Source organism: Sinohyriopsis cumingii, chromosome 5 (genome assembly GCF_028554795.1).
Source record: "Sinohyriopsis cumingii isolate HCF-2022 chromosome 5, ASM2855479v2, whole genome shotgun sequence".
NCBI lineage: Eukaryota > Metazoa > Mollusca > Bivalvia > Unionida > Unionidae > Sinohyriopsis > Sinohyriopsis cumingii.
In genome coordinates, this window is record NC_142965.1 from 22,750,482 (window position 1) to 22,894,660 (window position 144,179).

At 36.6% G+C, this 144,179-nt stretch overlaps 2 protein-coding genes across 2 annotated transcripts; one reads left to right on the plus strand and one right to left on the minus strand.

Moving 5' to 3' along the window:
* Window positions 1-6,361: 6,361 nt before the first annotated feature.
* On the minus strand, window positions 6,362-79,863 carry LOC149798775 (UV radiation resistance-associated protein-like). Its single transcript, XM_089957647.1, has 16 exons — window positions 79,525-79,863; window positions 74,473-74,593; window positions 73,432-73,466; window positions 47,390-47,453; window positions 47,113-47,210; window positions 45,838-45,915; window positions 43,347-43,432; window positions 37,672-37,777; window positions 35,531-35,657; window positions 32,705-32,789; window positions 25,351-25,441; window positions 24,978-25,038; window positions 22,515-22,680; window positions 13,115-13,193; window positions 10,675-10,766; window positions 6,362-9,426 (listed from the first exon to the last, which is right to left on the minus strand). The coding sequence occupies exons 1-16, from the start codon at window positions 79,579-79,581 to the stop codon at window positions 8,721-8,723; spliced, it is 2,052 nt and encodes a 683-aa protein (XP_089813773.1). The 5' UTR covers window positions 79,582-79,863; the 3' UTR covers window positions 6,362-8,720.
* Window positions 79,864-79,936: 73 nt separating this feature from the next.
* LOC149798776 (ragulator complex protein LAMTOR4 homolog) lies at window positions 79,937-105,899 on the plus strand. The gene is made up of 4 exons (XM_089957648.1): window positions 79,937-79,998; window positions 87,974-88,075; window positions 90,336-90,453; window positions 99,036-105,899. The coding sequence occupies exons 2-4, from the start codon at window positions 87,995-87,997 to the stop codon at window positions 99,131-99,133; spliced, it is 297 nt and encodes a 98-aa protein (XP_089813774.1). The 5' UTR covers window positions 79,937-79,998; window positions 87,974-87,994; the 3' UTR covers window positions 99,134-105,899.
* Window positions 105,900-144,179: the final 38,280 nt, after the last annotated feature.

Below are 144,179 nucleotides of genomic sequence, written 5' to 3' on the forward strand. Positions count from 1 at the left end.
TGAGCAGCAACCATTAGCAGCATTTGAACCTGTCTGTACGTACAATCCTGATGAAGAGTGCACCAAAGACATGTGAACTTGATCCAATTCCAACATCACTGCTGCTTGAGTGCTTAGATCCAGTATTTCCTTCACTAACTGATGTTATCAATACCTCTCTCGCATCAGGGGAATTCTCATCATTTTTCAAAACTGCCATTGTAAATCCTCTGCTGCAGAAACCAACACTAGACCATAACGATTTAAAGAACTACCGCCCAGTTTCTAATCTCCCATTCATATAAAAAAATCTTAGAAAAGGTTTTTCTATCCCAGCTTGTATCTCATCTGAATTCAAACAGTCTTTATAGCAATGTACAATCTGCATATCGCCCTTGCCACAGTACTGAAATTACTCTTCTAAAATTAATGACATTCTCTCTGCTTTGGATAGCGGAACGATAACAGTCCTCAGCCTCCTTGATTTGTCTGCAGCATTTGACACAATAGACCATGATATATTACTTAGCCGTCTCCAGCATGTATTTGGCATTCATGATACAGCCTTACTGTGGTTCAAGTCCTACTTGGTCAACAGGACACAAATTGTGTCTGCAAATGGAATACACTCCAGCCCAGTTAATCTATGTTGTGGTGGTCCGTTTTTGGACCCGTTCTTTTCATTCTGTACACTCAGCCGCTCTCAAGTGTCATAGATCATCACCCTGTGTCTCACCAATTGTACGCTGACAACATCCAAATATACAAATCTGGCCACCCAACTGAAGTTGATGCTACCATACAAGGCATAGAGAGGTGCATTTCTGATGTGAAATCATGGATGACATGTAACAAGCTGCAGATGAATGAGGATAAAACTGAGGCCATTCTGATCACAACACAAAGACTTTCTCATTCACATCCTTTACCTCAAACAATAAATACACTGGTCAACAGTGAAATCATTACTGACTTGAAAAGGCCCTAATCTGTAGTATTTTGGTGTGCCGAACACGAATATAACCGTGAAAAATTTGTATTGGCTCTCGTTTTGAAGATATTCATATACCTCATTTTCTATGTTTCACTGTGTAAATTTCTCCAGTAGGACTGCAGCAACATCCGGAATAATGATGTAACATTGCATAATACCATCATGCTCACATCATCCACAGTTGATTGCATCATTTTCTGATGCAATGCAATACTAATGCCATGCGGCTGCTGAAGTAAGTTGACGTCAGCAGTGTACTATACATGTGTAGGCCTATTATACTAATGCCAGGCGGCTGCTGAAGCTGACGTAAGCAGTGTACTATATAAAGCCCAATCAGATAGGTTCAGCATTTAAAATATTTTAGACGTTGTGCGAGACAGTTCAAGCTACTGTTACATAAAACTTATTATTTTATCCATTTACGTACAATAAAGAACAGTAATGCCTCGAAAGTGTGTTAATACCGTGGACAATTTTTGCTATATTTGTGGGGAAGTGACATTTGCCAACCAGAAGAAAAGTATCAATTCTCAAGTGAAGAAGGCATATCATCTTTACTTCGGATGCAAGGTTGGTGACCAAGACAAGCCTTGGGCTCCGCATATATGCTGTGCTACATGTACAACACAGCTTTCACAGTGGTTGAATTGCAAAAGGTCATCAATGCCGTTTGCAGTCCCAATGGTGTGGAGAGAGCCAAGCAACCACCTAAATGACTGTTACTTCTGCTTGGTTCCTCCTCTTTCCGGCGGAATAACGAAGCGAAAGAAGTCGAGAATAGTCTACCCAAACATTCCGTCTGCATTGAGACCAGTTCCACATGGTGAGGGACTTCCTATTCCAGAACCTCCAGCAGAATATTCTCTTGATTCATCTGACGAAGACAAAGGTGAGTCGACCTGTTCTTCTCCTGGTCCATCAGCATGCAGTGATCCAGATTTTCACTGTGGTGCATCATCAACCCCACACAGAATAACACAGGAAGAACTAAATGACCTGATTCGTGATTTGGACTTATCAAAGAACAAGGCAGAATTGCTAGGATCAAGACTCCAACAATGGAATCTTCTAGAAGAAGATGTCACAATTACTGCATATCGAAAGCGCCACCAGCAATTGGAGCCTTTCTTCAGAAAGGAAAGTAATCTGATATTCTGTTCCGATATTGAGGGCCTCATGAATGCTTTAAAAATCACTCATGACCCACAAGAATGGAGACTATTTGTGGACTCTTCGAAACTGAGTCTCAAGGCTGTGCTTTTGCACAATGGAAACATTCTTCCATCTATTCCAGTAGCGTATGCTGTCCACATGAAAGAGACATACGATAACTTAAGGCAGCTACTGAATTCCATTGAGTATAACAAGTACAGCTGGCACCTCTGTGGTGATTTGAAGGTAGTTGCCCTTTTAATGGGACTGCAGCAAGGATATACAACATACATGTGTTTCTTATGCGAGTGGGATAGCCGAGCAAGGGAAAAGCACTACATGAGGAAGGAATGGACTCACAGGCAGAATGTAGCCATTGGAGAGAAGAATATCCAACACCCAGCTCTGGTTGAGGCTCAGAAAATCTTGCTACCACCCCTTCACATCAAACTAGGTTTGATGAAGAACTTCGTGAAAGCCATTGACCGGACTTTGCCAGCATTCCGATACCTGCATGAAAAATTCCCTCGACTCAGCGAAGCAAAGATTAAAAAGGGAGTTTTTGTGGGTCCTCAGATTCGAGAGCTTTTCAAAGATGACCGGTTCAACAACTTGCTGGAAGGTGACGCGAAACAAGCATGGAATGCTTTTCGCCTAGTTTCTACAAACTTCCTCGGAAATGTTAGGGCAGAAAACTATAAGGAACTAGTAGAAGACATGTTGATGAAGTATAAGAAACTTGGCTGCAATATGTCTCTAAAGATTCACTTCCTTCATTCCCATTTGGATTTCTTTCCTAGCAACTGTGGTATTGTTAGTGATGAACACAGCGAACGTTTTCATCAAGATATCGCAACAATGGAACAAAGATACCAGGGAAAATGGTCCACTACAATGCTGGCTGACTACTGCTGGACACTCCTCAGAGATGCTCCCGAACAGCTGTACAAGAGACAGGCGAAGAAATCTAAGATGTAGTCAATGACTTGATTTTTTATAGGTAGGCTATTACAGTTGACCTTTTACTATTGGAATGCATTTCGTTATGTAAACATTAATTTCTTGCAGATTACAAAAAAACTAGAGCCAATTTTGCAATTTGACTGTCATATTCGTGTTCAGCACATAAAAATTGATAAGAATTGACTAATTTTATTTCAGTAACATGACTTTTGTAAAAATTTGTTGTCCAGTGATATCAGCAATGCCAACATTAAATTCACACAATCAGTATGAAACCTAGGTGTTACTCAAGACAGTACTCTCACTTTGCACCAACATGTCATGAACATATGCAAGGCTGCATATCTTGAGCTGAGACGCATCAGCTCCATTCGCAAATATCTTTCAGTTGATGCAACTAAAACACTTATGTGTTCATTAGTACTTTCAAGACTGGACTATTGTAACTCAATTCTGTCTGGTTCATCTCAATATCTACTCCAGAAACTTCAAAACACAGCTGCTCAGATCATACTTAGATTACCACGATCAGAGCACACCTCCCCGCTGTTCTGTATCCTACACTGGCTATCCATTCAATCCAGGATCAAACACAAAATTTGTTCTGTGTTATGTTTCACTGACGGACTCTAGTCCAACATAGCTATCCAACCTCACCCATGTGTATACACCAGCAAGATATGCTCCTCTTCTGACAATCGTATACTCATTATTCCCACTATGAAAACAAAGTCATATGGACAGCGTTCTTTTGCATACCTGGGCCCAGCAATGTGGAATGAATTGCCCACTGAACTTAGTCATAAAGACACAGTGATCCCATTCAAGAGCGCTCTCAAAACTCACTTATTTCGACTGCAAGAACAAACTTAAAGACCTAATAATGTTTCCTACCTTAAATATCTCAGCATGTTTTTATGGTTTCTAATTTCATGGTGTTTGTTTTTGTAATATTATATGTTTTTTAATCTTATAGGTGTTGTCTAATGTTGTAAAGCACTTAGAGCTTCTAAAGATTAGGCGCTATACAAAGTCCTCATTATTATATATACATCTGCTGTGTATGTACCAGTAGGTTATGGTCATGTATTACATGGTGTATACATCTTCTGTGTAGAAACCAGTAAAGTATGGGTATACATTACATGGTCTATACATCAACTGTATAGGTACCAGTAGGATAAGGCTGTACATTATATAATTAAACATCTGGTTAGTAGATACCAGTAGACTATGGTTGTACATTACATGGTTTATACATCTTCTGTGTAGATGCCAGTAGAGTATGGTTGCACATTACATGCTTTATACATCTTCTGTGTAGATACCAGTAAGTTAAGGCTGTACAGTACATGTTGGTACCAGTAGGATAAGTTTGTACATTTCATGGTGTATACATCTTCTGTGTAGGTACCAGTAGGGTAAGGTTGTACATTACATTGTTTATACATCCTCTGTGTAGGTACCAGTAGGGTAGGTTTCTACATTACATGTAGGTACCAGAAGGGTAAGGTTGCCCAATGAGAATACTGACTAATGGATCTCAGTTATCGTGAACTTCAAGGTATGCTGTCTTATACTAAACCAATATGCACAAATCATCATTTCTTATTTGACTTTCAAAGACCAGGAGTTCTGACTTCTAGACCACATTATCTCTAGGCTAGGGTCTTCATTGCAAGCAATCGAAAACATATTCTGTAAAATGCCCTTTTTCTTTGAGCTACAATGACCCAGGCAATTGAAATTCTGACCCCAAAATCAATAGGTCTTGTCCATACCTTAAGTGCAAGCATTCCAAAGATTTGTTGGTGAATCTATGAGGTCCAGAACTACGGTTATAATGTACCCCCCAATTTTTTGTTGATGCCACAGTGAGCTACACCATTAACCTTTTGACAAAAATAAAAATTCTTCATTTTACCTTTGTTGAAGCTACAACAGAAATTTTCATGCGGAAGCCATTTTCTTCTTTCAGTTACAGCAACCATGACTCTTGACCTTTTGACCATAAATAAATAAGCTTTCTCATTACCACAGTGTGAACCATGCATATACTTTGGTCCAGGTGTGATGAAGAACTAATGTTATCATGTGGAAACAATTTTTCTTCTTCCTGTGACCTTGAACATTTCTGTTTTTTAAAAATAAAACTGAAATTTTGATAGTTTTTTTTTCCTGACCCCCAAGTGCAAGACATCAATAAAATTTGGCAACTGTAGATGGCTGAGAACTCTAGTTATTGTGTTGACACCATTTTTGTTCTTTCACTCAGGTCCTTCTATAGCCCAAGTGCAAACCATCTACTCAGTTTTATAAATGTAGCTGGTGGACAACTTTATTATCATTCATACATTAAATTTACAGCAGATGGATGGATGGACAGATAACAACATAACATATCTTACCTTATTATCTTACCTTATTATGGCATATCAAAAAATGTGTCAAAACTTGGAAAACGGATGCAAGTGTCTGAAGATCTAATCAGGTCCTCTTCAAAACAATACAAATATGTCTAACAAATTTTCATGTGGGTTTTTTAAATTGTGCTAACAATGTTACTAAAACAGAAAAGTGATTAAAAATGCTTAAAAACATTTTAAAATTATTATAGGACTTGAAGTCTAATCTAAATAGGAATAAATACAAATATAAAATTTCTTTTGTCATAGAGTTAAGGCAGTCTTGCTAACAAGGGTCTCAGCATGGATGGAGGTAATGAAGGATCAGATCCCCACAACAATAAAATGTCTGGGTCCTGATTCACACTATTGGAAATTTTTATTGTGAAATGAATATCTTTGTGAATTTGGAACATGTACACTATCCCTCATCACTCTCTAATTTTTCTTGCAATTTATTTTCAGGTGTCCCTACAATGGAGATGAAAAAAATTAATATAATTATGATAAGAGTTTATGTACAGAGTAAACCAAATTAAAGTTACACAATTTTGATCCAGTTTTGCAAAAAACTTGCTTTTTTAAATATCAGGGTTAAAGCTGTTGTGGTCCTGGCATGAAAAAACTGACAGCTTTTTAAGTAAAGCTCTTAATCACAAGGCAATATATGTAAGTTTATTCATCGAACAAAATATATGTTTAAGCTGCATTATAATGATTTTGTTTGTTACTTACAGGTGTTACTGGATTAAAGGTACCCTATGATTATATTACACCATTGGTTTTGTATTAAAGTTTTGTTTTGAATTCAAGGAAAGGGATCTTTGCAGCATATTTACCAAACAGACACTAGTCAACGAACTAGAATATTGCACACTATTTATTCCCTTTAAAAAAGCATGAAATTGAATATCACAAAAAACATGATTTGGTTCTTTAAAAGCAGTCACAAAAAGTCATTTACCATTTCAAGCTAAACCATGGGACTCAAAACATACTTTGGCAGATGACTCTAATGGATATATTTTGAATTTAATCAACTGAAAGTATAACATGTGTGTATTGATCATTACCAATGTGTAGTCCTCTATGCAAAACAGCTAGCTAGTCAAAATATTTTCTAATTAGGGAATACATACATATATGTTGCTATGAAAATGAAGGAGCTGCTCAATGTTGCAGAATCTGGATACAAACAAGGTCCATGCTGATGGGGGGGGGGGGGGGTAATTTGGGTAAAATAATTGCCATTTCACATAAACAGGCCCCAAAAGTTAAGTTCACTTTGCCTTACATTCCTTTCAGGTCATTACCCTACCTCACTTCATTTCAATACAGTACTTTACTAATCAAAGTAAAATGAAGACTTATATCAATTTTTCCATCAAAAGGGAAGATAGAAATGTGGAAAAAGAATTTTTTTTAGGTATGAAATTAATTCTAGTGCTAATCTGATAATCATAAATTCCATAATTTCTCACTGAAGAAAACATATAAGATCCTTGAAAACAAGTGATGAACTGAATTTGTGTAGCCCAATCACATATCAAGCTCCACTACAAACAACATTAATAATTTAATCTAATAGTTCATCATACATTCATTTAGAAAGAGTCCTTCTGGTATGGAAATTGTAATATATTTTTGAGGCTGCCATTTTATGTCATACACCAAAAGTACTGTGGTACTATTTTTTATAAATGTTTAATTGTATTTCATGTTGTAATCATCTGATATAAAATTATTAAAAATGACAATTTTTAACTTGTACAACTACTTCTCCCTACTTTTGACCTATTCTGGCTGGAGAGGTAATTTCATAGATATCAATGCAATTAGGGACAAGTTATGGCAAGCAAGATTTACAAACATTTTAAAATCAAAATCCTGGGGCTGCAGCAAAACTCAAGCTACCAGGTGGCCTTAACATAGCAGAATCATCCATGCTATGTATTTAATTTGAAAAAAAATTAAAGTTGCCAGATTCAAGAATTTAGAACAAGATTTCCAAATGTGTCTGAAACAATGGTGGGGATAAGAACTTCAAAAAATAATGAAGTGTAAAAAAAACCAAGAAATATAATCAAAGTAACCTGATTTGGTTGGCATGGAACAATGAGTCGCAACAAGTCAAAAAAATTCTGCCTGTGGCAGAAAATGTGACAGAAATCATTGTATGAACTTGTACCAAAATACCTACCACAGTTTCATGCCCAATATATGCACATATACTCATTTTTATGCCCAATATATGTACATGTACTAACATGTATGCAAACTATTGTCCAAACTGATGGGGGGGGGGGGAACAAAAGTGAAGTGATAAAATGACCTGTTTAATTATTTATTTTTCAGACTTGGTTGAGCAATGACTAGCTTAGGCTGTTTTGGTGGACTGTATTAAATTATTTCAGAAAATTCAAATAAATAAACACAATGTATTTATAAATAAGTAACAGACTTGCATGAAAAACAAGAAATACAAATGTGAAAATGGTTCAAGCAATGATTTATATTCAATAGCTTTGTACCAAAAAGCAGAGATATATCTGAAACAAAGCTCCATTGTATCTGAAGCAACAGGCCTGCCTGCATTAAATACAAAATTTGAAAATGAATCAAGCAGTGATTTATGGTCAGTTGCCTTGTCCCAAAAAAAGAAATTCAAGTATCTGAAACAACAGGCCTGCCTGCAATACATACCAAGAAAGAAAGAGCCTAGGAGAACAATATCATAAGTGGCTAATTGTAGGAGTTTTTAAATCTCATGTCTTATTATAATGGCATATATGCATGTTATAAATATATTTTGAAAAGCTGACTTCATTAGTTTAAGACTGATAGATAACTTCTGGTCATCAGTTTAAGACTGACAGATAACTTCATCAGTTTAAGACTGACAGGTGACTTCATCAGTTTAAGACTGACAGATAACTTCATCAGTTTAAGACTGACAGGTGACTTCATCAGTTTAAGACTGACAGCTGACTTCATCAGTTTAAGACTGACAGGTGACTGACAGGTGACTCATCAGTTTAAGACTGACAGCTGACTTCATCAGTTTAAGACTGACAGCTAACTTCATCAGCTTAAGGATAGACGATTTCAGCAGTTTTGAGACTGATAATGTACCAAAGCTAATGAAATACATCATAAGAATTTCTCCCTAGGAGGTTTTGATTCAAAACAGACATGGACATTTACTACAATAAATATATTGATCACTACGACCCATTTTCTTCTGATACATTGGTATGTTTTTTTTCTTGAGTTTGAACTTGTTCACTGAGTCCAGTAACAGCACAAGACATGCTGGCATTGTCACTTTTGGAATGGATTTCAACTACATCAGTAAATTTAACTTCCTTTTTCCTAGTATCACAGTCTGATGGGGACCCTGATTGTGTCCCCTGAGAGATGAGGTCTTCATCCAAAATATCACATACAAGATTTGAGCTAGAATTGCTTGCATTATCATCGTGGTTCATATACACTGAATTATTATCTTGGAACAAAACGCTGATCTTCGCTGGGTAGGCTGAGTTTATTTCCCTGTCATACTCTTTCTTGGAAGTATCATCAGCAATGTGTTCTTTGGAGTTTATGTCTTTCTTAATAGGATTGACCACTTGAAAGAAATGATCATCTGTTCCTTTAAACAGATCCTCCTTTTCATCATCATGTATACATGTCCTATTATGGATGGTCTGTGATAATATAGCACCATCTACTTGATCCTTCAGGGAAGGTAAACCATTTGTATTTGCACGTAACATCTTTTCCAGTGCCTCTTCTGCTGGATCATGGGCACTATATTTACCTCCAGAAGCTAATGAGCTTACAGTTTCTGCCCTTTCAAGGTCATTTGAAGGACTGCTAACTACTTCCTTTTTGTCTCCCATCCATCCTAGCGATAAATTCTGCTTATCACTGAAAAAAGCAAATATATATATATATATTAAAAGGATATCTAAAAGTTGCTGATGATATTTATTTGTGAACAGTCTCATTTAAAATGCAGTCTTAATGTCGATATACAAACTTTCCTGAAAGATTCATCAAGTCAGTGGTATATTTTGAGCTAAACAAGAAAGGAATCTAGTGATGAAATTGCTACTTCAAAAGAATAAGTTCTGAGATGATAACATTTGTACCTGGTTTATGTTGACAGGAATCAATATAAGGCACATCAATTGTGTGCGTTTCTGGTTTATGCTGACAGGAATCGATATAAGGCACATCAATTGTGTGTGTTTCTGGCTTATGCTGACAGGAATCGATATAAGGCACATCAATTGTGTGTGTTTCTGGTTTATGTTGACAGGAATCGATATAAGGCATATCAACTGTGTGTGTTTCTGGTTTATGCTGACAGGAATCGATATAAGGCACATCAGTTGTGTGTGTTTCTGGTTTATGCTGACAGGAATCGATATAAGGCATATCAATTGTGTGTGTTTCTGGTTTATGTTGACAGGAATCGATATAAGGCATATCAATTGTGTGTGTTTCTGGTTTATGCTGACAGGAATCGATATAAGGCATGTCAACTGTGTGTGTGTTTCTGGTTTATGCTGACAGGAATCGATATAAGGCATATCAATTGTGTGTGTTTCTGGTTTATGCTGACAGGAATCGATATAAGGCACATCAATTGTGTGTGTTTCTGGTTTATGCTGACAGGAATCGATATAAGGCATATCAACTGTGTGTGCTTCTGGTTTATGCTGACAGGAATCGATATAAGGCACATCAACTGTGTGTGTTTCTGGTTTATGCTGACAGGAATCGATATAAGGCACATCAACTGTGTGTGTTTCTGGTTTATGCTGACAGGAATCGATATAAGGCATATCAACTGTGTGTGTTTCTGGTTTATGCTGACAGGAATTGATATAAGGCACATCAATTGTGTGTGCTTTTTAAGGATTTTAATGTAGCTTTAATAACTTGTTTCCTGTTACTAGGATTTATGCAGTGTGACAGTTCACAGTGATGTCTAGCACTGGGACATTATGCTGCAGACATGCAGCATCATGTCCCACCCAGTTACATTATCCTGACACCAGGCCGACCAATACTAAACACAAACCTCTTAATGCTGAGAGCCAAGCGAGGCAGGTGCTATTTATCAATTATAACTGTGCTCAATACATTATTTAAAATAATGTAACTTACAATTTGACCCCAAGTCGAAGCTCCAGCATAGACTTTATATTTGGCAATGTCTGTCGGAGATCTTGAGTTCCCAAGCCACAATAGAACCTCAACTATCAACAAAAAAAGGAAAAAATAAAACTTTGAAATAGTAGATTCAAGACCACTTAAGGAAATAATTAATTAATCCTTTCAGAAAAGAATTCAGACTACATTTAAAATTTAGGCTATATTTTAATTTGCATTTCTCCTTCATCATCATAAAAGAACTTTAAAATAATGGCTAACTTTACCAAATCTGCAACTTTTCTTCACCTGCATTATAATGAATTCCAACTTCTTTCATTTCCATTGTACTTGCATTTCAGCTATTATCTGATTACTTTTTGTTTAGTCTCAGAAAATGCATTCTGATTTTGCATCTATTATTTCATCATTTTGTTTTCATTCATTTTGGAATAAAAGAAAAAAGATTATTCATTTACCACAGCCAGTAGATCCATTTTCAAAACTGATGGTTTTATATTTGTGTCTTACCAAAAGTGTGCTTTATTAAAACAGCAAATAAAAGATGACAGTAAATTTATGACAAATAAGAATAGTACTGCAACTGCAACAAATGTGAAAATATAGTTGTGGAGTATTTGTCTGCAAATATTTTTCCTATTTTGCTTTGTTCAAATTGTACAGATATACCCACTGGTAATGTTATTACATCAACTTAAGTCGGTCTCAATAAAAACAGCCTGTAAGGAGTGAAAAACCTGGTGTTAATAATCCCATCCCAGATTATTATTTGTGAGAACTTTCCACCATGGAAATTTAATGGCAGCCTGAAAAAAATAATCAATTTTTAGATCAGCTCATGCTGGCATTTTAATCCATATTTGTTTACCATTCTTCATTCTGCATTTTGCATTTGCATTCTCCATTTTCTTCAAATGAATTCATCATTTTGTTTGTCTTCATTCTGCATTCCAGTTTAGTTTAATCAGTAAAGTATCTGTTATTGAGACTGTACTATGCATTTCAAATGCTATTACTTTTTTTGATGTTGTTGTTGTTGTTTTGGGGCTTAACGCCATTTTTCAGCACATGATAGGCTATACATGGCGGCCAGTATTAATGGTGGAGGAAGAACCCGGGAAAATCCCGGAAAGAACCACCGACCCACGAGAAGCTACTGGCAAGCTTTCTCACATACCCACATTGGCTGAATCCTAGACTCGAACCGCCGCAGACAGAGGTGAGATGGCAGTGATCCGTAACGGAGAGCGCTTTAGACCACTCGGCCACTCGGGGCCCCGCTTTTTTTGAAATAGTTCTTAAATAAATCAAGCACATTTGAACAAAGAAAGGTATATTCCAAAACTACTGATGACAATAAATGTACATACTTTTATGCTATACAAGAACAACACTTATTAGACACATTGAAAGAAAAGAAATACATACAGGAACTCATACGGTAATTTTGTAATACTAAATGAACAAGAAATATTCCATAGAACATGCATCCATCTCTCAGTCTTGACCATTAAAACTAAAACATTAAATAGGCATGAGTATTGAAAGCCACAGTGACCTATACGGAAGAGTACTGAAAGCCATATTTTAAGTGCAGCCAGTAACCCTGACCTTTGATTTCAAAATCAAAAGGAATCTTCCTTACATAAGACAGTCTACACATAGCAGCCAATATATTTGGTGGATGAAGAACCTGGAAAACTCCCAGGAAGAACCACTGACCCACAGGACATTACTGGCACATTTTCTCGTATACTCACATGGGCCAAACTCAAGACTTGAACCTGCACAGAATAGGTTAGATGTCAGTGACCTATAAAGGTGAGTGCCTTAGACAACATGGCCAGATGGGTCCCCTTTAGAAAAGGTACATTGTTGATAACTGAAACCTTTCAGTTGCAGTGACCATGACTTGAAGTGACCCCTGACTTTAAACCTTCTGAACCCAAACTGATAGGTTTCTTCATTATCCCAAGTGTAAGCCATAAACAAAGCCTAGTCCAGGCTCATGATTTAGAACTCGTGTTATTGTGTGGAAACCATTTCTTTTCAATCACAATTACCATGACATTTGACCATAATATTAATAGGATTCCTACTTAACTCAAGTGAATGCCATCCATAAAATTTAATTACTGCAAGTGGTGGAGAACTCAAGTTATTGTGCAGTAACTATTTTGCTTTTGTGTCACAGTAACCTTAATCTATGAGTCTAAAATTTATAAGGGTCTTCCGTATCTCAAGTGTAAGTCATTCACAAAGCTTCATAACTGTATTTCGTGAACAACTCAAGTTATTGTGAGAAATGAAATTGCTAACAAAAGATGGAAAGGCAGAAAGACAAAGGATGGAAAGGCAGAAAGACAAATGAACAACATAATATGCTCCCCATACTGCAGGCACATCAAAATCCAGGTAACTAAAAGACACTCACCTGGCTTGTATTTTTGTTTAGCAGGAAGACTCCATAGTTAAACTGGAATTTTTCTCTGCCTTTACTATACAATGGAAAACTGGAAGAAAAAGAAGACAATTCAGCATATTCAAGTTTTAAAGCAAATAAATAAACAGTTACAGTTACAGCATATATTCATACAGTTGTGTGCACAGGATTAGATTTCATACATAAAACTATTGAATCATACATTTTCAGACGTACTGCATCAAGATGAAACAAAATACTTGAACTCCTTTTTACATCAAACAGGATCCTATTTTAATTTTAAACTAGAAATGTGTTCATGATGCAAGAATGTCCTTTTCCTGTGCAGTGCATTCATTTCCTGATCAAAATGAACAAACAACTCTAATCATGGTGTGATGAATACATGGAAGGAAAGATGGACACATGACATTATAAGCTCATTAATATTTTCCGTGAGTCCACTCTGGTGGCCTGGTGGTTTGAGCATCTGCCTTGGATGCAGGAGGTTGCAGGTTCAAACCCTGGCCGAGTCATACCAAAGACTTGTACAAATGGTACAAACAGCTGCCTTGCTAGGCACTCAGCATTAAGAAATTAGTGTTAGGACTGGTCAGCCCCAGTGCCACATGGCAGACATCATAGCAACATGACTGAAAAACTGTTAAAGTGATGTCCAAAATCCAAATCACACACACATCTTTTTGTGGTAGGGCACTGAAGTGGTTCAAGCAGGCATGATGCTGAACATCTGGCTTACATAACAGTTTACCAAACATACAGTACACATGGCTTTCATAAAAGCTGACCATACACCAGTCTTATGCTAAATTATAAGAACACAACCTATGCAAAATATCTCATAAACTTCATATCATGTTGATTTTATATTTTACTATAGTCTGATAGAATTTATTTACAAAGATAACAGCATAATCATCACGCCCATAGTTCAAGATATCAAAGATCTTGAAAGATTAAGTTTACCGACAAAGTTCTAATTTGTAACCTATAGAATCAAATGTCTTTCACGTGAATTCTGGATATTGTTTATTGCAAACAGTTGAAATAAAAAGCATAAATTCCAAATACATTCTAGTTAATGGCATTTAACATGTTATATATCATTAAAAAATGCAAAATACAAGTGAACATATAAAACAACAAATGTTTCAGGCACTTCAACATAGCAATACTAGCAAATGTCAAGCTCCACTTCACCCGACGTATCAAACTTGCTTCCAAATATTCAAGAATTTCAAATATGGCACAATGTCTAGAAATAAGTCTCTGAATTCGATCATGGTTTTTACAATATGTTCATTATTGGAGCAAAATCAATATTATAAATAAAAACTGCAATAAAATATCCAAAATCAGGTGAAGAAATTCTAATCCTAAGTTACAACACTGCACAAAGTTTAAGATGCCTTCAACTGAACATTTACTCCAGCAATATTTCTTTTTCGTACTTTTTCTTGAGCTATAAATGACAAATTATTAATTTTAACCCATAAGGGAGCTAACTCTGATACTTATTTTTATTATTTTGCTATGGGGGCGCTCACCAGTTATGTACTTTTGAGAGAGTGATGTATGTAAGGTGAAGTTGTTTGCATTTAAAACATGCACAGTGGAGAGAATGGTGGCATACCTCTATGCTACATTAATGTAATGTGGATGATATTTCTTTGGATATTGTACTTTTGGAAATTGTACATGATTTAAACTCACTGCTAACTAAAATGAATGCTCCCTTGTGCTAAAAAATCAGCCTGAATTAGTCTAAAGTATACTATCCACAGCAGCTATTAAAACAGGGAAAATGAATTTTGCCAGACTAGACAATACCAGCTTCTGAAAGTGCAATGAATGAATTACCAAATACATAAAATGTAAAAAACGTTATCGGCTCTTTTTTATACAATTTACCTCTGAAGTTCAGGAAGTGAAAATGACCAAGTGGAGCAATCACTTTTTTGAAAGGTGCACACTGGAGTAAGGCCAAGCTGTATACTCTATAACCCATATTTTACACCCATCAATCATATACCAAAATAAAGGGAATTAAAGGTTCTTTGAATTATACCTAAGATATACAAGGTCTTTTTTAAACAGCCAGTATAACCAGTGAGGAAAGCTGGGGAAATTCGTTTTCTTTAAAATCCTAACCCTATGCAAAATAAGAAACTGTAGAGTGCCACCTAATTATTACATATGGTTCTATTAACATTTATGCATCTTATATTCTAAGGTTTTTTTAATTATGATTTTCAAAATGTCTGCAAGAGGAAGAACTATGTAATCCCAAAACCGGTTATTCTAAATTGTCAGTGAGAAAAACAATTCTTTTAAAAGAAATAAAATTTATTTAAATTGCATACAATCTGAGAAATATTTCTCGCTGTGCTGAATTTCTTTAATATGCACAGATACTAACCATTACAAAACTCACTGAACATCATGATGTTTTAGGTATATTTACCAAGTGATAAATCAATTTTGGACCCCAAAAAGTGTTTTTGCATTGTTAACAATCAGCCAATAAGATATATGATTACATTACTATGTGCAAAGGCGGCTCATTAATGAACTTGTTTGAGATCTCGATCATACAAATAAATTTTCCAAGTTTGATAAAAATTGGATCTGGAATAAAGATTTGTGTGATATCAAACATAGCATAATGACCTCACTAAAATGACTAATTGCTAATTATCAAACTCATTAAAATGACTAATTGCTAATTATCAAACTCATTAAAATGACTAATTGCTAATTATCAAACTCATTGTAGATCTTGATGATGTAAGTATGCAGGTCAAGTTTAATCAAAATCAGATCAGAAATATGATCAAAAGAGTGGTAATCAGATGCAAGATCACCTCATTAATACTCACCAATCTTGCTCATATTGAATTAGTCCATTCTTGATAAATTGTTGATATAATGAACAAACAAAGCCTGTAAAAGAAACTTTGACTATCCAACCTTGTTTAACTGGAACCTGTCAAAGAGACTTTAACTGAATCCACTATTACCTGATCACTCCCATATAGGTTCTCGGGGCAGAGGCAAGGCCAAAGGCCCAAACTTGAAATACCTCCTAACCAAGACAAAACCAGAGGTATTTCCTGTGGGGGTTGGAAGATGGGTATGTGAATATATGCATCCTGAAGATCTAAGGAGATTGCCCAGTTGTTGAGCCAATTGGCATTCCTAACCAAGGCATGAGTCTCCATTTCAAAATTATTTCCTGAAAAATTTGTTTAAGGTGTAAAATCAATTACCTAATTATGAGAAAACCTTCCACCTTTTCTAACATCAAAATGATCTCAAAATAGAAACCTGGACATTGGTCATTTTTCACCCTCTCTACTGCACCCTGCTACAGAAGGATGTACACCTTTACTAAGGGATGAACCATTCTGGACTAGTGAAATAAATGTGGGAAGAAGGTTCCTGGAAATGAAGTCACTAGCCTTCCTTTATAGTGATGATGCCCAACCAAGCTCTGAAACAGGGGCAAGTCAGGCACTGAGAAGACATCACACAAGTGGGTACAATTCTCAGAGCATCTCTACATCAAACAGTACAGCCCTCAACAGGTTTTTGCTGAGATCCAGCAAAATCCAGAAAGAGTCCAAAGCAGTATCTCTGTGGAGGTGAAAACCTCGCAGAGAGTACTATGGACAATGAAAGCCTTGATGTTTTAGTCACAGAATCCAACAAGCACTGTAAAGCTGCTGGAGACAACAATTCCTCCTTCATAAAGCTGACAGAGGCAACAGAAAAGTTAACAGCAAGTGAGGCTTGTAATGAGGGTCCTAGCCATATGCTTCCTAAGTCTTTAATGATCAAACAAGATCCCAGCTGATATTTTTACCTGGAAAGCACCTAAATCCAGGTAGGGGGATGCTTAACAAAAGATGGAATGTAAACCAGCAGCTGAAGAAAAGAAGAGGGGAAGGACCACCCCTTCTAATGTCTGGCAGACTCTTGGATTAAAAAAAGTCTAAGTAAGCTCTTGCTGAGAACAGAAGGAAGGAACAGAAGGTCCAAATGACCTAGAAAATCTCTCCAAACTTGAAAGAATATTAGACACTGGACACAGCCCTAGGAGACGGAGGTGGTAAACCTTATTTAAAAAGTCTGATCTTCTTATTCCTTATTCAATATATACCCTGAGAGATGAGATTAAATGGGGACCCTAATGGAAAATAAGGTCCTACAACAACCAGTTCTTCTGGAAACTCATTCAAATCAACCAGAATAAAAAGAATATTGTCATCCTGGTCTCACTCTTGAGCTGAGACATAACTACTTTTACTGGCATCCATCTCTGGAGAAGCAAACTATAAAATGGGGTTTTCATCATTCCTCAATTTCTCATGGAAGGGCAAAGGGATGAACACTTCAATCTACCCTCCTAGGCAAATGGAATCAATGATTCCTCCTTAACAATCTAGGAGACAGGCAACCAGCCACCTTTCTGTTGGACAGACCAGACAAGACGGAGAAGGTCAATAGCCTATTTTTAAAAAGGCGTATCTATTGTACTTTTTGGGCAAAAGCACTTTCTCTTCCTTGGAAGGAACCAAAGATCTCTCCCTAAGTGGAGCTGACAGCAATGGTTGGAATGTCAGAGATCTGAAGTCTTTAGCTGATTTGTAAACCACAGAAAGTGTTCGTTATCCCTCTCTCAGGAATTGGACAATGATGTGTGAATGGTGGGGGTCTTCCTGTGATTATGCCCCTTATCCCTTTCCAAATGATCATCTCTCCTTTGAGGCTAAGACGAATTCAGCCTGAACACCCATGTAAGTGGCAAGGCAAGTTGAAAAGAGTTTTCCTGTGCTGCTTGCTTCCGTATCTTCTCCAGTCCAATACCAAACAGTAATGGCGATATGAAAGGTGTTGCATGGAAAGACAATGAATGATGTGGTGTAGAACTGTTGATGAAGGCAGTCTTGGCCTCTTCTTCCAAGTCTACTGAAGCCTTCACTTTACTTCACCCACAGTTGTTGTTGGTGGTTAACACATTATATATTCCTCCCTCCCAGTTGCTTTAAAGCTGAATTCAGTGCATTCTATTGCAGGATATGAGCACCCTACGTCGTAGTGGTCATACCCGCACTGATTGTGGGATTTGTCCTCATCTGACACAACCTCCATGTCTGTGTACAAATTCCTAGAGGCATGGACTAGGTAGGCAATGTCCCTAAGTATGTCACCATATCTCTCCAACAAGTGATACGCCAGTTTAATCAATGACCAGGCAAGAGCCATGGCCTGTCATACTCGTATAGATGACTAAAGAAGGTGATGAATGGACTGCTGGCTCAGTTGGTGACTGGATGGATGGTCACTTAAAGCAGAAAGTGTGGCAAAAATCAATGGATCATCAAAACTCTGTCCAAGACTACACATCTGTCATGGTGCTTTTCTGCAACACAGATGCCTTCCGACAATAACGTATAAACACTGAAGGATGATGAATATTTCATACAAGCAAATCACAATATAAATGTGTCTTCATTAGCTTATTGCATTCTGTCACTACTGTTTATCTGAAATGACAAAAATGAATAAAATTCAGAGGTGTTGGAGAAGTATATTCATTTAGCCATTCCTATCAACAGAAAGAGCATAGGTTATTCAGGCCTTTTGTGTCCAAGACTTTTGCCCATTCCAATCAATAGAAAGAGCATCAATTATTCTGGCCTTCTGTGTCCAAGACTGGCTAGACAAAGGCTGAGTTTCTGGCCTTCCACCTTGTCACCCATAAGTCCATCAAAGTTGATACCAGAAAGTGTCTACTGAGTGAATAACAAGGGATAAAGAGACCATTCCATTTGTATTATTTCCTTCTTGCAGAAACATTGAGTCAGCCAGCTAGTAAACACATACTTAAACATGAGTATGCCCATATGTCAGCCAGCTAGTAAATACATACTTAAACATGAGTATGCCCATATATCAGCCAGCTAGTAAATACATACTTAAACATGAGTATGCCCATATATCAGCCAGCTAGTAAATACATACTTAAACATGAGTATGCCCATATATCAGCCAGCTAGTAAATATATACTTAAACATGAGTCTGCCCATATATCAGCCAGCTAGTAAATATATACTTAAACATGAGTCTGCCCATATATCAGCCAGCTAGTAAATACATACTTAAACATGAGTATGCCCATATATCAGCCAGCTAGTAAATATATACTTAAACATGAGTATGCCCATATATCAGCCAGCTAGTAAATACATACTTAAACATGAGTCTGCCCATATATCAGCCAGCTAGTAAATACATACTTAAACATGAGTCTGCCCATATATCAGCCAGCTAGTAAATACATACTTAAACATGAGTCTGCCCATATATCAGCCAGCTAGTAAATACATACTTAAACATGAGTATGCCCATATATCAGCCAGCTAGTAAATATATACTTAAACATGAGTATGCCCATATATCAGCCAGCTAGTAAATACATACTTAAACATGAGTCTGCCCATATATCAGCCAGCTAGTAAATACATACTTAAACATGAGTCTGCCCATATATCAGCCAGCTATTAAATACATACTTGAACATGAATTGTCAATGAGGACACCACTTCAGAAAATCCCCCCCAAAATACAAATGTCTGAGTACTTGTTCCACTTTTCCGTTTGAGACAAGTCACCAAGGTGAAGTTATTGGGCAGAAAGTAAACTCCATTCCTGCATAGGTTCTCCAGCCACCAAGGAAAACAGTTTCCACCTCAATGATGTTCATATGTAAATAATGACCTTGAAGGGGGTCACCCCCCACGGTACTTGCACCCACAGCCCTCTGTGTTCACATCTGTAGCGATCATGTTTGCCAGAGGTTGTGCGTGCAGAGGTATCACTGATACAAGTCCCAAAAGGTTTCCCTGCCTTCAGGATAGAACCTCATTCATACTGTTGCAGATTGTGAAAGTTGCCCCAATGGTCACAGCTTTGGTCTCCTCTTGAACCAAAAGATCATTATTATGCGAGTCCAATAAAGCCACCAAGGACTAAGACTTCCTCTACCACACTGAGCAAAACTTGGCTGGCGAAAGAATTCTCTGGCAGATGGATTGCTCCAAACAGACATGGAACCTGCCATTGTGTGAATTATATTCTCATTCTTGGGGAACACATTCATTATACTTTAACACAGATTCCAGACCAAGTCAACCAAATCATTAATATGCTTTTGTATTGTCTTTTACCTTATGTTGCATTGTCTTTTAAATCGGCTGTAACAGTTAGCACTCTAATGTCTGCATGTATACTGTTACACTGAAAATATGTACTATCTGTGCACCAGTGTTGAAATAAATGTTACTGTTATGTCAGTAAAATACCTTGTACAGAGCCATTGTTTTATTTTACTCGGATAGCCAACATTAAATAAAATTTCTTGTATCTTGTCTTGTATCTTGGCTGCCATAGCAGCCATATTGTCAGATTGGCACATTTTTATTATATATATTATATTGACTTTCAGGTTGAATGGATTGAAATCAAGAAGCAAATAGACTACTACAATGTATTATATTGACTTTCTGGTTGAATGGATTGAAATCAAGAAGCAAATAGACTACACCAACATATTATATTGACTTTCTGGTTGAATGGATTGAAATCAAGAAGCAATAGACCACTACACTGTATTATATTGACTTTCTGGTTGAATGGATTGAAATCAAGAAACAGAGTGACTTGTACAATGTATTATATCAACTTTCTAGATGGATGGGTTGAAATCATGAAGCAAATTGACTTCCTTTATGTATATGGTATAAAAACAGAGAAGACAGAATTTTTCATCTTTCCAGGAGGGTTATATCTAACAGACAGAAAAGATTTTGTATCCTATAGTCAATGTGATCAGGTAATGCATTCAAAGGAGAAATTACATTCCTATACTATACAAAAGGAGATTGTTGGTATAACCCAATACTTAACATGAAATTCTGGTGCTCCAGTACAGCTAATAATTACAATAGCACACAAATATCAGATCAGATGAAAATATTATGATCAGTAAGAATTCATAATACAAAATCTGACACAAATACCAAGACCTGGGTTAAAAAGATACTTCAGACACATAGGTTGAAAAAGTGATATATGTAGGCGCATTGGTTTGGGTTGGCATCACAGGTAGGTTATTGACAGCAGAGGCAACTGGAGTGAAGCACCTTATCCAAGGACACACCACTGTAGCTAAACTAGGCTGATCCGGTGGTAGGATTTGAACCTCCACTCTTTTAACTGCTAGCCTGGAAGGCAAACCAGTGAGTGACTGCAGCTCTGTATTTAGACAGATAGCTGGTTAAGATCTCTACATTTGTACTCAAGTTTCAGACCTGCCAACCCTGATGAGTCTGTCTCAGTAAGGCAGCTGATTTGTTTTTTGTAAGACTGACCAGTTTTCGGTAAGGTGTAACAAAATATCAATAACTGCTATTGTAAAGCTGGAAAATGTATTTAAAAGTTTGATGCAGTGACAATAAACATTATGTTCAACTGAAAAGTTTGTAAAGTATGCATAGACATTATTTACCACTAGTACAGTTGCACAAACTTTAGTTCCAAACCCTATGCAACTCAATGGCTTGTTGCTATCTCTCAACTTGACGTAATTCTTTGAAATTCTTTTTCCATTTCACATGATGACAGCAATCATATCTCCAGCCACAAGAATACTCAAATTGGCACGCGAGGTTCATTAAACGTAATTGTGTCCTGTCCAGCTTTTATTTCCAAGAATCTGAATATTCCTTTTTATTCTTCTGTGTTGATTATTAAATTCTTCTGTGTTGATTATTAACACCTTTCTAGCAGCTCATTTTACCTTTTGTACTAAATGTGCATCGCTTTCTGGACACCATTTTAAAAAACTTCTAGAATCAACAGTTTGATCATGCAGACTGTTTGCATGAACAATTAGGTGCAGTTTAAAGCATCTGGGGTGCTGCTGTAAAGTTAGTCTGGTTCCCTGACTAATTTCACTAATTCTAATATGAAACCCGGATCCAAATCAAGCATGGATGAACCAATTATCCAGATTTTTCAGCATGGATAATTTTTTCCATAGTTTTTGTTTGTATGCCATAAGTCCGTATTTTAAGGGTAATATTCATAAGACTTACAGAAAAATCATATGGGTTGGCAGGTCTGTAGTTGACACATAACTTGAACCAATATGGTAACTCATGTCTTACCCATTTTAAGCAGAACTTGAACAATAAAGGTAACTCTTGTTTGATCCATTGTAAGCAGAATTTGTACTATATAGGTAACTCTTGTCTGCCCATTTAAAGTTGAACTTGTACAATATAGGTTACACAACATGTATATAATGAATTTAACATCACTAACTTTCTATCTTTATCTGTAAGTTTGGGATGTATATGGTCCTGAATCATGGACCTGGACCCTTGAAAGTCTATCGGGTATCTGAGTGGAAAGTCCAGAAACTGGGACATCATCAGGATGAGATGGCCAGTATATCCAAGGGCCACAGCTACCATGGTTTCATCCTGACCTACAATGGACAATAACAGACATCATCCACAGAGAATGTAAACAGCAGTAAGGTTTTAATGAGGAATCACACTTTTTGCATGTATTTGCATTACTGGTTACACAAGCCAATCAATACATGTGTATCGTATATTTATAACACTATTTCATGAGCTGGGAATTAAACTACACATATAATGTACTTTTCAGATAATAAGACAAGATACCAGTCAAGATCCCATCTTGTTCATATATACCGAAAGTGTGCTGAATTACTATTTTTCTAAGAATAAAATGTTTATGTTTGTAAAAATATAAATTTTTCTCAGATTCCTTAAAAGTGGTAAATACCAACAAACTGTTAAATGTTTTAGTACTAAAAGTTAACTGTCTCAATATCAAAGTCCGTTTTTTTCATGCAAATGTAGTCTCATACAATTGTTGACTTTGATTAGCAACTGACATCATCATCACAGCACCGGAAGAAGAGTCGGCTTATCTCTCTGATGGATTCAGGTGAAACAAAGTAACTGAATGTATGCCGTATTCCAAACTAAATACACAAGTGCAGATTAATCATGACACAACAACAACATTATTAATGTGCACTTAACTTGGCTCAGATAAATTTGAACTTAGTCGCGTGCTAGACATACCTTTAGAAAGAAAATGGCATTTTGGTCTACTTAAAATTGAAATTTGGAGTCATATTGTGAATGAACGTGCATTTCAACAACTTTTCCATTTGATCTGGAATGAATAGAATTGGTTATTTGTATCATTTCTACGAAATTTCTTGGTTCTGGACTGGATTTATGTGCAAGTTCTACAGGAAGTACACTGGATTTCAGCGGCGATGGAGCAGTGTGTTGACATTTGCAAGTGTGTTTCTTTTCTGCCATTCAATGTTTGAAATCATAATGTGGGAAAAATATGAAGTCATTCAATTTCAATTATCAAAAAGATGCTATGGAATATGTTTATTTCATTTTTAGTGCAGTAAGGAGGATGTAATTGCACCAGGAATATAGTCAAAATTACAGCACAATTTCGAAATGTGTAATCAAGCTTGAGAACCCATGACATGGCTCATGTAATTCTGATTTGCAGAACTAAGAAAGTACATTTTGAGGAAATTCAGGATGTAAAACTAAGTATATCTTTTGCCATTCTTATTACCAGCTAAAGGAGACAGTTTATGCCTTGTAACTTGCATGTTATTTGTAGGTACCCAGCAATTTTATGAAATCTGACGTCTATCGCCAAAATCCAAAACACTGTTATCAAAAAAGGTAATGTGGAATGTAGCAAAGCAGATGGTATGTGGCAGTCCATGAAACATGTTTTAGTTCATTCAGAAACAAATTTAATCAACCAAAAACATAAAGCATCTGCTACACGAGTGTACATGATTTGCTTACAAAGTAGTTCCTAATACACTAATGGGAACGTGTCCTGCACGAGTGCAATATGAAGGTGTGCAATATCATAAAATATTGCACGATTCTGACAATGTTACGGTAATGGAGAAACAAATGAGCATATAATAATTGGAGTGATTATTACAAGTAATTCTATTCCAGTCAGAATACTCCATTGTAATTGGAAATGATTATTACAAGGAATAGTATTCCAGTCATAATACTAAATAGTGATTAGATAAAATAAATAAAAGTATGCCAGACTGAATATACCATAATAATTGGTTATTACAAGTGGTGTGTGTGTGTGCGTATGTGTGTGTTGGATTTTTAATGTAGCTTTAACAATTTTTCAGTCATATTGCTACAATGTCTGCAGTATGGCAGCTTATAGTAATGTCCAGCACTTGGGCATCATGCCACAGACATGTGGCATCATGTCTCACCCAATCATTTTATCCTGACACCAGTCCTAACACTAACCTCTTAATTTAGAGTGCCTAGCGAGGCAACTGTTAGTACCAATTTTATAAGTCTCTGGTATGACTTGGCCAGGGTTTTAACCCATGACATCCTGCATTCAAGGCGGACACTCTAATCACTAGGCTACTGGAGCAGTCAGTTATTACAAGTAAAAATATTTCTGTCAGAATACTCCATTATAACTGGAAATGATTCAGGTATGAGAATGAACAATTTAAAACTTCCCTAAGTGTTTGTGAATTACCTAATTATGTTACCATGTATTGCTAAAAAAAATCCTTAAATTCTGCACCAACTGGTAACTGTTTTCAAGGAGCAAAAAGCCCTGGAATTTTGAATTTCTTGAGATTTATATATCTATTCAATTTCAGAGTAAATCAAAAAGACATGACTGCAATCTCAATGTTTTACAGACCTTGAAAGTCTTCGGAATTCGGCAGCCTGACATTACATATATAATGATTGTGTTTTTCATCCTGGAAATAGATCAACAAAAAACTTTAAATTATAAAACAAAGCCCATGGATGACTGAATGGCTTCATAAATTAGATATGAAAATATGCAAAATTGTTTTTCAGTGGATTGTTGTTATTTACATACATATATACATACATGCACACACACACATATACATACATACATACATACATACATGCAGAGCTTGATCAGACAAATAAACCGAATCAAGACACAAAAGTATTTGAAAATTCTGAAATGTTTTTTCTCTCATTATTTTTATGAACATGGCAGATATTAATTATATTCAAGATTAATTATTTTCTTTTACCTCTGTTATTGGGTAGATGATGGTAGCTAGTTCAGATATTATCTGTTTCCGCCGTATCATTAACTGGGCCGTCTCTTTGATGTATTTCTCTCTAAAATTAAAATGTGTGGAAATGAAAATTATGTGTACATAACTGGAAACCTTTCATGTGTAAAACAACAAAATCTACAAAAGAAAAGAAACTGTCCAAGCTATTTATGGAAAAACTAATGCTGCAATGCTTCCCTTTTCATAGACAAGTTGTTAATTGTTGTTGTTGTTGTAGGATTAAAGCCATTTTTCAGCACAAGATAGGCCATACATGGTGGCCAGTATAAATGGTGGAGGAAGAACCCTGGAAAAAACTTGAAAGAACCACTGACCCACGAGAAGCTACTAGCTAGCTTTCTCACATACCCACATTTGCTGAACTCAAGACTTGAACAATACATGCCAACCCCTGGCAAGGAAAAAGTGTAATCCAAGTGGACAAAAACAGTAATCTGAGCAGAAAAAGAGTAATCCACATATAACATGATAAAAATTCAATGAGCATATATGTACAAAATGATTTATTTATCCCTCTGGACTTTTAACATCAATTACTGCTTCAAGTTTTCATATATAATGCTTTGAGCTTTAAGAAGCAACAAACTCTCATATCGCATTTCAAAACAGTTTGTACCAGCTGAGACTATGAATGTTTTGCACACCAGCAGAGATCCAAGTGCTGGGTTACAGAGACTGGATCTGAATTCAGTTTTATTTCTGATACTGAACAATCTCTCTGTCAGCATTAGAATAGTAAAAAACTAATATTCCTTTCATAACCTTACAAAGAGGAAATTTATGAATTACAGTTATTGGGTCTTTTAGTGGGAAAATAAGATGAAAAAAAATAAATTCTGTCCACATGAAGTACGTTGTCAGGTTGAAAGTCAACTTGATACTTCAAGAGTTCTCCTTCTAATTTATCAGCAGCCTTTCCTGAAGCATGGTACATCATATAACAGAGACAACCTGATACGTACAATGATGAAGACATTTTTCAAAATATAAAATGCAACTACTTTATGAATTCCAGTCATCACTGATGCAGTATCAGCTGAAAACCCATACAGTTCTGCCAGCATATGTTTATTCAAAAACATTATAAAGCAAATACATAAAATGTTTTCTCAAGTGGAATCTACTGTTAAATATGGTAATGAAAGAAGAGCACTCTGACTTTGCCCTTTTCATTTTCAAAGTCTCTTACAAAGACTGGGCACAACTTTTTGTCACAATCACTACTCCTGTCTGTTGCAATACTAAACAGTCCAATTATCATGGCTTCTGTAATTTTAAGTGAAGTATCTTCTGCTAAACACCTAACAATATTAGATGATTTTGTTCTTGCACATGCATATTTTCTGCAATTTTGGAATCAGGAAACCTTGTCAGAACAAAGGACCAATGTAGTCTTCTACCGCTAGATGTTGTCCGTGTTTTATTAAGATGTGATGTGATTTTTGATTTTTAACGTAGCTTTAACAATTTTTCAGTTATATTGCTACGATGTCTGCAATGTGGCAGTTTATAGTGATGTCTAGCACTGGGGCATCATGCCGCAGACATGTAGCACGATGTCCCACCCAGTCACATTATCCTGACACCAGGCCGACCAGTCCTAACACTAACCTCTTAATGCTGAACGCCAAGCGAGGCAGCTGTTAGTACCATTTTTTAAGTCTCTGGTATGACTCGGCCGGGGATCGAACCCACGACCTCCCGCATCCGAGGCGGACGCTCTAACCACTAGGCCACCGGAGCGGTGTTTTATTAAGAACTCAGTAGATAACACATCTGCATTTATAAAATTCATGTCCACAATTTAGTTCGGCTGTATAAAAAGAAGTTACCTCAGTACTGGAGTTAGTAAATGAGCTAATTCAATGTTTCTTGTTTTACCATGACCAATATTAAAATCCTTTCCACACAGCCTGCAAGGAGCATGAAGGTCCCTAGAATGGAATGCTGTATTGTGTAATTCATGTATTCATCTCGGAATCAGTTTTTTGTCTTTTCCTAATCCATCTGTGAAATTATTTGAAAAATATTTTTGCTCTAACACGCATCGACTATAATAAAATGAACTTGACTTATAGCGCCAAATACCTACAGACTGGTTCTGTTTTGAATTAGAACAAAGAATCTGCGAGCTAAAAGTTAGAAAACCAGTCTGTTCTCTCCTAACTAAGCCATACAGCTGCTATAAATAGAAACCAAGGTCAAAAGTTGAAAGTAGAAACCAGCATGTTTCTTGAAGTAGGGCAACTGCTATAAATAGAACATAAAACTGTTAGGAAAGTGTATGCAAGTCTTCGGACAAGCGTACTCTTATGTCGTAGTTACATATAAGCTGTCTTTTCTAGAATATGGCCTGTGGGATTAATGGGATGTTAATAAAAATGAGAAAACAAATTATAAATTTTTTGGGAGGGGGATATACCGAAAACACATAATCCAAATACAGTTATAAATAATGCGTAATTTGGTGAAAAAAAGCGTAATGATTATGCCAAAAGCATAATGGTTGACATGTATGTGCCGGGGTTGGGTTTACAGTGTTGGGGTTTCTCCCATCTGTTTCATTAGTGTATCAACTCGTGAAGCAAATACAATAGAACTGGTAAGGAGTGTCAAAAAAACATTACAGCTGTAATCAAATCTGTGATGAACTTCCACTAGATTGAGTGGATTTCTGCTAGATGGGGGGATACACCTGGCTGAGTTGACTTCCAATACTCATAGTGGGCACTTAATTCCCTGCCTCTCTGTCCATGTCTACAATATGGTGCCAAGCAGTCCGGAAATCAATGTGCTGTTGAGCACTGTACTATTACTGAATTACAAAGGGTTAAGCTGTAACCCAAGTATGGCTTGGAGGAGACCTGGCAAATACAGACTGTCCACTGCCACAAGCAACAAACAATTCCCAAGACCTAAAGTTTTTGTCATAAAAGGATACCATTCTGGAGCAGCATAGATGGGTCACTGAATTTTCCTCAAACCTGCCTGATCTGTTCTTTACAAATGACAAGACATTAATCAACATGTCATGTGATACCAGGAACTGCTGACCATGAAGCAGTATTCATATATGACCAATGAAAATTAAGAAATCCCCAAACAAAATTTTCCAATACAGGACTGTAGTGGACCTGTCACCCTAACAAGACCTTCTCAGTAAGGCAGTCGATTTTTTAACATAAGCTAGACCAGTTTTCAGTAAGGTGTAACAAAATATCATTTACTGCTATTGTCAAGTTGGAAAACATGCATTTAAAAGTCCAGAAGTGTTATTCAAGACTTATGCAGTGACAGTAAACTGTATTCAACTAGGCCTAAAAAAATTTAAAGTTAATCTGATCCTTAATTACTTCCTGTACTGTTTCACAAACTGCAGTTCCAAACTCTATGGAGCTCAATGGCTTCTTGCTATTTTTCAACTTGATGTAATCCTTAAAAGGTTAAACTGATGTGGGCCGTGGCAATGGCAAACATCCTTCCCACCATTTGCCATATTCAAATCAACATACTGTAACAGTTGTCCTTATTGTTTTTCTGTCAAGAATCTAAATACTACCTTTCATTCCTCTGTACTTAAAACCTTTTTAAGAGGCTTATAGTCAATGCATTCTGAAAATGTATTGCTTGAAGTACGCAAATTTTAAAATCAATCAGTAACACCTTGATCATGCAGACAATTTGCATCACAAAATATGTGCAATTTAAAGAATTTGAGGTACTTCTGTAAAGTTGGTCTGGTTATCTGACCAACTCCAATGAATCGAATGCAAAGCCCAGATCTAAATTAACAGGATAAGATAGTATCAAGATGTTCTGCAAACAATCATATTTCCATAATATGTGCTTTTATTCCGTAAGTCCATATTTTAAGGGTACTTTCCATAATATGTGCTTTTATTCCGTAAGTCCATATTTTAAGGGTATTTTCCATAAGTCTTGCAGCAAAATCCAAAGGGTTGGCAGGTCTGCTGTAGACTATGCCAGATAGGTGAGAAACTAACAACATCCAGTGAGCCATTCATACTCGAGACAAAGAACCTTTCTGCAGACAATACATGGAAACTTACTGAGAAGATCAAATGTTATTGTCAAATTCATACTATCCATGGCCATATATGGAAACAAAACCAAAAAACCTTTAATACACAGATCCGTTAAAGCATAAAATAGAAGACAAAACAAATTTTCTGCATGACTGACAACAACAGGAAAGGCGAGAGATGGGCAACTTTACCAAAACTCAAATTCAAGAGCACAATTCTTTGAATGGCTGGCCTAATGGAGACGTAACAAAAACCAGAGAGCTGGAAACACTGATCAAGTGCACTACTTAACAAGCAGAAAAGATTTTAGAATCATATAAAATCCATACACAGAGACAACTGCAGTGCAGCCCACCATCAAGGAACATTGGAAACAACATTATGAGGCATCTGACAGGGAGAACATACTGAATTGTCAATACCAGTCTGTTTTCACACAATGACAAGAGTGACCTGCCCAGCCAGAAAGAGACTTATCATCAGTTCAAATGCCACTCTTATCCTTGAGAAGGCACAACAAGTACTTCCAGACAGACTGCCTGTTCGGTATTCATGATTTTTTTCCAACCTTTATGCCATTTCAGACTTCTCCATTTGATCAGGGTTCAAAACTCAACCCTACACTTTGTTTAGCACTGTATGAATGCTTTTCAAATATCATATTTCCAATTTCATGTCTTCATTAAAATTTGGAGGGTACTATGGTGTTATCTTCCAAACAAAGGAAATGGTGCATATTCCTTATGCAAGGAAAATCTTATCTAAAACATGTATGGAAGCAGAGATGACTAACAAAAAATCCTTCACATTGCACTTCCTGCAGATGCAAAACAACTGCTGTGGACATAAACACTTATTTCTGTTAGTGAAAAAGGAAAATGTTCAGAACATACACTTCCTTCTACATATTAACAAGGTGACTATGAGTTGTGCGGTTTGGAAATTGCCCCCCAGGGATTCTTTGCTAAACAAATTTTCTCCCATCAGCATGTTCAGTTACAGATTACATGTATAATCATATACAGAGACATGCCAAACTTGTTCCCCATGTATGATTTAAGTACTTTATTGACCATTTTGTAGTCACTCTTCTGTGTTGCTTTGTATCTATCTAGAGTTCTGATGTCAATACTTCAAATGCATGGCAGTCAATACCATACAGTTAGTTGTGATTCGTCGTTGTTGTTTTACTCTGGACTTGAACAAACAATAACCAATAAGAACTGAAAGTAACATATTTCACACCTGACACACTGTAAGTGTAGACCTCACATTCACTACAACTAAACCACTCCGGTGGCCTAGTGGTTAGAGTGTCTGCCTCAGATGCGTGAGGTTGTGGGTTTGATCCCCGGCCAAGTCATATCACAGACTTACAAAAATGGTACTAACAGCTGCCTTGCTTGGCACTCAGCATCAAGAGGTTAGTGTTAGGACTGGTTGGCCTGGTGTCAGTATAATGTGACTGGGTGGGACATCATGCTACATGTCTGCGGCAGGATGCCCCAGAGCTTGACATCATTATAAACTGTCACACTGTAGACATCATAGTGATATGACTGAAAAATTGTTACAGCTACTTTAAAAATCAAAATCACACAAACACACACACACTACAAGTAAACAAGATGTGAAGCAAACTTTGCATAAAAATAGTTATTAATTGATCAGAAGAGTATTTAAATCATATATGTCGAACAAATCTTGAATGTCTTCTTTATGTTGATTGTGCTATCTTTGGCTGATCATGCTGATGGGATCAAATAATCAGCATGGAATTAGCAATGGGGGAAGCCGATATCAAACCAAATTAGTTAGTCCTTGTGTTTGCTAATTTGCAGAAGGCAAGTGGTGCTGTCAACAGTTTTTCTTTGTTACAGATGTTAATAAATACATGTGCCTACTACAGCTGCCTCGGATGAATTATCAATTGAAACAATAAAAAGACTAATGACTAATAATTATTAATGACTGCTGAAGATAAAAGTAACTTGTATAGTGTAAATATTATTTTGGTATTAATTTTTTACCACTTGTATCTATGTGGAAAAAATACTGATACATCATTTCACCCCTAGTACTAAGTTATGTGAATTTCCATCCTGTGGTTTGGAAGTAGTTAAAACTTAAATGGATTGAGATGGGTATCAATATATTCCTATGCAAAAGCAAGGAAATAACAACGGAATCAAAGATTTGCCAAACAATTTGGTTTATGTTAACTAATTTAATGACTGTAGTACAAAATGTCACAGATTTACACCAGCATTGCAAACAAGCATCAATATAGTAGTCAATCCACTTTAATGTGCACTGTTATACTTGGATAGTGAGGACATGCACACATTTAATTTAATCCATATTAATGTACACTGTTAGTACCTGGATGGTGAGGACATGCACACATTTAATCCATATTAATGTGCACTGTTAGTACTTGGATGGTGAGAACATGCACACATTTAATCCATATTAATGTACACTGTTAGTACTTGGATGGTGAGGACATGCACACATTTAATCCATATTAATGTGCACTGTTAGTACTTGGATGGTGAGGACATGCACACATTTAATCCATATTAATGTGCACTGTTAGTACTTGGATGGTGAGGACATGCACATATTTAATCCATATTAATGTGCACTGTTAGTACTTGGATGGTGAGGACATGTACACATTTAATCCATATTAATGTGCACTGTTAGTACTTGGATGGTGAGGACATGCAAACATTTAATCCATATTAATGTGCACTGTTAGTACTTGGATGGTGAGGACATGCACATATTTAATCCATATTAATGTGCACTGTTAGTACTTGGATGGTGAGGACATACACACATTTAATCCATATTAATGTGCACTATTAGTACTTTGACATGTACACAGTCAATCCACTTTAATGTCCATTGTTAGTACCTGGGTAGCAAGGACATGCATGTAATCCATATTAATGTGCACTGTTATTACTTGGATAGTGAGGACATACATTTAATCCATATTAATGTCCACTGTTAGCACTTAGACAGTGAAGACATGCACACAATTTAATCCATATTAATGTGCACTGTTAGTACTTGGATAGAGAGGACATGCACAGTCAATCCACTTTAATGTGCACTGTAATTACTTGGATAGCGAGGACACAGTTCTGCCATTTCTAAATTAACTGAATACAAACTAAGGCTTAACATCTGAATTTGGAGTTCTCAGTAAAATTACATGTCAAAAATATTATATAAAATTGCATACCAACCTTGTTTGAAAATAATGCCTTTTTTTTTCATTAAGTTCCCTTTTATCTTTCTCTAAATCTGTGAATCTCTTCTTCAATCCTGCACCTGTTGTTACATTAGAAAACAAGTTCAACATTAAATACAATATATGAAGATTAAGGATGTGCAACTGCAGGACTCATGCTAATATATAAATAACTGCACAAAAAATGACCAAATGTGCAACTGCTGCACATAATTTTTTGCAAAGCCAACCTTGAATTACTTCATTACATTAAGCTCTATGACAGACCCTATATTGATGGATGTAATACTGCCACCATTTCCGTTTCACACCAACCCCCAAAATCATTTGCAGTTCTATGAGAGAACCTACCATGATGGACGTAATACTGCCACCATTTCCATTTCACACCAACCCCCAAAATCATCTGCAGTTCTATGAGAGAACCTGCCATGATGGACGTAATACTAGCACCATTTCCCATTTGAGGCTCAAACTAAACTGCAATTCTTAATATACCCTAGCATAAATGAATGTAATACTACCACAATTTCCATTTCCGACCCAAACTAAGTTCCAGCAAATACCTTATATAGTGGCCATGATAGATATTAAATCTGAACAACTTTTCAATTTGGACCTAATTCAAGATATAAAAATTTCTAGAGTGACTCTGCATGTCCATAGGAATATCTGTTCAAAAAGAGCAACAACAGGATTTTCATGATGGCTTCAATGGTGTCTGTGTTGAAGATCAGAACAGCACAATTTTCATTCAGAACCATCAACATTTTGCATGAGGTGTTTTACTGAAAGCCTGTGTCAACCTGAGCAGCTTTTTCGGACAAGTAGCTATAATAAGCCTTTCAAGATGGACACCCTGTCAAATACTGAATGTCTGACAGCAACATTTTTGCCAAGGATCAATTAGATCTTATGATGAATGTGTCTGCCAAGTTTTATGATTTTCCTTCTACTGGTCTGGGAGGAGTAGTAATAGCATTTATTTTTGTGGGTATCGATTTGTGATATTTTCTTGAAAAGAGAATTCTCATTTGTACTCAAACTCATGGACTGAGGAAGGGCCCAATTGTTTCCATCTGTCCATAGAAGGGATCCAAATGTTTCCATCTGTCCATAGAAGGGATCCAATTGTTTCCATCTGTCCATAGTAGGGATCCAACTGTTTCCATCTGTCCACAGAAGGGATCCAATTGTTTCCATATGTCCATAGAAGGGATCCAATTGTTTCTATCTGTCCACAGAATGGATCCAATTGTTTCCAGCTGTCCATAGAAAGGATCTGATTGTTTCCATCTGTCCATAGCAAGGATCCAATTGTTTCCATCTGTCCATAGAAGGGATCCAACTGTTTCCATCTGTCCATAGAAAAGATCCAATTATTTATATATGTCCACAGAAAGGATCCAATTGTTTCCATCAGTCCATAGAAGGGATCCAATTGTTCCCATCTGTCCACAGAAGGGATCCAATTGTTTCCATCAGTCCATAGAAGGGATCCAATTGTTCCCATCTGTCCACAGAAGGGATCCAATTGTTTCCATATGTCCATAGCAGGATCATTGTTGGGTTTTTGAAATTGTGGTTGGTACAAACCACAAAATCCATGAAAACTGGTGCCTTATGAGAAATAGTGAAGTCACAATATTTGCTTACAGCCGGATGCTGAAAAAACTAGTGTTGAGAACTGGTTCAACTTTCATAATCTGTCATCAGTTTATGAGGACCAATCAACAATCAACTAATAATTTACTGATCTGTCCACATGGCATATTGCCAAAAACATATATTCAAAAAGCCTATAGTCTGAATGAAGAAAATAATGGATAGATTTTAGAAAATCACATTAAAAAAATCATTACTGATTTAATGGCATTTCATTAAAAGTGATCAGTGCTAAATCACACTGATTAACTGTAAAAGTGATCAATACTAGATCATACTGATTAACTGGGAAAGTGACCAATGCTATATCATACTGATTAACTGGAAAAGTGATCGATGCTAGATCATACTGATTAACTGGAAAAGTGATCGATGCTAGATCATATTATCTAGAAAAGCACTACAGACACAGACAATAGATTCCATATCATGGACACCAGGCCATTCATAAGTTCTGCTGACTTTTGATTGGTAGAGTGATTAAGAGACTTAATGGAATTAATCTCATCCCTTTCTTTAAAACAGCAGCAAAGCACAGATATTGCTCTAACATTCTACAACAGTATTTCTGACATTCTACAACAGTATTTTGTTCAATCTGAATTCCAACATTACAAAACATGCCTTCTGCAACACTATCTTGTATCATCTCAATTCCAACATTCAAAATAATGCTTTCTACAATACTATCTTGTATCACCTCAATTCCAACATTACAAAAAAATGCCTTCTACAACATCTTGTATCACCTCAATTCCAACATTACAAAATAATGCCTTCTACAACACTATCTTGTATCACCTTAATTCCAACATTTCAAAATAATGCCTCCTACAACACTATCTTGTATCACCTCGATTCCAACATTTCAAAATAATGCCTTCTGCAACACCATCTTATATCACCTCAATTCCAACATTTCAAAATAATGCCTTCTACAACACTATCTTGCATCACCTCGATCCCAACACTACAAAATACCTTGTGAGCTTCTATGTCTGTTCACAACATATTCTTCATTACTTCTGGGGTGGTCTCTTATAAAATGCTAAATGACTGTTAATATTTTAATCTCTCTCTTCATGTCTTCATTAATTTTCCTTAACATTTTTCAATGAGCCCTAATTTGAGACTTGGCAGTTATTTATTATCTTACTTTCATTCTCTCTGGTTTTTTTCAGTCTTACAAAGTTTTCTTTATCACTGCGAAGTTTGGAAATCTGCCAGGTCAGTTCACTTCTCAACTGCTCCATCCTCATCAGGCTCTCTTCTCTTCTGTACAGCTTAAAAAAATGAGATTGTCACCAGGTCAATCAACCTTGATTAGCATCTCCTTAGTGCATTAGCCATTTTCAATCAGAAGGCTATCAGATGATTACAGGTTTGAGAGTTAATATCATGATAATTGATTACAGATGTGTTTGCACCATGACTGTTGATTACAGGTGTGAGATTAATGACATTACAGTTGAGTACAGGTGTGAGAATAACAGCATGACAACTGATTACAGGTGTAAGATTAATACCTTGCTGGGGAATTCAGTAGAAAAAATAAGAAGAAAAAATATAAGATACCTTGATGTCGGTCCCAATGGGACACTTATGCATACACTTAGAAGCAAAGCATAATAACGATAAGAACTAATTAATTCCATTGAAATGGTTGTGAGTTCAGTCAATTAATTAGATCTCTTTGTCATCCTAATATAATTTTGCACAATTAAAAATATGTGTGTGTTGCTTTATACAGTTAACATAGGGTTGCCAAATAATAATGTTTCAATCGTAAATGGAATGTGTATAGGATTTGATCTCCAAGATTTGAATATTTGGAAGAAAATGTTATGCATTCTCAATTTCACCACGGGAGCAATATTTATTATTAGATACATGATTCATATATAAATTGTAATTCAAGTTATTACAATTTGTTCATAGCCTACCATGCAAAATCTGAGACATTCCATCACTAGCATAGCAGTAACAGGGAGTGGTTTCTTTATCGTGCTTCAAGTAGGCTTTAAAATTATGTACTGAAGGGTTGTTTCTCACTTCAACAGGTAACAAGTTCCATATTAGAATCATAGAAGGTAGAAACGAACTGTAGAACATGGTTATTCTACACAATGATGGTCAAAGATCATTTGAAGATCAAATGGGGTAGGTCTCGTGTTCTGTAAATAACGGCTGAATAAAACCTTGAAGATAAGTGGGAGATAGTCCATTGTAAATTTTAAATAAATGAAGCAGTTTATGCTTGTAACAGTGTGAGTTTTGGCTTTCTCTGCTGATTTCATTGTACAACTGCTACGGAGAAACACTTCTGGTTTCACCTGTTATTATTCTCATCGTCTCAACATTTATTTTTCTAGGAGTTCTTTATCATTTCATTGTACAACTGTCTCAAATGTAATCAGCATAGTCACAAATTGGAATAATATAAAATTTGTACATTTTTCCAAGGATAATCAATCTAGTCTGAAGATGAGACTTTCTAAACAATTTCTCCCAGACTTTGTCAGAAATGTATTTAATGTGTGGCAAAATGCACAGATGTTTATGCTGAGAAACCTCTTGCAGGTTTCTTTTGACCACACATAATATAGCATGGTGGTTCTGGTTCCTTTTTTCATGTTATTAGCATTGATTCAGTCTTGTCTGGATTAAATGTAACTAACCAATGTCTGGTCCATTCATGTATCTTTAGAAAATCAGTGTTTAAGATTTCACCAGCTGTGATTTGGTTATCAACTATGATATATAATGCTGTACCATCAGCAAATAGTCTGACTGATGATTCTATATTCTCCACAATATCATTGATGAAAATTACAAATAACAGTGGTCTCAAAATAGATCCCTGTTGGGACTCCAGCATTAATGCATCGAACATCTGAGGATTTGGAATTTATAATTACTCGTTTTCTTGACAGTCAATAACTTTCAAACCATAATAACATATTTCCATGGATTTTGAGAGAAATCCTTTGTGCCAAACTTGTCGAAAGCCTTGCTAATATTGAAGAAAATGGTCCTAATCTCCCTTCCTAAGACATCTTTCACAAGAATTTAAATTTTACAACAGGTACACTTGAATGCAGAACTGTTTTAAATAAGCATTAAATCTAAATTTCATATACAAGCATCATTTATTATTCTACGTTTCCTTTTCAGTAGTACTTGTGCCGAATACTTATTCTTCTTTTTGGTTTCTCTCTATCCTTACTTATGTCATAACAAATCAATTTAAGACAGGTTAGAGATATCAATGATTTCTGTATTCACATATGTACCTACTTTTTGTGACTTTTCCTGGGAGGCAAGCAGCTTGTCTTCAATCGATCTATGAACTCTGTTGACTGATGCCTGAGTCTGTTTTATTGCACGGAGAACAGTTTGAACTCTGAAATCATGCCATAAATGCACATATTTTAGCAAAATGAAACATGCAAAAGAATTATAAAAGAAACACTGATTAATCAATTATAATCCTAATAACGTACTGTGAACCTGAGCATTGCATGGTGTTCTAGCATTAAACATGATTGCAAACAACTCAATTCCCCCATATTCTCAGTCTAGGAGAATGAATAAGAAAGAGAATGAGCATGGTTCATACATCCCTAGAGAGTCTAAAGACCTTTCAAGGACTTCCAAAAGTTTCTAGAGTATCTAGTCTTACAGAAAATGACTATCTTCCATATGTTACTCTTCTAACCACCCTTGCTGTGTATCTTTTGACTTAACAAACTGTATCCCATTTTATTTATTCATTCATTTTGGACGATAAATAAATAACACAAATTCTTAATTGAAAAAGTTATATAATCTGTTCAGTTTGAATATTTTGCATTTCCTCTAAGAAGAAATACAAGAAGTTTTTCAACAAACAGAACAACCTGCCAAGGATAAAATCAACATTTTAAAATTTAAGTTTTCAAGGCAACAATTTTTCAAGGACGTAAGAACCACGATGAATGAATGTGAAAAATCCAAACATGTTAAAGGCAAAACAAAACTCACCCTTGCTACTGCTAGGTAGCTACCCATCAACTAAATGTTAAATAGTTAAAGCTAAGTGAGAGGTCAACAAGGATGCCTGCATTTACAACAATGAGTACGAGGGTTTATTGATTTACAACGATAAGTACGAGGGTTTATTGATTTACAACGATGACTACGAGGGTTTATTGACATTGTGATCAGGTCAGTTTTTTCAGCAAACCAAAATCAAACTGTAATTTACTGACAAATTAACTTTCTCCATTTCATACATTCCCCAATCACATTCATGTTAGGAGAATAGGAAATACAAGGAGAAAATGCATGGGCATCCTAAATTTACAATTGTGGTCCTCCTATGTGAAGAACAAACTGCCCAGGAAAAATGAATTCACACCCATGAGGACATTCTGCTGATTTCAAACTGATCCTGTTGCTTAAATTCTTGTCTCTACAAAGCTAGATCATACAAACAATGCCGAATGCACATGCCAGCCAATGGCTTCTATTATGTCTCAGTTTGTATTGTTGTGTTGCAGGCTTGCACAGATCACTCTAATCTCAGGAGCTGAGACCATCCTGAGGCAATTCTGATATTGTGAAATCTCAGAGTATGTTAAGCATACTACCCATGTAAACCATGATGACTGGGCTTCTGGGGTTATCATCTTTCTGGACATCACCAGGAGAGACATAGGTCCCACAACCCTTTTCCATTATCATCTTTCTGGTCTGAGGCACTCAGTGGGCTGATACTGCTGAAATTACACCAGTAACATGAAATCCATTACTTTCCCAAGTCAGCCTTTCAAGTGGAAGGACTTCTAGCACACGGGTTCTTTCCATGATAGAAGGTTGAAATTCATTTGGACATGGAGTTCTCCTGATAATAGCCAGGTGTGATGGAGAAGCCTCTTTATGATGGGATGAAAATACCAGTGGCCATGGCTGTTTTGAGAAGGCTGGGCATCAGGGGAATTTTTCAATGGAAAATCTATCACTAGATCAAGCAGATTGTTCACCCACTATCTGCTGAAAATCAACTCTGCAACTTGAGACTGAATGGGATTGAAGAAACAACAAACACGTGAGTGACAATGAAAAATGCATTATCCTCTTGCACTAATGATTGTAAAATAAAGAAACATTAAATATTTCCTTATGTATGACTTTCTGTAATGTATGAATGACATACCAGTCATTGTCTAAATAAAAAATATGATATGCTAAAACAATAATAGATATAATACAAACATCTTCAAATTGTTTCCATCTGTCCATAGAAGGGATCCAATTGTTTCCATCTGTCCATAGAAGGGATCCAATTGTTTCCATCTGTCCATAGAAGGGATCCAATTGTTTCCATCTGTCCATAGAAGGGATCCAATTGTTTCCATATGTCAAAATAATCTACACACAGGTGTACTGCATATATGTTCATATCCATGTCAATAATTTGAATCTTATCATTACTCGCTACCAAATTACATAAGCAATACACTCTTAGTGAATTAAACTAAAAGTACGATAAAACAATGCAAGCATATAATATAACAGTGAGCGTGTTTTGCGAAACTGAACATTAATTTGAACTAAAAAGAATATAACTCACCCAACTCATTGGCTCGAACTAGGCAAAACATAATGGCTTTTATGCCCTGACAGCTAAAAGTACAAAGAGCTTCCCTCTAATGGCTGTCTCAGTCAAGATCCCGAATATATATAGTAAGCATGTGTCTGATTTGAATTTTTAACATAGATTTATCATTTTTTCAGTCATTTCGCTAAGATGTCTGCAGTGTGGCAGTTTATAGTGATGTCCAGCACTGAGGCATCATGCCGCAGACCTGTAGCATGATGTCCCACCCAGTCACATTACACTGACACCAGGCCGACCAGTCCTAACACTAAGCTCTTAATGCTGAGCACCAAGTATGGCAGCTGTTAGTACCATTTTTGTAAGTCTTTGGTATGATTCAGACAGGGATCAAATCCGTGACCTCCCGCATCTGAGGCAGATGCTCTAACCACTAGGCCACCGGAGCTGTCAATATATATAGTTGCACATGGTAACATGTATTACGCACATGCTGCGCAAGTAATGTAGGCATCATGCGATGCAAGTAAACAGCATATTTACAAAAATACTATGGTGCACGAAACACGTCACCTTAATGATACTGGAATCTATGGTGGTCTAGCCAAGCCATATCAGGTATTTTGTAACACCTTCCCTGTATCGGACAATATGTCTGTGATACATGGAGAAGATGCAAAGGGATGGGCAGGATAAACAAAATCTAAAGCCCTCTGAAACAACATGGATCACCCATTTGTTGTGGTATTAGGATGCTCTAAGACTGGAAGGGAGATGGCACCAATTGGTAGGTTCTCTGTAGATAGACGAAAATAAACAGGTCTAGCACCAACTTGTAGCCTGTCTTTAGATGGAAGAAAATAAAGGGGTCTGACACCAACTCGTATGCCATCTTTAGATGGAAGAAAAGGGTCTGGTACAAACTTGAGGATGTCTATAGATGGAAGAAAATAATGGGGTCAGGCACAAACTTGCAGGCTGTCTTTAGATGGATGAAAATAAATGGGCCTGGTGCCAACTCATAGGCTGTCTTAAGATGGAAGATAATAAAGGGTCTGGCACCAACTTGTAGGCTGTCTTTAAATGGAAGAAAAGAAAGGGGTCTGGCACCAGCTTGTAGGCTGTCTTTAGATGGAAGAAAAGGGTCTGGTACAAACCTGAGGCTGTCTTTAGAGGGAAGAAAATAAAGGAGTCTGGCACCAACTGGTAGGTTGTCTTTAGATGGAGGAAAATAAAGGGGGCTTGCACCAACTGGTAAGTTGTCTGAAGATGTGTAGGGTGGAAGGTCACTGATAGTTGTTGGGAGGCTTGTGAATGGAAATCCCTTGTTTCCTACTCCCTTTACACTATAGCCCCTGCAATTAAGGGGCCTGTTGCTACCTGCAATTGAACAGAGGTCAAAACTGCAGTTGAGGCTAATTAGCCTAAATGTCTCTCTCCATTGCAGTTGAGGCTGAATCAGTCTAAATGCAGAAACAGGCAGCCATTCTACCTCCAGACTGTACCATGCCAAAAACTGTAGAGCAGAAAGACGAATAATGATGTGGCTTCACTGTAGATGAACAGAGGCAAGCAACTCATTGCACTAAATTAGCTAAAGCCATTATGGCATTAGATATTGTATAGTGTGTGAAAGCCATTTGGGTATTAGACACTGTATTGTGTGAGGATTTGCTGATAACTATGACAATCCGGCTGTGGATTCCCACAGTTCAACCGCTCATTGCTCCTCCATTTCTAGGTGACCAGATGTTACAGTTCCAATTGACACAGTTTGCATCATCTTTTGGGGTGGCTGGTAAGAACCATCACAGCATTCCCTTTAGTGACTATGCTAGCTCAAGATTTTCAAAATGGCTGCCATAAGTGACCATTATGGATGTTTAATTGGGCACCATTTTCATTTACGACAAACTAGACAACAGAAGAAACCTTCAGTAAAAATCCCATGTCAAAAGAGGCATTCATCCTGAAGGAGTAGCAACAAGATTTTCAAGATAGCCATTATGGTTGCCACAGTGGATGACTGAGGGGCAACACTTACAATTGGGACCTACTAGACAGCGTAAGACATTTATTAGTCATACCCCCATGTCAATGTCACATTCCATTAAGGAAGAGTAGAGATAAGACAGCTATCATGGAAGCCATATTGGTGAAAACCCCATATTGATTTCATCATCTGTACAAGTTATGCTTTACAGTATTTTAAAATTTTTAACTTCCTCCCACTATATCTTCTGCATGATGTTCAATCTCTGAAGTGAAACTGTGCAATACCAGGACCTTTCTTTCTATCTTTTATGACCATTCATCCATGAGGAGTAGTGATAACATGATTTACAAAATGGTTGGCTGCCATACCAAATGTCTGAGAGGTACCATTTTCATTTAGGACCAATTAGATATTGTTAAGAAGTGTTTTGGTGACATGTTGATAATATATCCATTAAAGAAGTGTTTTGGTGACATGCTGATAATATATCCATTAAAGAAGTGTTTTGGTGACATGTTGATAATATATCCATTAAAGTAGTAGTAGCGATAACCATACTGTATATCCACATTTTCATTGAGGACTAACCAGACATTGTGATAAAGGTGTGTTTAAAATGTTGTGGCAATCAGACAGGTAATTTTATGAGTAGTTGTGATAACAAAAAAGCAAGCTACTTTATAAGCTCTACTAGTCCATGACCATAGGGCTCAAAACTACTTTTAACTTTTTGTCCATAAAAGATGGCCATAGGGCTCAAAACTACTTTTAACTTTTGGTTCACAACAGATGGACATAGGGCTCAAAACTTTTAACCTTGGGTCCATAACAGATGACCATTGGGCTCAAAACTACTTTTAACTTTTGATCCATAACAGATGACCATAGGGCTCAAAACTACTTCTAACTTTTGGCCCATAACAGATGACTATTGGGCTCAAAACTACTTTTAACTTTTGATCCATAACAGATGGCCATAGGGCTCAAAACATTTAACCTTGGGTCCATAACAGATGACCATTGGGCTCAAAACTACTTTTAACCTTGGGTCCATAACAGATGGCCATAGGGCTCAAAACTACTTTTAACTTTTGGTCCATAACAGACAAGAAGTACTGCCCCCTTTAATAGTCTCACAACATAAATTAGATATGGAAAACATCAATAATTACAGTTATACAGGTTGTATGTGCAATCCATATCCTCCAAACATATGAGGTGTTGTACATGTGAATTTAAAAATAGGTAGTCTTTCCCTTCTACAAACTCAAGTGAATCAACAGTTAAGAAAACCAAATAATAATGCTTGTCCAGGGGATATATCTATTTTATCTGGCGTATTCTGTAATATTATTGTTTTCATTTTATTAATATTACCTTGATAATGAATTGATGGTGTAGGAATTTCTTAAAGCTGTCGGGTCTACTACAATCTCTTGTTGTTCTTCCTTATCTGGTGTAATCTGGAATCATATCCAAACATTAAAAAATGTTCAAATTTCACTTTTCATGTAAGAAAAAACTGTGTAGTTAATTAAATATCAATGGATTTTTTTTTAATGGAAATTAACTATAATCTAGATAAACTACCAATACTGAAATATTATGAGTTTGTCACTAAAAAGAGAGTCTACCCTCAGTAATAACTGTTCAATGACTGTCACCCTGTACAAAGTGCATTAAGCTACAGATTTCATCTTCTATTCAAATGGATGAAAGATCTGTGTATGAAATAACTAAGAGTGATTTGTAAATCTGTACTTTATTTAAAATTAATTTTAAAAAGAAAAGAACTTTATCTTTTAGTGATGGATGCATTTCAAAGGGCTCTATTCATTACACTTTGCCAAGAGCCCTATTCAATATAATTTGCAAAGAGTCCTATTCATTATAATTTTATCAAAGGCCCAATTCATTACACTTTGCAAAGGGCCCTATTCATTGCAATTTGCAAAGGGCCCAATTCATTATAATTTGCAAAGGGCCCAATTCATTGCAATTTGCAAATGGACCCTATTCACTGCAATTTGCAAAAGGCCCTATTCATTATAATTTGCAAAGGGCCCAATTCATTGCAATCTGCAAAAGGGCCTTATTCACTGCAATTTGCAAAGGGCCCTAATCAAGGCAATCTGCAAAGGGCCCTACTCAATGCCATTTGCAATGAGCCCTAGCCATTACAATTTGCAAAGGGCCCTACTCATTGCAATTTGGGAAGATTTCCATTGGTCAGAACATAATCATGTGATCAGACCCAACTGAGTTTATTTCTGTATGAACTGTATGGAGAACTACTTTATACTACTTTCTATAAATCGAGTCATGTGCTAAGTAACTAATGTAAACACTGAACTGGGAGGCATACAAACTGCATGCCTTTAAAACAATAAAAATGTTTATATTTTATTTAGAAAACTGAATAAATTGCTTTGACAGAATCAAATAAAACATCTTTGAAGTTTTTCAGAATATAAATTTTAAAAAATTTGGACTAGATATGAAAAAGAAAAGGTGGGAAACTCAAACTCTGCCAAGAAAATTGGGGCAACTGCACTTTCACTGCAGCTTTACAAATGAATTTAAAACTAAAGGCAAATGGATATATGGATGGGTCAAATACTAACAATGTAACAATGTGATTCACAGTCCTACAATGTAAGATGCCGACCTTGATGTTAGGATGTGGTGGTGGGTGGGAAATCCGCTACACCCACCATCGTAACTGTCAGAGTTGATGTCTTGCACTGTTTTCTATTGGACTCCAATCACTATAACCATTTACTGATATTCTTAATTTGATTTGCAAGTAGCCCCTGTATGTAGCCTAAACTGTTCATGCGAAAATAGATTTAAAGACTCGCAAATTGGTTACTGAAATGTCTGGGCAATAACGATTTGACCAAGTAACAACAAACTCATGTTAGCATCAAATCCAAGAGTCATTCATATGTCAAACAAAACAACACATCCTTTGCTTTGAATACTGAACTTCTACTCAGATCACATATGCCAATTTAGACAAAAGATTAAAACCCTGATGTGGAATGTTCAAAACCTTAGATCGCTTACCATTGGTATAATTTTTTGTTTGATATTGACATAGCTATGGATCTCCTGTTCTATAAATAGCTACATAGACACCTCAACAAAAATTCATATGCTTAAACAAGGTCTAAAACTGAAAGGAAATACCTTTATAAAAAAAACAAAATAATCAAATATTTAAAAAATTCTAAGAACTGCAATTATAAGGGTTAATGTTTTTTCTGAGTTTATCATGGTATAAACTCAGGAAAAAACCCCACAATAAACTCATAATTAAATACATTATTTTTATGTTTTACGTAACTTATTAGGACATATCCTTTAATACTGAAACATCTCCCAGTATAAGGCCCCTTCACTCATTATTTAGGTCCACTCATTAACAACATTATAAAGAGGGAATGATGTATTATTTGGGTGTTGATCATTTGTAACCATTTCTCACTTCACAGAGAATTACACATAACTGCAATGAACAAAATAACTACAGAAAACTTGGAAGAAATGGCCAGCTAGTTACATCTGATTTTATACAAGGCAATATATTTTGCAGACCTATACTACTGTACATATAGGAGGCAGAATTTTGCATGAAAACATATTTGTACTATGTACCAGCCTAATCTACGAATTAAGAATCTGGTCTCTCTAAGCGCAATGGTCTTTTAAGTTCAGCTGCACCGCACTATCACTATCCTACATTTTGCGAAGCTTGCAATATGCCATGTAAAAACTCATATTCCTTCTCTGAAAACTCAAACCCTATAAAATATTAGTAAAACACTATATGTATTAAAGGATATTGTTCATTCCACATACATACCTGGGGTGCAATGAAGAACTTGTCAAACATTCCAGTGATGAGTGTATTTTGATCGTATTTTACAACATCTTGCTGAAGCTAAAAAAGAAAAGAAAAGAGCAGTCTAAAATAACAGCAAGCTATCAGATTCCTTTTCTATGGAACAACACAAGTAGGTCATATAGCACAGAAACAAGGAAATGCCTTGCCCAAATACACAATTCAACAATGACCAATTCAAACTATTTGATACTCAAAAAGTGAATATTTATTCCAGAAATTAATAAACCCATGACCTGAGTGGCTGTAATCATTCTCTGCCTCTCCTGTCCCGATTCTTTAATACTGAAAGAATTTATTTATTTATAAAGAATTTATTTTTGGAAATCCATGTCTACATTTAATTCTCCCTATGCACATCTTGGGAAATGAATGCAAACAGTCATCAATGGAATTTTTGACAAATTCTTTTTTTCCCCAAGTTTGTAAATTGTAAATAAGATGTCAGCATAGCTTCAATAAAAATTTAATGGAATTTTCCAATTGGACAGGACTCACATCTAGGAGATTTGAGAACATTCTATTGTTTTCTTAGGCCAAGTGATATATATATATATATATATATATATATATATATATATATATATATATATATATATATATATATATGGCAGCTGTAAACAAAGTTTCATTCCTGAGATCAATCTGTGGAATCATTTTCAGTTGTGTTCATATATAATCTGAGACAAATCATTTCTTTAAATTATTCATTGGAATTACAACGAGCTCATTGACTTCTGGACACATTATTTTTTAACCAGAGTGAATTCATCCAAAGACATTCTGAATCGCATCACTGGTACATCAGGGCATTCAGAACTATTGGAATTCATTTGGAACATTCTCTACCTTTGGAGTTGTGATAGGACATTTAAGGTTATTTTGGATATAATTCACAATACTGTAAGTGTTTCACAGCTGTATACTTTATAACATAGAAAAATAAATAACTTGTTGATTTTATTTAAGAAGTTGATTTCACTTTCTGAAAGTTATTTTAAGACATATAGTTGTAACACATCACATTTCTGTCTGCCAGTGAAATACATTGTCTTAAACTTCCTTGGCAATTAACACAACCTTATCAGCAAGCATGAGATTGCTCAATTCAGTCTAAATTCAACCATACTTATCTTTCATCTTTTTCCTGAATCCTTTTAATCAATCCTACTGCCACTCAGATGACAAATAAGGGTCATTAGTGCAAGTGTGCAAAATCAACTCTGCCTGTCTTACCTTCTCAGCAAAGAAAACAAGGCCAGTTAGATTTATATGCCAGTCAAGAAGGAGCCTGAATTTTTCTCCATGGCCAACCCAAACACGAACCACAAAAGCTAATTACATGTTAAGGGATTAAAATACAAACATCATAATATCTATAAGAAACTGACACAATGAAGAGAATATAAAAAAATAATTTTTTTTATAACTGGGATAAATTTCAAGACATAATGGCACAGATCAGGACTAACTACATTTAATAAATGTTTTAATTTTCAAAGCAAAAGGATACATTTGGCTTGCAAATCAATTTCATTTTCATATCTGCTGATGTCGAAGCTTTGCCAAGTTGGATTCTGAAAGGAAATTCATGCAAGTTACAAGAAGTGCTGTATATAACTAGCAGTGCAGCCCACAAATCACTATTCAGAGCACATTTTGTCCCCATATAGCTACTCAGAGCACACAGTTGTCCCCATATCACTATTCAGCACACACTGTTGTCCCCATATCAATACCCAAAACACACTGTTGTCCACATATCACTACTCTGAGCACACTGTTGTCCCCATATCTCTATTCACAGTAGACTGTTGTCCCCATATCGCTATTCAGAGCACATTGCTGTCTCCATATCAATCCTCAGAACACACTGTTGTCCCCATAAGACCCTCAGAGCACATTGTCCCCATATTGCTATTTAGAGCACATTGTTGGCCCCTATATCCATTGGCTTCAGAGATGCAGCTAAAATAAATTCCTTTGTATGAGGGCCTCAAGGTAGATTAGTTCTTAGCTAATTGTGTTACCCTCTTTAAACAAAGTCATTATTTTACTACTCATTTCACTGTTGTCCCCATAAGACTACTGTTGTCCCCATATCACTACTCAGAGCAGTGTTGTCTCCATATCACTACTCAGAACAGAGTGCAGTTTGCTTTTCATTACATTTTAAATATGGTAAAATCCTTTAGGGCATTTTGTTTAAATGATATAAATAATAATTGTATATTTAAGGAGGTACCCTCTCAACAGAAGGCGGCATTTTTATACACTTTACTGGTGCATTTAATATTTTTTATCCTTTTTTATCCAGTATATTTGATATGACAGAATACTCAATAATAGAAGGCATATTTGCACACACTACATGTATATATATGACAGCACATTCAATAAGAGGGATCTTTATAAGGAGTGAAACGATAAACCTGTGCCGCATATCGATATGATTCACAATATGCAGCTTGCGATACGATACATATATGAACTTGGTTTTTTCTTCATCTTTGTAAGGTAGGTGGTGCCCTTTCATGTAGACATTCTTCGACCTATTTCCAGTATGCAGATGACACAGTAGACATTCTGGTCCTATTTCCAGTATGCAGATGACACAGTAGACATTCTGGTCCTATTTCCAGTATGCAGATGACACACAGACATATAGTTATCATATAGTATATGCAATTCTCACTGATGGGAAGATAACAACAATACTTTCAAACAGACTACCTGTTGGTTGCAGTGAGTTTTATCCAACATTTTAGGCCATTTAATGGTGGATCCATTTAACTCCCTTTATTTTGTACAACACAAATGATTTAAAAACATCTTATTAAGCAGCAGGGAGGGCGAATCGGACATTTTGTCCAAACGTCATTTGGCTTAATTAATACTTTCTGCACTCAGCGGATCCGGTGTCGTCAGCGCCTGGTAAAAAAAAAAACGACGTCGTCGTCGTTGTCATCGTCGAGGGGCTAAATCGACAATTGTCCGGACGTCATTTGGTTTAATTAATACCTTCTGCGCGCCGATCCTAGCGTCGTCAGCGTCCGGCAAGCACAGCGACGACCGCGTCGATGTCATCGCCCTCCCTGCTGCTATGATCTTACAAACAGAGTGATCACTAACTCCTCCTCTTGTAGGTCAATTAGGTTATTTGACTGGTCGGTAATTCTAAAATTAATTCTCGTTAAAAACCGATCATGGCATCGCATATAGACCGGATTAATCGGACTCTCAATGATCAAAAATCCCGGAGGGGCTGTTGGTGAAAACGAATAAAGGATATACCCCTGTTGAGCCTGATTTGATTGCTTGGTATCTACCTGGTAACTCCCTTCGATAACATCGCACACTAGATTGATTGCTATCACCGATGCGATATTTACGTTGTACGGGGCAATATGCCTACCATCATCTCCGTTATTGTGTCTGAGGATATAAGTTGATGGACCGAGAAAATCATTAAGAGACTTTCTTAGTTCTGGCGCGTTGTATCCTGGAAACTTGAAATCGGGTAAATCGGCTTCTGTGATATTATACTCGGTTAGGAATTTTTGTTTACTACCATCGCTGTTATCGGATATTATTTTAACGACTCGTTCATTGATATATTCCATGTCTGATATAAGTTGATTTAACACCTCAACGTGTTTTCGTTCTTTTGTTTCCCGTAGCTGTTCTAGTTGTAATTGGTAATAATGATTAATCTCGGCAAACATATCAGTGATATCACTTAAAATAAATATTAATATGGCGACCGATTCAGTAGTTTCCTTATGCTGAAAATACCACTGCATGATATTCCTGCGTTGAAATAAAAACCAACTGGGTGATAACGTGCTTTTTATAGTAGATAATTTATTTAGATAATTGGGATTAATCTCATGATACGATTGATCATTCGTGTGCAAGTTCGCGGGTGGATCCTTAGGCCATCCTAGTATGGTTCTTATTGAACTGTTATAAATATCAACCATATACCCCGGTGTGCTTATTTCAATCGTCGACGATAACGTCGGTTCATGAACCGTAATAGCGATTTTTGATTCCTTTCCTGTGATCGATTTTATCCTGCGCTGAAATTCTCCATTGATTTGTTCTATTTGGTATGACCCAGTTGGTATTGTAACCTCATTCCAGTCTGGGGTCCCATCGGGCTTATTTGTCCACGCAAAAACCAGCGAGTTATTAGGTTGTTGTCCGTTAAATGCGTCCGCTCGGATATTAGGCCAACTGTGATATACTCGCAATTTTGCCAGCGCTATTTCCTTCACTGGAGCCGGCGATGGGAAGTTCACACTGAATTCGGGTTTCGTTGACGTTATCGATATCATATTTGTTTGTACCGGAGTGGTGTTCTCCGCGATCCGCTGAAGTAATTGAAACCCTTCGGGGTTCAGCGACATTATTATTATTCGTTGTTTTTAGTGTCTAATTTCAACAACCAGGTGGTTCCGGCTTCCAGTTAAAAATCCTCGATTTTTGACATCGCGGAGCTATACAACTGGACCATCGTGGAGAATTCAACATCGGATATGAACAAATTATCAATCGACAACGAGATCAACCCGGATAATTTCGAGTACGCGTCGGATACTATTTGATGTTTTACTGTATACTCGTTGAGTTTTTTCTGAAAACACGATGATATCTTCCTAGTGATTGCGTTGGCAACTCCAGCAACTGTTGTCATTGCGGAGATAGCGATTGGAACAGCGATCGGGGCTATCGTGGTCACCGTGGATAAAATAACACCGGTACCGGCTACTATACCCGACACCAAGTACACGACCGCGTCGATGGCGGTTATTTTTCGGCGGTATTTTGTTATTTTTATACGGTATTGTTCGGAAAGCATTTTCAAATTCGCGGAGAATTCTTTTGCGGTATCGAATCGATATTGATGTGACGTCGGTGATACCTCTGATTCAATTACCCTGGTGGTCATTTTTTTTTTAAAAGAGCTAGTGTTTTTAATTAATTAGATTCGCTACAAATTCCACATACCATGTGATGTTTGCCCCGGCTAAATTTCCATCAACGGCATAAATTGTAAACTGTTCGGTTGCGTCCTTGTCTATAATTGTTGATATTGTATTGTTAAACCCGGATGAACTCGACGATAATATATTAAACTGCATCATTGAAACCAGTGTCAATCGATAAATGCCCTTAACAGTTGCGGTGATATTTACTGTATTCTGTGTAGGAGTCCAATCGAATGATCCATGCCGAATTGTGTATACTGTGTTGATGATGTTCTCATGAGGGGTTTTTATTTTTTCGAATTGCTCTTCTACTCTCGGTAGTCCGTCTTTAATCGCTTCAACATCAGTTCTGATTATTTCTATTCTCAGCGAATTCGCGTCTATATTTTTTTTGTTCGCTGCAACATTAGTTTTGATTGTTTCTATTTCCCGTGTATTCTCGGTTATACTTTTTTTCTTCGCTGCAACATCAAGTTTGATTGTTCCTATTTCATATGTATGCACGTCTATACCTTTTTTGTTCGCTGCAACATCAGTTTTGATTATTCCTATTCCCCGCCAATACGCGTCTATATTTTTTTTGTTCGCTTCAATATCAGTTTTGATTGTTCCTATTTCCTGTGTATGCGTGTTCATATTACTTATGATCGTTGTAACATCAGTTTCAATTGTTCCTATTTCCCGTGTATGCGTGTTCATATTACTTATGATCGTTGTAACACTAGTTTCGATTGTTCTTATTTCCTGTGCATGCGCGTCTACATTATTTATGATCGTTGTAACATCAGTTTTAATTGTTTCTATTTTCCGTCCATGCGAGTCTACATTATTTATGATCGTTGCAACATTAGCGCCGATTATTTCTATTTCCCGTTCATGCATGTCTACACTCCTTTTGTTCGCTGCAACATCAGTTTTGATTGTTTCTATTTCCTGTCTATACGCAGTGATATCATTTATAGTTGTTGTGATTTCATCCAGCTTGGTATTTTTTTTACCAAAGAATTTATCAAAGTTGTCATCGATCCTGTTAACATTTTTTCGTAACGTGTAAAATTGGCCCGACAGCGTTGCAAAATCCAAAATAGTATTCCTTATTGTTGTAATATTCGGTTCGGTTACCGTCGGGGTCCCGAAAAAACTAGCGGTAGTGAGTTGTATATCGGTGACAGATTTTTTCACCTCGGTGACAGATTTTTTCACCTGCGCGTTGAGTTCGGTCACCAATCCATTCAACCTTATAAAACCGTCTTGGACTAATGTTACCCTATCCGTCACCGTCGACAGATGTTCACCCGGTTTGAGTCGTCCGTCGCTGGTATACAGCGCGATAGTGTTCTCGGCGGCATCACGCCGTCGTGTTAAAACGTCATCCAGCGACACATTACTGGATTTCAATTTACCCTGGCGGTCCTGAAATACAACTATTTCGCCCGGGTCAACACTTGTCAGATTCAACGTATCAGCGATTTCATTCTCGATTAGTTTTTTTATGTCATCGGCGGCGAGCGTTTCCGTGGATTCCTTCAGCGCCGAAGCCGGTCGTCCCCAAATATCAATCATCGTTATTGTAAAAAAAACCGGCGTTTCTAATTAACCCACCGGGCCTCTACGACCCCACTAGTGTATTCGTTTACAACCACATGAGGTGGTTTCCGCGATGATGAAATCGCCACGAGTACGTTCAATACCTCACGGCCGCATATCGGTGGGTCACTTAATTGTTGTGTTGGCAGCGTGGAATAAAAAACCGGGGCTGAACACGCCCGGATATACCGCATGAACTCGTTTGGCGGGGCTAACCCGTATGAATCAAAATAGACGATCGCACGCGGATCAATCGCGTACGCAACCCAATGAGTTCCCGCTCCGGAGGACCCATCGAGGTTAATTATGCCGGTTTCAATATTCCTTGGTGCCGCCGGTAATTGATCCCTCATAAAAACACCTCTAAAGTTTTTTATCGCTAGCGCGTTTGCGGCGTCTATTAAATCAAAATTAGACATAGGAGTCATTGACTCTTGCGTTAATAAACGGTTCCCGGTAGTCTTAGACCCTTTCCCGAATACCATGAATACGGGGTTCCCGGTAGTCTTAGACCCTTTCCGGCCACGGATCGTTTTTTTTTATAGCCTTTCCCGGTTGCCTTTTTCAATGCCATCCCCGCCGCGGTACCAACGGCTCCTAACACCGCCGCCTTAGCCACTGCTGGTGCGGCCGCGGCAATCAATGCCGGAATCGCAGCTAACAGCGGAAATATCCCACCGGTCTTTTCCATGTTTTTAATCGCTGCGGCCGAAAAATCTATTTGAACACCCTTTTTATTCTTCATCGCATTATTGGAATGTTTTATTTGACGCGCCGTCAACGATATCTTATGATTACCACCCGCCATCTGCGACGGCTTCAGCGTTATTGTGGTCCCGCATTGTTTAGCCGACTTTGATCGTAATTTCTTGACTTGACCATCAGTCAACTCTACACTGACGACACTATACGACATTTATTGTAAACGCGTTTGTGCTTTCAATTACATGTTTTCCACTGGCGCATCAACGATTCTCATTCGTCCACCAACACCTTCCAACAGCATTGATTTATCGCTGAGAATGACAGCAACCGCTCTGTAATTGGCACCACCTGGGGCTATACGAGCTCGGAAGTGTATATCAACGACGGATTGTCTCGTTAAATCAAGATGTTCCAGCGAAAAATAATAAATCGGATACAGCTTTTTAAAATCAAGTTGTGATATTTGCAAACCAGTGTCGACGTTTTGATCACGACCCATATATGACAGCAATCGATGATACACACGTGCGACATGGTTGTCGCCGTAATTAAGCTGTATATCCTCGGATGGTTCCTGTTGTCCGTTTATTCTCAGCGAAACATCCCTGACTCCTAATTGATCAAATATCATATGGCTGTGTTCTTGATTACCCAATCGTTCCCTATTCTGTAGCGCTATAAAAATATGACGCGGGGCTGAAACACCCTGTTTTGATGCCAGGTGCCATGTAAACGTATCGGCGACGTTATCCTCTTTAGCATCAGTTGTTACCGCTAGCCAACTCAACAACGATCCCCCTCCCTGTTCCATAAATGCTAACAATCGTGCTTCCGTGGTAACTGATGGAGTCAGCACCGGCATCCACAATGCCATTTTAGTTAAAACGACTTTACCGGCAGCGACGCCAGCAGCACGCCATATTGCATTGTTATCATCACCCCTTCGCGTTAGCGCGATTGTATGCTTAGCCCCATAGATAACCTTCCTGACATTTCTGCAGAATCCAAATATGTGATGGAGTGGAATCGCGCATGAAAACTGTCGGCGTGGTCCTTGCAACATTGTTACTCGTGTTGCAAATCCCATATTGTAATTACCGTTAAGACTTTTTATAATATTGAAATTAGCGCCTGGTCTTGCTCTGCGGTCTGGGTTATTTGCTTCAGCCTGTGGGTCAACTGCGGTATCTCTTTCCACCAGCACGTTAACGTACTGAAGATGATCAGCGTTATTAGTGATATCCTTTGCGAACATCATAGATGGGCCCGCCGATCTTGTATAATCATCCGAGTATCTTGCTAACCCAATTATCGTCGTTGCAACATCAACCTCGCGTTCTATTGATTCAATTTCTCGCCCGTCAATAAGATATCTGGCGCTCTCAAATAACGCCATGATACCGTTGTTAACGAAGCCAACTCGAACACGATCGTCATCTGCGTATGGTGCATTATCGGCAGCATTTGTCACGAGTTCTCCCTCAATTTCGATAAATGCTTCACACGGCAGAAAGTATTTACTGGTATCTTGGACTTGAAGTTCAATTCGCGATCGTAGGTCAGGTTGCGCTGCATAATAAGAATAATATTGATAATCGCGGACAGAATCATCCCTGCGCACTGGGGCATCCATATCAAACGCGGGATCAGCGGTTCGCGCAAACATTTTATTATTATTCATGTTGATGTTTTCAATTGAAATCCATCAACGTCGTTTTCGTCGTAGACCACTTCCCGCTATCGCGTTCATGAGCGCGTTGGTTGCCGCATCGGCGGATGGCGAAGTCGCCATTGGCGGAGTCGTCGCCAACGACTCTAGTTTTTCTTCCACGGCGTTATTTATTACTTTACTGACATTTGCAGGCATCACTGTCGTTGATGGCATCACCGGTGGTTTCTGTTTTCTTTTTCTCACCAATGACATTAGTTTATCCCGCGCGGCTGAAAGCGCCTTTCCGGCAACATCTCCAGGAGCACTAATACCCTTATCACGAATAACATCAATAGCCTTCATTCCTAATTGTTTGGCTAACGGCGCTACTTTTGGAGCCATTCTTGTAAATAACCCCGCAATGGTGCTACCGAGACCATCTCCATAGTACGCGCGGTAAACAGGCAATCGCGAGTTTACCACGTAGACGAGTACTGGTTTATCATGGTTGTAGTGTATGATCATCCTTATTAAAAACACCAGTTTTCCAATTAGTAATTGTGATCACCAGTGATTGATCCCCCCCCCCCGCCGAATCAAAAACCGGAATAAATTTTATCAAAATTTCCTTGGGTTTTTGCCCTCGATAAAAATCCGGTTTTTTTCTGGTTTTTTCTTGATTTCTAGTCATTTTTGGTCGTTTTTTGTTGCCTATAGTCGTTTTTTTCTCGATTTTTCAGAAAAACATCGATTTTCTCTAAATGATTTCCTTGGGTTTTTGCCCTCGATAAAAATCCGTTTTTTTTCTGGTTTTTTCTTGATTTCTAGTCATTTTTGGTCGTTTTTTGTTGCCTATAGTCGTTTTTTTCTCGATTTTTCAGAAAAACATCGATTTTCTCTAAATGATTTCCTTGGGTTTTTGCCCTCAAAAAATAGCAAAAAACAGTCAAAAAATGGCAAAAAACAGTCAAAAAATGGCAAAAAACAGTCAAAAAATGGCAAAAACGATAATTTTATAATTTTATAATTTTTTTAATCATCCACGAGTTCGTCTATGAGCGTTCGATATGCATTAATGTCCATGATACCGCCTGCAAATAACCGCTTGCAAATATCAGCGGCCTCATTGATTATTTCCGGAGAGTTATTTCCGGCTCGTTTTCCTCCAATTAGTACCTCTGGCCGTGATATATCACTGAGAACATTACCAGGACAAGTAACACTAGCGTTTCCAACTAAGCCGCTGCCTAAATATCCATTTCCAGTTGTTTCTTTAGTTGTGTCCCATTTACCAAGAAATCCAGTTGACTTTTCTTTACCCACTCTACTCAATACCATCTTTTTAAAATCCTCGAAATCATTGCGAATATTTTTTGTGATTTTAAATTTGCCGCGTTTTGCCAGGTATACTTTTTTTATCCAATTCTTGTCATTTTTTATGTACTCTTTATACATTTTGTTTACAGCGTTTTCTCTTAGATCAGGTGAAAAATTCAGCGCGGTGAATCTAGCTAATTCAGTGACATCTAAACTTTTAATTTTATTGTATACATCGTGTGTAAATATACTTTGTGGTGAATATATTTTTTCTATAGTAGCGTCTCCTTCCTCTTCTTTAGTATCACCTTGTCGTCGTAGTTCTTCTAGTACTCGTTCTTTTTGTCGTTGTTGCTGTCCAGTAGTTGTTATATCCACGGGAAGTGTTTCCAGAGACTTTTTTGTTTGTTCGGTCTCTGCTGCTATCTTTTCAAGTACAGGAAGAAGAGGCACTTCTCGTCGCTCGCCCTCCTTAGGAATATCTCCATATATTGCTCGTTCTGTTGCCGCTGTAACATCCTTAGTCGCTTTAGTTACCGGAGCAAATAACTGTTCACTTCCAACAGCAAAATCAGTTTGCATTTGTTGCCGCGTTTGAAGTTTTTCTCTCACTCTGTCTCGTAACGGTATAAACTTTTTAAGCGCTGCTAGCCGCTCTCTGGCTAGCCGAGTAGTAAGTGATTCACCTACCATTATTGTAAATTGATCCGCAATTTCAAATAAAATTTTCTAATTTTCCGCCGAGTCTTTCCATGGTGGCAGAAATATATCGAAGCGAAAGTTGTGTCATTGTGTGTATATGGATAGGTAATTAAAAACGTTATAGTACGACTTTATCGAAAAAAAAATAAACCATTACTTTTTCACATCACATGTATATAATGTTACATTGGTATGCCGACTTCGTCACGCGACGTGGGCACAGGTAACTTCAAGCTGAGGCTCCCACAGGGGTTTCGTCTATAATCCTCCTAATGTTTTTAATCTTACTAGAGATCTCGCGGCGTTTTTCATAAAGCTGCCCGAGTTTTTTTCGTATTGTTTCAACGGCAGTGAATAACCCAATGAATACGCTTACGTCATTGCCATACAGGTTCTCATTAATTGTATGTTGTAATCGTTTTATAAAAGAATACTCGCGGGCTAGCGTAAAACGCCCCCGCTTCGATTGCTCGTTTATAACCTCATAATCGGATAATATTTCCTCGCTGTTGAGCCTATCAGATAATACAATTCCTTGATTTTTTAATTTTGAAATCTCAGTTAATATATTATTGATGTCTTGGGGATCCATATTCTTATAAACATCTTATTTCTAATATCAAAAATTTTAATAAAATTATTGGGGGGTCAATTTTGACCCCGTTTTTTGTATGGACAGTACAATGCCGTAAATCTCCACTCGATGTTGCAGAAGTGTTTGTGGCAGATTACAGGCATACATATACTTAATTATGGACAGTACAATGCCGTAAATCTCCACTCGATGTTGCAGAAGTGTTTGTGGCAGATTACAGGCATACATATACTTAATTATGGACAGTACAATGCCGTAAATCTCCACTTGATGTTGCAGAAGTGTTTGTGGCAGATTACAGGCATACATATACTTAATTATGGACAGTACAAACAATGACGGGGGCGTGGTTTGCACTCAACCGAACCAAAACGCAACCCATAAAAATCAATCATGGTTGCGTAGTTGGAAAAAACCAACCGCGCACACTATGAATGATAGTGTGTGGGCTGCGTTTTGGTTCGTTTTGAACTTCAACGAAGGGGGCTTTATCCCCTCCCCCCCAATTATATAGAAAAAAAAACATCTAACCGTTTCCCGCCAGGCAATTGCCCGCTGCGAGGCGCGAACCCGTAAATTGTTGACTCGAGTTTCATAGTCAAACATGTTTGCATCGGACTACGGACGCACCTAACAAATAACGAGTTTTTAAAAAATATAAGCACGTAGTGCGTTCCAGGTGAACGCGCATAGGTAACTCATTTACATTGAAACAGACGACAATTTGCAATCACGTGACAGCATAACTCTATCATGGCGACTTCGTCATACCCTCACGAGTTATCCCCCTTCAGATATGAAAATCGAATTCTATGTCCGTTTTTACTTGAGAAAGCTGTTTGATATACTCGTTCTGCAACAAATCGTACTGAGGCGCTACAAATGTCAAAATATTTTCCTGCCTCATTCATTGACTGAAATATTTTTTCCTCGTGCGTTGATGTATCAAATGATTTGACGCCCCTTGCTGCTTTTGAGTACTTACCAGTCTGGCCTTTTTTAATATTTTCACTCTGAGAGATAGCTTGCAGATTACACAGTCTGTTATTTTGATAATTAGAATCAATGTGATCAATAACGAGACTATCTTTGATCAATTCGTGGAAACATTCATAGATGATTCTGTGAGAGAGATATTTTTTCCCTCCAGCAGTAAACATTAAATACCCGTGATTGTTTTTCCATCCAACCGGTTTTTTTAGTCTGCGGTTTCTAACAATGCCGTCGCAAGATGCCTCGTAATTGACGAGCAGGGGATGCGGCTGAAATTCTTGGTCCATTTATATAATAATACTACTTGTCTAATTTATTATTTGGTTTAATTATAAATCTTTCAACATAGTCTTGGGGGGTTTTGATGACGGAGTCAGCGGTGGGGTCAATGACGGCGTTTTTAATTCGTTTGTCATAATAGCGTTTTAGTTCCCTGTATCGCTTTCCGCCACAATTAATACACAACTGCGATTTTCCTCTTACACCAACATGACAAACCAAGCACGGGAGGGGGCCAAGAGAACCATTACGAACGCTTTGTAAATGATACCCGCAGAATTCACCTCTACATGATTTATTGCACGGGGTTATCGACCCAATCATCAACCATTTGCGTTTATTCATTATACTACAGTAAAACCTGTCATGAGCGACCTCTGCTATGAGCGACCACCTGTCATTTCCGACCACAATCGTAATGCACGGATCGATTTTACTATATAAACGCTCTGTTATGAACGACCACCTGCTGAACGCGACCAGCGACCGCGATTTCTTGGCAAAATATGCATTTTGACACTGCTATGAACGACCGCATCGCCAAAAAATCAAAACAGATTGACACCACTGACCTTAACTTAATCCTTGGTAAACACTAGAGCTCGGGATAAATGTAGTATCCAAACAAAGTGCACATTAAATAACACTATAGTTGAACAACCATATATCGGGATAAACACCTCTAACCATCATTTAATCCTTTGTAACAAAGACTGCATAAATAGCAAATATTGCTCTAATAAAGTATTTAAAAATAATTTGTCTTGCTACAATACCAGTTTTGTGAAAATTACAACTCCAGCGTACGGTGTCATTTGTAAACTGCAGTAAACCAGACTAAAGTACATGTCACTAACCGCCATTGTAGTGCCGAAGTCATGTGAATAGCCAGTAAGAGTAACATCAAAGGGAGTAATGATGGATATACGCAGTCAATTTAGAGGTTTGTATTTTTTCTTTATCTGTATGAAAACTCACAAAACGCCGGTAGTCCTTATGTCCAAGTGAGAAATCGTTTGAAAGGGCTTCAGTGTTGGCTTGAGTACGTCGTTTGCTTTCCAGTTAATCCATAATGCCTGGAGGGTGAATGAGCTCATTGTCTTTAATACTAGTAAGTGAGAATCATTTCCGGATTTTTTTAAAATTATTTTTTATTTCTTTTGTTAGTGTTTCACCAAGCCACAATCTGTTTACGTGGGTGCAGATGGTCGGAACATTTGTTTATCGAGCTATAACGCTGTTGATTTAAACTTCGTCTCAGAATAAATGTACAGTATTGTTTCCTGATGAGTTAATTATGTCTTTTGGTTTCATTCATTGGTACATAATATATATTTATTCCACAATTCCCCAAAACCTGATCAAAACCGATAGTCTTTATAACGTCAACACTAATAACAACGGCAGAATCTCCGCTGAAAAAAAGAAAAATTTTAACACTGGAAGAAAGGATTAATGTCATTGAAAGAAATGAAAAAGGCGAGACCACTCGCAAAATAGCAGTCAGCTTAAGCGTCGGTAAAACGCAAGTTCAAAATGTAATCAAAGACAAGAAGTCCATTAGAAACGAATGGCAGAAAGGTGCACAAGCACAGAGGAAATATGCCACGGCACGACGGACAGTTTACGGAGATCTGAACGAGCGAGTATGGGAGTGGTTTTGTGTCGCAAGGAGTAAAAACATACCAGTAAGTGGGAAGTTGATTCATGAAAGGGCAATAATTGAGATACATGTTCAGACCAAATAGCTGAGTAAAACATGTCAACAAAGAAGTATAATGGATTTCTTTAAAAAAAACAAGTGAATAAGTGTATAAAATATATACATCATATCTAACTGTTAATTTTTTGTATATATTAATGTGATGTTGAAATATAAATTTTATTCTCGTTTGATAGATGTATATCTTTATTATATAAAGATATTTTGAGAGGAATGCATGCATTATTTAACAAGATTCATGAATAAAGGATATGATACATGTACAGTGAGTATGGGTATTATTTATTTTTCAACAATGCTAACTACTGACCCTGAAAACCAGTCCATTTTCACACACCTCTTATGAGAGACCACCTGTCTTGAGAGACCGCTTTTGGTTGGCAGAAGGGGCGGTCTCTCATAACAGGTTTTACTGTATATTCTTTTATTTAAATACTTGTTTTAATTATATGGATGAGTTCGAGAGATTAGCAGTAATTAAGCCCTGGAAAAATATTAAATTCAATCTTGATAGAGTCCTCAAGGACGCACCAAAAGCATTAATAAACGATAGAACCCTGTTGAGTAAAATACGCGATTGTATCGATGAATTCAAGCGTGATGGTGCATCTCATAGTTGGTCAACATTTCGAATCGATGGCGTTGTTGATGCTACCATGAACGACAACCGCGCAGCAACGATAATATCACAACTTGACGGTAAAAAGTATTTCTTCAGAGTAAAATTCATTGTCCGGGTGGAATCAGGTGATTGGATCATACGTGATAAATTTGAACCAGTTCTCAGCGACAAGAAAACAGTCATTGTTAGCCGCGACTCCAAGCCGGGGCTGTTAACCGGAATTGACAGACCATACTATGAACGAGCGTATCCTGAAACAGCAGTTGTTTATGGAATATACCCGTTAAATAAGAAACCTGATATCGGAAAACTAGCGCCGATGAAACAGTCAACGGGGATAAATTGTGTAGCAGAACGAGTAATAGAGCATTTTACAAATGCGTGTCGAGGAAACAAATTGACTGATTTACGACGTAGCAAAATCAACCAGTGGGAACTAACCGTAAAAGAGCGTGGAGCAACCATCAGCGACATAGCGAGATTAGAAACATCGCTGAGATTTCCAATAACCGTTACAACGATAACCGGTGAAGTATTACACGAATCGAAGTACAAATCAAAGGGAGCCCCAATCAAAATTATTGATCATAACGAACACGCATGGACGTCCGCGATCACAGTGTTTCCACGGGATAGAACAGTAAAGTATATCCCGGGGGAATTTATACAAGATGGTTTTCTCGCGGAGAGGAAACTATTTGATGCTATTGCTTGTTTGTGTAAAAACGACCCTGTATCAGTGTGGTTACTTCGCAGCGCTGAAAACGATGCGTATACCTTTGATCAGTTTGTAAGACCAAACGGTGAATTATATCGCACTGAAGCGTTTCACAATAAGATGAAAAAAACCGCCATGGAATTTGAAGAGCATGATGAACAACTGCTAACAAATTGTTTTACGATTCCATCGGTTGCGGCTCATGTTGCAGCAAGGAAAAATGCGTGGAGCCCAACGCGCAAGGAATTTCTACCGGATGTACAATCCAGTTGTTTGGAATATTATCACGGTGGACTATGGAACATTGAATACAGCCGCGACGCTATGATCTCGGTTGATATGGTTGCCTGTTATCCAGCGAGTTTTCTCGGGTATGGATCCGCCGCTGAGTATTTCAAACGATTTGGACACCCCAGACATGAAATGACTCGTGTTGCTATTAATGGACCACGGCCTGATTTTGATTTAACCGGATTCGCTCGCGTAGTATCATTTGAGTTTGCGGCAGGACTTCATCGCTGTTGCTATATTTGGATCGGTAGGCACATGGCTGAAAAAAAGTGGCTGCCAATAGCGCTGCTACGGTATATGATTGATTGTAGCATGCTTGTATCGTTGATTGTCAGTGACGCGATTATATCATACCGAGCGCAGACTGAAGTCTGGTTACCAGAACCGGAGCGTCTAGATAGCATAATTGACGAGTCCAGAAAACACATCGATGCCGACGAGGAATATATCATCGAATGGTCCAGGAGGATATTCAACCAACGAAACCGCGAGGCAAAAGATCTCGGTAGAAGAATAATCGGTAAGTTCACACAAGGTGGAAAAAACCACGACTACAAACGATATTGCTCACGGCTGATTATAGATGACGCAGAATATGATTTCGTAATCAAGGACGCAGTGGCGAAAAATAGATACGTGAACTGCGAAACAGCTTTCTTATCCAATGAAACAAGGTTGGGTACAGTTGTTACCTACAGCGATGGAGACAGCCCGGCATACCCGCATTTGAGGGCGTCTATGCTGGGTTACGCCGCTATCAATTTATTCTCGATGATAAATAGATTTCCTGACACCGCGGTTAGAGTAGCCGTTGATTCGTTTTATGTTGACGTAGCGTATAAGGAAAACGTAGCCGGGTTTACTAGTCTGGACGAGAGTTGGGGTACATGGAGAATTAAAAATGAAATACGACGTGATTATTCCCCGTCAGCAGATGTCACCGTTGAAAACAATTACCTACGCGGTGATAATTTATCAGAATGGTCTAATGCACCACCGTGTTCTGATCCAATTTGTAGACATAAAACAGTTTATTTAGGCGGCTGTGGCGGGTCAGGAAAGACGACTCGGGCAATTGAATTATTTCGAACGCGGGCAAGTATAATCGTGCTTACACCGACCCATAGACTAGCGCAAGAAATAAAACAATGAAATGTTGACGCCGTTACTTATCACAGCTTTTTTCGATACAGCGGCGGTGAGTGGACTCCTGATCGAATGGGGGAAAAATTTATTCCTGAGGTTATCATCTGGGATGAGATATGTACTGTTTCGTTAGATGTTTTACAAATGTTTCTTGATTGGTTGCTGCTCGCGAATACAGCGGTGATCATGTGTGGCGACCATGGTCAACCACCACCATTTGTCGGCGAGGGCCCACATGATTGGTTAAAGGGTTTTGTGGACTATTATGAAGAAACCGATACTGATTACCGAGCACTTGATGAACAACTGCGCGAGGTTAAAAAATTAATCAGATTACAGCCGGATAGAGTTCAGTGTGAAATAATCCGCGAGGTAATTCCGGAAACACCGTTAAATGAATTCTGGGAAACATGGAGACCAAACGATTTGATTGTAGCGAGTAGAAAGATAGTCAGAGACACACTTCAGCGGAGGTTGTTTGCGTTGCATAAGGAAAAGTTTCCAACGCGTCCAGTGCCGTTATGTTATAGACCAGCGGACACACGGCGGCAGAACACTGAAGTTGAAATCCCGGCCCCGACAGCGTCAGGGACAAAAAAACAAATTCTCGTGCTGAATGATATTGTGCTCGTTGATATCAGCGTCGTCGAGGACGCGCTACGTGCTGATAAATCCCCGTGGACGCTAGGATACGCAACGACAATACATTCCTTGCAGGGACTGACTATCACGGATACAATTGTTTGGATAGTTGATAATCGCATCGAATGGTCAAATCTAGTCTATCTTGCAGTGTCCAGAGTACGGAGGATAAATCAGCTTCGAAGAATTGTTATTGACGGAGTCACTGACGAAGTCACCAACGACAACGACATCATCGATGCAAGCGTCATTGATAGAAAACTCTCGGGTTACCGCCAACAGGATAAAAAAAAACAGCGGCGTTTTGATATTGATGCCGAATTAATAATTGAGTTACGATAACAACAGAATAATCACTGCGCGAGTTGTAATTGTGTAATGCGCTGGCGTTATTCGGATAAAGACGCTCGCCAATTTACCGTGGACAGAATCGATAACAGTCTCGGTCATGTCAAAAACAATGTGAGGTTGACCTGTCTTGAGTGCAATAGACGCAACGGCGCTAGTTAAGACCACGCGGGGGTAATTGAGTATCGTCAGGTATCACTTGTAGTTGCTCGCGTGTAAATCCGCGCTGAGGAGCAGTTGAATCCAGTCCATAGATCGGTGGTCTATTAGTTGATCGTGTTATCGTTGATATGTTATGCGTGGTAACACTCCAGATAGGATCAGTAGCTCTTTTTTTACCGCCTTCAAGCTCTCCTGGTTCATACAGATATCTAACAGTGACATCGCCGAGAATCGGCTTGGAAACGCTATCTATTTTTGATCTTCCGGGTATATACTTTTCTTTAATCGCGTCGCTGGGCTTCATGTTGATTGCTCGGGTAATCTCGTTATTTAACGCTGCAATTACGCCTGGCAACCTTTTAACCCATTCACGAGATCGTTTTTCTTGGATGAATTCCTTCGCGTATTGATATCCAAATAACCGTTCAGCAAGAGTCCGATTGAATCGTTCAACAATTGCCTGATCACGATGTAGCGCAGTATGACCTCGTCGTATCGCGACGCTATGATGTTTCAGCGTTGATAAAACAGCGCCGCGAAATTCACTACCAGGATCAACTTGTAATAGATTTGGCCAGCGCAGAGGACCTCTTCGATAAATTCTTTCAAACGCAGCGGCTACTTCAGTTGCTGACTTTGTTTTTAACGGCTCCGCTTGTTTGTATCGACTCGCAACATCAACTACGGTTAGCGCGTATTTGTAACCGTTGTCATGCGGCAAAAATAGTATATCAGCCTGATGAACTTCATTAGGTACGCTGACATCAAAGCGCGAAAAGTTGATTTGTTTAGGCGGTGGTAGATAGATTTGCCATATAGCCTGTTTGGATAACCAATTAGCCGCAGTGGCCTTTGTTACCTTTGCAGCGCTTGCAAGCTTACCAATTGCGGCCTTCCCCTTCCAGTATCCTCTCGGAGAATAATAGATGGATTCCATGTTGTTATTAATTACCAGCGCCCACCATTAATTTACCTTTCATAGCCGATTTTACCAACCATGAGGCCAATTTTTCCTTGAAGGATTTATCGGGAATAGCATTTAGCGCGTGAATTAATTTTACGTCCGCGATATGACGCTGTTGCAGATCGCTACTTTTGTAAGCAACATCATGAGCATGACACGCCTTATCGATAGCGTTTATTGGGTACTCACCGGGTTTGGGCTGATTTTGATCATCGAGTCTGATATCTAATCGCGTTCCGGGGCCACAGTAGCTATATCCTGGGAGGTGTTTTTCTCCTGGATACTTTGCCCACGGGGTTCCGGGGAGTTTTGATAACTTGGCTGCAATATCACCTCCTCGCTTTTTTTAAAAACATCTCCGGGTCTAATAGAAATAAATCTAAATTTCTTTATACCGCATTGTACACACTTACCAGTAAGCGCCGATCTATTATTTCTTGTTGTAACGGTTGTCATATCATTTGTGCCAGTACGCACTCTACACTTTACACAATATAGATCCATAATTTATGTATAGAGACATGAATATAATTGACTTTTCAGCGACTAAAACAAGAGAACCAGTTAAGCATGTTGCAGCGTTACCAAACTCGATCCGGATGATTATCATCGGACCATCTGGATCCGGCAAGACGCAATTGTTACTTAATTTAATAATGAGATGGATGAAGTGGGATAAGTTGTATTTGGTTGCTCCTAGCGTAGATGATCAACGATGCTACGAGGTGTTGAAAGATTTCAACGAGAATGCATCAGCGATCGCTAAAAAAAATGTCATCGAGTTTATTACAGATATCAATGATGCACCAGGTATCGATGATATTGATGGCGACGTTAACAATCTAGTCGTGTACGATGATGTTATGTTAGACAATCAAAAAAAACCAGCTAGGATATTTTCCAGAGGCAGGCATAAAAACACTGACGTGATATATGTCACTCAACGGTATACTCAGATTCCAAAAGTAATCAGAGACAACTGTAATATTCTTGCTGTATTCAACGGCGTTGATACACACACGCTACGAAATATTTGGCAGACATGGTGCGGCGGTGACATGGACTTTAATGTTTTTCGAAACTTTTTTAGTCATGCTCAGTCGACCCCACATGGATTTGTAACGATAAATTTACATGATCCTCGGACACGATATCGTATCGGACTTGACCAAATATTCGGTTAAATCATAGCAGCAGGGAGGGCGATGACATCGACGCGGTCGTCGCTGTGCTTGCCGGACGCTGACGACGCTAGGATCGGCGCGCAGAAGGTATTAATTAAACCAAATGACGTCCGGACAATTGTCGATTTAGCCCCTCGACGATGACAACGACGACGACGTCGTTTTTTTTTTACCAGGCGCTGACGACACCGGATCCGCTGAGTGCGGAAAGTATTAATTAAGCCAAATGACGTTTGGACAAAATGTCCGATTCGCCCTCCCTGCTGCTTATTACCAATTCTGTGTCTCAGTTACACTTGGAAGACATTATAATGTTATCTTCGAAACAGAAAAAATAATGTAATTTCCTTGTATAAAGAACGAAATCATAATGAACCACACGAGGAATCAGAAATTTGGGTTTTTCTAGGTAGCCCATATTTTAAACACACATTTGTAAAACTTTCTTCATGAATGGTTCAAACTACACCATAATGCTTTTCGCTGGGCATGTCGTGCTAATCAAATTTAGTTCCACAACCATTTATGTCAGGCTTGAAGAACCCATATGTGGAACAGTTGCTATCCAAAAACCAGATGTTGTGACAAGAATGTTTAAATCAAAATGAATACTTCGCCTAGCACATTTTCATATGTGAAACTTTCAATGAATTTGCAGGAGTTTCACTGTTCTCCAAGCGCATGAATTCGTACAAATTTTGCAAGATTTGTCTAATGGCATACCCTAACAGTATCTATGCTTAAGTACTTGACTTTCCTGCGAAGTCTCTCTCTTGCTCTGTCAATACTTCCTGTTTGTCATGCAGAGAATAAGCTACATTGATTTCTGATTGGTGGTTATTGTTTGACCTGGACTGGAAAAGCAATAACCACAAATGAGAATTAAATGTAACATATTTTAACAACACACTGGTAGCATAGCTTTCAAATCGACCAAAGGAGTCAAGATACAATTCAAAGCAGAAACTTTGCATGAAAGTGGTTATTAAATGATGAGTAAAGTATTTAATTATACATGTTGGAATGTATAGTATATGCTGAACATACTTCAGAGTTAAGATAATTAGCATGGAATAGGGTGGGAGGAATTATGAATCATGTCACCATGTTAATTTAAAGACGGCGAGTGGGTATTCTCAAATAGTCTTTTTCGTTTTTACTAACAAACATGAGTACCTGTGACTGCAAATGCTGTTTCAGATGGATTATAATTGTACAGAATAATAAGGTAACTAATAATAATTATTCATGACTGCTGAAGACTAAACTAACATGCATACAGTATCATTTAGTATCAAATTATTAATATGTGTATCGTTTAATATTAATATTAATATTCCTTAATATGTGTATCGTTTAATATTAATATTAATATTCCTTAATATGTGTATCGTTTAATATTAATATTCTTTAATATGTGTATCATTTAATATTAATATTAATATTCCTTAATATGTGTATCGTTTCAGCAAAAGTATTGATGCATCATTTTACCCCTAATCTTTATGCACTCTACTGTTGCGTGTAATACACGGATACATTTTAAAACACTGTAATGATATATAATATCTGCACAGCAAATGACAACTAATGGTAAATGTGGCCAAGTTGGCACCCAAAATATACATGTAGCATGTGGTATAATGTTGCGAAGTTGACACCCAAAATGTACATGTAGCATGTGGTAAAATGTTACCAAGCTGACACTCAAAATGTACATGTAGCATGCAGTAAAATGTTGCCAAGATGACACCCAAAATGTACATGTAGCATGTGGTATAATGTTGCAAAGTTGACACCCAAAATGTACATGTAGCATGTGGTAAAATGTTGCAAAGTTGACACCCAAAATGTACATGTAGCATGTGGTAAAATGTTACCAAGTTGACACCCAAAATGTACATGTAGCATGTGGTAAAATGTTACCAAGTTGACACTCAAAATGTACATGTAGCATGTGGTAAAATGTTACCAAGTTGACACCCAAAATGTACATGTAGCATGTGGTAAAATGTTACCAAGTTGACACTCAAAATGTACATGTAGCATGTGGTAAAATGTTGCCAAGTTGACACCCAAAATGTACATGTATCATGCGGTAAAATGTTGCCGAGTTGACACCCAAAATGTACATGTAGCATGCGGTATAATGTTGCAAAGTTGACACCCAAAATGTACATGTAGCATGTGGTAAAATGTTGCAAAGTTGACACCCAAAATGTACATGTAGCATGTGGTAAAATGTTACCAAGTTGACACCCAAAATGTACATGTAGCATGTGGTAAAATGTTACCAAGTTGACACTCAAAATGTACATGTAGCATGTGGTAAAATGTTGCCAAGTTGACACACAAAATGTACATGTAGCATGTGGTAAAATGTTACCAAGCTGACGCTCAAAATGTACATGTATCATGCGGTAAAATGTTGCCGAGTTGACACCCAAAATGTACATGTCGCATGTGGTATAATGTTGCAAAGTTGACACCCAAAATGTACATGTAGCATGTGGTAAAATGTTGCAAAGTTGACACCCAAAATGTACATGTAGCATGTGGTAAAATGTTACCAAGTTGACACTCAAAATGTACATGTAGCATGTGGTAAAATGTTGCCAAGTTGACACCCAAAATGTACATGTATCATGCGGTAAAATGTTGCCGAGTTGACACCCAAAATGTACATGTAGCATGCAGTATAATGTTGCAAAGTTGACACCCAAAATGTACATGTAGCATGTGGTAAAATGTTGCAAAGTTGACACCCAAAATGTACATGTAGCATGTGGTAAAATGTTACCAAGTTGACACCCAAAATGTACATGTAGCATGTGGTAAAATGTTACCAAGTTGACACTCACAATGTACATGTAGCATGTGGTAAAATGTTGCCAAGTTGACACACAAAATGTACATGTAGCATGTGGTAAAATGTTACCAAGCTGACACTCAAAATGTACATGTATCATGCGGTAAAATGTTGCCGAGTTGACACCCAAAATGTACATGTAGCATGTGGTATAATGTTGCAAAGTTGACACCCAAAATGTACATGTAGCATGTGGTAAAATGTTGCAAAGTTGACACCCAAAATGTACATGTAGCATGTGGTAAAATGTTACCAAGTTGACACCCAAAATGTACATGTAGCATGTTGTATAATATTGCCAAGCTGACACCCAAAATATACATGTAGCATGTGGTAAAATGTTGCAAAGTTGACACCCAAAATGTACATGTAGCATTTGGTAAAATGTTACCAAGTTGACACCCAAATGTACATGTAGCATGTGGCAAAATGTTACCAAGTTGACACTCAAAATGTACAGGTAGCATGTGGCAAAATGTTACCAAGTTGACACCCAAAATGTACATGTAGCATGTGGTAAAATGTTACCAAGTTGACACTCAAAATGTACATGTAGCATGTGGTAAAATGTTACCAAGTTGACACCCAAAATGTACATGTAGCATAACACTACAAGCTATGTTCCATGGCAGTTTTGTTACAACATGCCCAGGATAATATTAGATGTTATTAAATACCATGGTCTTCTCACAAATTTTCATTACTATAGACCCAGAATAACAATACATGTTAAAAAACATGATGTGCTGCACAAGACCATGTGATAGAATTTGTATGTTTTTCATAGTAACATATTAAATAAAAATACAACAAATAGTTTCTTAATACAAATTAGCACATATTAAGTATAAATATAACAAATAGTTTCTTAAATTAACACATATACCTGGGAGAAAAAGAAGCTTTCATTATGGCTGTCATATCAATATATTTATAAAAAAAACACAAACCAAAAGGATACACATATTGCTGTCAAAACAAAGTATGAAATTTAAAAATTCTGCAGCACTAAACAAAAATGCCATAAATGTATTTTCTGCCTACAACAAGATGTGTACATTCTAAACACTTACCAATGAGCTTCATGCAAACACCAGGATGTACAGCAGATGTTTTCATTCTAAACACATCCATTCTAAACACTTACCAATGAGCCTTGTGCAAACACCAGGATGTACAGCACTATGTTTTCATTCTAAACACATCCATTCTAAACACTTACCAATGAGCCTTGTGCAAACACCAGGATGTACAGCACTATGTTTTCATTCTAAACACATCCATTCTAAACACTTACCAATGAGCCTTGTGCAAACACCAGGATGTACAGCACTATGTTTTCATTCTAAACACATCCATTCTAAACACTTACCAATGAGCCTTGTGCAAACACCAGGATGTACAGCACTATGTTTTCATTCTAAACACATCCATTCTAAACACTTACCAATGGGCCTTGTGCAAACACCAGGATGTACAGCACTATGTTTTCATTCTAAACACATCCATTCTAAACACTTACCAATGAGCCTTGTGCAAACACCAGGATGTACAGCACTATGTTTTCATTCTAAACACATCCATTCTAAACACTTACCAATGAGCCTTGTGCAAACACCAGGATGTACAGCACTATGTTTTCATTCTAAACACATCCATTCTAAACACTTACCAATGAGCCTTGTGCAAACACCAGGATGTACAGCACTATGTTTTCATTCTAAACACATCCATTCTAAACACTTACCAATGGGCCTTGTGCAAACACCAGGATGTACAGCACTATGTTTTCATTCTAAACACATCCATTCTAAACACTTACCAATGGGCCTTGTGCAAACACCAGGATGTACAGCACTATGTTTTCATTCTAAACACATCCATTCTAAACACTTACCAATGAGCCTTGTGCAAACACCAGGATGTACAGCACTATGTTTTCATTCTAAACACATCCATTCTAAACACTTACCAATGGGCCTTGTGCAAACACCAGGATGTACAGCACTATGTTTTCATTCTAAACACATCCATTCTAAACACTTACCAATGAGCCTTGTGCAAACACCAGGATGTACAGCACTATGTTTTCATTCTAAACACATCCATTCTAAACACTTACCAATGAGCCTTGTGCAAACACCAGGATGTACAGCACTATGTTTTCATTCTAAACACATCCATTCTAAACACTTACCAATGAGCCTTGTGCAAACACCAGGATGTACAGCACTATGTTTTCATTCTAAACACATCCATTCTAAACACTTACCAATGGGCCTTGTGCAAACACCAGGATGTACAGCACTATGTTTTCATTCTAAACACATCCATTCTAAACACTTACCAATGGGCCTTGTGCAAACACCAGGATGTACAGCACTATGTTTTCATTCTAAACACATCCATTCTAAACACTTACCAATGGACCTTGTGCAAACACCAGGATGTACAGCACTATGTTTTCATTCTAAACACATCCATTCTAAACACTTACCAATGGGCCTTGTGCAAACACCAGGATGTACAGCACTATGTTTTCATTCTAAACACATCCATTCTAAACACTTACCAATGGGCCTTGTGCAAACACCAGGATGTACAGCACTATGTTTTCATTCTAAACACATCCATTCTAAACACTTACCAATGGGCCTTGTGCAAACACCAGGATGTACAGCACTATGTTTTCATTCTAAACACATCCATTCTAAACACTTACCAATGGGCCTTGTGCAAACACCAGGATGTACAGCACTATGTTTTCATTCTAAACACATCCATTCTAAACACTTACCAATGGGCCTTGTGCAAACACCAGGATGTACAGCACTATGTTTTCATTCTAAACACATCCATTCTAAACACTTACCAATGGGCCTTGTGCAAACACCAGGATGTACAGCACTATGTTTTCATTCTAAACACATCCATTCTAAACACTTACCAATGGGCCTTGTGCAAATACTAGCATGTACAGCATGATGCTCTCAAACTAAACATTACTGGGATATAAAAAAAATGACACAATTGCCAATAATTCTGTACAACTAAATTTTGCATTTTCTTTAGGCTTTTTGAGGAACAAAATGTTTTGGAAGAAACAAATGATGTCTTATATTTTAAAATAACAATTACATCACTGACGTAATGTTATAAATGATATGCATCATCATGAAAATTTTATAGGTATAACTGGATTGAAAAGATACGTGTCTCTTATGAAAATTGAATCATTAAAATAATAAAAACAGTCATACATACATTTATATTTTTATAAAGGATATACAACATATCAATAATTTTATTAAAATTTTATACACTTTTATATAGTGCCTTCGTATTAAGGCCATTAGGATACAAAGTATCTAATTAGAATGTAAATATTGTGCTGTACATTCTGGTGTTTTTTTAAAATCAGGAATGCAGTACATGTTTAGAATGTAATAACTAATAACTAATGTAATAACTAATCACTCTAAACACTTACATTCTAAACACTTACCAATGGGCTTCAAGCAAACACCAGAATGTACAGCACAATGTTTAGATTCCAAACAAGTACTCCACTTCTGATAAAAACACCAGGACATACAGCAAGATGTTTACATTCTAAACATGTACTACAATCCTGATATAAACACCAGGATGTACAGAAAGACTGTGTGATTTAGATTTTTAAAGTAGCTTTACAAAATTTCCAGTCATATCACTACAATATCTGCAGTGTGGCAGTTTAAAGTGATGTCTAGCGCCGGGGCATCATGTCAGACATGTAGCATGATGTTACACCCAGTCACATTATCCTGACACCAGGCCGACCAGTCCTACCACTAATCACTTAATGCTGAGCACCTAGCGAGGCAGCTGTAAATACCATTTTTAGAAGTCTTTGGTATGACTCAGCAGGAAATCAAAACCAATACCTCCTGCATCTGGGATGTACAGAAAGAAGTTCACACTCTATCATGTATTTCATTCCCGATATAAACAAATGGATGTAAAGGAAGATGTTTACATTCTAAACACTTGCAATCTAAACACTTACACTTCAAACACTTACCAATGAGCCAGATATAATCTCACTTTTATAGAATGCTGAAACATAAAAAGTACATATAACGACATCAAAATGAGATATTGCCCTATTTGACAAATCACAAGATAAATATGCAGATACAATAACTTCTTCAACATTTAGAGATCAACTTAATTTCCAACAACTACCAGTCTCAAAATAACCATTTTCAAACATATCAATGATAATGAAATAAATAAAACAAGTAAAATAAGAAATAAAACAGAATTCATTTTAAATTAAACTAATTACATAAAGCAAATCTTTATATGCCCAACAATGCTAATTGGTTGTCCCAAATTTCCATACTTCTTATTACACTGTAAATAAGCTTTTGCATGTCACTTGCTTTATACATAGATTTCAAACCTTTATTAAAAGATATTTTTATTCGTTTGTATTTAACAAATAGAATTTAAGTAAGAGGTAAAAAAAAGCAAATATAGACCTTTCCAAACAGTCACCCATACATAGCAGTCATCTGGTCATGATGGTCATTCAAACTCACCCACAACAATTTCCCATATATACATCCTGTGTGTAATTGTCACTGCCTTCTGAGGTCATCAGCTAAATGTTTTGTAACCAACAGTGCTTTCTCCTTGCCTTAGGCAGTCATTAGAGTGCATCAGCAGTGACCATTCTAAATATGCAAATTAAACTTTTGTCTTATAGAGACATTTGATTACGAGAATGTAAAGTATTGTTGTTCTCAGCTGCCTATATATTTCTACCCCAAACACAGAGGTAGGAAACTCTAAATAAATTTGTGGGAACTTCTGGGTCTGTTGAAAAAAGGTACCATTTAAAGTATACAAAGTCATGTATTATGATCTCAATCCTACATTACTGGTAAAATATTTCAAATTCATGCAGGATTCCCAATATTCCTTTATTAACTAGAAACTTATTTGACAATCACCCTCTTTTCCCTTGCAAATAAAGCACTCAGGAACCATTCTCTGCCATAATTCGATGAAAAAAACATCACTAATCTCTGTGTTTTTCTAGAAATAAAAGATATACCCTTTTTATTCCTGTCAGTGTGAAGTGTGTAATAGGTCTGAAGTTTGGTAATATCCTTCCCACGATAGCTTTTGCACTGGAGATTTCTTAATGTAATACTCCTGAGATGACGAAGCCGTCGCTGCAAATAAATAAAAAATTAAATGCATGTCCATGTCACATCTTTGCACCCAAATATTCTTCAATTTCAAATCGATCCAAATATTCCTCAATTTCATATACAAACCAAATTTCACCAACATAACTCGTGTCATAAACGTATATGTAAGTTAACTGTTCATTAATCTGATTAGGTGAAATTTAAATTCGACTTTGGGTTTGAAATTGTGAAATATCTGAGTGAGAATATGCTAAATTTAGAATGCACAAACTGGACTGGGTGAAATTTAAATCTGACTTCAGAATTAAATTTCACCCAATCAAATTTTTTCATTAAAATTCAGGTCATATTTACTGAGTGTAATGTTTCTCTAAGAATACTTACACAATCATTTAGATAAGGTCGGACATGACCACCATTTCAAAGCTTTTGACTGTCACATATGTCAAGCAACCATACATCAGTCATGGGACACCCCAAATATCAATATATCAAATTGTCTTTGATTTATTTGTGTATAGTTGACACATTGTTTCTTTGTCAGGCAATCAATACCAGTGTTCCAGACAAGGTCTAGTTTACACACTGTTTCTTTGTCAGGCAATCAATAATAGTGTTGCAGACATGATCTAGTTTACACACTATCTCTTTGTTAGGCAATCAATAATGGTGTTGTAAACAAGATCTAGTTTACACAATGTTTCTTTGTCAGGCAATCAATAATGGTGTTGCAAACAAGATCTAGTTTACACAATGTTTCTTTGTCAGGCAATCAATAATGGTGTTGCAAACAAGATCTAGTTTACACAATGTTTCTTTGTCAGACAATCAATAATCGTGATGCAAACAAGGTCTAAAGTAGATTCCTGGACCATGCAAATTTTAATGCATTCACTGCATCTGAGCCAAACACCTTTCTGGCAAATGTTAGTGACAAAACACTTTGGTAACAATCTCAGTCACTCTGACTGCTCATTACAGTCAACCAAACGAGAACAGTGATGCAACCAGTGTAGATGAAGTACTGAGTTGCAGGGGATTAGGAAGCATTTTGTGTATTATTGATGACCAAGAGGAACTGGATTAATAACAAAACTAGTTTCAATGAATGGACAGTACAAAAATGTGATTTGTTTGAAATTTCAAATGTACATCCAGTATTAAACATTGAGTCTGAGCAGATTTTTTACAGCAGAATTAATTAAAACAAAGCTGCAATGCATGAATTGTGTTGACTCTCTTGACAAGGTTTAAAAAAATATCCTGAAGTTGATATAAAATGTGTGTGTGTGTGTGATTAGGATTTTTAATGTAGCTTTAACAAATTTTCATACTGCTACGATGTCTGTGGTGTGGCAGTTTATAGTGATGTCCAGCACTTGGGCATCATGCCACAGACATGTAGCATGATGTCACACCCAGTCACATTATCCTGACACCAGGCCGACCAGTCCTAACACTAACCTCTTAATGCTAAGCGCCTAGCGAGGCAGCTGTTAGTACCCTTTTTGTAAGTCTTTGCTATGACTTGACAAGGGTTCGAGGTGGACTCTCTAACCACTAGGCCACTGGAGTAGTCTTGATATAAAAGATGTTGGATCAAATGAAGCAGTAGGGAATTGGGAAACTGAAATAAACATAAAAAAAAATGAGAATGTTTTTGCCAAAATGAACTTTAAGTGAGTGGATTTATCACAGTGAATATGTGACACTGCTATGACTGGTGACAGACTTGCTGTGTAATTTACACATTCTTATAACCAAAAATATTGCATATATATCCACAGTAAATCACAGGGATAAACTTCTTGTTTGTTGCCACCACTTGATGTGACCTATGAATCGGGTCAAAACCTTTTTTTAATGAAAATATATTACCAACAGCTGATTCATGTGTATCTGAAATGCATGAAAATGTCCAGTTGAACACGGAAATATTTAAGAATTGCTGATCACACACACACAGAGTCTTAAACAGTACCTCCCTTTACCACCTCTAGATGGCAAAGTTTATAACAATATTTATATATATACACACATACTGAGAGAGAAACTCTTAAATTGTACCTCCCTGTTACCACCTCTAGGTGGTTACTAATCAAACATGGTGTCTACCAGTTTAAGCTTTGTGATATCAATGACAATACTTGCATCTGCTAAGAGGTATGGAAATGAATGACATTAATGCAATTGGGCAAGTGTTCTCCAAGAAACAAATTTAATAAAATTTACTTTCTGATTAGAATCTATTCCTCTGACACATTATCATTATGGAGGCAAATGCAAGAGAAGTGTCCCTTATATTACACAAAGCTATCTGATGCCAAGTGTCATATTTAACTACCCAATTATAGAACAGCAATTAAGAAGAAGTTTGATAACTGTACATATCATTAAACAATTAAATTTACTTGCTGAAATGAACATGATGAAGGAGAATTGTCACGATTCCAAAATTAACCTCTCTCCTCGATAAGTTGCAATCTCAGATTTTCAGAGATTTCATTTTCAATAAAGTAGCAGAAATTTTGCAAAACCAATTACTGTTTGCCCATTTGCATTTTATTGTTTTAGTCTCTCTCTCTCTCTTTTGTTAATCTGATACAGGAGTCTGGTTTATTTAATTTACTTATTTACAGAAAGGATGTACAATTATAAGACACTACTGTGGATCACTGTTGGCCTTAAAATATTAATTTATTCATGTATTTATGCAAAGAAAGATATAAAGTGCTACACATTTAAACACCAACTAAAGTCACATCCCATGAGATAAGAAGGCTCTATCTTAAGCAGTACCAGTGGGTTTGTGCCACCTTATACAGTACACACAGATATGAGCTACCTTAAACATTTCATGAGGGTTTGTGCTACAGCTGTACCTTAATGTTTGCCACACATGACTGTGTCATAAAGCACAAACAGGATATAATAAAGTGTCATTTGTTTCTTATGTGTGTATGTACATACAGCTAACACAATTTTTCTAAAATCCACATGCCATTGTGGAAGACTTAATCCCTTCCACTTTAGCTGAGACAGAGTGATAAATACTTCACCTGTGACAGTGACAAATACCTACTAATCACTACCATGCCTTCACGGGCACACTGATAGCACCTCCACTGTGGAGGAGCTGGTTGACATTACTGACTAACATCTGAATAGCCACTGAATGAACACGATCATGGAAAATCTGAATAGCCAATGAATGAAGACCATCATGGAAAATCTGAATAGCCAATGAATGAAGACCATCATGGAAAGTCTGAATAGCCAATGAATGAAGATCATCATGAAAAATCTGAATAGCCAATGAGTGAAGACCATCATAGAAAGTCTGAATAGCCAATAAATGAAGACCATCATGGAAAATCTGAATAGCCAATGAATGAAGACCATCATGGAAAGTCTGAATAGCCAATGAATGAAGATCATCATGGAAAATCTGAATAGCCAATGAATGAAGACCATCATAGAAAATCTGAATAGCCAATAAATGAAGACCATCATGGAAAATCTGACTAGCCAATGAATAAAGACCATCATGGAAAATCTGAATAGCCAATGAATGATGTGACTGTTCAATCTTCATTGGTCTTGAGCAAAGTAATCACCTGCAGCCATGAAACACAGAGCTCTCATTTTCTTTTTTAAAAATATACCATCATTGTCAAGTTTAGATTTTGCCCATTTTGTTAACTTTGTATTCAGCTATTCAACATTCTGACACTAGCTTTATAAAGAAAGAAGCATTCCTTGGAAAATTCATTGCATCTGCACATAATGGTTTCAAGTAGTCCAGTGATTGGCTCAAAACACTGGCCATCTCTACTGGTTGTATCCACATACCTGATCAATAAGTTACAGTATACGCATGTAAACATAAAATGCACCCATATATTACATGCTGATAAGTACAAATGGAGCTTGTGTAAATATCGCTCAGACAAGATGTAAACTACTGTCCTTTCAAGTTACTGGCCACAGTTTACCTGTTGATGGACCAGTAACATTGCAACCATTGCTTGTCCGAAAGAAAAAATTTCTGATTCAGACAACAGACAATGGACTTCTGCACCCCAGTAAATTGTGTGAACTACAACAGAAATAAGGAAATGAATGGGTCTGTATACTCTGATAATGCAATATTGAGAGAGATAAGATTCATTGTGCACAATGTAATATTAATACATTTTACAAGTCAATGTCATTATGTTAATATTACCTAAAATCTGATTTGGCATTATGTCCGTTGCATTATCTTTGTTAGAAAGGAAAGTTTATAATCAGCTGAATTATCATGTTTTTCAGTATCAGAAAGTAAGCAAATTGCTCATAAAGGAAACAACAATCTAGATAAATCGGTGCCTATACCTCTCCCTACATCAATCTCTTTTGAGCAGGGGTTATACACAGACAACTATGCCCATTATGTTTAGTCCACATCCAATCTGCTGTGGTCATCTGCAACTCCATAAGAAATCATGGTGTGCAGAGCTCTTCTCTGCAAGAAGGTTATGATCTTAATTATTTCCACTCCTACTATGATGCCCGGGGTTTTGAAACAAATAATCGACAAAAACATTCAAATCAAACAGAAATTCTGGCTACTAAAATACTTCAATTTTTGGCATGCTATCTTGTGAAACTTTGTAAGGTTTCAAGTTTTTTCAGTAGTTACAATTTCTTTTAAAAATTATTGGTTATCCCCAACTCTCTGACCCGGGAACTCTCAGTATTAAATGACTTATTTTAAATATACGATGTGGAATGGCAACATTTGTCAGCTTGACAATATTTCAAATATTGCTTGGCTGGTAGATTGTTGAGTCAGTGAGGTCTGATAATAAACAGTATTTGTTTCATGCAACGGATGCCTTATATGAGATAGTTTTAAATTAAGAGACAAGTAATGTGGATCAATAGCATTATGCAGCTCGAAATATCACCTGGTATGTTGGTAAATCGAATAAACTCCGAAGATGTCTCTTTGGAGGCTCTGCCATCTCGTATATCTTTTAAATAAATCTACAAAATCAGCAGTGACAACTTCTGTGCCAGACATTCAACACAAAAATTTCATTGCATTATGCATTTACGAAGTTCTGCCCCCTTCAGCCGTCCGCCATGATAATATTTGTACACAATCTCGTTCGAGTCACATGACTTGTCATGCCAGTAACATTTTATTAGTCCGCTATAGATTAATCCAGTACTATACGACGCAGTATGTAAATCACAGAATAATTATCGCTCGGATTTTCTCAGTGGTATTGTACTTGTGCAATTGCAAAATTAATTGCGTAGCAAGTTGCAAAATCTCGCGAGAGTAGAGGTCCATTGATCATGTGACTAAATTCTATTCATTTCCGGTGTAAACATTGAACGGGAAATGCAACACGCATGCACATAATAATTTCGAGGTATAATTTCAATTTATTATAGTTAAACATTTAACAGGCTGGACATAGAAAGCAGCTGCTTATGACTGTTGTTTATTAATCAAATGCAAACTGTTTTTGCATAAAGAACATATTTGCAAAGTTGTAAAATCTATACCCTATCAAGGATCATACGCACAGGCATTCTGGGCACCTTTGACAGGTCTTCGGGGACCTGAGTACTCAGCAAGGGTGTCCCTCTAGCTTAAAAATAACAATCTGTAAAAGATACATAACCCACCCAAATACTCTCTAAAACCAGATAAATATACATAGACAGACGGGCGCTTTTTATACGTCAATAGGGACCTCAGTACACCGCAAAGGTTCCCGTGTTCTTAAATCCCAAATATATCCTTAAAAAATAAACAAAAATATTTTTTATAAAAATAAATCTTCTCTGCTCTCTTCCTAGCACTAACATGAAAGACAGCCAAAGTAATACTGCGGCCTAATTTTGTGATACAGACCATACTAATACTAAAGCAGCACAGAGTTTTCCATCCAATGTAATCTAGCTCATCTTTAGAGCAATTTCAGACACAAGAACCAAAACTTAAAATTCGTGCAATTACATCCATTTAGACCAGTACCCTGGAATGAGCAGACTCCTGCCTGCAGATGGTCTCCTGTCTTCCTGGTCACTACCTCCTTCTCCTCAGTCGGACACAAGCGTGCAACGCTTGCATGAAACACCTAACATAAATAAAAGCAAAAATAAATGAATAGCGAGTGGCACTATGGTGTTGGAATCCTTACACAATTCTATCAAGAGGCCTACAAGAACTAACCAGCCCAGCAGCTAGTAAAAGCAGCTAACTACAATTTTATGCTACACAGCTACCATTTCCCCGAAATTACCTGAGAGGAAAAAGGACTGTGGAGAAATGTAAAGAAGCAGAAGAAAAACGTGGAACTTATGCTAAAAAAGTCCTTCTAAGGGCTACCAATACTGCCTCTTATCCAGGGAACCATTTTGGCTTGGTATCCCATTTCGATAAAACTATTATATACACTAACTTGATCCGTCAATCCACTGGTTCAAAATTCAAACCTTTTATGACCTAACAGAGACCAAACTTTTTATATGTCGCTCAGATATATTAGTTATTAAAAATTTATAGGGCATCTACAACGTACAATATGTACTAGAATTTTTACGATTGTTAGGACGTAGGAAAATTGTACAACTTGTTTTGATTTGACCCAATTGCACAGGTGGCTAACACATTATTGGCATTTTTTATTGTCCATTAGTATAACTAGACTAAATTTGACTAAGTACGGACTGATGTTCTTGGGAGTGCACGACATCCATGGCTGGCTTGCCAAGTTCCTTGCTTTCTTGCCTCTCTCGGACATAGTATAACAGCGGAGATGTGGAACAATTTCCACCTGCCTAAAGCTAGGTGTCCCAATGTGACATCATCATTGCGACCAATCGCAATGGGCGTTACATACTGCTTGGGTCGACACCTAGTACAGAAAATACGGACTGAAATCAACTCATTGTTAACATGAGTGTGTGTTGGTCCCATTCCCACTCATGAAAGCCCTTCATTCATGTCGTTAGAGACATATAGTCCTTCGACCTGATGACTAAATTAGCAGTGCTCCTTGAGCACATAAATGCCTGGGGGATGTGGCACTAATTCCTTCCCCCAGGAACATTTAGCATCCCGCTGTGTGGGAATAAACCCGTTGCACATGCCATTCTGGGTGCACGTGACATAAATCGAATCAATCAATCAAATCAACTTGATTGTGGGGAAACTAATGCGTACATTCACCATATAACACATTTGTTTCCCCAGAATCAAGTTCCTGTGATCATGCGGTATTTCAACTTCAAGTTCTTGGACAGTTTGGGAAAAATGAGGTAGCATTTTCAAGGCCTTGAAAGTTTGGGAAAATTGAGCAGATTACCATGAGGCCTTTAAAATTATTTAAAAATTGAAATAAACTCAAACATTTTAATTTCTGTCCATAATCACAAATTAAATTGCCCAGGGTTGTTACATTCGAATGTAGTCGAATTGTCCTGGATTCGTTCTTTTGATGAACCGTTCAGTTTTATTTCATCATTAAACAATATTGTAGTGTTTTGCATTCGTTGTTTTCTCATATAACAAAACTTTTATTCAAAATGTTAGAGAAAATATGTCTTAGAAATCAATGTTTGTGGTCTTTGAAAGTTTGGGAAAGGTCTTTGAATTTATCATTCAGAATTCTGTATGAACCATGCCTAATTTTTTACTTTATGTTGGGACCCTTAATGTAAGACCTCGATGCTAATGCCTATGTTTTGGGGCGTCAGGGTCTTACTGCCTAAGTAACGGTGCTGTGTAGCATGTTTTGATATTGACTAACAACTGGCAACTAAAATAATTATGCTTTTCTACAAAGTAAAGTCATAATGTTTTAGTGAGACTTTACTTACTCTGATGTCTTTTCTCTAATAAATTCAAACTCTCACAAAAGAAATGGACCTGTTTTCAAATTTTCTTGGCCTACATTTCAGTTGGCTGGAAAGCACTATAGCACTAAAACAAAAATGACGTGCTATGTCTTACATTGCAGGACTAGGTAGACAAGTGCTAACTCTTAACGAATAACGGTAAATAAATAAACATTGCTTGACAATAGAAAATGTATATTTAATCCAGATCGTGGAGTAAATATATATAAATATGCATCAGACTATGTCATTTAAGGTGGACTGTATCATTGTTCTTGGAGTCGCTACTTGCATATCTCAGTTGGTAACCTTGCCAGCCAGTGAGAATAGATTTTCAGGCATTGTTCACTGCAAGCTCCCAACTGTCAGTTGCTGCTGCATATCACAATTCACATGCCTACATGTGTGGATAGTCATTGTAAAATTAGGGTTTTTCAAAAATGGGGTCAGACCAAGCCCCATACCCTTCAGTGGGGTGGGGTGGGGGGGTGGCTGCCAAAATTATTAGAGAAGTCAGTGAACCAGAACATGAAACAGGAACAGTTATAGTGTGAGTTAGGCAAAACCCTTATGATGCCTTTTTAAAAATGCATGTACAAGCCAGCCCACACACTTCCTAACCATGTATCTTCAAATATTAGCTGACAGACACTGATTTCTGATTGATTGGAGCATTTCACAGTTTCAGAGTGAATCACTACTTGTGTCTGTGAAGACAATCTTATGCACCTCAACAGGTAAATGTCATTTACTTTGTCATGCATGAAAATAATGGATTGAAGTGAATGCAGCTGTTAACATAAGTGAAAACAGTTTGAAACTTCTTCTCTTGTTCTTGCTATGGTGTCCACGAGTATTTATTTCATGGTATTACGTACATTTTGGCAATGAAAACAACTTCAACCTTCTGCTTGCTATGATGCTCACAAGGATGGACCTTAATGATTGAACTTTTAAGATACATTTTCTATGAGGGTAGTGAAAAAACTTTTATGTGGTACATGACCGCAAGAATAATAATTAAGTCTCTTCATGTGACCATCAGTGTCAAATGTCAGCACTCTTTTCATGTGTGACAAATTGACCTAAATTTTAGTGTAATAAAACTCTCTCAGAGTGAGTTGTAAATATTACACTAAAGTACTGAAAAGTGAATAATAGAGGAATACATATCTTTAATTTGATTTTTTTACTCCAAAGTCCCTGACATTGTTGTGTTCCAAAAAAGCGAAATTTTCAATAAACATCAGCAAAAATAAAAGAAAAACTAAACCACCACTTTAGTATATGCCTATAACATGTAGCATGTATAAACAGAAAAAAGCCCTGCTAATGTAAAACCAGCTTGGGGCTGTTTATAGAGGCAATTCAAGGCAAAAATGTTGGGTATAAACATCAACTATTATTTCATGTATTACTTAATTGGCTGACAATAGCTAGGGAGAGGTATTAAGCCTTTGAAAATTGCATAGGTGCTAATTTGCATAGGTAAAGTTTAAAAGGTGGAACAATCCAATTTGTTTTATAGGTGAGATGCAAGATGTGTGTTGAAGAACAAAAGTAACTATACCTCATTGCTTTGAATGAGAATGAAGATTGTTGTCACATTTATTAACTGCAGCATCGATTCTTTGAGGTCAGGTTTACTTTATATATAAAATGTAAAGCATGATTGTTTCAGTTGTCCAAATATTATTCAGGTGTGATTCATTTTTTTAATGTAATTCAGGATGCCAAATGCAGCAAAAGTAAATTACATAACTCCTGGTTGAAAAAGTTATACTTGTTCAAGCTTAGCAGAACGGGGGAACACGGAATTCTTTGCACATGCTGCAACTAGTTTATGAACATCAATCATTTTGGAGTGTATGATATCAAAATTTCCAAGCTCCACTTGTAACATATGCAATGCACTGAACTCAAAATTCAGATTTATTTTCTATTATTATTCATTATCTTGTTAAAATATTAACTCTAATTGGCCCATGTTTTCATGATGATATTGGCCATTAAATAGATTGAAAGACAACAACACGCACATGCTTGTGTTTGCACAGTTGATTTGTGTTGATAAAGCATTAACACTTGTACTGGACAGGTGTTTGTTACTGCTGTATTTCTTCAAACCCTCCCCCATTCCAATAAAGTTGAAAATATCATATCCTCTCCTCTATCCTAGATGTTATGTATATTCATTTATCTATAGCAAAAAGCATATCTCATGATCAGCCTGCCTCAGATTTAGTTTTAACAATGCTAACATCATGGTCATCAAGAACAACTCAGTTCGGATCAAGATTCACTTTGAAATCCAGCAGGTTAGTTTGAACAGTGGTACCATCCAGTTTCTAGTGAGTGCAAAGATGAACACCAATGGCATTTTGCATTATCTTCAAACCCACTATTGAACAACTGAGAGTAGCAAACACTGTATCAATGAAGCCTATATTTTGCCATCCAATGGATTTTAAAGACAGAAAACTGGTGCCAGATTTTATTTAATATCAGTGTGATTGTGATTGTGTGAGTGTTTACACATACATGTGTATGTGTTGTGATGACAACACTAAGTCTGCCAACTATTTATTTCTTTGTAAGTGTATTAAATGCTTCAAAGAAAACAGGCATTTTATTTTCTTTTACTCAGATTTGAATTTCCAATCATTATCAGTGAGCTTATATGAAAAGATGGCTTATTCTCAATTGAACAAAGGTCACATGCACTGGCCCGTCTTGGGACTGCAAAACACTTTAAGTGAATAAAGACAACACTGTCAAAAAAAATGGCATGCATGGGCATACATGTAGCTTAACTTAGGTTTATTTACACTTACATTTATGTCCCAGAATTATTAATATCATCAGGTTAAGTGCACATTAATGTTATCATAAAAGTGAGAAAAAAATTTATGTCAATGAATTATAAAAGAAGTGCAAATAATTATATTCTTTATTTCCTTCAGTTATAGCATGACTTGTTGTCAGACTCATTTGTCTTTGAATAATTTAAATAAATATCTTTTGTTTCTTTGCTTCCACATATATTTTGCTTGCCACATTAAAATTAAAGTCTTTAAGATGTCCGTCAATTATCATAAGGTAATTCCTCACCCTCTGCATCAACCTACTGCTTGATTATGTTCAAGAAAGAGAATGACTTTTCAGTCTGAAAAAAATAAAACAATATTTAACTATTTACAAAAATATACAAAACTTTTGACATCATGACTTTATTAAAAAGGAGTAAGCATATGCACAAAACTAAGATATTCCAAATGTCAAAGACATAATATGGTTGTAAGTTCATCTGTAATAATTATGAAGCTTGTAGAAAACAGCTCACTTACTGAGATTATTTTGTTTTTAAATATGATTGTGACAAATAAAAAAAATGATGCCTATTAATGGGGCAATATAAAAAAGATCACCATTAATCATTTAATATACTCCTGTTGCAAACTTATTGTTTATTGTTAAAGAAATATTTCAAATAAAAATGAAGTAATAATCCAACACTTTATATAAATGTTTTCAACACAGATCAGGCAGTACACACTTAATGTTTATTGATCAAACTGTTTTCTGAGAAATTAATAAGACTTTTGCCAGAAATTAACACCTCTGCTTCTATAGAAACAAAATGATGTTATAATGATCAAGACACACACCCCCATCCCATTGGTAACTAAGTAGATTTGAATTAAAATTATAACTATAACTTCGCATCCAATCCAGTCCATCCTGATGTGAAGTATTCAGATGAGTTTTGATCTCCTTTCTTCATTTCTTCAGCTCTTTATGGAAATCATGCTATCTAAATAGGAACCACCATTGGTTATACCAACCTCTTATCTTCACTCACCAACATGGGGCTGGGCAATATTTTGCCTACTTTTCTAAAGTAATGAGGCCATTTTACACAATAGTTAAGATGCAATGCTAGTAGACTTCGTCATCATTTACCGATCATGTGACTGTCCCAATGCAAAGATGAAAACTGCATCAAAGGTCACACACTGGCAGTCTTGTAATCCGGGTGAGACCTTGAATGGATTTAATTTGCAGTATTTTTTAACACTATTATTAGAAAGAGTTAGTGCCCCTGATTGCCTTCCTCCTGACTGGTTTCTACAGAATTGTTATATTTCAGCCAACTTGAAGATGCAATTATATATTGATGAGATCTTGTATGAATTGGATTTCCAGGATTTCTGGCAATTATGTAGGGCAATTATGTCCTCAGAATGCCCATTCTCTTAACTTTCTTTCCTAGCCAAAGTTCTTAAGCTTAACGCCCTGCCATGCACATTGTAGAGAATGGTACCATTTGCAATGCACGCATTGCTAATAGCTTTAGTTATGCTAAAATACTGACTTTATTAAAAAAATCGGCAGGTACTTGAATGTATATTGTTATGTATATTTGATTTAATTTATATTTGATTTAATTTAATTATTTGTTTGTTAGTTTTAATTTTTTTATTCCATTACATGCTATTGTAATGTAACTTTATTTACTGGATTTGACATTGTCCAGAAATTCAATTCAGTTCTGTTTGACCTGACTTTTTTATAAACAACTAATAATAGAAACTTTGTATCTAATGCTGACCTAGTTCCAGATATGGATTCAGAACCAGTAATAGTTGTAGTAAACAACTTTTTAAAACATTTTTAAAGTTCTTTCTTAGAGTAAGATTCATAAAGTGGAATCAAGGCCATACTTAGAGTATATGACAAATAACATGTAGCAATTGTTTCAGACTCTGTTTTTTCCAGAGGATTGACCCATGTCCGGGCATCTGTTATGCATTGTAGCTAGATTTATTATTGATGTTTTGAGAATGAATAGTTATTAGTGCCTTAACACTTGAGAAGTTAAAGTGTTCTATGTTGTGACCAGTTTTGGGGCTAATTATTTTATTTTTCTTCAGTTTAATTGGATTCCAAGAGATTATTTTTCCCTGGAAATACTTGTGCTCAAAATTCTTGGACAAGGACAGTTATTGAAATTTACACATAATTCAAACACTAGAATATTATTTTCTGTGATTCAGCAAAGAACTGTTGACACATCAGTACGACGCTGACGACATCATTTGTCATCACCTTCCATTTTGGATTTCATCGTGATTCATACTTAGTTTCAAAAGGACTTTTTATTACTAGGACTTCTTTTTTTTCTTCTTGGAATATTTTTAGATTTGATTCGTAAAACCATAAGTTCTTTTTCTCATTTTTCCCTTATTTTTCTAGGGAAATAAATTATTTATTAAATTTTGTAAAGTTTGTTGCCTGCACTTTTTACTTGTTACATTTTGTAAGAGCCTAAACATGTAACAACATAATAATGAAATATTTCTTACAGGTTTTTATTTATGTTTTAATTAATATGATCTTGAAAGTAAAGATGTTTTCTGTAATAGAAATCTTTCTCTATACACAGTTTAAAAATTAAATAACAGACAAGAATTAAGTACTTTGTAATGTCTGTTTCAGATTTTATTGTTTGATAATATCATGGCCCAGCCATTACATGTTGAAAGGATTCCTGGTTGTCAAGGACACCTAGTACTGTCTGAAGATGGATCTGTGCTAAATGTAAGAAAGCAGATTTCAGTTTTCCTTCATTTTCTTCATGCTCTCTTGGATGAGTCAGTACTTTAATACTTTTTCTGTCCATACACACAAACACACACACACACATAGACATACATGTATATATAGCTAGTTAACACAATTAAACATAGCTGTGAATTACAAATGAAATTAAGTAGACATGTTTTAATTCAGATTTTAATGCTAAATTTAATTTTAAATTTTTATCAGACTTTGAATTGTTTGGCTTTTTAAGTAGAAGCTTTATTAGCAGGATTATGCTGAAAATACTTGACTTCAGAAAATACAATTTGATATGTGTAGTTCAGTTTGTAAAAATCATTTTTGTCTTTACATTTTTGTACCTATTGGACACATTTCTTGTTGAATTTGTGGCAAAGGTGTTCACCTGTTGGATATTTCTTGCATAATTTCTGGCAGATCTCTTGACCTATTGGATATTTCTTGCTCAGTTGTGTTGTTCTGATATGAATCTAGTTAGTATTATGGTGATGGTTGAACACATCTACCAGCAATCGAATTTGCTCAGCTTCATGCAATTACGTTAATGGTTTCATACGTGTACATTCCACCAATAATTGAATTTGCTCATTTCACACAAGTATGTTAATTGTTTCATACATGCCACCAACAATTGAATTAGCTCACTGCATGCAATTACGTTAATGGTTTGATACATGTACATCCCACCAACAATTGAATTAGCTCACTGCATGCAATTACGTTAAGGGTTTCATACATGTACATTCCACCAATAATTGAATTTGCTCATTTCACTCAATTTTGTTCCCAAACTCTGCATTCCTTTTGTATTCATGTAAATTACTATTTACCAACTAGGACTATGAGAAGCATTCCACATAAATTACAGTTTGAAAGGCCTTTTATGTTTCTTTGCAGCCATAATACGATAAAAAAATTGATCCATACAAAATCAACAAAATTGCATTTGCAATTTTGCAATACCTGCCTTCTAAGAAAAGGGGGAAAAACACTAGTTGCTCAAGAAAGAGCAGACATGAAGTTGCAGAACTTTAATAGACATTTTCAATAAATCATGCATTAGGAGCAGGTTTAATTAAAAATCTCATCAAAGTTTTTGATGTAATTTTAATTTGTTTTATTTTTTAATAATAGTCAACTACCAGGATGGTCTGTGTTCTTTGTTTCAGAAGCAGGAAAGTTTTAATTCTCATTAGAAAGGCAGATGTTTATGGATGTAAATTATGGTAGATAAATCTAATCTGTATTTTATACTCCGAAATAAGCATCATCTCTGCCACATAAAACAGTAGAAACCCTTGTTGTACCAGATCTTTGCTTGAAGTGTTGTTTCATTGCATCAAATTCATGAAGCATGAGCCATTTCAAAGTAATGACCAATTAATAGATTACAGTTTTTGTAGTTGTTTTTGGTAAAAACTGTGTATTAAAATAAATCTTTTTGAATTTATTGAGAAAATTTGTTTATCATACTTTGAATAGAGGGTATGGAAGAAGCCAGTCAGTCTTGCAATAATTATTTCCCAACTTTGTATCTTCACCAGAGTCTTTACACTTTGGGTAAGAAATAATTCCTTTTGATTTGGGAAACAAAAGGTAAAAACTCAAGGTTACTGTGACCCACAAAATTTTATTTGCATGATAACTTTAGTTGTACACCATGTAACTTAACCAAAGTTTGAGGAGGACTTCTGCCAAAGGTAAGAAAGAGCTCTTTGAATTTTGAGGTCATTGTGACTTGAAGAAAAATGATTTTGCACAATAACCTTTCTTCTAGAATAAGATCTTTGAACCAAACTCTTTGGATGGCTTGAACCTGGGGTTAGAAAGAGACCTATAGAGTTTCGGTCAAATGGTCACAAGTCAAGATCATGATAAGTGTTGTAAGAAAATAATTGTTCTACAAGTTTAGTTCAAGACTTGACACCTTGACCAAGGTCAAAGTCATTGAGACCCAGTACTGCTTACATATTAAACATGGGCAAGGCGTGTGATGTACCATTCTTAGTAATCTTGTTTTGCAAGAAGATAGGATTCAAAAGTCAAGAAAAGCTTGCTCCATAATTTATATTTAGATTTCTTTGAAAATGAGATCCATTGTCATCACAGTCTGCAGGAAGTTCTGCTGATCCCTTATCCTGTACACTGAAAATAAGGATGATCGACAATTTTCCACAGATCAGTGGATGAGAAACTTATCTCAATTGAAACTAAATATCTTTCTATTTTCCCTTTTAAGTCGAGTGGAGATTTGGTGAATGATGAAGCAACAGCAGAGAAAATTACAAAGCTCGTATATCTCGTCAGCAAAGTTCAGATTTCAGCTGATAAGAGAGAGACGTTCAAGAAAATATCAGGTATCAAAAACTGAAACATCATAATCATCGGAATGTAATGCATTTGCCAGGATTTAACATCAAACAGGCCCAGTCTGCTGTCACATAATGCACACAGAGATCAGGGTCTCTGATATTCAGATAGAGTTTTACATAAAACCTGGGTTGGCACAGGTCAATAAAATGTCATTGAATTATCAGTTTTCAGGAAAGTTGGGGAATTTTGTACCCTCAGGGAAATTATAATATGGACAAGCACAAAAGGAAATGTGTTATGTAATGTCAGATTGCTTCAGTACAAAATGTTTTGACTAATTCCTGCAGATTTTTGAATGCTTGCACTTAACTTAAAGCCATGGATTACAAAATTGAGAGAAAGATTTCATAATATTTAATGAAAAAGACTAATAGAAAGCATGAATTGATATGCCACAAAATAAGGATCATTAGTTCTATTTCGACTAGTTTTACAAAATTTTGTTTTTAACTGTAATTCTACTAAAATATTGATTCGACTACTTTTACTAAATTTTTCTCTTTATTGTTCTGCATATCATTTGTGTATTGTACTAGTAACTTTGTAACTTTAAATATTTTTTTTAAATATAACGTGTCAGATTCCTGCACAATTTACACACAGATAGTTGTACTTGATGAATACAGTGCTATATTCCTGCATAGTTTCCATATCAATAGTTGTACTCAATGAATACAATCTATATTCCTGCATAGTCTTCATGCCAATAGTTGTACTTGATGAATATAGTACTAGATTCCTGCTCAGTTTCTGTGACAGTTGTTATACTTGATGAATACAGTGCTAGATTCCTGCTTAGTTTCTGTGACATTTGTTGTACTTGATGAATACAGTGCAAGATTCCTGCATAGTCTCCGTGCCGATAGCTGTACATGATGAATATAGTGCTAGGTTCCTGCATAGTTTCCATGATTATTAATTGTAGTTAATGAAAGGCAGCTTAGCCTTGAGATATCTATCATGTAAAACTCTTTTTGAACTTAAATTATTCAAACAAGTCTGAATATTTTGTATCCATATAGTTTGGATCATGTGTCTGAATACTTTGTATCCACATAGTTTGGATCCTGTGTCTGAATATTTTGTATCCACGTAGTTTGGATCCTGTATCTGAATATTTTGTATCCACGTAGTTTGGATCCTGTGTCTGAATATTTTTTATCCACATAGTTTTGATCCTATTTCGTATCCCGATAGTTTGAAACCTGTGTCAGAATATTTTGTATCCAGATACTTTGGATCCTTTGTCAGGATATTTTGTATCCACATAGTTTGGATCCTGTGTCTGATTGATCATTTAAATATTTTTGTTGTATGATTAAGATGGAGTTTCTCAAAACAGTCTATATTTATGACAGCTTGCTCAAGGGGATAGAGGGGATGCTCAGTTTATGCCAGTTTGATTTACATGCTTTCATTTTGAGGCCATTTATAAGAAATAACATTCAATTTATGCCACAGTGTTTTAGGGTTCTCAGTATATTTCAAAACTGAAGAGTCAGTTCTTTTTGCAGTCATGAGAGCCCACAGCTCTGATTCCTCATTATTGGTGGATACAAATGATCTTTAAGATTCCTTGTCTTGTTCTGAATAATGAGAAATACTTGAACATTGTTTTGAAAGAATCATACAATCTGATTTAAATTTGTAAAATAGTTTCTTTTTCTGTGTGCATATTTTGTATATGAAACAGACAGAGGATTATTTTATACTGTGTTATATTTTCGATGTTTCAACATATTCTGTTATCAACTGCTCAAGTCATTTTATATGCAAGAATATACCCATACAACTATGAAGGTTGTATATTATTCAAATATCAAGGATTTACATCACAGAATTGTCAGTTGACTCTGGTTCTCCTTCCTCTTGGAGCTGACATTATTCTTTGGAGTCAGAGGGTCAGAAAATTCATCACTGGCAGGTCGTTTCTGAGACTGACACAGAAAAGAAAATATTATTTTTTTGCACCATTGTGATTTTAAAGTTCAGATGTATGCACTGACCGTTGTGTCCATTCTGAATGATCCATTAATTAAAATGTTTGAGGTTTAAAACGTTTAGCCGATCAAAGCAAATTAGTCACCAGTAAAACACAACCCCATGCTGAAAACTGGCTTTGCGAGAAGTCATATACTCCCAAAAGATGGGTCATATGTAAATTTAACACCTCAAAACCGGAGGGTATGCATCTATTGAAAACCCTGAGTGTTTGTTTTTATGCCATCGCTGGCACGAAGTGCTGTGACTCACACACAGCTCATATACTTGTATTTACATTACTTTTGATTTTATGCCAATTTTGATTTATGTCATAATTTCAAGACTGCATCAATGGCATAAATTGAGCATCACCTGTAATGTTATTAGGCCTTATAGTAATCACATTTACTGTCTGTCTGTCTGTCCATCTGTCTATCAGTTTCTTCATCTGTCCATCCTATCACACTTCTTGAAACCATCGTATCTCTACAACTCTTACACATCATTGCCTGTTACATGTAGATGCGACATTTAAAAGAGTCATCTCAAGTTAAATTTTGACTGAGTTACTGGCTTTTTCAATCAGTATTACTTCACTACAGTTGATCCATGTAACCAGAATAGCTCAAGAACCATACAGTTGATACAAGCTGATGTGTACAGTGTGACTGTATGGATTTTGTCTTGTCAACTCCATCTTGGATAGAATTATGGCCTTTGACAATTAACTTCATAACTTTGCATGTGATGTTGACAAGTATACCTCTGCAACCCTTCGGCATAACTGGATGATGTCTGGGAGCTGAATTTACTATTACATGTATCTATACCTTTAAAAGGTTTGGTCTTCTCAGGCTGAATTTTGATAAAGTTATTGCCCTTTTTCCATCTGTATTCGTTCAACAGGTCTGTGTTATTAGTATAGTATAGGAACCATTCAACATACTCTGATGCAGTATACTGTGTTCATTGTTTCCTAGCCCTGGATATGCTTTTGATAGTGTGTACATTATTTCCTAGCCCTGGATATGCCTTTTATAGTGTGTACACTGTTTCCTAGCCCTGGATATGTCTTTTTTAGTGTGTACATTGGCTCATAGCTCTACATATTCCTTTTATTGTGTGACACTTTTAATTACACCATGACTTCTAGCTCTTGTTTTGATTTATTATGAATGTCAGTATATATTTAAGCAGCCAGTGAGTACTTCAAACTGATTTCATCATGACTTTGTATGGTGTTTTTGATTTCATGAGTTTAATGCCTTTTTAAACACATAATTTTGGTCATACATGATGACTAATTTTTACGTTTTAGGCTCTTTAAAACAGTACAATAAAAGAGTGAAGACAACAAGCCTTGTAAAATTTAACAAGTAATTTATTGCCCTAGAAAATCAAGGTAAAAATGAGAAAAACAACTTACAGTTCTACAATTCAAATCCAAAAATAATCCAAGAATTAAAAAATAGAAGTCCTAGTAATAAAATGTCCAAATGAAACTGAGTTCAAATCCCAATGAAATCCAAAATGGAAGACAGTGACATGTGCTGTGATCAGGGTTGTACTGGTGTGTCAACAGTTCTTTGTCGAATCACAGAAAATAATATTCCAGTGTTTGAATTCTCTGTAATTTCTATAAATGTCCTTGTCCATGAATTAATTTAGAGCACAAGTATTTCCAGGTAAAAATAATCTCTTGGAATCCAAATAATTTGAAGAAAAATTAAAAATTAAATTCAAACTGGTCACAACAAAACACCATTAAGTGTCAATGGTTTAAAGCCTGACTGACTAAATTCTCTATATAAAATAGTTATACACTATTTTAAGATGTAAAACAGATTCCCATATAAGGGATACATGATCTTGTTTGTAGAATAACGTAAAAGCTTTTTACATGCCTAACATCACATACTCCAGTATAGCCTTGACTAAAACCATTTATTTTTACTGTGAAAGAATAATTTTTTTCTTTTTAAAAGGTTGTTTACTTTAACTCTTACTGATTTCTGAATCAAGGTCAGGAACTAATTTAGCTTTAGATACAAAGTTTCTATTAATAATGTTTACGAAAAAACAAGTCAAACTAATTTCTGGAAAATATCAAATCCAGTAAACAAAGTTACATTACAATAGCATTTAATGGAATAAATTTTTTTTAAAACTAACAAACAAACAGTTAAATTAAATCAAATATAAATTAAATCAAATATACATAACATAATATATCGAGTCAGTGATCGGTAAAGGTGAGCACCTTATACCATTTGGTCACCAGCCATCCCATCATCACTTTGTAACACTGCAGTGTAGTTAGTATTATAATATAAATGTTTTTGTGTTGGTTTTTACAATTGCTCATTTTAAACCATTATAATTCATTTGTTCACACATGCAGCATTTTTTAAATCATAAAGATTAAATAATTAAATATGACGTATTGTGGTTTAGTGAGGGAGCTGTAGGCCAACTTAATTGACATTAATTCAGCCATGATAAGTCCGGGTCTGTCACATAAATATATTGACATTCATTTTCTGATGATAAGTACAGGGGCCTGTCACATAAATATATTGACATTCATTCTCTGATGATAAACCCAGGGACCTTCTGACATAAATTTATTGAAAACTTGGCGTTAGGCCTATTATAGAATACAGCTTCACTGATATAAAAATTGCTAAAATCTTTTAAGTGGGACTTGTCTTAGCATCAATTGCTTTTTTGTGTATGGTTGAAATGGAAGTGTTCATGTCTGTGATTGTCAGTGAAACATGGTTATGGACAATTTGCATTTAGGCAGGCAATTTTGAGTTAGGTAAGCAATGGCAACCCTGAAAACAAACAAGAGAGACCCCTATCTTCAAGTGCATTTTTACAGTAATAGATCTGATTTTAAAATGTTGACAGTTGAGTGCACAGGGCTGTAAAAATAGGCTATCCTGTTGCTCTGGACTAAAATCTATTTCATATTGGACAAAAGGGTAAACACTTTTAGTTTTCCAAAGAAAAAAATAATCATCAAACTAAAAATAGTAATACAAACCTTGGCAACAGTTAATTTGAGCTGATAGATATAAGTTTCTTAGAATTATAATTTTGTAGCAGGTGCTGACAAACATGGAAATTCAGGCGCCATTTTTGCAAGTCATAGCAGGTAATGCAAAGGATCGTTGGTAAAACTTTGTTCTTTCACTAGTTTGCCTTTGATATCAATAGAAGAAAAACTGCCAATGAGAACCTCATATCAGTCATAGCTATAATACATTTTACATCATTAGCCATAATGGCTGGTAACAAAGGACTCAAAAAAACAAATTAACAGTTAGGATTAGAACTAATTTAGCAATCAGTAACAAAGTGATCAAATTTCAAGTCAAAAGTACATGTGTGTGTGTATATATATATATATATATATATATATATATATATATATATATATATATATATGAAATATAGAAGTTTAATAAGACTTAATAGCAAAATAATTTTTATAATTTTTAATTCACATGTAACAATACAAGATTTCCCATCATGCTATACGATACTTGATTGTGAATGCCTACAAATTTTTTTACCTGTAGACACAAAAGTTGTACCTGTAGACACTAAAAAAACAAGTATTTTATGAGCTAGAACAGATAAATAAATTTCCTTATATTTCAGACATGGAAAATAATCTTTGATAAAGAAATTTGTCCAGACGTAGTTTGCATCTCAGTGAAGTTATTTCCCCTTCGTTGACAACATATATAGTAGACCTGCTGTGATGCATGGATGAATTGAACTCACATTGTTTTCAGATAGGGTCAGATAGTTTACAAATTTAAAAAAATGTGATTTACTGCGACAGATTAGGTCAAACCAATCCTACTACCTTTATAAGTCATGTATATGAAAGTAAGATGAATGTATGAAAAGGGCTAGGGGTGAGTGTATTGTGCCAAATAGTGAGTTTAACCTCCCAAATTTAGATTCTGGAGCAAGTTTGGTATATAATAAAAAGAAACATTTTAGGGTATATAATAAAAAGAAATTTTTCTGTTCCTACTTTAAAGCTGGGTATATTTCATCTTATGGTACCAAAAAATGATATAACTCTTGGTTTTGCCACTCATTAAAATATGTTTCTTGGTACCACACAATGAAATATTTTTGGTACATGTATTAAAGTAGAGAAAGAAAATATCCTCTATATGTGTGTTTGTGAGAAAAATTTATAATCTAAAATTTGTAAATTGTTAATATCATTCATAGTGACCTGGTGATTGCTTCCTATAGTTCTCTGTTCTCATAATTCTTTCACAATAACAAATCTTCAATTTTGGAAGAAGCTGAAAGTAGTAAAGAGCTAAATATGGGCTCCATAATAGGTGATATAGATTTCAATGCCAAGATTTTGTAACGTCTGCATAGCAAATTTGCCTCTGCATGTGCCAGAGCATTTAGCTAGAGTAGAATAAAACCATTCCTTAGTAGGTCGGGATACTTTTGCGAATGTAAATTAGATATACCAAGGTATAGTATTTTCCATTCACTGTGGTGTTTCTCTGGTACCATGGTATTGCATTGTCCATTCACACAGTTGTGTTCTCTGGTACCATGGTATTGCATTGTCCATTCACTGTGTTGTTCTTTGGAACCATTTTATAGTATTGTCCATTCACTGTGGTGTTCTCTGGTACCACTTGGTTCAGAGTTATTCCTTGTGTGCTGAAGAACTTAATGCACTTAACTTTCCGCAGATTTGAATAACATGCTTTAATAGACAATTGACAACTTGCTTCGTCTTGCTGTTGGGCTCAAAATAATGTGTCATTGTTTCTTCACATATCATGACCTTTTCTAACCGATTATAGCCTTCTGTTTTGTACCTGTATAATAATTAATTGCAGATCATTATCCTTAAACCCATTTGCTCTTTATCAAGAAATGTGTCTCCCAGCAGGCACAAACACTGTGCATTCCTGATTCTTTTTTATTCTTTGGTCAGAATTTCTTCTGCACTTCCATATGAAATACGAGAGATATCTGCTACCTTTTGGGGCAGTAAGATGTGTGCCTTCTTTCAAATGTACTTCCAGGACTATTGATGACCATGGCTTACCTTATCTTAGATCCTATTTAACAGTCTCATCACTAAATCAGTTCAACCTCTCCAGCGGCCTAGTGGTTAGAGTGTCCACTTCGGATGCAGGAGGTCACAGGTTCGAACCCCAGCCAAGTCATACCAAAGACTTAAAAATTGGTACTAAGAGCTGCCTCACTAGGTGCTCAGCATTAAGAGGTTAGTGTTATGACTGGTTGGTCTGGTGTCAGGATAATGTGACTGGGTGGGACATCATGCTATATGTCTGCAGCATGATGCCCCAGTGCTAGACATACTGTAAACTGCCACAATACAGACATTGTAGCAATATGACTGAACAATTGTTAAAGCTATGTTAAAAATCCAAATCACACACACACACACACACACACACACACACTAAATCAGTTAATCCATCCTCTGATTGCAGATTTAGAAAATGCTTTAGGTCCATTAGCAGCATCCACATCTATATTTGCCTGTTTGAAGGATTTTCATAATTTTGCATACAATTTTATCATCATTCTCTTATTGAAAACAGATTCATCTGCTATTTTGCCAACATTGCTGTATACTTTTATGTATATTTAATTTGTATTGTGTGATTGACTCTTGTATCCCAGAAAATTGTAATAGAGATAGGATTAGCAGAATCACTGGTAAGTGATATAGATCCTTTCTTACATGAATGGTTCATAATTCTCCATAATAAAATCAGACTGGGGTTTGTTAGACCCAGCAAATGTATTGGTTTCAGTATATGACTGTGACCTTGACCTCTTAGAAATAAGAGCACATGGAATAGCTTTGTCTTAGTTTGAACCATATTTATTTGAGAAACTTTGTCAAATGCAGTTACAAGCATATGATTTTTAGAAAGTGTAAGTTTATAAGCACTGTTTCCCCAACAGTAACAAAAAATATAACATCAGTGATCTCCTTAACAGTGCAATTATTATTATTATTATTATTATTATTATTATTATCATTATTATTTTTATTATTTTTATTATTATTATTATTATTTTTATTATCATTATTATTATTATTATTATTATTTTTATTATTATTTTTATTATCATTATTATTATTATTATCATTATTATTTTTATTATTTTTATTATTATTATTATTATTTTTATTATCATTATTATTATTATTATTATTTTTATTATTATTTTTATTATCATTATTATTATTATTATTTTTATTATCATTATTATTATTATTATTATTATTATTATTTTTATTATTATTATCATTATTATTATTATTATTATTATTATTATTATTACAATCTTTTATGTAGTTTTTAACATAATTATTTTTTTTCTTTCATTAAATTTTTGTATAGCAGATACTTTTGGTTGTGGAGATATTTTAGTGATTTAGTAGTCTTGAGATTGCAAAAATAAATGCTGTCAAAATTTGTTATATCATTTATTCTAAATCTGCACTGTTTGGTCATTACATTTTTTGTGTTTTTTTCAGTGATCTGGGACAACTTCATGTATGTAATCACAGTTTCCAATCACAAGATCTACATTATCAAAAGACAGCATATACCAATTGAGCCTGTGACTGCATAGCAACTATGTGGCTGTCATCACATCCTTGTGCAAAGAATACAAATACATACTGTTTGTCATTCAACTTAAAATCCTCTGCCTGCCCTGTTTTGAAAGACCTTATTTTGACTTTCATGGTTTTGTGGAGTAGTGTGATATTTCTTATATTGTAAGTCATCCATCAGCTATTTTCAATGTTAGTGTCTGCACTGTGCACTTAAGCATTTATTATTTGGTTTAATTACATTAGTACATGATAGTAAAAATCATACCGACAATGTTAAAAGCTATATTCACATCCCATGTATATGACTTTTTGGAAGAATTAGCTCCCTTCACTTAAAAAAATGCATAGTCCCAGATCTGACATCACATAACACACAAAGAGATATGGGTCTTTGCAGTTTGTTAGGTTAATGCAAAGGCAGATCAGGGTCTGTGTTGTTTGCAGTTGGACTCGACTTATGAGAGTATATATTATAATCTGTGCTTTTTATTTTTCATAATTTTCATTGAAGTATGAAGTAATTCCATTCCTTGTTACTAAGAACTGATTTATTTTATTAAAAATAATTACATGTCTTACATGGATGAAATTCTGTGTCAATAAAGTTGCATGCATTGGTAATATTTTTTAAACTTTACATAAAAATTCAGCAAATGTAATTTGAGATATTTAAATAAACAAATGTCTGTTCAATGTCAACAAGGATAATTGTTTTGTTATTATTAGTCTGCAGATTTATTTTTAAAAATAGAATGACAAAGAAATTCAGTTTTTAAAAAGTATTTATCCCAGTCATATGACATTTGCTTTTGATGAACAGTGTCCATCAGCATATGAATCAATCATCTCATGTTCAGACATGTGTCTTAAATCTGTCTAAATTTTTTACCACCAAAAGTGAACTGTCAGATTTATAGATTGTATCTTAACTGTTTGGATCATTTATGTATTAAATAAATACAATTTTTGATACAGTACTCAAAACTTGCATTGATGGATGTACAGGCCTCACGGTACTGAAAACGTGCATTGATGGGTGTACAGGCCTCTTTTTAGTGAAACTTGCATGAAAATTTCCTTTACTAAGCTCATGTGTTCCAGTCTTAATATACATTGTGGGTGGACAACAGCTATTGAAATCTGACTTGGAGATCATGATCTGATTGGAACTTGGCACAGTGCATGCTTTGTGTTTAATTATCAACTGGAACTTGGCACTGTGCATGCTTTGTGCCTCATTACCACCTGAAATTTGGCACTGTGCATGCATTGTGCCTCATTACCACCTGGAACTTGGCACTGTGCATGCTTTGTGCCTCATTGCCACCTGGAACTTGAAACTGTGCATGCTTTGTGCCTCATTGCCACCTGGAACTTGGCACTGTGCATGCTTTGTGCCTCATTACCACTTGGCACTGTGCATGCTTTGTGCCTCATTACCACTTGGAGCTTGGCACTGTGCATGCTTTGTGCCTCATTACCACTAAAGGTTACATCAGACTCAAAAATGGATCTTACATGTGTTATATATGTCATGACCATAGTAAAAGAGAGAATGAATCTCTAAAGTGGAGAGCTTCCAACATAAAGGGAGCTAATTCTACTAGTATTACGTAAATAATGATGGTTACATCATTTATAACATTGTCAGTGTTTTAACCTCATGAAATTCCCCAACTATTATTTTTAGAGCACACTATGTATTACATTGGATACATTAGCAACTGAACTCTTAGCAATGGTAGTCCAAGCTTGGAGGATCTCTAGTTTTTGTTGCAGGACTTCCATTTTCAGATTTGGCCTACAGATTCCTATACAATGAATTGCCAAGTTTTTGGAGAAAACAAAGTTGTTCTTTGTTTTTAAATGTAAAATCCTAAATAGAGAGTCTGGTAGAGTGAGGTCAAATAAATGAGATGAGGTTGTATATTTTTGTACTCCGAAAAAAATTTGTCGTGACAAGGTAGATACAGTATATCTCAGGCTAAATGATATATGTCGGATGTTGGTAACGTACATAAATTTCTGTTTTAAAGGAATTTTGCCAGATTTATGACTTTCTAAATCTTGGGTAATGGAATGCCTGTCTAATATCCATTGTCAAAAATCTTAGAGGACTGTTAATTTCAGTGTCTTACATGTATGTGTAATTGCTTGCATGAAATAAGCACTGTCAGTTACGGTGTCTTTCATGTATGTGTAATTGCTTGTGTGAAACAAGCACTGTCAATTTCAGTGTCTTACATGTATGTGTAATTGCTTGTGTGAAACAAGAAAGCAGTCAATTTCAGTGTCTTACATATATGTGTAATTGCTTGTTGGAAACACGAAAGTACATGTACTATCAATTTCAGTGTCATGTATGTGTAATTGCTTGTGTTAAACAAGCACTGTTAATTTCATTGTCTTACATGTATGTGTAACTGCTTATGTGAAACAAGCAAGAATAGAAATGAACAAGATCTAAAGCTATCTGAATGCTTGGATACTTAAAACAACTGCCTGTATGTTCTCCTGTTCATGTCTCTTTTGATATTTAATTTAGATGGATATCTGTAATGATATAGATGTCCATTATAGAAGTCTGTCTCCTTTTATATGCCTTACCATGAATATATTGTCTGTCTTTTCGTCCATGTCTGTCATACCATGGGTAACTACTTCATTAAGTCAGTTTTTCATTCACTATTGTTTGCCTGATTATACAGCTTTGTGCGCAGACACCTCTTGGTGAGTATAAATCAGAAGTTGATTAATGTGAGCTATAGCTAACAAATCAGTGACTGGCTAAGGTTTTCATTTAGGTCAGTTTCTCATGCATTCTTGCCTGCAGGGCCTTAAAACTTTGTATATCACCACCTCTAGGTGGGGTTATATAGGAATTTTCATATCTATCTGTCCAGCCATTCTTTTGGCCATCACTTGATCTTGTGATCGCAACTAGGCCTGCATTTTTTCAATAAAATTCCCATTAGACAGTGATTATTATGGTCATGATGTGAAGAGTCACATACTGGCAAATCACTTAGCTGCTCGAATTTTGATTGAGGTTTTTTTTTTTCCTTACTTACTTTCAGCTGAATGCATTGTATGGCAGAATTTAATAATATATCTCCTTTCAGTTTTCAGTAAAACTTTGTAAATGTTGTGGTCATCATCTGATGTGCATATGAACCAATCACTTTGCTTCCTGCAAAGCCCATGGCATTCAGTCATCTATCTGCTACTAAGAATAGTTTGTTTTTCTATATTTAGCTTTTCTGGCCTTTTGACTTGGAATAGTCAAACTAGGGAAATGGCTCAAATTATAATTCTAAGAGGAAATAATTATTCATGGTTTGTTACCTCCCATGAAATAGTTGGACAGTTATGATTAGGACATTAAACAATAGACAGTCATTTTCAACGGATTGGTATGACACTATGCATATTATGGTTATCGCGTCAAGATGTGCATATTACCGAATTGCTATGCTCCTGTGATTTTTTTTTATTGATCTTTTTGAGTTGATATAGTGTATGTTATACTCTTGGGAATGCATGTAGTATCAGTTTTCAGTGGATTGATATTAAAATTTATAAATGTTACAGTCAGCATCTGAAGATGAACAATTTAGACAAATCACTGTTAGAGTCAACAAAGTCACAGTCATGTTCATCTTGCATCTGATTGGCTGACCATGTTTCTGATATGATTTTGATCAAACTTGGAATATACACATCTTTCATTAAGTTCTCAGAAGAGTTAAATAATGAATGAGTTTCATGCATATTAATGAGGTAATCTTACATCTGATTGACTGACCTTGTTACCACTCTGGAGATTGTATTTGCATCAGACTTGGAATATAGGCTTATATCAAGATCTTGGTCATGTTTGATAATTAACAATATATATGCACATATTAATGAAGAGTTCATGCATCTGAGTGGCTGAGCATGTTACTCCTCTTGAGGCCATCCTTCTGATTAGATTATTAATGAGGTGATCTTGCATTTGATTGGCTGAGCTGGTTACTCCTCTTGAGGCCATCCTTCTGATTCGATTATTAATGAGGTGATCTTGCATTTGATTGGCTGAGCTGGTTACTCCTCTTGAGGTGATCCTTAAGATTCAAATTTGATTGAACTTGGAAAATATACTAATATTATCAAGATTTTGGACAAGTTTGATAATAAGTGAGATATTAATGAAGGGGTCTTGCATTTGATTGGCTGAGTGAGAGATTAATGAGGGAGTCTTGCATTTGATTGGCTGAGTGAGATATTAATGAGGGGGTCTTGCATTTGATTGGCTGAGTGAGAGATTAATGAGGGGGTCTTGCATTTGATTGGCTGAGTGAGATATTATTAAGGGAGGCTGAGTTGTTGAGCTTGATACCACTATGGAAGCCATATTTCTGATCTGATTTTGATTGACTTTAAATATGAGCTTATATCTTCAGACTTTAAATACAAGCTTATATCTTCAGACTTTAAGTACAAGCTTATATCATCAGACTTTAAATACAAGCTTATATCTTCAGACTTTAAATACAAGCTTATATCTTCAAGCTCTTTGGTTGGTTGTTTGATAATTAGTGTAATCCATGAATACTAAAAAAGTGACCTTGAATCTGATTGTCTGAATTTATTATCAATCTGGAAGAAACAAGTCTTATCCATTACATCAAGTTTGATTTGTGGGCTGGTATCTTGTTTTGGATGAGTTTAATAATTAGAAAGATCTTTATCTTTTGAAAGAATTTTTATCAGGATATAGTAAAATCAACATAATATAAAATTCATGTTTTTACAATGCTACATAAACCTGCTTAATAAAATGGTCAAATGTTATGTTAACTGAGTGAGTGATATCAGACTCACATAGGATTCTTGTTTTTTTTTTATATTGATTCAACACTATAGATAACCTGCTTGTGTTGATGTGCCATAAAACACCAAACCAATACAGCTTCTCAATTAATGGGAATTTATCAAATTGGGCATCTTGTAAAATTGTGTTTATTACTTATTTCCATTAGGACCAAGCATGGGAAGATTATTTAATTAATATAATGTCAGACGGGTAGCATGGTGTTATATAATATGAGTGGCAATCTTGCTTCATCTCATTATGAGTCTGGTTTTATTTTGGAGGATTCACACCTTTTTAATGTGAGATTGATAAAGTGATCTTGATTGATTTAAAACACATCACACTGTTCAATAAGGTATGTGCATAATTTGAGTATTTGTCATACTGCCTTAAGGTATTGATTTCCATATGACACAAAGTGATTGTTCTTTTCCTCTTTTTGATTCTTCAGTGTGGGTATTTTAAAAGTCCATGTAGATAAGACATTGCTGTCATCATAAGGTGACGTCTCTTTGTAAAATACTAAACTTAAATTGTAGAGCTTAAATACTTTCACAGAAAGTTAGACTTTATCAACCCATGTTCAATTTAATATTAAAGAATACTCAAATTATTTATTTTCACAAATTTTTAATATTGGAAAAAAGTTGAAGATTGGACCATAGTAAATATTTTAAATGGAAATAAGTTGATCACTCTGCTAGCTTTTTTTCTCACTATGGACATTGTTATTGCAACAGTTTCCTACAGGAAAATATTTAGTTAGTAACTGCAATGATGTCAGTAATCTAAATTGTCTTGGTAATTACAACACATGTGTCTTTTTGCAATGGACAGGGAAGGAACAGTGGTGGTAAAAAATATATAAGTTCTACAAATTGTTTAGCTATCTGGGGAAATCAGTGGATATGTTGCCTACCACTAGTAATAGGGACAGTATTCTCTGATTTCTTAATTGGATTTTGCATTGCACTCAGTTGATTCTTGGCCTTAGTAATACAACATCTGTGTAATTTTTTTTAATAAGTTTTTCACTCCAGAATTTTAATGACAAAATAAAATTTATTGTGTTTGTTTGCAGTACACCAAAAGAATGCTGATAAAAATTCACCAGGGGGTATAAATATGAAAGACAAGTTATTTTGTTAATTTTACAAGAGATTTTTGTTAATGTCACAATATTCACATGAACTGGTAAGTCATTTTACTTTCAAAATACGCTTAATAAACAGATTTACAATTTGATTATGTCGAATTGCATGGTGACAGATTTTCTGGTGTCAAAATAAAATGCCTAAAAGCCACCCTCACCTCAGATCACCTTGTATTAGGTCATAAAATGACTGGTGTAGCTAAAAGTTATATTGAATTAAGGTAAATATTCAATTAATTTGCTTCTATGTATATTACTTGTTTTGTTAGAAATGTTAAGTGACGACAGCATTTAAGACTAATTTCTCGATGTTGTGAAACCTATTGTAAACTTCATGTGTATTCATTATTGTACATGTAACTTTGACTTAACTAGTGTGTTGATATATAACTGTTAGAGTTAAATAATGTCCCATCAGCTAGTGTGTTGGTATGTAACTGTTAGAGTTAAATTAATGTTCCATCAGCTAGTATGTTGATATGTAGCTGTGAGAGTTAAATTAATGTTCCATCAGTGTTTCAGTCATGTCACTGTATTCACATAACAATTTTGTGAATTTTTCCAATAAAATAGAAGATTTTTTATTGCTCATATGAAATGCCAGTCACTTCTAAAAGATCTGTTAGTTTACATTTTTTGAAGAATTGTTTGATTACCTTTTTCTTTATATAGCAAAAGCCTGTCAGTTAACATGCTAATATATTCATTCCAGTTTGCAAATTACATGTATTGTCTACGTTTTCTCAAATAAAATAATATCACACAACAACCAATGATTTTGTTATTTGTTCCATCTCCTTGTTAGGTATCTTTTGTTATTTCTGTTTTTGTTTTTTTACCTTACCTTTTATTTGCTGACAGTGCATTTATACAGATGTGGGGCTCTGGCTGGCCAAATGGTTGAAAGCACTCACCTTTACCTATCCCTGCCATCTTAGCTCTGTCCACATGGGTTTGAGTTTCAGGCTTTGTCACTGTGACTGTTACTGGAGCCTCTTCCTAAACCAGTTGTACTGGTCGCCAAGTATACCTATCTTGTGCTGAAAAATTGCATTAAACCCATAAAATCAACAACGTACAGATGTAGATCATAAAGTCTAGATTTGTCTTGCCAGCATTCAATTTTGATCTCTATACACATGCAGCCAACTGTATACGTCTTAAGATTTATATCATCGCTCAGGAGATTATTGTGTTAGTGTAACACATTAAGCATTCAAAAATTAGAAGATTCCTCAGTGCAGTGCTTTTTGTTATGAAATAAAAATAGATATTAGAAATAGATGCACAATTATTATTTTTTTTTTCAAAGCGAAATGGTTGGGGTGCATTTACGTGCAAGGGAGGTTAATCACGTAGACTATTGGCTTCCTCTCTTTATCGGGTTACTTCCCTTGAATTAAATTGCTGCCGGATGCCCAAAAATATCGGTTAATATTTTAATATCGCAAATATATTCCTGCTTCCCACCCCCGGAATATCGGCGAGACTGTGTATTGATTTTCCAAAAATTCAGTTATTGTTGGCCGCGACGTTGCAGACGTCATTTTTTTGTTATGTCCATTTGTAAGATGATGGTCATTAAAAAGTCAAACAGTGAGTTCCTACATTAAAGGATGCCATTCACGCATATAATAATTTACGTTTGTTTAAGACCTCAGAAAGTTTCAATTATGTCATACTTGACTGTATTATATGTCATAGCCCATCGTTATTATATGGGCTATTCTTCAGTAGAACTCTGTCTGTACTATGCAGATGTACTGTAATTACAAGCCTTAGACCACGTGTGTTAAGTTTCACCATGGTCTAGGATTACCAGTTCCAGGTTTTCACATAACTTCGCGATATCTTTTTAGGTAGCTTGCTCGACCTGCTACCAGAATAGTGCGAGTTTGAGTCCCACCACTCGATCAGTATGGATCAGACGTGCACAACCCCCGGCCCGCGAACGCGTTCTGTCCGGCCCTCGGGGAAAATTAAAACAACACAGAAAACTGGCCCGTGAACAGTAATTACATTAAAGAAACGGCTTTACGAGTCCGATGTGCCACGGGAGTAGAAGTCGAAGGTAGTGGATGCGTAGGAGGTGGTAATGGAATGGCCTTGCTCTTATTTTCTTTTTTTACTTCTGGTTTCCATTCTTTCTTTATCACTTCTGTCGAAGGAGGATTGGACATCATCTTTTTAACCCAAGCTTTAAGTTCTTCTCATTGGGGAGTGGGGGAAGAGGTCAACAAGGACGCTGAAATCTTACTAGGAATGGGAGCTGCTGACGGTGTTTGAAAGATTTCTCTTACCTCTTCTTCCCCAGGCATTCTTGGTGCTGCGTCTGTCTCGACTGCTGGGGGTAGTGGTGGTGGTGGTGATGGTGATGGACCTTTTCATCAAGGCCTTAAAATCTTTCAGAGTGTGCAAAGCTGTTTTCTCTAAAGCTGGTGAAAGAGTTGAAGTCGTTACAATAGTTGACCGTACTTTTGCGAATTGTTTGTCTCGGACAAATCGTTGAGATCCATCAACGACTGCAATTCGTAGTGTAACTGGGATATCTCGGTCAAATGAGGATTGGGAGGCAAATGCGGGGTCAGTTGTTTTTGCCAACGATGGTATTCCATCCATCGTTTGTAAGGCACTAAAGCCAATTTTCGTCCTTCCATTCGATTTCAATGGTCACGTCTGAGATCCTTTGACTCTAGAGGTCCCTTTTATTTTCTTGGTCCTTTTTATCTTGTTCCCATGAGTCCTCCCAGCACTGTTCCCAATACTCCTTTCAGCAAGGGCCCTAACAACATAGACAAAATTCCTCCGCGTTGTAAAAACATCTTTTTTCTTTTGACGAGTGGGGCTTTTCTTTTTCTGGGGACTTTTCTTTTTCTTTTCTGTGGTGTTTTCTTTTTCTGGGTTGTGAAAGGGTCTTGACACCGTTGCTCTTTTTCTTCTTTTGGGTTCGTTTGACTTGATTGGGAGTAGTTTTGTTCTTGGGGAGGACTTTGGGGACATTAGGATCCCACTTTAAGAGTGAGCGAATGAGGACACCTCCAAGAAAACCGCTACCTCCAGGTTTCAAAATTATTTGCTTTTCGGCTTGAGTGTCGATGCGGGGATCAGCCAGTTGTGTCAAGGCTACTTTGTTTCTCTCAAAAAGCGTTTCATTTGACGAGGAGTGTGAATGATGCCTTGCAGTAATTGACGTGCTGTCACCGTAAACCATTGTAAGACTTCTTTGAGACTGGCTTCTAAGACAAGGCACGAATCAATTTGATAGGAAGATGAGACTGAAGGGACGTTATGTTGACGCTGTGTGAGACAGACCCAAAGTGTCCAAGCTTTTAATAGATTATCTTTTTAAGTCGACGACGGGGACGTGTACACAACAGGTCCTTTATCTTGGCACCAGTGTTGAAACAGATGGGTACGAAATCGCAAATATTTCGGGGGGGGGGGATTAAATCCACGTCTGGGGTTTGAGTGGCACCGGCGTACGTATGAGGCAGCCAAGGTGTTCCTAACTGTTTGGCTAAGACTTGCACTTGCGATGTATTTCTAGGGCTTTTCAACAAGACCATGTCATGAGCATTGAGAATGATGGTGCGATGAGCTTTACTTTGTTGAAACAAATTTTGGATAATGTAAATGACACTGTCATTATGATGATTCCCTTTGCGCATAAACCACAGTTTAATTTCTTCTTTGTCTTCTCCTAACTTGTCCTCGAAAATGACAAGATGGGTTTGACTGGGGTCAGACACGATCCCGTCGTCTTCGCCATGAATGCCTTCCACAAACACGATGGAATCGTCTTGACGTTCTCGCAAGAGGCTGTACGCCGATTGCCACTCTTTGAAACACCACACGATCCGTTGAGGTGGGCGATCGATCAAATGATATTTATGTTCGATCAAACGTTTGACAAATTTGGTTTTGCCTGAACCGCTAGGTCAAGCAATTATGATGTTAAAGGGATGGCAATTATGTCAAGCAATTATGATGTTAAAGGGATGGCGAAGATACAAGACCTCCCAACTGACACGATCTGAGCGTTCGTCGATGACTTTGAAAGTGGATTAAGAAGGAGCAGAGACAGTAGAGGTAGCCATAGTGCAAGGAATGTCACTTTTGACACGAAGACAGACAAAACAAGAGATTTTATACATTTTCAGGACACGTTTATTGATTTTTTAAAATGGAAACACGAAAGACAAATACATAAAAGCCAAATTGTTAAGTACAGCGATAAAAAACACTTCAAAATGATCAACGTGGGATATAAACAAATCAGTCTACAACCTGTTTTTGGCAACCAAGGTGTCCTCGGGACAGTGTGCAATGTTCTTACAGTCTCTACATTGGGTACAGTCACACAGGTGTCCTCCCTCAGGAATGTCCATGACAGTCCTGTCCTGAAGGGAGTGGTTGTCCTCGGTGACGCGTTCTTTTAGCACTGTCGCTAACACAGTCACAGGATTAGAAGTTACTTTTTTCACTGGAAGTTTGAACTGAGGATCAAAGCTCTTGGGCATAATTGGCCACTTCTGTGGTCCAAGCCTCGAAACCCCAATTTTTCCAGTCACGTACATCTGTCCAGTGAGGGTGTAAGTCACAAGCTAACCATACACCGTCGTTCACATCTTAAGTACCTAAAAGTTGACGAATTTTTTTCCGGTAGAGATCGAGAAGTATCCAGATGAAACCGCAAGGCTTTTAACAAAATGCATTTCTCGTGCTCATTTAAATGGACCACTTTCATATTTGATTTGGTGGCAGGTACTGTTCGTAAAGAGTCCACAAGGGATCGGCTGGTAAACGTAATCCTCCACCATTTCAATTCTCGCATTGCTTTCCTTCCACGGAATATGTTGTATCACTACTTATAAAGGTTGTGGCATTGTAGGCTGTTTTTATACCTCTTTTTGTCGGAGGCAATAAGTGTACTTTCTGCACAGAGATGATCGTACTCCACTGGCGAATCTAAATGGTTTAGTCACTAACTTGCACATCACACTGCGTTCAGAAGTTTCCTCTTGAACTAAGTTTACATTGTGTTAAAGATGTTGGTAACCCTCTAATTCTTCCTCAGGAATTCGCTGCAATATGTCTACCTTGTAGTGAAAAAAGCAGTCACAATAAACCAATCCTTCTCGCCCACGTCCAGTTTAACAATATCTGACCACTAGAACACTTTCATCTAAGTCGGTCCTCTTATAGCATTCTGGTACCAGTGGTTTAAATATCGGTGACGTAACGGATGCAATTGTTCTTTGCATTTCATTTGTATTTTGGCCAGCTCTCGGTAAATGCGTTCTCTCAACTCAACAGGCAAACCACGAATGTTCTCTTGTAAAGTATACACAATCGTGTCAGTCAGCATTATTTTATTTACAGTCTTCTCCTATAGCAAAAGTAATTGACATAGTGAGTAATTTATGACCGCTGCCATTCAGGGTAATGGTCAAGAATGTCAATAAATCTTCTGATGTAAACTCTTCTGATGTAAACGGTCTAAAGCGGAATAATCAGATGAATGCAGAGACAAAGGTTCTAAGTCACCAATTGAGATTTTGCTCTGGCAAGTCCCTGCCAAACTTCCTTGTAGATCTTCTCTTGCTATTCGTTTGGTAATCCTTGAATATTACTTTTTAAATGGGGTTTAAATACCTGTCTAGGTGTTGTCCAACGTTTGACTCCTAACCAAGCTGGTTTCTTAAACGACATGATATACGACTTCAATGACTAGGTCCCACTAAAGGTAGGTAGTGACAATCCGGAGACCATCGAGCATGTTCCAGGTAAGCCGAATCTTTCTGCTCACACTGGTGAAAGGACACACCGCAACTGAAGCACTTGACTTTAACACCTTCGCCCAAGTAGGAAAATCCGGCTCTGGCTAATTCTTCGGGGGTAGGTCCTCCCAGATATTTAGGCCATTTTCCATGGAAGGTTTGGAATCGACTTTCAAAGTTGCAGTATTCAGGCAAAAGCACAGGGACCGAATATTCGTCTTTCACAGGTTCATTTCGATGAGGGTACGGTGAAATCCGCAGGAGGTTACTCATTTTTGGTAGCTGCATAGTTTCACGTGAAGGATGACATCCACCATAAAAACCAGTAAACAGTCCACGATAACAAGTGGCATCGCTTTCACATCCGTCAGGTTTAGCACGCACATCATCACTTTCCATGGTAGGTAGGTAGTAGTGGTAGTAGTAGTTACATCAAAGTTCCCATGATGCTTTACTTCATCGCTGAGGTCAGAGCGTATGGCATTGCTCTCATCGCAAGGCACAGTATGGCATTCCACTTGAGAATCCCCGAACTTGAATGATGTCTGTTTAAAAGTATTCATCTTTCTCGCTTGGTCTTGGCAGTTAAAATGAACTATCGGTCTTGGACGTTGTCCCTTTTTATATGCTGCCCAATATCGACGTGACCGATACACTTTTTCCAAAGACAGACTGACAATGTGGTGTGTGGGTAAACATACAATCTTGTGCGGTTCGCAGATGGTTACTTTAAAGTTTCCATCCTGTCCAGATTGCAAACCTTCTTTCAGTACGCCAAAGTTCAGTACTCGACTGGTGCGATAATTGAGAGTTAAACTTTTCACTTTGCACTCGGTGTGCACTTATCCTTGTTTGTCCCGATATTCGTAGCCGTAATGTTTAGGTCCGCCTCTAGCAAAACTTAGAATCTTGTCATCGGGGTGCTCGTCCGTCCAGGCTCCTAAACGGTCTCCTTCGATGTCAGGGTGACGTTGAGCCAGGCGATCGATGTAGATGCAACTGTCCGTGTCAATTTACAGGACGCGATCTCCTAACAGTTCTAAAGCTTCGTACAATTTTTTAGCGAGCATGGGTTGTCACGTAGGCCGCCATGGTGACATTTCCAAATTCGTCGGCTTGCACAAAGTCCAGTTCTTCCTCGTAATTGAATAAGAAGTAGCGGGGATGTTCGGACAAAAATTCCGTCTTGGGTAAACACGGTCGTTGTGCCATTTTACCCCACACACAATTTAACATCACTTTGGCAAACGATCGCCTTCCTTCGTTTTTCTCCACGTGTTCTAAAGCGATGCTTTCCTGCTCCTGGTATTTCTCTTTGAATTTCCTTTGGTCTTCGGGAGTTTGGCACCAGAAAGGAGAGCCACTGGCTTCTTGTTTCAATTTCAAAAAGGTATTAATGTAGTCTGCAAAAATGCCTTCTTGAGTTTGGTTACCCTTGTGGTATTTTTCTGTCTTGGGAAAGTGATAAATTTCGTACACTTCTAACAGTTGGCATCCCAGGTCCAAGCTTTAAACAATTCCACCTTGACCCACGTTCCCGTTAATGCACGTTCTTCCTGGTGTACTGACCAGGTCGGTCTTGGTTCCACGTTTCGGCACAAGTAAAGCACAAGGGAAACATCAGTTTTCCTTGGCGATGGTGAGATAAAACGGGATGGTACAAGTCCGTGGGAAGCAAGACTTTGCACTTGATCAATTCTTCGTATTGTCGAATGTTGTCCAGGTCGATTTGTTCCGTCGGCAATTGTGGGTGCTTTGCGGGAAAGCGTCAATATTTGCACACTTATGGATACAGCAAACACATGTGCAATTATTTGATTTTTTCTCCTTTCTCCTCGTTAGCGTGGTACAAAAAGCAGGTGGCATTCGTCCGTCCTCCGTAGAAACTGCCCAGTGGGTTCAAAGGGTCCACCAACTTGTAACTTTGCACGACGCTTTTAAACTCGGGATCGGTTTTCAAACGGTGATCGTACTCGTGCTCCCACATTTCCACCATCTGCTATCCTTGCTGTTCTAACTTCATCCTCCGCTGGCAAGTGGCCTCATACAAATCGTCCATGGTCCTTATAAAAACTGATTCTTGATGCAGCGTTGATGGTAGCAAAGGGGACATGCGTGGAATAAGCATCCGTTAAACTCGTACAGGATCTGAGGGTTTTCTAAGTCCTAGCCATCCACCGAATACGTTTCGATGGTCTTTCCGCCTCCTCCGTTGCGGGCATGTTGGATCCATTTGACTTCCTTGTCACACATGTAATGTAGCCAGCGTAGGGCTTTGACCCAGTATTAACGTTTGACAAAGTTCGTCGTTTGAGGGCTGATGACAACCAGGGTGTTTTGGGGCATGAATCGTTGGCGGTACACTAAGGAACACTCTTTAGCATTGGTGAAGGCTTTATTCAAAGGAACGATCCCTCCGTGTTCCCTGAATTGTTCTCGAAATTTTCCACAGCAACGCCGTAAAATGTCCATGTCGGAACGAAAATACTTTAACATTTCTTCCAGAAAGTCGAAGGGGTCCTAGGCGTGAGTCGGATACCAAGCGTAGAAAGCTTCTCGTTGTTCGGTCGTAGTAGTGAGCCTCAGGAAAATGGAGCAGAACTGCGTGTTGATTGGCTTCGGTATTGAAAAAGTGCGGAAAATAGCTTTTGGCCATTTCTGTCATTCCAAACGTTTTAGGAATTCGACTCAAAGGCATGGCTAAGTAACTCGTCGACACTTTAAACTGGACTTGTCCCACTTGCTTGGAAATGATTTTAGTTCCGTTCCAAGTCACTTTCCGACGTGGGGTACTTTGTTCCGTATAGTATCTCAAAAGAAACAGCCCATCGTATCCCGAGAAAGTGTGAGCCATCACACTGGCATGGCGATGACAATCTCCGTAACGTTCGATGTCCTCTTGGCTCCACGTCTCGTCGATGGGGTCTAAGATCCATTGGGAAAAATCAGCTAGCGTGTTTGGGCCCCGAAAGATTTTTTCACGTCCTCCAGGAATCTTGCTTCACTGAGGGAAATGACTAAAGATAGGCTGTTGGATGCACTTCTCGCACGCTCGATGAGCCACACAGAAATTAGGAATGTAAATGCCGGTCTCTTGCATGCCTTCGAAATCGAAAAAGATGAAATTGTCTTTCTTCTGGTCATCGTCTTCCTCTTTATTTTCTGAATGGTATTTGTTAATGTAGCAATCGTGTTCCAAGTCTATAATTTGGTGACAAATGTGACATCGTTTCATTCCTGGGCATACGTGTGCCTTGACATTGTTGGTACGTACGTCTTGTCCACAAGTACGGCACAATCACAGGAGTTGACAAGCACTTTTCTTCTGTGAACCTTGCGTCTTTAGGTGTTGTTGGTGTCAGGCAGGGCAATGCACTCCTTCTTGTCCTTTGACCAGAAAGGGTTGTGAGGCCAAACATCCCTCGCATTTTGATCCACAATGCTTGTGTTGCTCTCGATTGTTAAAGTCATAGTCACATTTCTCACAGTAATAAGTGTATCCCAGGAATGGGGCAGTTCTGGTAATGGTATCGAAATGTTCATCGTGATGGTAGACGTGAACGTATTTTCCGTCTTTGAAATCTTTGCCTCGAAACAACAGAGGTCCGCGCGCTTCTTGAGGATGTATTTTCAAGGTGTAGCGTGAAGTCAGGACGTCTTGCAATTTTTGCATTTCATGAATTTCACATGGTGTGTTTTTGGATTACCCGCTAGCTGTAACAGAAGTTCTGCTTCTCTTCATTGGTTTACTCGGTCCGATATTTGAATTGATTGCCAAGCTCTTTTCCATTCTACCGTGTCGTTCTTGTCGGCATACGTACGTCCCACCACGATAGCACGTATTAAACACATCTGGTCTTGAGGATTGTTAATTTGGTCAAGGCTACGCTTGATGCTACGAAGGTTGTCCACCAGTAACACCTTTTCGCGTCCTGTCCCTTGGGGAAGAGAAACATGTGTCATAAACAGTGTAGCTTTTCCATCGGTGATGTGAAACGTCTCGTTGGATTGTTGCACGTGTTGAATCTTATCGATGACTTAGGAAGGTGACAGTTCTGCCGGGCTGATAAACTCGATCCCAACGAGGGACTTAAAACTGTCGTGATGAATGGAAAGTCTTATTTGGCTTCACATTGCGTTTCAGTGCGGTTAACAAAGAATCCCACACCTCAGTGATGAACCCCTCTGCTTTCTTCATCGGTACGTCGTACTTGAAATCTTTAAACTACACCGTGTACGTTGAAGCCGTAGTTCTACATTTTCTAGAGGAGCGATTTTCCGTCTCTCGAATGTGGTAGTACTTTTCAGGGTTTACTAATGGTGTTGAACTTTGGTTAGGAGTAAACTCTCTGGGTCTAGATTCGGGCTCATGCGTGTCATCTTCAAAATTGCTGGCATGAATTTGTGCCAAAACTTCAGCTACTGTGCGAGGCGATTAGTCACGTTTCTGTCTCTTACTTTATTCTCCTTTCTCCAAGACATGATGCGATCGTTTCATCTTGACTGCAAAAAGTCAAATGGCTACATATTAAACGCCATGGGTCACCTATATATTCATGTCAGACCAGTATATATATATATATATATATATATATATATATATATATATATATATATATATATATATATATATATATATATATATATATATATATATATATATATATATATACAGGGCTAGTGTCTTCCCTTCCTGTATTTATTTCACTCTCAAGCCGACCAGAACGATGGAAGAGCCCGCACAGATCGAACTTCTGATCAGAGCTTTGCGAGGTGTCATAAGAAATTTTTCTTCAGACAAGCCGAAGGACTACTCCCCTCCTTTCGAGATAAAGTTGAAGATACTTGTTATATCTGTAAGAAGAAAGGGCATTGGTCTTCAGAATGACCAGACAGTGAAAAAAGCAAAACAGGTGTCAGAAGAGACAAAATTCAAGATACATGTTATCATTGTAAAGAGAAAGGACATTGGTCTTCAGACTGCTCTAATAATCAACAGGAGGAAGAGGAAGAGAGGGGTACCGAACAAGAAGAAGAGGTACCCTCCCCAAAGGAAGAACCCTGACACATCAAAAAAAGAAAAAAGAGAAGAAAAGAAGACAAGGAGAAAGTGAGGAAGTATGGGAGGAAAAAATTGAGAAGGTGAAGAAATTTTTAAAAAAAGAGAGTGAACAGAAATGACACAGAAGTCTTTGCATTTTTTAAAGTGTTGTGTTGTGAAATGGATAGTAAAATTTGTACCAGAATAGACTAGACAGAAAACGTAAATGTCTCTTGGTTTTTAGTTTTTAGAATATGGATCTACACTCATGCATTCACTCAAACATACATGTACATCATGGGCAAAAAAGTGGATTTTGAGTTTTAATTGATTCTGGAAAAACGAATGTTATCTCTTTTCGAGAGAAGCGGATGGCCCTGAAAAGGACTGTTGTGTGTGGGGTTTTTTAAAGCAAACACAGGAACGGGACGTAGTTCGCTTTAACTGCCTTAAGCCTTTGCCACGGCCAGGGCCTACTTCTCGACTGGCTCCTGTCAATGATGATTTGGTAGAAATCACGAAGGTGGTAGAGCAGGCGTAGTAACAAGATTGGATTGTATGGCTTGGGAAGGTTTTTTATATCTTGGATTGTATTAAAGAAGTCTGATACATTTGTTTCAGACTCCTTAACTCTGCCAAAGTGTCTAAGAGTACCGTCATTGTTTGACTTTCACTGTCCTCCTTCTCTCCTAGACCTTGTTCATTCTCTGCTGCTGCTTGTTCTTCCTGTCGTTTCCTTCTTGCTTCTTCTTCTTCTCCCTGTTGCTGTTGAAGAAGAAAAGCTTGTTCTGCTTCTTTCTGCTGATGTAAAAGTTTCTCCAATTCTTCTTTCTGTCTCTGTTTAAAATCCTCGACTTGTGGTAAAGAATGAGAAGGTGGCGAAGTTACTGGTACCGGAACAAATTCTTGCGAAGATGAAAGAAATTCCCCTAAATCCCAATTAAAATTGGTCTCTTCTGGAAGTAGGAGGGTGTTGACTTTGGTAGCCGCTGCTATACCATCGCTTCTCGTCTCCACGGCCGGTGTAGCCCAATTCATCGTCTTCTTAGTTTCCGTTATGTTTGAAAACTCTTTTGCATTGATTCACTGTGCACAGACGCTAGTGCACCTATATCGAAAATGTGATGTCAAAGTGAGCTTATTCGGATTGGAAGAGAGACCCCACACTGTGACTGAATTTTGTAACGCGTGTTAGGATTGGTGAATAAACTCAATCCCTTTCGATCCGCTCTTCCACTATAAATGACCGCAGTTTACTGCTATCCCCTCACCTGTTCTCGGCACAAGATGTGGACAAATGTAGAATCATCTACTCTCGTATCGTCAATGACGTTCCTTACGGACTTATCCATGTACATCAGATCATCATGGACAATTATCCGGATCAACGATACGAGCGTTTGGAAAATATGAATTTATGTGGAGAGACAAGGCTGTTTGAAGAGAGTTCTCATCTACGGTCCAGAATTCAGAAGAAGTTTGAGGAAGAGAAGAAGACCTATGCGTTGCCCTCTATGTTAACGGAATGATGTTAACAAAACAAGTCAAAGGCCCTTTTCAGGACCACTCATATGCCTCGAAAAGATTTGCTTTCTTGCCTAACAAATTGTTTAATCGGTTGCATAATTGTTTGTTTGATAGAATAATGTTCATCCATCTATGCCTGTATGTTGTATATGTTATATATGTCTATGTCCCGCCAGACATTCTAGATTTTTCCCCCCGCTCTTTGGTCCCGATTGAGGTCAGTCCTTTGCTACAGTGTTACCATTCTTCTGCACCGTGACGTCACCTTACCCGATCCATTCATATTGTCCCTATATTAATGCTAAGTACCCTTGTCCGTATACAGCCCCACGATCTTTTTGACCGGGATTTCCAAAGTCCGTAAACAGCCCCCCTTCAATACTGTCAGTGCAATGATGACCATGAGTATCAGTCACCTCGCCAATGACAGATTTATTAGCACAAGCAGTTGATAAACTCAACATGTTTCCTCTCCGTGATTAGAGATCTCATTATCACATTAAATTTTCATGAAATTCACTGCGAACCCAGGCAACATATCTTCATGACGGTAGGCACTAATACGAAATTTTGCTCAATGGTAGAAAATCGAAACATTTCTTTTCTGTGATTCACCATTGAACGTCTTAGTGTTATAAAAACGAGAATATATTTAAAATACGTCAGTTAAACAGATCGAATATACCCCAGAAAGATGGGGAGAGGGAGGGTGCATATATGGCATTTTCTGCAAAAATTTTCCTTAACATTACTGTATATGTTTTTTGTGTGAATATTTGCGGATGTTTAAGTATGTGTTTCAGAGGAAGGTTACAATGATAGCCAGAGTTCAAACAAAAGTTCAAACCTGTTCTTTAAAGTCCCCATTCAATGAAATCAAGAGTTCAAACCTGTTCTTTAAAGGACATAATAACACGATGAATATTCCAGTTAACTAGCCTTGAGAGAGAGAGAGAGAGAGAGAGAGGTGTATTTGCACTGGTTCACATTGTAATCATTTACTTCACAATTTGTGCTTTTCAGATGCAAAGAATGTAGGATGCAATCTCATTAGACACTGGGCTTAGATCTAATCATGCTTGCTTGTCCATATTTCAAGATAATATTTCAAAGCGAAGGAGGATAATAACGACACTACAGAAATAAATAGCAGTAGCCAGGCGAGGATTGCGTCATTCACATGTTAATAGGTGTGTCTCAGCTGTATTGTATCCGTTATCAGAAGAAGTTTGAACGTGTGTACTTGATTGACAATATTAATTACGAGAAGACACTAAGTTCAAAGTCGTTTGTTTCTTTGTACATGTGCGTGTCAGAAAAAAAGGAAAATATTCAATAATGCTACAATTTTATGGCCTTCAACTTAGTAACAAAGAGAAACAAAACACTAAACAATAAATTTATTTCTCTAAGCTACAAAGTAAAACTTTTAGAGAAACTTACAGTATTGTAAATTAAATCACTGTTATATGTATTTAATTTGCGTTGTTTGTTAGGTTTTTATTTTTGATTTCATTATATGCTAACAATGTGATACTGTATGTTGGACTTTACCTTGTCCAAATCAAGTTCACTTTCTACTTAATCTGAGTCATTGATTTTTTTTTAAATTCTGTAAGCGTAGCTCAATATTTTCCTTTTGAGTATTGTTTAACTGTTATTTTTTTATTTTTTTTTCCCTTAGTCAAGGACATTGTGTTTACCACAGTTTATATTCTAATTATAACTATCTTGTAAACATTACAAACCTTCTAGAAGGTTATTTTCCATCAGGTAATAGTTTTTATTAAAAAAATGCTAATTTTGACATGAGGTCAAGTACAGGACAGTTACATTATTTTTTCTATAAAATTATTCATTAGTGTTTTAAGATCTTTGAATAATCGATTGTATTATTATTGTTTCCAGTAATTCATTTGGGTTGGAATATATTTATTCAAATTCTTTATTCACTGAAAATACAAAGTGCTCATCAAAAATAACATTTTTGGAAATAGAGACTTGAATTAATAGTGAGAATACAAATAAGGATATATTCTTGAATTGTATTATTGTGATCTAGCAAAAGCATGTTGGCACATCAACACTACACGGGCCACCACAGGCACATCAGCACTTTCAGCGTTGGCCTCAATTTGGATTTCCACTAAACTTTATTCATAACTTTTATCATTAGGACTTGTGTCTGTCATTATATGGTTTTGGTGGGATTTAATTCGCAATACCGTAAGCTCCTTTTTTTTCACATTTTCGCTTTGTATGTTAAGGAAATAAATTATTTGTTGAACTTTACAAAGATTGTTGCTTCTGAATCTTTTCTAGTACTTGTTTTAAGACAATAGAGTCGTATCATCACAAATGAACGTTGTATCACAATTCCAGAAGGTATAGAATGTTCAAATGAATTACATTATGGCATGTGTTGATGTATCAGTAGTCTTTAATGAGCTGATGTACCATCTGTTTTGATGTATCAGAGTGATATAATCCAGAATGTCCTTGTATGAATTCACCATAATCTCAAAAATAGTGATTTTGTCCAATATTTCAATGAGCACATTGTAATTCCAATTAATAATTTTAAATAAACGATTCCTCTCAAATTATATCCAAACAGGGCAGTAAATAATTCTAGAGATTGAGTGAATGATTTTGATGACAACCTTATATAAAAACACAAGACACAATAACATGCACAGAATGTGGGTCAAAAAATTATCTTCCAGATTATTCTAAATTTTGCAAACAAGGCTACACCGTGAACTCAAAATCTGTAAACAACTTTTTTTACAAATGATAGAAGTCAGGTAGGTCATTTCTATTCTACCCTCAATCACGGACAAACGTCAAGCACACACAATAAATTAAATATACATAACAGTATCTTTAGAAGTTAGGGCTTAAGTTGTAGCCTATTGTTTTCCATCTATAAAATATTACTTTTGAGATTCTCTCTATGTATTAATCAGCCACCAAATCAAAGCGTCCATTATTTTCAATAATATGTTTCATTTTGGGTTTTTTCAACGCTTTTCGTAAAAAATAAAACTTGGGCCTGCACTTTCTTCCACCAGTATATTTTCTGCACAGTAACATAATTTAATAATATTTAATTTCATTGCACTGCCATGCAGTTTGATGTCAATGAGGTCTTGGCTTAGTTCATTTGTCAGTATTCTATGTCATCGTTATGCAGAGTTATAGCCCCTGATTTGCGGACCCACCTACATCGTTTCTACTCAATAGTTCCTTTAATCGTGATTGGATTAAAACCAAATTGTGTACGCTGCTTTATATCTGTGAGATCATGACATAGCTTGACTGACCTCTACATGATCGTTTTGCAGAGTTATTACTACTGATTGTCAGACTCATCAATCTTTCCTCACAAAACAAAACGTGATTACTTTACTGAGGTTCATCCTGTTATGACGCTTGTTATTCATGAAACCTAGCTTGAGTTCGATTCTCAACATTTTGTGCCCTCGTTTAGGGTGATTTTCAGACCCATCCATTTTAGTTTCGGCTCAATAATTCCTTTAGCAAGGTTTGCACTTCAATAAACTTTAGCATGCAGTTTGTTATGGATGAAACACTGGATGTGTTCAACTGGCAGTTTTTGTATTATCTTTTAGCGAAGTTTCACTATAACCCTTTATTCTCCTACCGACTCACCTACTTTCATTTGCGCACGATTTCTCCTTTCTATATTACTGGATTTCAACCAAATTTTGGATTCATCTTTTTATAACAGCTAGGCTGAGGTCGATTGTCAGCGCTTTATGCTGTCTTGAGTGGAGTTCAAGCCCCAGATTGGTAGACCAAACCTACTTTCTTTTTTCGTTACATAAATTGCCTTAATGATCATTAGATTTCTGCACAATGGGATGCAGCTTAATTTTAATTAAGCAATGACTGAGACTGATTGTTAGCATTCTGCACCATCGTTTAACGGAGTTATGGACCATGTTCTTCAGAACCTTCACTTTCGTTTCCAATACCCTCCTTCATTATTGTTGGATTTCAGCCAAATTGTACGGTCTTTGGCTGAGTTTGATTGTCAGCGTTCATTGTCGTCATTTAGCGTTATAACCCTAGATTGACTAAGGTAACCACTTTCATTTCCGCACTACAAGTCCTTTTTTATTAATGGATTTCGATCAACTTTACCTGACATATGGCTGTGTATAGGACCTTCACTGAATTTGATTATCATCATTCCCATAGTTGTAACCCCTGGTTTGGTGGCCCGAGTGGCCAAGTGATCTAAAGCGCTCGGCTTTACCAATCACTACCATCTCACCTCAGTCAGCATAGGTTCGAGTCTCGGGATCAGTCAAAGTGTGTATGTTAGAAATCACCTAGTAGCTTCCCATTGGTCGGTGGTTCTTACTGGGCTTTTCCCGGGTTCTTCCTCCACCAGTAATGCTGTCCGCCATATGCAGCCTATCTTGCGCTGAGAAATGGCATTTTCCTAAAGCAAGAACAACAATATAGGCACTGGTCGGTCGGACAATTCACATTTTTTCTGCACAACAACTCAGTTAATTATATTTGAATTTCAGCCAAATTTAGTATGTTGTTTGATATTTATATTTCAATTGTCAACATTCTACACTTTGACGAGTTATGGCCACTGAGCGTCAGACCCACCATTTTGTTTCCACACAATGTCCCACATACTGGATTTTAATCAAATTTAATATACAACGGGATATTAATGAGACGTGAGCTGAACTGATTGCCTTTCTTGCTTAAGTACACCTCTCGCATCGGATATCAATGTACCTGTACTCACTATGTCACAATTATCATCTTGCCCTTTGCCCTAAAAAAACCCATACTTCCAACGGTAAAATTCGTGGAATTTGCTTGGTTTTTTTCCCCAGTTAATTTGTACCCGGTTGTTTTGGGATCAATGTAATGAGACATTTAGGTATATAATTATGTTTGTTCCAGGTGTGCAGGATCTATTAAAAATATATGTAGTTTGTATTTTTTGTGTGACAACGTGACACGAAACAATTGACATTGACGTGTTGGATAAACCCGCATAATTTTGCGTGACAACGTGACACGAAACAATTGACATTGACGTATGGGCTAAGCCCGCAATAATTCTCTGACTGCGATGGATTTGATGTTTCTGTTGGGAAATGATTGATTAAATCTAACCCTGATTCGCTAAACTAAATAAGTGGGGTCCCAGACGAAATTCAATGTTTTAAGTATTCTCCCTCGAACATTTATTCAGTCTAAGTTGCTTCATGCGGTCAAGAAGTTTACTCTGAGATTAGCAGAAAGTACTTTCTCCTTGCATTTGTCCAAGGACTGGTCTCCAGAAGTTGAGGGACACGGAACATAAAGAAAAAAGAAATTCGGCTTCATAGAAAAGAATACGTATCGAGAAGGCACAATGTATTTGTATTGTTTCAATCTCATGCAATTGCTTCATTGATAAGTTTGTAATTATTTGTTTGAATTTATTTGCTTTAAATTCATAGATAAATTTTCCTTAAGTTCGGAAGTTGATAGTTTGCATTAATTGGTCTTAAATGTTACTTGACTCATTTATTACAAGAGTGTCAAAAATTATTCCCTTGATAATGATGTTCTAATTTACTCGTTTAATGCATTAGGAATCATGCATTCTTGGAATATCATGTATTACGTCTGATACGAACTGTGACAATAGGATGAATTTAACTGTATATTTAGTTATATGAATAATGAATGTAAGGTACGCTAAGAATGAATTAATTCCTATCTTATAGTGTGTTATGCCCAATGAATTGTTGGTTAGCAAATATTATAGTTAAGTCATGAAGTGAATTTTGTTAATTCGTTTGCATAATTAAGATATGAATTATGTTAACCAAGAGTCAGTGGAATTTGGCATTCAGAACGCCTGTCCAGTTAGTGATTTATAGCCCACGGAGGAAGCGTAGTACTAGTGAGGAACGCGGAGTAGCCGCTAGTGAGAGGCATTAGTTGTCTGGTAATAAGGTTGTGTATCAGCTGTCAGGCTGCGAAATGCCCCATAATAGCCTTAGTTTCTGTTGACTTTCGAAAGGACGATATCTGATGTAACAAGAGTGGATTATTGTTCGATCCCAGAAGTAAAAAAGCCTGACAAATGTTTAGGTTGTGTATTTATGTATTTATCTTAAAGGGGAAAATGGCTCCACATATGCTCCATACAGTAGGCAAAGAGCGCAGATGCCGCAAACATAAACTGGAGAGAGAAAAGAGGAATAGGAATACGTAAACTCTGACCTGTCGCTACCGTCGAAGTTGGAAGGACCGGAAGCAACCAGGTTATGCAGGCCAGTTTTGCAATTTGAGTTCGATCTTTCAGTAGATTTCATGAAGAAATTTTTGTATCGGTATAACAGAACGACTAATTGCATTTCTTACAAATTTGGTTAAACAAATTTCTAAGAGAAAGTGTGTGATTCAAATGTCATGATGAGTTTCATTTTGGTTATGTAATTGTTTAAATTGCTATATTGTATATCTTGGGGCTCGTGTTTTTCAATTCTATATCTCTGCTAAAAACTCCGTTATTACATAAAATGATTTCGTATTTTATTTTATTGTTTACTGGAAATGTGTGGTGGCTTACCTATTGCACGGAACTGGAAATGTTGGACATTGTGGAATGGTATGGTGGCTTACCTATTGCATGGGACTGGAAATGTTGGACATTGTGGAAAGGTATGGTGGCTTTCCTATTGCATGGAAATTGAAATGATCATTTTCCTCTGTATAATCGTAAAGACATTATCTATGTCATCGGTTGCAGATATTTGATGCAGCATGGAATCATAATCAGTATATTAGTTTTTAGAGTTTAGTTTCTTGATTAGGAATGAGAGAAAACAGAAGCTTGTAACAGATGATATCTTGGTAAAGATGGCGTCATGAGTCTCGCCATATCAACACGTTCAGAGCTAGAAACACCAGCCAGATGCCGGTCTATTATTCATGTTTATCAATGGCAAATCTAGAACTATCTGCATCATTTGTATTACATGATAGCCGTTGCACGGGACATTGATTAATTTCCTTATGGTTGGCATTATCAGCTCTTATTTAAGAATGCAACTGACAGATACGATTGGCAAAGGTTGCTAATGACGACCGCTTTTATAGATTCCATTCACAATGACTCGCAGTTTATTAAAGGGCGTCAAATTTAATTTTTCACAATGTTAATTGTGCTTCTTTAACGAGCAAGTATTAATTAACATAATTCCAATTAGGACCGTACAATTTAATAATTATAGTAGATGTAAAGTTCTAGTAAACTTTACTACATATTAGAGTATGATTGCATATACTGTTAGTAATTTCAGACGATAGTAGTTTTTACTTTGTCCGGCCTAAAATTTTCAAATTAACAAAACTACTATGTGTACGTTTGGTTGATTATATTGTAATGTTTGTCACAGTAATTTATGTCAGAAAAAAACAACTCAAGTCGTTCTGTTGTATTGTAATTGTCACTATGCAATATGACAGCTCGCCAAAGTTTCGCTGTGCAAATTAAGACAAGTTGTCATTGTGGCCCTTTGCAATATAAAACAGGTTGTCATATTGTACTTGTGCAATATAAGACAAGTTGTCATAGTGTACCTGTGCAATATAAGACAGGTTGTCATAGTGTACCTGTGCAATATAAGACAGGTTGTCATAGTGTACCTGTGCAATATAAGACAGGTTGTCATAGTGTACCTGTGCAATATAAGACAGGTTGTCATAGTGTACCTGTGCAATATAAGACAGGTTGTCATAGTGTACCTGTGCAATATAAGACAGGCTGTCATAGTGTACCTGTGCAATATAAGATATATAAGATTGGTCGTCGTAGTGTTGCTGTCCAATATAAGATACTGATGTGCATGAATTGACTAATTTTGTTCAATTTTGGATTAATATGTGATTGTACAGTTACATCTGTACAAGATCCAACTGTTCCCATTCTGGTCCCTAAACTGATGAAAGGCTTGTTTTGTAAATAAATATTCTACCTGTGTAACCAATAATTTACTCAAGTTTTGCAAATGAACTATTCTACTTATGTACCCAACAAATTAGCAAAGTTTTGTAAATGACTCGTCAGCTTATGTGCCCAACAATTTACCCAAGTTTTGTAAATGACTCGTCAGCTTATGTGCCCAACAATTTACCCAAGTTTTGTAAATGACTCGTCAGCTTATGTGCCCAACAATTTACCCAAGTTTTGTAAATGAATCGTCAACCTATGTACCCAACAATTTACCCAAGTTTTGTAAATGACTCGTCAGCTTATGTGCCCAACAATTTACCCAAGTTTTGTAAATGACTCGTCAGCTTATGTGCCCAACAATTTACCCAAGTTTTGTAAATGACTCGTCATCTTATGTGCCCAACAATTTACCCAAGTTTTGTAAATGACTCGTCAACCTATGTACCCAACAATTTACCCAAGTTTTGTAAATGACTCGTCAGCTTATGTGCCCAACAATTTACCCAAGTTTTGTAAATGACTCGTCAGCTTATGTGCCCAACAATTTACCCAAGTTTTGTAAATGAATCGTCAACCTATGTACCCAACAATTTACCCAAGTTTTGTAAATGAATCGTCAACTTATGTACCCAACAATTTACCCAAGTTTTATATATGACTATTCTACTTATGTGTCCAACAATTTACCCAAGTTTTGTAAATGGCTCTTCTACTTGTGTACCCAACAATGTACCCAAGTTTTGTAAATGACTCGTCAACTTATGTGCCCAACAATTTACCAAAGTTTTGTAAATAACTCTTCTACTTGTGATAGTCAGAGCAAAACAAAAAGGTGTTAAATCGAGTTGTTCTGGGTCTATGCATGCGTTGGTGACACGAGAAAAAGATCCGATCGTCGATCAAAACTTTCTAAATAAGACACTTATTGATGAAAAGCTGGACTTGATAAGCAGAACCAAACTGGCGGTACATCCCCATATAGTTTACACACCGATTACAGCATGAACTGACCAGGCCTTATAGTTTGCGAGATCCAAGGCGCGACGCTGACAACGGCGCCCGGCCGGTGGAGTTACTGTAGTATGCCTAACGTTTTTGTTAATTGGAGTGCGGAGCCCGAAGGCGCAGGGACAAGGCAGCCGCCTTGCTCCCCTTCTCCTAAGGCCGGTCCTGGGTGTGAACCATCGTGTTATATGAAGGCGGGCTAATACAGGTAGTATGTTTCTTAATCTGCTCATTGTTGTATGTACCCGTATCTAATAATTAACAGTAACTTTAAACTGCTCACTTTATGCAAGGAAACTGACATTCATCATGTTTGTAAACGATATTAGTCAGTGTCTGACGCTATTTAGTTTTGTAACTATGCTTTCAAATCTATTACTTAATTTCTACAAAAAAAAGTCAAAAGTCAAAACCATTTCAGCATTCTATATTTCATCGCAGACTTCACTGACAAAGCTATGAAATTACTGTTGGTAGCAAACACATCAGACGTTTGATTTACGATAAATGTATTCATTTGCATCCATCCATTTAGTGATATTCTCGCGCTGATTATTAATTAATATAGAAATCATTTATGGAAGAATCTCTAGTTTCTTTCTTGAAAAGTGTCACAATACCACCGTGTACAAAACTGGGTTGAATGTAATGACAACGTCATCTTTTACCTTTAGTCGATGCCATTCTGAAACACAAAATATGATAACGGTTAACAAATCTTGATCTTGCCAGTTGATAAACAATGCAACATGTTTCTTTCATTTATGTTATAATTTATTGAATTTCCATCCAGCTTTTATTTGGAAAAGCTAGAGTTATTGCATTCTCATATTTGTCATTTCTCTTATATTAAAAACCTTCTTTTATCATCCAACATTTAGTCTGTATAGTGACGAGGTTTGGTGTACTTTTTCACGGCAGCCGAATGATCTAAGGCATTCGCATTTACAGATTGCTGACAACTCACGTCTCTCCGCATGGGTTTGAGTGTCGGGCCCGGCTAACGTGGGTATGTGAGAAAGATTATTCTTTTGTTTTTACGTACAACTAGGCATGTCTATGAGAATCGAAAGTTGCAACTAGGCATGTCTGTGAGAATCGGAAGTTGCAACTAGGTATGTCTGTGAGAATCGGAAGTTGCTCTTCTTTTTGTTATGTATCTTGAAAATAATATGATTAGAATGGCATGCAAAACAAAACAACAGCAAAAATAATACAATACTTATCAAACGCTGTATGGACCCAACTCCAAGACTGACGGATTCAGGATTGTTCCCTAAGACAAATGATATAGTGAACTCGACGATTACAGTTAACCGGACGAATAGTATTCTTCGTGTGACCATACTTCCTGCATATAACCCAGCCGGCTATTGCAATGACTTAAGAAACTCAAGAAAACAATGACATGAATTGATGATCAACGGCATGAAAAACATTCTTGGAAAAGCAATTTAAAACAGATACTGGATTGTCGCCCAGTCCATAAGATTATATATACGATCATGATTTGCATTAGCAATGAACAGGTGATTCGAGTCATAAAACTTACACAAATGATATTGATGATTTTACATGAAGTCTGAAGGTAAACTTTCTCGGTAGATGTTAGCAATGTTTTGGGATTATTTTTTTTTTTTTGGAGGGGGGGAGTGGGGGCAACTGGAATTCTGAAGAGGCTGATTCTTTTATATAACTTTTCGGTTTGTTGCACAAACTGAAGGTCGGAGATTTTGTATTTGATATTTGCGTGATTTGTTATTGGACAATCACCCACATACATTATCTCCAAACCCTTTTGGGACAGGGACTACAATGTGTGTTGTCTACAGGTTGCTGGAGTAAAGACTTGATTTATGACACTAAACGTGGACGTACTTACATGTAATTATAATGTAAGTGGTTAAAACAGTAGTAAATGGTAACTTGATGGATTGTGTGCACTATTTTTTGGACACCAGTCAAACATTATGATTTGTGTGCGACTGTAGCCACGAACATTGTCTTTTGGAGTGGAACCTAAATGAAATATAAACACATGCACTTGTCAGCACCATTTACACGTACAATTCACTCACAACGTCGACAACACAAATACGTATCACAACTTCGATTACACGAATACGTATTTAAATATTGTGGATTTACCATATATCCTTGTCATCACCCAACAGATAACTTGTACCTACATTATGATAAAACCACAGTGTGTAAACGCCTTTGGCTGTATTTTAAGCATTCCTGTTTCATCCTTAGAGGGCAGGGGCCAGGTTTTACAAATTTAATGCCGCAATCAGCAACCTAGTAAACTAAATCATAAAAAAAAATCAAATACGCAAGTGAGGTCAAAAAGGTCCATATATTTGGATACCTATATTAAAACAAAGCATAATAATATTATCCTCTTGACCAGAGAAGTCAATGGCAATTCATAGCAGAAGAAGTTTATGCACTCCAATCCCAAATTTATACCTCCAATTTCCATGTCCGAAGGTCATTTTTGACACCATGTGATGCTCTCAGTGCAAACACAAGCCCTTTTCCTAGACGACAATTCTGCAAAACAGTGTGTACTAAACAGGCTGATGCAATTGAAAAAAAGATGTCATCTAAGCCGTGTCTGAGATATTCTACTTGTCCCAAACCCATATGTTTACTATGGGAGGCTAGCTCTTCTTCCTAGCCGACTATTAGTATTTCACTATCAACATACTGCTGAGTAACTATGGAAGGTGTACATGCCTGGCATCAATTTCAAGACAACACAAGCCCGAAACACCTAGTTCACAAAAATATTCATATCTTTAATTACTAAACAATACTAACAGAAAAAGTCACACCATAGCCTTAAGTTAAGAAATTTGCCAGGGGTCAGTTACGAAACTGTACCCTGCCACTTTATGCTCGATACCATAGGGATCAGTTGTACCGAATCCGTTATTGAAATCACGCGAAATCTGTCGCCATTACTATTAGCCATAAACATATGTGGTGTATTACGTCAGCCAGACAACTAAAGCAAGCCACTGTTGCAGAAGCATTACGGAGAGATCATTTTTTAATCTTTCATCACAAATGTGTGGTCTTCCAGCCGCACAGCTAATAATTTTGGTTCACTTTATCTTGTATCGTGTATTTTATTTTTTCAGCCTGGAGGTTTATTGTTAACCATAAACATGGCATTCACATTTTGTATCCAAGGAACCTTTTTTAATTATGACTTATATTTTTCCCATACACCATGTATTTATTGTGTACATGCATACTTTACATGGGTAATTTAAACACATATTGGATTATATATGGAAACTATATAATAATAACTATATAATAATACTACTTATAATAATAATAATAATAATAATAATAATAATAATAATAACAATATGGTCACAAGGGACAATATAACTGAATGACACCTTACTGCCTGCACATTGATACAATATCTCTTTTCAATCTTTCTGTTTATTTATCCTTCTACTTAAACTCCTTTGCTGATTATAGAAAGCAGTTTGAATTGCAAAGCTTTTGTTCAGAACTTTAATACACTTAAACCAACCTAGACCTGAATCCACAACAAAATTAGTATAATAGATACAAGGTGTGATGACAATTGAATAAACACTAGTAGGTCATTTAAATAAAACTATGAGTTCGGCTTCGCAACATTCCGTAAATCCAACACAATAGAGATGGTTCCGAATGATTTGTACACCTTTGTGACGTACACACTAAACCATCGGAATTACATGTGGCGATTGAAAAGGCAGTGCCGGCGCTACCATATAGGCAAACTAGGCAGCCGCCTAGGGCGCTGATTTCGTTTGGCGCATTTTAAAAAAAAAAAAAATTATTGTTTATAAATATTGAAATTGATATTTTCGGGTGGCGGGGGCGCCAGAATCTAACCTTGCCTTGGGCGCTAGATAGTCTGGCAGGGACAGGCACCGGCCCTGAATACAGGTTATGTCGGTCGTGTTACAACTGTTACGAGTCTAGACTCTTACAAAAAAGTAACAGAAAAGAGTGAAGACAACAAACTTTGTAAAATTTAACAAATAATTTATTTCCCTAGAATATCAAGTGAAAAATGAGAAAAAAGAACTTACGGTTTTACGAACCAAATCCAAAAAAAAATCCAAGAATTAAAAAATAGAAGTCCTAGTATCAAAACGTCCTGAATGAAACTGAGTTCGAATCCCGATGAAATCCAAAATGGAAGATCATGACGATTGTTGTAACCTGCGAAGTACTATTATGTCAACAGTTTATTGCTCAATCACAGAAAATATTATTCCAGTTTTAAATTCAGTATAAATTTCAGTGAAGGTCTTTGTCCAGGAATTTTGTGGAAGCAGTTATGCATTTCCAGAAAAATAATCTCTTGAAATTGAATAAAATAAAATTTCAACTCAAACTGGTCTGAAACTGGTCAGTTTTTGGAGCTACACTGACTATCCTTTATCATAACATCATTTGTAAGACTAACTACAACGCAAAACAGATTCCGGTCTAGGGGTTAATAGTTCATCCTTCCAGAAGGAATAGAAGTTTGTTACATGATAATTATCATGTCGTCCAGGTATGGGCTTGACTTTACTTAATAATTCTTACTCTGGGAAAGAAATGTTTTAAAAATTAAGAAAACGTTGTTACAAAACTATCACTGGTTCTGAATCAAGGTCAGAAACTAGATACATTATTTCTATTATTAGTTGTTTATCGAAAACAAAATGTAACAGTCAGGTCAAACAGAAATGAATTGAATTTCTCGACAGTGTTAAATCCAGTAAATAAAGTTACATTACAATAGCATGTAATGGAATTTAAAAAAAATTAAAACTAACAAACAAAAAATTAAATTAATTAAATATACATAGCACAGTTGTAAGTAATTTGTGAAACTGATCATTTAAAAATAACATGCATTTACGTTGAGCGATTGCAATCATTTGCCAGAGCACATGGGGAAAATCTGTACCCTTAGAAAAAAACTCTTCCGAGTGCTCAGATAAATGTTTCCCTTGACAAGACGTGCATGTTCATTCTCACGTGCTGGTAAGGGTGTTTTCTCCACGACTGCGCTCGGTGGTATCATCCTAAAAGCAAGAGTGTGTGTATCATAGTAACTTTTGTACCAGCTAGTCCACTATAGCCACTGTTTGGACACCACTAAAAGTTCTAATTCGAGCTAAAATGTTTTCAGATAGTTTTCTATTGTTAGTAACAGCGACCATATTAGCAAAGTTTGTACATCTCGTAACGTGAACGATCAACGTGACAAACCATGGAAAGTGGGATAGCAAGTGGGTACAAATCAATGACGATATTGAAAATTGTATGACATTTTTTAAACATTATTGGCATTATTATATTATTATTATTATCAATTAGTAGTAGTAGTAGTAGTAGTATCAACATCATCATCATTATTATTATTATTATTATTATTATTATTATTATTATTATTATTATTATTATTATTATTTGTTTTAGAGGAATATAGTTTGTTTCCTTTCTTGCTGTATTTGTGTTGTTATTACTGTTGGTTTTCTTTTTGGAGGGGGAGGTTCATTTTAATGTTTTCGTATGTTACCACTTCCAAAGCTGGGTTAGGGTCCGTCCATTTAGTACGTATGCATGGAGGGGGAAGGGGGTGAAAACTCCATAATAATTTGTCTAATATGTAACCTGTATGTGGGGTCTACTGATAATGTACGTACGCATAGGAAACGGGGGGTGGGGGTGAAACCTCGATAATAATTTTTCTAATATGTAACCTGTTCGACTGGGTTCAGTCGGCGTTTGAATTTTAGCGGACACTAGACAAACTTTTTCAAGTTATGCAGCTTATTTCTTAGATGCAGTCAGGCATTCAACGTCTGTGGACTGTCTGTTTCATTAAACACGTTAATAATATTAACCCTTTATCGTTTCTGCGAGGATTAAATATAGGCCGTTCTATAGAATGGGTGGGGGTGCGTCAAGCGTACGTACGTAGGTGGGGTGTTTGTGTGTAAAAATGTGCGCATGTGTACAAGGAGGGGGAGGAGTCATGTTTTGCCAGACGTTTGCGTATATACCAAATGGATGGCCCCTTAGATGTTATTGAAAAAGAACTTCCCCGGTTTTCCTCACTGCTTATACCGGCTATTCAAAAATAGACATTGTAAATCTTAGGTATCGTTCAAAGAACTTCTAATTCCCTCTATTTTAGTGTATGATTGATTGGTGTAGTATGGGTTATAGAGTACACAGCTTGGCCTTACTTCTATTGTGCACCTACGAAACTGAAGAGCACCACCTAAAAACGAAATCATAATTTGTGCCTACCACCTTGGCTATTTGCATCTCCTCGATCGATCTTGCTTTGTAATAGCAGAGGTGGTTCGCATAGCAGCTATCGGCATATATTCGAAATAAAAACTAAGGAAGAGCTGAAGAAAATTTGAACAATTTTTATAAAAGGCAGAAAGGCCATTATAGTTTGCACAGATGATGCCGATCTACCATCATGCATGGTTTATAATTAAACTTACAAAACGTTTAAAATACTACTGCAAAATAGAATTTGATAATTTAACAGAAAACTCCATAGCTATGGCCTTTTCAAAGTATACGAATGAGACCTATTTGCTATTAGATATGACTGATGTCCCCTTCCCCCCCCCCCCAAAAAAAAGGTCTTCAAATGACTTCTCTTCAAAGCCAGTTCAATAGAACTCAACAGAAAACATGAATTGATCTTACGTTTGTGAAACAATTCATATCTACTGCTTAAATTGGACACTGTTATGAAACGTATAAACGACGTTTCAGAAATCGCACAACATAATTTGACCATAGTTGATAACATCCTCTGACCAGCTATTCGTATTTATCGATACAAAGGGAATGTCACTGGGTGAGCATTTTAAGGCCCACTTGGGTCTCTGGTTTCAAATCTTTCCTATTTTTACTGGAAGTGTACTTATGTCTCGTGTGTCAGTATAATCAGCTAAAATTTGTTTACTTGGCATTTGTTTACTGGTCAGAAACTGCATCGTTCACGTCCAAAATGCTGATTCTGGAAGCTAGACTTGAAAAAGATTTTGCAGTTATCTATTTCAAAATTACACTCAAGCTGTGGCACTTAAGTATCAATAGATACAACATTTCAAACTACACTCAAGCTGTGGCACTTAAGTATCAATAGATACAACATTTCAAACTACACTCAAGCTGTGGCACTTAAGTATCAATAGATACAACATTTCAAACTTCACTCAAGCTGTGGCACTTACGTATTAATAGATTCAACATTTCAAACTACACTCAAGCTGTGGCACTTTTTCAAACTTCACTCAAGCTGTGGTACTTAAGTATCAAGAGATACAACGTTTCAAACTACACTCAAGCTGTGGCACTTAAGTATCAATAGATACAACATTTCAAACTACACTCATGCTGTGGCACTTATGTATCAATAGATACAACATTTCAAACTTCACTCAAGCAGTGGCACTTAAGTATCAATAGATACAACATTTCAAACTACACTCATGCTGTGGCACTTATGTATCAATAGATACAACATTTCAAACTTCACTCAAGCTGTGGCACTTAAGTATCAATAGATACAACATTTCAAACTACACTCATGCTGTGGCACTTATGTATCAATAGATACAACATTTCAAACTTCACTCAAGCTGTGGCACTTAAGTATCAATAGATACAACATTTCAAACTACACTCATGCTGTGGCACTTATGTATCAATAGATACAACATTTCAAACTTCACTCAAGCTGTGGCACTTAAGTATCAATAGATACAACAGACTCTTTCCTAGCAGAGGATTATGACCCTAACGTCCATAAACTGACACGAGGGAAAAGCTCAAGACTGTTTCAGTAAAATGTAAATAATTATAAAATGCTACAAAATTTTTGCTGTTTTGTTATTATACCAAAGTTGCTTTTAATACTTTTATCAATAAAGTCTCGCGTGAATCTGGCAAAAAGCAGATGGTACCAATGCGCTATGAAAAAAAAAAACTTTCAAAGGTGTACTTAATTTGTTATCCTTCTGTATCAGTTAATAAAAAGTTAATAAGAACGGGTGGACAATAAACTGCAACCAGTCTTAGCCAATCTTTAATCCATCATCATTATAGAATCCTTTTCTCATCATAGGTTCTACTAATAAGTTCATTTTCTCACTTCCGTCATACGGTGTTTTACTTCGGGCCTTGCTGGAATTTACCTTGATATTGTATATATGTGTGGAATATGGAGGATCTAGAATTCTAGATAATCTGAATGCGTGAAATAAAATGGACCAAGCCTAGATATAGTTATGACCGACATATAGGTATTACGGCATATAGTTATTATATAACGGGATATAGTTATGTACGGCATATATTTATTACATAACGGGATAGAGCATATAGTTATTACATAACGGGATATAGTTGTGTACGGCATATATTTATTACATAACGGCATATAGTTATTACATAACGGCATATAATTATGTACGGCTTATATTTATTACATAACGGCATATAGTTATGTGCGGCATATAGTTATTACATAACGGCATATAGTTATGTACGGCATATGGTCATGACATAACGGCATATAGTTATGTAAGGAATATAGTTATGACGTAATGGCATATAGTTATTGCATGACGGCATATAGTTATGTGTGACATATATTTATTACATAACGGCATATAGCTATGTACCGCAATTAAATTGTGAGATAGCAATTAATTGATGACAATCAAATTGTGAGACAGCAATTAATCGATTGCAATCAAATTATGAGATTGCAATTAATCGATGTCAATCAAATTGAAGAAAATGAGATCCTACAAAAACGAACAGGGATGTGGTCTCATGACCGTTATTCTTTATACATTGAATAATGTTCTTAGAATCAAAATTTTTATTGATCTATGGAATGGATGGTCAACCTATTGGACTTCAATATACCGAAATTCTCTCTCTCTGTCTCTCTCTCGCTGTCTGTCTCTATCTCTGTCTCTCTCTCTCTCTCTCTCTCTCTCTCTCATAAAGTTATACTCATAGACATAAAAGAGAAAAATAAACTGGGTAATAATATTCGTTTTGTCCTCGTTTTGATTGATAAAATTTGTTTATTCGATATTCGATTAAATCCTTTTTTGAATGCAACATGAATAAATCTTTTCTTATTAATTTCTACACGATTTGCACAATACTTGGGCCAAGTCCATGTCCTATTTGTACCCTTTCAATTAAACAATTAAACAAAAAAGGAGTGTGCTCACACAATTAACCTAATGATTCGGTATAAAAGGGTCTAAGATTCTGTTTTCATCAACTTCAATAAAACGAATAACATAATCCTTTCGATCATCGTTTTATTTTCCATTATCAACCGAACTAACTTAAATAATGTACGTTAGTCGGGTATTTAGCTTTAAAAAAACGGGTATAGGCTGGACAATAATATCTCTAGAAACAAGAACTCCTCCTACAAAACACGAAAAAGTTTAAACTCACGTTTTTACACCGGTTGTACAACAAATACTAGCAATTCTATAATATGCTCTTAAGAACTCAGATGTTAGCGCATGATCATTTAGATCCAGGACACCTTGGTCAGCTCTGATGGTCGAGCTCGGGAGTGCAAAATATGATGCGAACCTGTTGCAACGGGACGGAGATCGTTTAATTTTTGGAGCTTGCGTTTGAGTCTAAGAATTTGTGTTAAACAATTTCAAAGAATGCTACTTTAGTGAAGTGTCTTTTGATTGGCTGGGAATAAAAACCAAACCTCAAATCACGCTCAGTTTTATTATATTCAGGTGGAGTTAACAAGATTTGTGGTTTGGTTTGATTTGTGTGTTTAACGCCATTTTGCAGCACTTGATATGCTTTTACATGACAGCCTGTATCTTTGGTGGAGGAAGAACCCGGGAAAACTCTGGGAAGAACCACCGACCCACGCGACGCTACTAGCAAGCTTTCTCATGTACCTACGTTGACTGTGCAGGGACTCAGATCCTCGCGGGCAAAGGTGGGATGTCAGTGATCTGTAACGGCGAATGCCTTCAACCGCTCGACCAGTCAGGGTCCCTAACACGAACTGGCCATAAGTGATACTCCTAGATCATCAACATAGTGACGAAACCTGTGACAACAGATGACCAGATACAATGCATTACAACCACGCTGTACATGCTTGCATGTATTTCTGTTATCCTAGCTACATGTTAGACGACTGATACCATAACTCATTGTAAGGTGATATAGATGATAAAATACGTAAATTAGTTACATTTCCACCTTGTTCTCCGGCGACCAGATATTGCTTCATCATTCGATTATTATTCGGGCATTTATAGTTTATCTTAAACTACACTGACATTTGCTTGAGAGAAATACAAGACTCACGCGCCCTAGTTCATATCTCACTTTACTCAAGAGATAAAATGATTGTCCAAGCACCCATTGGGAATAATTTTCCTCCATGATCAGCTACCAACAACAGTCAACTTAAAAACTGTGTACATTCTGCAGACATTCACACCTTACCTTTTCGTGAATGCATAACTGTTATTTTTCTGATCTGTTACATTAACTAATTTTTCTATGTAGTATCCGGCAAATAGACAGATTCATTACACACACACACACACATACATACATATATATATATATATATATATATATATATATATATATATATATATATATATATATATATATATATATATATATATATATATAGAGAGAGAGAGAGAGAGAGAGAGAGAGAGAGAGAGAGAGAGAGAGAGAGAGAGAGAGAGAGATTTGGATTTTTGTAAAACAATGTTTCAGTCATATCGCTGCGATATCTGCAGTCTGGCAGTTTATAGTCTAGCACTGGGGCATTATTCCGCAGACATGTAGCATCATGTCACACCCAGTCACATTATCGTGACACCAGGCCCACCAGCCCTAATACTAACATCTTAATGCTGAGCGCCAAGCGAAGGAGCTGCTTGTACCATTTTATAAGTTTTTGGTTATGACTTTGCCGGGGTTCGAACCCGCGACCTCCGGCATCTGAGGCGGACGCTCTACCACTTGGGCCACCGGAGCGGTCGAGAGAGAGAGAGAGAGAGAGAGAGTATGATACGACCAAAGATTACAGCACGTTAACGTGCGCTCTGTATCATGATGTGCTTGTTAAGGCACTTGGATGAGCTTGAATACAAGCTCTTTCTGGAGAAGACCCCAAAAAGTGCCACCAATACATCAGCAGTATTCGGAATGCTTTTCTTAATGTTATCATGAGACCATTATGTAAGTATTAAACAAAGTATTTGAGACTGGATGAAGTAACAAGCGCAGGTTAAGATAATAATAATAATAATATACACGTGTGTGTGTGTGCTTTCATCTCGGGTCTTTCCATAACATTACCAAAAAAATTATGTTGTCGTCTCTTCGACTTCCTAATTTAGTATGATACCTATGTGCAGACCGCTCCGGTGGCCTAGTGGTTAGAGCGTCCGCCTCGGATGCGGGAGGTCGTGGGTTCGATCCCCGACTGAGTCAAACCAAAGACTTACAAAAATGGTACTAACAGCTGCCTCGCTTGGCGCTCAGCATTAAGAGGTTAGTGTTAGGACTGATTGGCCTGGTGTCAGAATAATGTGACTGGGTGGGGCATCATGCTGCATGCTTGCGGCATGATGCCCCAATGCTAGACATCACCATAAACTGCCACATTGCAGACATCGTAGCGATATGACTGAAAAATTGTTAAAGCTACGTTAAAAATCCAAATCACATCACATCACATCACATATGTGCAGAAATATTTTCTTGTTGTTGAAGGGATTTCCATTTATTTCAACTGTGACTAATAAAACATCCCTGATAGTCCACTTGTGGTGGCACATTTCCATATAATCTAATTCTTCAGTATTCTTTGATTCTTGATTGCCAGTTTTGAATAAACTGGTCGGTTAGCAATCTTTTGACTAAAGATAATGAAGTCTTTACGTTTCCTATCAGGTTGATTTATTCTCACTTCCTCCAGACCAAGACTGTTTGAATAATCCCAGGCTTACGATGACCAATTTTTATTTCCAGAGCGGCTAACAGTAAATTATATTGATTTGTAAGTGCGTCCGTCCAACATTTCTTCACAGACAAAATATTAAGTAGATTTTTAAACACAAATAAGATTCTTTATAACAATTGAAGTTCAACTAATCAACAGCATTTCCTTCAAAGAAATCCCAACACTTTAGGTCTATAATCAAGAAATGGTGAAATCAAAAGTTTCGCATGTTACATATTTCTTAAGTTATGTAAATATTTATCAATTACTGATAATGCCTTGGAGTCATGTGCACCTCAAGTTTGTGACAGAACCCGCATCTTGTAAAGACAATTCCAACAACACAAAATTTATTAACAACATGAAGTCTAAACCTGTATAAAAGAACAATTGAACCTCTGCTATTCCTCGTCCCTTACGGAAAACCATAAGTTTTTGTTTATTTGTATTAGGTTTAAGGCGCCACCAGTCACAACATGTACTCCGAGCACTTAGACCATTTTGCGGACCCTATTTTGTGTCAGAAATTTTTTAATTAAATCATCCACGTATAAAATCAGAGGCAGTTGTAACATACATCTGTCAGCAACTATTACACAACTATTAATAAATTCTTCTTCAATGTCATAAAAAGGTGGACAATACAAAAGGCAAAAAGCACTGCTTTTAACGTTATCATACATATCAATATACACTATTTAATAGCTTATCTTTAAAAATTAACTTAAATAATTTACATCATAAAATATTCCGTACGATAGAATGAAACGTTTTAGCAAAACCAACAAAAACTCAAAACATTATTTTGACCTGAATTAATAGAACTAGTTATCAATACATGTATTGAATTTTTTTTTTATCCGCTGTGGATATGTCGATACGAATAAAACGAGATTAGTAAAAAGTCAATATTACTGTGAACAGACCAGACTAATACTTTGTATTGGGGACCATACATTGTTCATGAGATGTGTGTGCCATATTGAGTGTGATTGCTTTTTATATTTGAAAGCACGCAATTTATGTGTTGACATTTCAAAATGGACCAGTCAGTGATATAGTTCAAAATGGATCAGTCGATTATGCAGTTCAAAATGGATCGGTCGATTATGTTTATTTAACTTCATTATATCCCTGTGGCTCTTTAGGCGTATGTAGCACTGCATAGCATTCAAGTTTGAAAGAAAACAAAATATTTGGAAATGAGAATTAAGCTCATCTTATATAAAACACCAATATTTGTCTTTCTATGTGTCCCGCTTGCCAAACTCGAGATCGAAACTCGCGGCGGAATCCCAAATTGCTCTTTTTTAAAAACTTTTCGTACTTTTATGTTCAAACTTTCTTTACAACTCACTTTTCCAATTTTTTATTTTACGTTTTATGTATTCCCGTCCCAGGACGCGCAATTAACCCTAGATTACAATTAATATGCCGGACTGAAAATCCGAGATCGTTCTGTTAAGCGTGCAGGTAGGAGCGAGTGTATATTACAACTTGTTAATGAGTCTCTACTGGATAATGATAATGGTAGAATTTTTGTCAGTAAATCCTAGATTATGTTGTTGTTGTTGTTGTATGGTTTAACGCCATTTTTCAGCACACGATAGGCTATGCATGGCGGCCAGTATTATTGGTGGAGGAAGAACCCAGGAAATCCCCGGAAAGAACTACCGACCCTCGAGAAGCTACTGGCAAGCTTTCTCTCATACCCACATTGGCCGATTCCGAGACTCGAACCCACGCAGACAGAGGTGAGATGGCAGTGATCCGTAACGAAGAGCGCTTTAGACCACTCGGTCACTCGGGGGCCCCAAATAATGTTAACTCGTGTAATTAACTGTCACAAAAGGTGTAATTCTTGTCGGATATTCCGCAGTAGAAGTAGTTGTTGTTCTTCGGTAAGTTTGATGATGATGAAAAATGTCTTAAGCATGACATACTAAAGTTCTACTCTACATTTACTAAGTTCTGAAAGCTAGACAGGTGTAAAGCGATTCCGCACTACGGTAAGTTTTGAAAGTAGGACAGGTATAAGGCGATTCTGCTCTAAACTTATTAAATTCTGAAAGCGGGACAGGTATAAGGTGAATCCGGTCTACAGTTATTAAGTTCTGAACGCAGGACAGGTATAAGGGTTATCCTTTTCTACGGTTATTAATTTCTAAAAGCAGTACAGTATAAGGTGATACCGGTCTACAATTATTTGTTATTTGTACTTCTGAAAGCGGGACAGGTATAAGGTGACATTTTGTGTATTTGCAACAAAGTACAATGGAAAACATTTTGACACATCAATATAATGCGCTGAAAAATCGGGGTCCATGTTGATTGTTCTACTAATTGTTCTTAATAAACCTAGATTTACGCAGTTAGCAATTTAATCCCATTTGTTCCCGAGTAAACACGGTATATAATAGTGAAGGTACAATTAATTTTCGTACGTACTACGTGAGATGGTCATGTGACTGGTCACTTGAATCATTAACTGGAGAGCATAAAAACTTAGATTTGTATTGAACTGAGATATTTTTTAAATTATTTTTATGGAAACTAATTAAGTTATAACATACTTTTTAATGGATAAAACTAACGCCTTAAGCGTCTAATGTGATCTTCTGATAATGAATTGTGCTGAACTGTATGCAGTTTTCAAATTATTTTTATTTATTTTCCAGTGCCTCTGAAATCACGCTTACCTGCAGTCGTCCAGACAGTTAACGCCATGGCATCATCCAGGCCATCCATTAAGGCTTCAGTGTTTCTCAAACCTTTTTGTTTTGCGGCGCACCAAATAGATCTAAAAATGTTCACGGCACACCTGAAAAGATTTAACAATTTTTGTGGTGAAGAACTTATTTTTTACATATATATTTAATTTTAAATTTAATGTGAAGGATGTGCCTGCTTTCGATAGCAAATCAGATCGAAGTGAGGCTGTAAAGTCGACAAAGAAGCGCGCATTTCATCGTCGATTTTAAGAAGTCTCTCTCTCTCGTTTTCGATTTGATTTCAGTCAATGCTGAAAATCCAAACTCACAAAACCACGAAGACACAAATGGCAGAATTACTTTGATTGCTTTTGGTCTGATTTGTTACGTCGTGTATTTATTATTTTAGCGTGGAAAATACGAGAACACTGTATAGCTGCCATCCTTAACGGCCAAATGTAGCGGTCTGATTTGTTACGTCGTGTATTTATTTTCTTAGCGTGGAAAATTCGAGAACATTGTATAATGGGCTGTATGTATTTATTATTAGACTATTATTATAATTAGAGTGATCGAGTTCTCCCGAGATTTCGCACAAGTCTCGCGTTACGAAAGGAACCAATGAATGACATACTGACAGAGATTGCGTTTTTATATATGTTACTTTTTAACTTTTGCGACATTGATTTACCATTTAATTTTTCGATATGTTCAAGGTTTCAAAACGCTAGCAATTTTAAATATTTTTCAAAACTCCCACGGCACACCTGCAAATCTCTCGCGGCACACTAGTGTGCCGCGGCACACAGTTTGAGAATCACTGATTAAGGACATAGTTGATATTGAATCGAAATGTTCTAGTTCAGTTGTGTAGAAAGGGCTTGTGACCGTAATGGTGAAAATAAAGGTTAATTCGCCGGATTGGATTCTTGTGATGGTCGTTCGAGAGTTATGCGTTGGTACGTTACTGTCGTTTCAATGGATTTGTGTAGTTTTTCAGTCTTCTTGCAATTCTGAAGGAATAAAGGACGCGTGAAAAAAGTCGAATCGAGCGGAGGGTTGGGGGCACGCTTGCGCTGCTTGTGTTAATATATAGTACAGATAAGGTGATTTCATGTTGTCAGAGATTTCGTCGTACTTTATTGATAAAACGTCAGACTCCTGTGGTAAAAGCCATCCACTTCGTAATTTAAAAAATCCCTTGCACGTCTTCAAAACTCTATATCAAACTCGAGATCACAGAGGTGCAAAGTGAGCGCGTTAACTCAGATTTACCAGACCTAATAAGCACAGAATCGTGCTTTAAATACTGACAGAAGGGAAACCTGATCGCTTATTTATGTTGTGAAAACAATGTTGCAACAATGAAAGAAACCGCCAATGTAAGAATGAAACAAATAGTTACAAAATAATAATGTAATCATTTAGGACACAAGCCAAATTTAGTTTCGCCATCAGCTATTCTTGACTGCAGACACAGGAATGGTTCCTATCAATGTTTACAACTAGTTTGTATCTCTTAGTGGGGAAGAAACCATGCACACCACCCATACATTGAACACTGATATTATTTCAATTTTGCGCTGAAATTGTGATAAACATCCCCATAAAATCTGTTGACTTTTCGGCGAAAATACAGAATTAAAGTAGTAACTATTGCTTTACCGATTAATTACGCATGTAAAATGTAAAAGTAATTCACCAATTATAGCAACTTCATACGTGCAGCACTTGTAACTGCACGTCAGTAATTACATGAAGCAACAGCCAATATGTTTTGGGGTCTAATGGTCCCGGTGTTAGGTCTTTCATGTAGGTCGTATGTAACCCAACAAGAAGGCTTACCACCAATAAAAGGTAGGAGTCATCTGAGCATCTGATCTTATTGTGTTTTGTCGAAAGAGCCGATCTTAGATCATATCGATATGAAAGTAATTATTTCCCAGATTTGAAATGAATAAAGCGTCAGTCTCGATTGGATGTAAAGCAAATGTTGGTGCTGGTTGTGTTATTATTATTATTATTACTAAACGAGGGATAGGTATAAGGCAATGTATTTTTGACAATATTTATAAGCTATGGTTAAAAGTGAATTCTGCCGTTTGTCTTTAAACTGATTATTTTGTTTATAACTATTTGCAATTTTAAGAACTGAACTACGTCTTTAACATTGAAACGGGATAGCGCTTGCCGTTAACTTAGTTACCATTCAATGACTCACTGTGCTCTTTGTGGCCGATAAACTTTTCTTTCGAACACCAATACGTCATGTAAAGGTCTTAATTAACGTGTTAGTTAAAACTAGTTTGGATTAAGAAAAGATTCTCATTACAATTATATCGAAAAACTTAATTAAGTTTGGAACTACAAATCACAGGTTTACCGCTGAAGATGGCAGTTGGGCGAATGTTCCGCATAACCAATGCTATTGCACAGTTAATCAGTGTCACGAAATAGTTGATAAATATAACTATCTTATTTCGTGTTCTTATTTTCATGATGAAAGACAAAAATGCATACCTCATTTTTACACTTCCAGGACATACGTTTATAAAATATAATCACTCAATGAATACATGTAATATATGACTCTTTAAACATGTTTGCAGGTTTTTAGAATTTGATTTCAGAATGTTGTAATCTTGTTACGCATTATGTAATAACATCACATACTATATTTATATTCTTTTTCTTATAAGCCTCATAGGTTGTAAGCATTACAACCTGGGTATGATAAAGTCTTGTGTCATGTCTTGGTCTGTAGCTCTCACATTGTAGAGAAAGTTAATACACTTGTCTTCCAGCTGGTTGTGTTGCCAGTCATTTCGATTTGAAAATCACTTAGAGGAAAACATCGCTGATTGAATCAGGCAGCATATAGGA

What these genes read in the sequence shown, in the direction of transcription:
- LOC149798775 (XM_089957647.1), bottom strand. Translation starts at nt 79,581, where the DNA reads ATGGCAGAGCCTCCAAAGAGACATCTTCGGAGTTTATTCGATTTACCA. An exon ending in TTGTTTTCTTTGCTGAGAAG is followed by an intron (nt 45,916 to 47,112) that starts GTAAGACAGGCA and finishes TTTCTTTTTTAG; the next exon opens with CTTCAGCAAGATGTTGTAAA. An exon ending in TCATCTACCCAATAACAGAG is followed by an intron (nt 25,039 to 25,350) that starts GTAAAAGAAAAT and finishes ATCTATTTCCAG; the next exon opens with GATGAAAAACACAATCATTA.
- LOC149798776 (XM_089957648.1), top strand. Translation starts at nt 87,995, where the DNA reads ATGGCCCAGCCATTACATGTTGAAAGGATTCCTGGTTGTCAAGGACAC. An exon ending in AAGATGGATCTGTGCTAAAT is followed by an intron (nt 88,076 to 90,335) that starts GTAAGAAAGCAG and finishes TTCCCTTTTAAG; the next exon opens with TCGAGTGGAGATTTGGTGAA. An exon ending in GACGTTCAAGAAAATATCAG is followed by an intron (nt 90,454 to 99,035) that starts GTATCAAAAACT and finishes TGTTTTTTTCAG; the next exon opens with TGATCTGGGACAACTTCATG.